Genomic DNA, 144,179 nt, shown 5'->3' with positions numbered 1-144,179 from the left:
GATCAGGTTAGAATATGGATCAGGTTAGAATATGGTTCAGGTTAGAATATGGATCAGGTTAGAATATGGTTCAGGTAAGTGTTCATCGCAGTGCTCCCCTATATACTCACAAGCACAATGTTGAGTCGCTTTTCAAAATCCAATTTGATCCGTCAGTGTTTCAGCAACTAATATCTACTCACAAAGTGGATAAAAGTGCAAGCGGTATAAATATCAAAGAAGAAGACGCTGACTGCTCCTGATTTCCAACAAGTTTCGTGAGGCTCCTTTAATCCACTTTGTGAGTAGATATTAGTTTTTACTATTTATACATCATTAAAAGCTTTAATGCACAATTGTATCTTCTATTGTTTTCTCACACTGACTCAGTGGGTGGCCATTGCTGAAACACTGACGGATCAAATTGCATTTTGAAAAGCGACTCTCAACATTGTGCTTGTGAGTATTTAGGGGAGCAGTGTGATGAACACTTACCTAGGGTTGCCACCTTTTCTGAAGAAGTTTACCGGCCGGTGTGGGGGGGTCCATCATGCGAAAGGGGGCGGAGCAACACCACGCAATGGCCAAGAGACTGGAAAAAAAACGTAAGTTATGAGTGAATTGTGGGCAGGCCAAGGGCTTACTTGCCGGCCCCGGCCTTGGCAAGTGTTTTACTGGCTAGGCCGGTAAAATACCAGCCGGGTGGCAACCCTACGGTTACCTGATCCATATTCTTACCTAATGTCCAACCTGCTGTCAGTTATTGGGACATTGGAAGTCTTCATAGAATTCAGTGACTGATGTGAGAAGATACTTAATATCTGCCAGCTTTGTGCCCCTGTTGGCTTCGATCATACAGTCAGTAGCCAGGGGCTGGGGTGATTTGGGGAGAATGCCAGTGACTACCTACCTTAGTACCTGTGGGGCTGTTACAGTTCCATACTAGCCCCAACTCTCTATAAAGTTTCCTCACCTACTTACTAGTACATCGGATTCCTTATCAAAAAGTAAAACCTGCAGCATTAATCAGGAATAAGATACATAAATACACTTAGAAATATATATACAGTCATAATCGGTATTTAGAGGGATAAGGCATTCTATGAGGGGGTGAGGGAAAGGCTTAGATACTACAGGTACAGTATCTGTTATCCAGAAAGCTCTGAATTACATAATGCCTATCTCCCATAGACTCAATTTTATCCAAATAATCCAGATTTTAAAAAAAATAATATATATATATATGTATGTGTGTGTGTGTATGTGTGTGTATATATATATATATATATATATATATATATATATATATATATATATATATATATATATATATATATATATATATATATATATATATATATATATATATACGTAATAGAGGATCCGCACTCTCATTTTCATTTTCAAAGTGATAGTTTTTATTTTCACATCACAATCCGACGTTTCGGTCCCTCCTGGGGACCTTTCTCAAAGGTCCCCAGGAGGGACCGAAACGTCGGATTGTGATGTGAAAATAAAAACTATCACTTTGAAAATGAAAATGAGAGTGCGGATCCTCTATTACGTATACTTCAAGCATTGATCGAGCACCTCGCAATCGCCACTGTCAGAGGTGCGGGCACTCCAGAAAAGTTTATATATATATATATATATATATATATATATATATATATATATATATATATATATATATATATATATATATATATATATATATATATATATATATATATATATATATATATATATATATATATTTTTTCTCTAATAATAAAACAGTATGTACTTGATCCCAACTAAGATATAATTAATCCTTATTGGAAGCAAAACCAGCCTATTGGGTTTATTTAATGTTTACATGATTTTCTAATAGACTTGATGAGTAGATATGAAGATCCAAATTACAGAAAGATCCATTATCCGGAAAACCCCAGGTCCCAAGCATTCTGGATAACAGGTCCCAGGAGCAGATCTGTTGGTCCAGACATGGAGGCCGTTAACCAGCAGGGGGCAGTACTTTATTAGTCTCATCACTGTGTGTAACTGGCACTGCAGATAGTGTGAGAGGTAAGGGACCCGTATTTGCAGGAGCCAAAGCTTATTTCATGCAGTCAGTCTGGTCTGTGTGTCTGCAGTGAAACGAGGATCTCTATTCCAGTAGTTTACAAGATTTTCACTGCTGCACTTTTACCCGGCTCTCTTATCTGGCTCCTGACGAAGGCTTCTGTGCGGAGCCGAAACGTTGAATCACCAATAAATCTCCACTTTCATTTGAATTATTGACTTGATGTATTTGTTTGTTCTACAAATTGTGCTGGAAAGCAGATCTAATTTGGTTCTGTGGCTGTTGGGGTGCAGTGGGGAGCCTCTACGCCGGGCCCTCGTTATCGCAGGTAGTGTCCTCAGTAGGGAAGCACCGAATCCTTCGTGAAACATTTGGCCGAATGTGAACCCTTATTTGCATATGCAAATTAGGGGTACATTTTTTTTACTTCCTTGTTTTCTGACAAATAGTCACGCGATTTAATTTGAATATGCAAATTTGGTTCGGCCAAATATCAAATCCTGGATCCGGTGCATCCCTAGTCCTTAGTGGTACAGTGAGTCTCATCTTCCCCCTGTACCAGTGTATTTATTACTGATTAACCCATTCACCTCCTCACAGGCTCCCACAGTACCAGTGTATTTCTTAGTGATTAACCCATTCACCTCCTCACAGGCTCCCACAGTACCAGTGTATTTCTTACTGATTAACCCATTCACCTCCTCACAGGCTCCCACAGTACCAGTGTATTTTTTAGTGATTAACCCCTTCACCTCCTCACAAGGTCTCTAATCTGTCTAACCTTTCCGCCTCCTCATGCAGCGCGGTGTGAAACCCAAGAAGGTGCTCTTTTACTTTATCTCCTCCCAATCACCTCCACAAGCGCATGAAAGCTGCCCATTCATTGTTGTGCCATTCATATGCCATGGCATGCCCACTCCCTGCATGGTACTTTCACTGGCAGCTCCACTGGGGTAAGGGCATCTTGAGAAGTCTCTATATCCGTGCCTAGTCTATAATAAAATGATTTCACCTCTCTTCCTTTAACTGTAATAAAGCCACCCCCTATTTGTTGCTCCTCCCCTATTCATATCCCGTCTCACTGCATGCTGGGAAATGTACAGTCTGTGCCCACACCGCTTCCTTCCATTGGCCACTGAATGCCACTCATTGTCTGTATCTGTGTCCCAGGAATGCTGTTATCTGATCACATGGATGTGTTGGCCAATCGGATATTAGATTTCTAGCCAGGGACTGCGCTTGTTTTCCTGTGCCCTCACCAGTTGGGTATCTTGTGGGATGCCCATTATACCTGCCTGTTCTTTATATCCCCCTGTGCTTGTCAGATCTTGGTTACATAAGGGGGTGACTTCATATGTACAGAGTGTGTGCAGTGCATAGTGACATCACAGCGGCCTATTGAGTGTGGAACACATGCAGGGATAACGGTCACTGTGATGGCTTTATTAACCCCGTCTGGTGTGACAGGTTTATCTGTACTAGAAAGCCTTTGCATCAGATCTACGGATTATACCATTCACAAATGCACATACCCCCTGCCCTGTGAAAGGACTTGTTCACCTTCCAAACACTCTTTTTCCAGTTCAGTTGTTTTCAGATTATTCTCCAGAAATAAAGACTTTTTTTCAATTACCTTCTGTTTTTTATAGTTTTTCCAAAATTGAAGTTTAATGTTCATGTCTCTACAGTTTCAGTCTGGCAGCAGTGATCCAGGAGCAGATTTTGCTACGTTTAGTCGCTACAATTAGTTGCTACATTTCTCAGCAGCATCTCTGGAGTATTAGCAACTATTGTATCAATTCTAACAGCTGCCTGTAATGAGACTGAGTCCCTCAGCAGGGACAAAGATAAGACATGTATCAATTTAGAACAGTTTACAGGGTCGGTGACCCCCCCCCCCATCTCATAGCTGCTTTAGAGAAGGTAAAAAATGTAACTTTCCACTTCAATATTAGAAAAACAGTGACCGATAGAAAATAGAAAGTGATTGGAAACATCTTTATTTCTGGTGATCTGTCTGAAAACAACTGAACTGAAAAAGTGTTTGAAAGTGAACTTCCCCTTTAATGTCAGCCCCTCTAGTATGATGTGCTTGTCTGGCCATCTCTAGATAGTCCCCATTGACTACAGAGCAGATTCTGGGTGCCCTAATGAAAGCTCTTTGTAAAGTCTGACTACAACTCCCAGCAACCCTTCAACTGTAGGGAATTCTTAACGTTCTAGTTCAGCAGCTTTGCAAGGACTAAGCTGATTGTCATTGTTCTGTATTTCCTAGTGTAATATTGTCCCTTTATATGACTCCCCAGTATATACACACAATATACGTGCCCCCCATACACATTATACACTGGTCCCTCAGTGAGTCTCATAGACTAATCTCTCCTTGTCATACTGGTGCCAGGACTGTGGGGGTTTAATGGCTATAAATCCTCCTGTGCAGACTTGTACAGATCTTATTTGTCTTGTACAATACTGATCATTGTTTACTAAATGCCACCAGCCTCTAGTATCTGTAATCATGCTGAGTCTGCACATCTACACAACTACTTCTATTCTAAATTATTCCTACTCACACACGTGTCCAGCATGTCTGATACACATGAATACCTCTGCTTAATTCTATTGTATCTCTCTGTGCAGGCTGTTCCTGCTGAATTGTGCTTAGTACAGGGAATACCTATGCTGCCATAGTTTTATGGGATCTCTCTGTACAGACTATGAGCAAACTTAGGGGCTGTTCCTGCTGAATTGTGCTTAGTACAGGGAATACCTATGCTGCCATAGTTTTATGGGATCTCTCTGTACAGGCTATGAGCAAACTTAGGGGGCTGTTCCTGCTGAATTGTGCTTAGTACAGGGAATACCTATGCTGCCATAGTTTTATGGGATCTCTCTGTACAGACTATGAGCAAACTTAGGGGGCTGTTCCTGCTGAATTGTGCTTAATACAGGGGAATACCTATGCTGCCATAGTTTTATGGGATCTCTCTGTACAGACTATGAGCATAGGGGGCTGTTCCTGCTGAATTATGCTTAGTACAGGGAATACCTATGCTGCCATAGTTTTATGGGATCTCTCTGTACAGACTATGAGCAAACTTAGGGGACTGTTCCTGCTGAATTGTGCTTAGTACAGGGCAGGGCCGCCATTAGAAATCACGGGGCCCCGTACAACAAAATTTTTGGGGCCCCCTGGGCCCCGCCCACACTAACGACCAAGCTCCACCCCATATGCCGCCCACTCCACATCGCAGTTAAAAGACCACACAGACATCATCGCTAAAAAAGTAACCCCCCCACACAAGTTATAAAAAGCTATTGATGGTCAGGGCCCCCTTATAAGTTAAAAACAAATTGGGGCCCCAAAAAAAAAATTTTTAAAAAAATTTTTTTGAAAAAAAAAAAAGTGGCAGGGGCCCCCTTACAAGTTGAAAAAAATTGGGGCCCCAAAAAATTTAAAAAAAAAAAAATTTAAAAAATTTTTTTTTTAAAAAAAAAACATTGGTGGCAGGGGTCCCCTTATAAGTTAAAAACAAATTGGGGCCCCAAAAAATTAAAAAAAAAAAAAAAAAAAGGTTTTTTTAAAAAAAACATTGGTGTCAGGGGCCCCCTTACAAGTTAAAAAAAATTGGGGCCCCAAAAAAATTTTTTTTACAAAAAGATTGGTGGCAGGGGCCTATAGAATATTAAAATAATACATTGGTGGCCAGGGGATTAAAAAAAAAAAAATACACAAACTGGTGTTCAGTAGAATTGAACTCATGGCTTCACTACTTCAACTTCGCCTCCTTTCGTGACTTCGGGTCTTTGCGCCGCTTCAGGACTTCGGCTTCGGCTGTTTTCGTGACTTCGGGTCTTTTCGGCGCTTCGTGACTTCGGGTCTTTTCAGCGCTTCGTGACTTCGGGTCTTTCCGTGACTTCGGGTCTTTTCGGCGGATCGGCTTCGGCTTTTCGGCACTTCCGCATTCGGCAACTTAGAGGCAAGACGTACGGCTCGGGCGCTCGTAAGGGGGGCCCGGATCTTCAAAAAATGCAGCGCTGCCGGGCCCCCCTTCATGCCCGGGCCCGGTACGCTTGTCCCCCCTGTCCCCCCCTGATGGCGGCCCTGGTACAGGGAATACCTATGCTGCAATAGTTTTATGGGATCTCTCTGTACAGACTATGAGCAGGAACAGTCCCCTAAATTTGCTCATAGTCTGTACAGAGAGATCCCATAAAACTATGGCAGCATAGGTATTCCCCTGTACTAAGCACAATTCAGCAGGAACAGTCCCCTAAGTTTGCTCATAGTCTGTACAGAGAGATCCCATAAAACTATGGCAGCATAGGTATTCCCCTGTACTAAGCACAATTCAGCAGGAACAGTCCCCTAAGTTTGCTCATAGTCTGTACAGAGAGATCCCATAAAACTATGGCAGCATAGGTATTCCCTGTACTAAGCACAATTCAGCAGGAACAGTCCCCAAGTTTGCTCATAGTCTGTACAGAGAGATCCCATAAAACTATGGCAGCATAGGTATCCCCTGTACTAAGCACAATTCAGCAGGAACAGTCCCCTAAGTTTGCTCATAGTCTGTACAGAGAGATCCCATAAAATTATGGCAGCATAGGTATTCCCTGTACTAAGCACAATTCAGCAGGAACAGTCCCCTAAGTTTGCTCATAGTCTGTACAGAGAGATCCCATAAAATTATGGCAGCATAGGTATTCCCTGTACTAAGCACAATTCAGCAGGAACAGTCCCCTAAGTTTGCTCATAGTCTGTACAGAGAGATCCCATAAAATTATGGCAGCATAGGTATTCCCTGTACTAAGCACAATTCAGCAGGAACAGTCCCCTAAGTTAGCTTATAGCCCATTAATGAAATGCAGTTGTAGTTCTAGAACGCCTGCTTCCCTGCCTGCTCCATATGGAAAGTACATTTTAAATTGAACTACTCCTTTAAATTCAAAACAGTGACCCTGCCATGTTAGGCTGTTGAACTCCTGTCTGTCTGCTGCTAACCTACAACTCCCAGCATTCCTTGCCAGCCTGCAGTAGATGTACAAGTTGAGCAACTCTGTTCTTAGGTGGAGATTTACAGAGGGCTGTGGATAATCTGGTTTATAGGTTAAGACTTAATTTAAGGCTCCACAATGCACTAGTGTTTAATACACCGTGTGTATATCTATATAATACACAAAAGCCATGAATTACCTGTATATTATATCCTTATAAATGGTGAGTTCTGATGTAATTTCTGTCACATGACTCAATGAAACTTGTGTATTCTAATAAAGTACCCCCAGTTGCAAAATATAAGGATATTAGAAGTACCCTCTGAGTTTTTTGACCTGTATAAAAACACTCTGCCTTCGGCCTCGTATATGGTCATGAAACTCCTCGGTAACTTATAATATCCTTATATTTTACAAGAGGGGCTACTTTATTCACTATCTATTTATATCTGTTGGCGCCCCCCCCCCCAACATACAGGAATCCCCTGTACCCTGTGTATAATAATGTTACTCACAGTTGTATTTGCTCCGCATTGTCCTGTGTGTTCAGCCGGATCCCTGAAGTGTGTGGCAGACAAGGGGTTACAGGGGTGAGTTGCAGTGTGTGGGCTTGTCCTGCAGGTGGTGCTAGAACTTGCCCTGGTGCTGCCTGCGACAGGGAACTCCCCTCATTAATCCCAATAAAAGGGAGACAAGAAGTGGCCCTTCTGTTTCCATATTGATTTCTTTGTCCCTGTAACAGATGCAGCAGATTGCACTTGATGACATCATTAGTGTGGCCCCAGGGGCCAGTTTCCTTCTCATCAGTCTGTTATCTGCACAGGTGCATCATGGGATATGTCCAGGCAAAGTGGCAGCAGCCAATGAGATTCCCCAAAACCATATTTATTACTGTTTTATATAAGGGGAGCAGCCGTTCCCAACCGTGTCAGTTATATGGTGCCTGTTGTGCTGGAGGGTTCATGCGTGTGACTTGCGTGTGACTTGCATGTGCAGGGATCATACAGGTGCAGAATCAGCTGTAAGAGAATAGTGCATTAGTGCAAGGGCAATAGTGTCAGGAGCTCTCCCCTAACTCACTCCTTACACCAATGTGTAACTCATGTATTAAAGCAGTTGTTCACCTTTGAATTAACTGTTAGTATGATGTAGAGAGGGATATTCTGAGGCAATTTGTAATTGGTTTTCATTTTTTATTATTTGTGGTTTTTTACTTGTTTAGCTTTTTATGCAGCAGCTCTCCAGTTTGTAATTTCAGCCATCTGGTTGTTAGGGTCCAAATTCCCCTAGCAACCATGCATTGATTTGAATAAGAGATTGGAATATGAATAGGAGAGGCCTGAGTAGAAAGATGAGGACTAAAAAGTAGCAATATAAATGCATGTGTTGCCTTACAGAGCATTTGTTTTTAGATGGGGGTCAGTGACCCCCACTTGAAAGCTGGAAAAAGTCAGTACAAAAAGGCAAATAATTACAAAACGATATAAAAAATAAATAATGACCAACTGAAAAGCTGCTAAGCATCGTCTATATTATAACAAACTAAAATGTACCTTAAAGGTGAACCACCCCTTTAAGATGAAATCAGAAAAACAGATTTATCCATAATGAAAGTAAATGTGGTTCTAGCAACTGTCCCACAAACATTCATTACGAATTGGAAAGGGGTCGTCAGAATTGCTCTGGAAATCGGTGACTGTCCCGTTGTTTCTGGCTCTTGAAACAGTGTAGCAGGAGTCGGTTCTTCTCGAGGCCTGTGAATCAGCTTGTGCTACATTGTTTCATCAGTCAGAACCAGCAGTGCTAAGAATATCAACAGGTTTTCAGTAGCCTGTATATGGGGAGCTTTATTGTTTACACACTCAAGCGGCTGCTTGTTGTTAGGGTGAGTGACCTTAGCAACCACATTTCCAGACTTGAGACCCTCAAAGTAAAACAAGTCCAAATAAAAAGAGCAGCTGCAAAGTCTCAATTGTACCCAACATCCAGGAGAACATCTATTTATTCCACCCAATGTCAGACATTGCTTCAGGAGGGAAGTCCCACAGATTCAGAACCTCCGTATGGTTTAACTGCCCCTTTAATCTGTTTCCCTGTAAGACGAAGCAGTCTGTATGTCCGGTTATATATATGATGGTGTATATATAATAGTGTGTATAGATGATGGTGTATATATAATAGTGTGTATAGATGATGGTGTATATATAATAGTGTGTATATATATATATATATATATATAATAGTGTGTATAGATGATGGTGTATATATAATGGTGTGTATATAATAGTGTATATATAATAGGGTGTATAGATGATGGTGTGTATATATAATAGTGTGTATATATGATGGTGTATAGATGATGGTGTATATATAATAGGGTGTATATATGATGGTGTGTATATAATGGTGTGTATATATGATGTGTGTGTATATATAATAGTGTGTATACATGATGGTGTGTATATATAATAGGGTTTATAGATGATGGTGTATATATATATATATATATATATATGATAGTGTATAGATGATGGTGTATCCCCCGAGTATACTAAGCCGAGTCCTTACCCCACTTGCTGTGCTTGTGAGTCCCAGGCTGGATCCAGTTGCTGTTGGTTCTGTAGTCGGACCCTCGGGCTGGAGAATCAGTGTGACGACTGCCCCTTTAAGCTGAGTGTGAGTTTGTGACAAGTAAAGTGGAGATGATCCGCTGGGATATTCCTATAACATCTGCTGGTTTGTCTCGGCTAATCCCCCGGCACCCGGCTCAGTTTAACCCTTAGCTGTCAGACCAGTATGTAAGTGACAGAAATGACTAGTATCTACTGATACCCCAAATCCACTAATTTAGATTTAGCTCAATCCTTCATGAAACATTCAGCCGAATACCAAATCCTAATTTGTATATGCAGATTAGCAATGGGGAAAAATAATATTTTTTACTTCCACGTTTTGTTACAAAAAGTTGTGATTTCCCTTCCTGCCCCTAATTTACAAGTTCGGCTTCTGTTGGACCAGGAACGAGGATTCAGCCCCGGATTCCATTCATCCCAAATGAAAGTTAACTCTAGGTTTACCGAGTCACACGCCTGGTTTTGGTAGCCAAAAACTGCAACTATCTCAGAAAAGACTAACATTGATCCGGACTAAGTTTATATCAATTCCACTTTAAGAATCAGCCTTAGGCCAATGGCATTTTTGTGAGTTTTTGTTCCCCCTCTGTTCCACGGTGAGACTTTCCTTCCTGCACATGGACTGGATCTTCCCTCCTGGACACTTTGTTTCCTTGTCGGTGGGAATGAAGGTTTTGTCCCTAATCTGTAATGTGCTGAGGGGGAGCTGGGCCCCTTCTGATATTGGTAATAATAAACTACAGCTCCCAGCATTCCCTGAGCACCAGAGATCATTCTATAATGGGGGGAAGACTAAAGGTGTAGCAGCTGTTGCATTGGTCCCTATGAGATTAGCAAGGGTATGATATATATATATACTGGATATAGTCTGCAGCCTGGCATCCCAATCAGAGCCTCTGGCCATGGCATTGTGGTCTGTCCGGCAGTGAAGGGGTGCAGTGATTAGCCATGGCAGTCCCTGGGAAGGATGAGGCTGCTGCGTTGCTAGGTAACAAGCTGCTCCTCCTCCTTTGTATCCCTGCCTCCCTCTCTCTGAAGGAAAAGCGTCGGAGCCAGTTAGATGAGTTGGGTCTGTCAGAGAGCTGGTGCCGGGGAGAAGGGGAGACACAGGGGCCTCTATGATTGATGATGTAATCCGGGCACGGGGCGGTGGCACAGAGGCAGCCTGAGCTTGGGGGGTCCTATTGGTGCATCTTCTGGCCCCTCTGCTGGAGTCAGAGCTGTATATGGAGGAGCAGTAAATGGAGCTGTATATGGAGGAGCAGTAAGAGCTGTATATGGAGGAGCAGTAAGAGCTTTATATGGAGGAGCAGAGTGGGGCAGGAGGCAGAGCCGGGCACCCCGTATGATTAAGCAGAGCGACTGCTCCGTCGGAGAACAAGCACTGCGGCCATTTGCAAGTGATTGTGGGAGACTCCAGCTGCAGTCTTGTCATTTCATGTCTTAACCTTCTCTTCTCTCTTCCTTCTCTCACCTTGTGGGATCAAAATGAGGCAGGCGCCCACCACCCGCAAGGTACCCGCATTTGTACCCGCATTTGTACCCGCTGCTGCCACATGTGTGTCACAGATCTGTGGTATTGTGTCCTGTGTGTGGGGGGGATATATGTGTCGTTGCAAGTCTGCGCCATACAACTTGCACCCACCGAGCTGCAGAAAGGTCACGAATGCACTGGGTGCCCTGCCCATTACTGGCCAACTGGGCTCTGTCTCTCTCACTACACAAATGGGGGGCACATCACTTTCCTGTGGGTCTGTAGCAGTGCAGTCTGGGGGCTCCTTTTATCTGTGCCACATGACTGGGCCCCAACTTCCCAATAGTTACCTTCCTGATGCAGAACATACGGAACCCAACTTCTCAATAGTGAGCTTTCTGATCCGGAACATACGGACCCCAACTTCCCAATAGTGACCTTCCTGATCTGGAACATATGGCTGGGCCCCAGGGGCTGCGACAACTGAGTAGAGTCTTCCTTGTTCATTTTAACTTATTGGTTAAGGTTCTTCAAGTTATCCAGCGAGGGTCTTCCTCATCTCTAACACCTTCTTGTTGGCCATGGGGTCTTCAGCTGCCCAGTGAGGGTCTTCCTTATCTGTAACATGGGGCTGCAAATACTAAGTAGGGATAAGGCTCTTCCTTGTCTGTAACACGCTACTAACATTGGGGTCGCCGACTAAACAGCCTGGAGGGGATCTTCTTCAGAGTCTTCAGCTACCCATGCAGCAGGCTTAACCCACTATAGTCTTCTACTACTACTAGCACTACTACTATTACTACTACTACTAGCACTACAGTGCATTAAATGCTAAAATCTAGTTGGGAAACCTGTCCTTACAAGGTGGCAGCTAAGTGATGGGTATAACATCTTAAGTGCCACCTGAAGTGCCCCCTTGTGCTGCTCACAGACTGCTGCAGATATACATATAATACTCATAATATACACTATACATAATATATCCTGTAAATGATATGCTTATGAATGCTGCTTCATGATGTCATCCGTTATAATCGGAGCTTAGTGATGTCATGTCACATAACTTACTGAAAGTGTTTATGGAACTCCTCTGTGACTTATAATATCCTTATATTTTACAAGAGGGGGTACTTTATTCACTATATACTAACAGACTGTGCCCTTTCTGCAGCTCTGGGGTGGGGTTTAATGGAGTGTTTGGCAGTCAGTGTCTCATTGTTGTATATAATATATATATATATATATATATATATATATATATATATATATATATATAATGAATAGTCTATAAAAAATGTAATGAAGGACTAGAGTGCAAGCTTCTCTGGCACATGGGCAAATAAAGTTTACCTGACAGATTAATTGATTTGGTTTTTGGATGATCCATTCTCCTGTTTCTCAGGTATTTACTACCCCGTGGCAGAAAGCAAAATCAATCAGAAATTAGAGATTATAATGTCAAAAAGACCAACTGCAAGTTACTTGGATTTCTTACCCCTGTAAAGGCTTCATCTGTTCCTGCCCATCGCCTGTAAAAAGCAGAGAACCCGTAGGGTCCATGTGACCGTGGGCAAAGGCTGGTATAAGTTTTGTTGTGCCCAGTCTTGTCCTGCCCCATGAGAGAGACTCTGTATAACCTGCCCTCTGGTGGTGCCCTCTGGTATTACCATTTCTTTATTAAAGCCCTTGGCACTGTGGGGTACTGGTCCCTGGGCAACCATTCATCTTTATTAATCCGCAGACATTTCTACATGAGCCAGCTTTGGCAGAAGATGCCCGTGCTGATACCACTCTGATATAGAGGGAGACAATATACAGTGTTTTCCATCTCTGAACTGTAGTGTCCCTTATTGGACTGCAGGACCAGAGTTACAGTAGTGAGGGCCCCTGATGATACAGACAGTAAAGGGCCCCAGCCCTGGGGGGGAACCATTTGTAAATTAGGAGTGTCCAAATGATGAACCTTGTGCTGTTGTTGAACTACAGCCTGGATGTCTTACTATCTGCCTGCACCCCTCCACTGCTTTAGGCTGTTGGGAGAGGGGGATGTTGAGAGGTATAGTTTAGCAACAGCTGGTTTTATATAATAATTAGGGAACAACTAACAAGAACTAACAAGATGATGGGTGCCAAGATAATTGATATGGATATGATAATACAAAGTAACTGGATCATCCAAAAATCCAAGTCCCTTACAGTAAATGCAATGACTGATCTGCCTGATTGCACAGGGAATAAGTCGCATTCAGAGATGTGCATTGTCTCTGCTGGTCGCATTTCACATTCAGACCTTATTATGTTCCTTTGCTAGTACAATAGCTTGTCAGTGAGAGGGGGGACTGGCAGCTGATTAATATGGCAGTTTGGTAGCTGCTCTGTATGGGGGAGCTGTGTGCCAGCTGGTACTGTGCCCAGACTCTGTGCCCCTCACTGTGCATCTATACGGGGGGGGGTCCATTACTGTGTCTGTCAGGGCTAAATACCTGGCCCTTTGCTTATTAACTGTATGTAGTATGGGCATATGGAGACTCTAGTCCACAAAGCTTGCAATCTGTGTTTGCCCTTATTCTGGTGCCCAGCACCCCCCTCCCCGACCTGTTGGCACTGTGCATGGGTAGGAATGTGGCAACACTGTTGCCTTACTCACTGCTTGGAATTCCCTTCAAGGTTATTTGCTTGTACACTAACTGTCCTGCTGTCTTCTCTTCCTCTGCTGCCGTCTCTCTGTCTGTCTGTCTCTTCCCGTGACTGTCTCTGGCTGCTTCTTCCACAGATCACCACCCGGCGCACCAAGGTGAGACCCCTACTCTGTGCCTACTCCATGTCTACTCTGTGCCTACTCTATGTCTACTCAGTGCCTACTCTATGTCTACTCAGTGCCTACTCTATGTCTACTCTGTGCCATCTAATGTCACCGTATTGTCTCAGTGGTGCCTGTGAGATTGGTGTGTCATGTTCAGGCCTCCATAAAATGACACTACAAATCCCAGCATTCCCAGTAGAGGCTTTTAGTGTGTATGGATTACTCTCCTCTGCCATGTTAATAATAGATGATGTACAAGACACTATAAGGCACTCAGCTTGCAGTCTGAATACGGGAAGCAGCTGATCGATCCCATTCTGTCTGTTATTAGGATTCCTATGGGAAACATTAATGCTGTGCACTTGACTCCGTATCCTTGTGTATCAGGAGTTGTTTCATTAGACTCTTCTCTTGTATAAAATCCCTCATTCTCATTCCCTGTCCTCTCGATGGCCAGCGACATGGCAGTGTTTTTGGGGTGTCAGTGGGGAGAGTATGTGTCCTTTCATTCCCAATGCAATAACCTTGCTTCTATGGAAACAACGTTACAAGCGTTTGTTCCTTTTAGTTGGTGAAGAGAACAATTCAGTGTAGATATAAAAACTGGTAAATAGGCTGTACAGTTAGTTAGACAAAAATGTGATGTATAAAGGCTGGAGTGAGTGGATGTGTAACATAATAGCCAGAACACTACTTCCTGCTTTTCAGCTCTCTAACTCTGAGTTAGTCAGTGACTATAAGGTGAGTCACATGGGACATAACTGTTCAGTGAGTTTGCAATTGATATTCAGCTCGGATTCAAAAGCAACAGTTATGACCCATGTGGCCAGGGGGTGTGTCGGTGACATCAGGGGGTGGGGCTATGACGCGGCGATTGCCCGATCGCCGTGTCAATCAAGGGAATCCTGGCCGGTTTTCCTTATTTGGAAAACCAGGCAGGAAGTTTTGACCCAGGCAGCCCTTCAAAATACAGGGCTGTCCGGGTCAAAACCGGACAGGGGGCAACCATAGGCCCCCCTCAAGTCTCTGGTTACTGCCTGGTAACCAATCGGTGGGAAGCAAGAGAGCTGAAAAGCAGGAAGTAGTGTTCTGGCTATTATGTTACACATCCAGTCACTCCAGCCTGTATACATTACATTTTTGGCTAACTAACTATATTAGATACATTTTTTATTTTGCACAGAGTATCTATTTACCCAGTTTTTATATTCACACTGAACTGTTCCTTTAACGTGGCCCCTTAGGACGGCCAATGTCTTCTTTACTTCTGTGTTGATTTTCCGTTGAATAAATCCCATGATATCGAGCGCTTGCTGTTGATCTTGTAGCTTGGAAACAGATGAGCGACAGATCCTCGGGTCCAGCAGAAATCACATTGGTTTCCAGTTTGCGGCAGCCACAAGTTGGTACATGGCCTCTGCCGAATTATTTAGCGTTGGCTGATGACATGACTCGTGATTTATATTCAGGACCCATACAGCCGTGGGAGACATGCAGGGAAAGTTTATTGCTAATCAATATGATGTTTGTTTGCCAGCCCACCCGGCCCTCCAGTTCAGCCGCATCAAGTGGAACAGCGTCGGCATCATGTGGGGAGATCAGCAGCAGCGAGCCCAGTACCCCTGCCCAAACTCCACTGGCTGCCCCCATTATCCCTTCACCCTCCTCCGCTATCACTTCACCAGTAGCCCCTCTGCCTGGCCCAGGCCCCTCCAAGGTAAGCCCATGGCTATTCCTATTCTTACGCCATTGCCCTTATGGGATCTGATAGTCCTTTGTTACCCACTTGTTCATTTATTTCCTTAATGTGAACTTCTATAAACTACAGCTTGGGGAAAACCCTGGGTTCCATATTATAAACTATTATTGGCTACTATCTGTTAATATGGGGCAGATTTATTAAGGGTTGAATTGAAATTTCAAATTTTTGATTTTTTTATTTATGATCAAAACTGTCAAATTTGACTAGGGAATTATGCAAAATCTATTTGAGTTTTTAAAAAAATTTGATTTCTGAGATTTATCATACTACTGTACCTTTAAGAATTAGAATTTGCCTATTCGCCACCTAAAACCTGCCGAATTGCTAAATAAGTCTATGGGAGACGTCCAGTGAGCAATTTGGAGATGTTTGCAGCCTTTCTGAGTTGACCTTCTAAAGCAACGGTCCCCAACCTTTTTTGGACCGGGGGAGGGGGTCGGGAGGAGTCAGCGTCCAATTCTGGAGCGCCGGGGGCCCAGTTCAAGGCTGTCCGCAGTCCCGCGGTTGGGGACCCCTGTTCTAAAGCGGTTGTCCCACTGACCTACATAGAGGTGTAGCCCCTCAATGATGGTGGACACATAGTTGTTTAGCCTTCTTATTGGCACTAGTTATTTCTCCCATTATGACTGATGTTACAATGTTTTTGCAGGAGGAGGAGAATCTCCGGGCTCAGGTTAAAGACCTGGAAGAGAAGCTGGAGACGTTGAAGATGAAGAGAGCAGAAGACAAGGCTAAACTGAAGGAGATGGAGAAGTCGAAGCTTCAGCTGGAGCAGGTGCAGGAGTGGAAGAGTAAAATGCAGGAGCAGCAGGCGGACATCCAACGGCAGCTCAAAGAGGCCAAGAAGGTTGGTTTTGTGGTTGTGTATAGATAAGTAATGTGTATTGTATGTAAGGCTGCATCATTCCCTGCAGAGAGGGAACACAATAACATGTAATTTGGGGCTGTATAGCAGCTGCCTTACACTATTTTATATTGGCCTGGGACTTCCATTTTGTTGCAGCATTAAAGCTGTTCACTCTTTCCATTATAAGCTATAATAAAGCAGCTCATACCTTGTCTTTACCACATATGCAGTTATTGCTGCTTTCCACCCCCTGCCCAGTCCTGAAATGATTTCCCAGAATCCCAGGCCTTTTTAGCTGCCATGAAGTGGTTGTACATGGAGGACTCTAAAGCAGTAGCTAAAGGAATGGAGAGGTTTTGCTGTATGTTCGTTCTACTGTACTTGAGCCCCAGTAAAAGGGAAGTGTTTGATTAAACACAGGAAGCCAAAGAAGCTCTAGAAGCCAAAGAGCGCTACATGGAGGAGATGGCAGACACTGCTGATGCCATAGAGATGGCCACCCTGGATAAGGAGATGGCTGAAGAGAGGGCAGAGTCTCTGCAGCAGGAGGTGGACACCTTAAAAGATAAGGTGGAAGAACACAAAATAGATCTGGAAATCCTCAAGCATGAGATTGAGGAAAAAGGTGAGGAATGGAAGAGATGGGAAGCTTTACCGAGTAGGATTCAGGATTCGGGGGGGGGGGAAACAGGAGTAATGATAGTGAGGGAATGGGCTGGAAAGTCTCTAAAGTAGAGGTCCGCTAATTTGGTGACCTTGCCTTGAGGTGGGTGATATCAGGCTGATCCAATTGTGGGCCCTAGGGCCCAACAATCAAATCACAACGTTGACCATACGGGTGGTTGGATCGAGGAACAAATCAACAAACCGATGCAGTCCTCGATCTGACTGGATTTTTAACCTGGCCCGAACAACATCTGGCCGACTTTTGTCCAGATATCAATCAGGGAAGTCCGGCGGAGGGCCCCATACACTGGGCAATAAACTGCCAACTTAATCTGTCAGCAGCTTATATCTGCCTGTGTATGGGGCCTTAAAACAGGGATTCATAACACAGCTCCCAGTATTGTTATAGCCGTGAGTCTCCTTGTTCTAATTCTACAGTACAGTGATTAGAAAGAGGGTCCGCTTGAATTAACAAATATTTTACCTTATTTCCAGGATTCATATTAAGAAACACTAGTCTAAGTGGAAGGGAATGTATGAATGCAAAGGGTGGTTGACTGCCACAGGCATATTGGGTGACCAACATCTTGTTTCCCTGATGTAGGGTCAGATGGAGCCGCTTCCAGTTATCAGGTGAAACAGCTGGAGGAACAGAATGCAAGACTGAAGGAAGCCCTGGTCCGGTAAATGCTCTTATTTATGCGCTTGCTGTAATTCCCCTTTGTACAGCAGAGGCTACAGTAGTACCTGTATGTACTGTATATATGGACAAGAGCATCTGAGCTCAGTGTAATTTATATCATCACATGGGCAATGTGGGCACAAAGGTGCAATTTATTCCTAGAATCCAGCGAGGATGCCAAGCTCTTCCTCTGCTCCACAAGGTTTCTTAGCCCTTTCCTGCTGCATGGTAGCCATAGTCTGTTCCCTGTACATGTATCTGTGGCTGTCCCTTTGGTGGCTCCGTGGCAGTTACCTGTAGCTCTCAATATTATCCTCTCCAGGATGCGGGATCTGTCAGCCTCCGAGAAACAGGAGCACATCAAGGTGCAGAAGCAGATGGAAAAGAAGAATACAGAACTGGACACCCTGCGACAGCAGAAGGAGAAGCTGCAGGAGGAGGCCTCACACATGGAGAAGACCATTGATGAGCTTAAGGAACAGGTGAGGCTCATACATGTAGGGTCCCAGTCTGTCCAGCATGGCATTCTGCTTATTTGGGCTCTGATTTTATTTATTTAGTATTAGCTGTCTGTAGATCTGTCAACCCCAGGTTGACAAGTAAGTTCTTTTAGTCTGTTTGACATAAGATGAGGCCTCAGAATTAGCCCAGTTCTTTACCTTTCACAGGTTGATGCAGCTCTGGGAGCTGAAGAAATGGTGGAGACCCTGGCAGAACGAAACTTGGATCTTGAGGAGAAAGTCCGGGAACTAAGAGAAACCGTCAGCGATCTGGTATAAATCCTTCCTTTAACTCTGATAAATATAGACATCCGTAAGGGATGAAAACATAATTGTGTCTCTTTATAGGTCCCTGGTGAGGCCTCATCTGGAGTATGGGGGCAGTTTTGGACTCCAGTCCTTAAGAGGGATATAAATGAGCTGGAGAGAGTGCAGAGACTAAGTGCAACTAAACTGGTTAGAGGGAGGGAAGAGTTAAATTATGAGGGGGGACTGACAAGGTTGGGGTTGTTTTCTCTGGAAAAAAGGCGCTTGTGAGGGGACATGATTAGACTTTACAAGTACATTAGAGGACATTATAGACAAATAGCAGGGGACCTTTTTACCCATAAAGAGAATCACGTACCAGAGGCCTCCCCTTCAGACTAGAGGAAAAGAAGTTTCATTTAAAGGAACAGAGTAGGGGGTTCATCACAGTGAGGACAGTGAGGTTGGGGAATGCACTGCCGGGTGATGATTCAGTTAATGACTATAAGAGGGACTTGGATGATTTCTTGGACAGACATAATACAAAGGCTTTTGTGATACTAAACTCTATAGTTGGTATAGATATGGGTATATAGAATTTATGTGAGAGTAGGGAGGGGTGTGTGTATGGGGCTGGGTTTTCATTTGGAGGGGTTGAACTTGATGGACTTTGTCTTTTTTTAACCCGATTTAACTATGTAAGTTACACTGAATGGACCAACAACTACTGGCTTGTAGGTACATGGCCAATGCTGCCTCCCACACAGACATTAAGTCATTGTGCTGATGGGGCCAGCAGCTTATCATTCACTGCCATCCTTTGCCTTAATTACTGCTGTGGCCACAGATCTGTGCATTGTGGGTCATCTTCCTCTGCTGGATTTTCAGGATCTACAATTTGACCTCCGTAATCAACATGATTAACTTTGCAGCTCGTCTGATCTGGGGGCACTATCTTTCTGTAACTTTCCCTCTGTATTGTACCCACCCCTAGGAAGCCATCAATGAGATGAATGATGAGCTGCAGGAGAATGCCCGCGAGACAGAACTGGAGCTCCGAGAGCAGCTGGACATGGCCGGCGCCCGGGTGCGAGAAGCAGAAAAACGCGTGGAGGCTGCACAGGAGACGGTTGCCGACTATCAGCAGACTATCAAGAAGTACCGGGATCTGACTGCCCACTTGCAGGTAATATGTGGAGTCGGTTAAGAGCGTTGTTCTACATTAGACTAATGGTAAATACTGGGCTGTGATCAGGTGATGCATAAATATGAAAAAACACAATGCAGTCTTCTAACTGGCCTCTCTTTATTCCTGTTGGGTTAAAGGAAGTGAACAGTGAGCTCAGGAACCAGCAAGAGGCTTCAGTGGAGAAGGAGCAGCAGCCGTCTCCAGAAATGTTTGACTTCAAGATCAAGTTTGCAGAGACCAAGGCCCACGCAAAGGTGACATCTTGCTTTCATCCACACGCAGTCTTATGCATCTAATCTGAGAGTTTGTGGCCCTTTCAGGCTGCTCTACAGCTTTGCCCAAATGTCTCATGGTAAGTGACTGCCTTTATTGTATTTCCTGAAGGCCATTGAGATGGAGCTGAGAAAGATGGAGGTTACTCAGGCCAATCGGCACGTGTCCCTGCTAACATCCTTCATGCCGGACAGTTTCCTGCGACACGGAGGAGACCACGACTGCATTCTGGTGCTTCTGCTGATCCCTAGACTCATCTGCAAGGTGAGGTGCAACTGAAAGGTATCTTGTTCATCTTGTAAGAGTGACTGTATGTCCCACCTGATATTGCCACTTTGTTCAATAGATAGACAATAGTTTTGTTTTTTTAGAGATTTCTCCTATATTTGGAGATTATTTCAGCAATAACTTTGCTTCATTTAGATTCAGTCCCCCTGGGTTATGAACGGCCTGTGCCAGTACTCGTGGAATCTGGGTCATGATATTTCTTTGCTCTGCTGTACAGAAGCTCAGAGTCAGGGGGTGGATAGATGGAGCCGGCAGGATCTTTCAAAAGGATCACTTTGCATTAAACTCTGTACCCCTGAGAACATTTGTTGTGTGATTACATGAGCCCCGTATGTTGCATTGAGCCCTGTGTCATTCCTGCAGGCGGAGCTGATCAGTAAACAGGCGCAGGAGAAGTTTGAGTTGTCGGAGGTCGGTGAGCAGAAGAGCGGCATGAGAGGAGCAGTAGGAGAGCAGATGAGCTTTGCAGCTGGATTGGTCTATTCCCTGACCCTCCTGCAGGCCACGCTACACAAATATGAGCAGTAAGTGCGGCTCACACATTCTGGGGTTCTCTTGTTATTCTATGAATATTCATAAGTCAGCAGGCGGCCAAAGCTTCTGGCTATAAATGTATCTTTATCCATTGCTCTGCTCCTGTGAGTAATCTGCCTAACTATCATGGTATGGATGGAGGATTATCAGCCGTCTGCTGCATGAAAAGATCTCATCGGGATTAGGGGTTGATAAATGGTTAGGGGGTGATTACATATTATATTAGCCGGATCACTAGCCATGTGCAGCTGTACAGCAAGTAGGATAAGGATCCATTTCTACCATAGACTGCAGCTGTTGGCAACTTGATGAGGGGGGGGGGGTCCATGTTAGAGAGTGCACTTGTTTGGTGCTTGTGATTATAAACGTGTTCATGGCTTTAGATGAAGTAAATGGGCCTTAGTGTTATTTAATGTACAAGTGCCCATGTGAGGTAAGTGTATTGTGTGTAAGTGTATTGTGTGTAAGTGTATTGTGTGTGTGTGTGTATTGTGTACCCCGCCGTTTGTGGGAGAGATTATGTCCTGTACAGGTGCCGGCAATGGGATTTGCTGTTTTTGTCCTTAAAAAAAAAAAGCTTTGATATGATCCAGGCAGCCAGAACTGAACCCGACTGCTGAATAAGCAGCTGCATGTAACTGGCACCACCCGACTCCTGATGATGCCACAGAATTTCTGCTGCGCGACTTCACATTCGGGCCCTGGGTGGGGTCAGTGTAACTGGAGAGAGACATAAGGAGCCACAGTTCTGTACTTGGTTACACGTCCTGCATTCTGGGTCACTTTACTAAATGTTCTGATGGAAGAGCAGCATCTCTCATAAATAAAGCTCAGCTATTTGCTACATCAGACGGGGCACAGATATCAGTCCAGTGCACGGGTATAATACCATGCTAGCCGGGTTTTCTTAGTCTTGCAGAGCAATATGAAGATCCTTCACATCAGTAATACATGTAAAGATCTACTTGATTGGCTGCTTAATTAATGAATTGAACTTTATCTATATGGGCCAAATTGCCTGTCCTAACGGCTTGATCCAACACCCAATGATCAGATTATATTATTATGATTATAATAGAGGAACATGTGCAGGGAATTGAATTAACTGCCTGGTGTAGCCCTTGCCCAGGGGAGATATAAACCTGCCCCAATAGAATGGCCAATCCCTGTTCACATGCCCAAAACGTGGGTCAGTAAACTGCATGGTGTAGCTACGTCTGGTCCGTTTGATACAGAGGGAGGTTGATCTTTCCCATTAGGAATCTAAATGAGTACAGGGAGGATTCTGAATAAAACTGATCATACATTCTGCTGTTTGCTTTATTTGGACCCCCACCTCCTGGGCATGTAAGTCAGTGCGCAGTCTGATTGGTGGGAATTGCAGAACAGGGCCAAACTGGGAGTGGAGCTAAAGCTGTAGCACAAACAGCCGCCCTCAGGCTTAATTCTATCATTTGCTGGACACGGCCTGTGTATCTGTGTCACATACGTACAGGGAATGACTGTGATCTCTGCTCTCAGGGCTCTGGATAAGTGCAGTGTAGAAGTGTATAAGAAGGTCGGGATGCTGTACCCCGAGATGAGTGTCCATGAACGCTCGTTGGACTTCCTCATTGAGCTGCTGCACAAAGACCAACTGGATGAGACTGTCAATGTGGAACCTCTCACCAAGGCCATTAAGTACTATCAGGTATGTCCCATAGCCTAGAGCAGTAATCCCCAACCAGTAGCTCGCGAGCAACATGTTGCTCTCCAACCCCTTGAATGTTGCTCTCTGTGTCCTCAGAGCAGATGCTTATTTTTGAATTCCAGGCTTGGAAGCAAGTTTTAATTGCATAAAAATTAAGTATAGTACCAAGTAGAGCCTCTTGTAGGCTTCCAGTCCACATAGGGGCAAACAAATGGCCAATCACAGCCCTTATTTGGCACCCCAAGGGACTATTTTATGCTTGTGTTGCGAATGTGGCTCACGGGTAAAAAAAGGTTGGGGACCCCTGGCCTAGAGGGATGAGGGGTAGCCTAAATGGCCTCTACTAGTAGAACTTACTGGTCCCCCTGGGTCATGCTTAAAGGAGACTTATAGGATAAATGAAAAAACTAGGCAATTATAAGTAATATATGGTGTTGCTTTTACATGGTGATAAAAATGTATATTATTTTTAAAAATTGCACCTTTATTAGAGCTCACCATAGATGTTCACTGGTCCCTGTTTCAAATGAGGGTTGGGCGTGTCCTAACAGTCCCTGCCAGAAGCACAGCATGAAAGGGACAGCCAATCACAGCCCTGCAGTCACAGTCAGGCTTCAGTTCCCTGTCAGGTCAGGTCAGCTTCTGATTGGTTCCTGTCCTACGGTACAGTGAGCTGAGAGCCGCCTGGGAAAGGAGGGAGCAAGAAGTGGAAGAGAAGGGAGGGATTATTAGGGTTTTTGCAGAAATATTCAATAAATCAGCCTGAAACACTACTTTTTTAGCACAATTCTTCTATATCTAAAATTAGTATAACACACTGGTACGTTCTTATTTTTTACATAAATGATCTCCTTTAACCCTAGTTTGAGAGACTCCGTGGCTACCTTGCATGGCTTTGGCAACCACATCTTTTATGAAGTTAATAATGAGCTGTGCCTATATCAGGGGAGAGAGTATGGAGTATAATGTGTCCTGGTGCCCACACCTGTTAAATGGTTTCTTTTTCCCGCAGCACCTGTACAGTATCCACCTCGCTGACCAAGCAGAGGAATGCACAATGCAACTGTCAGACCACATCAAGGTAACGTCAGCATTGCAGTCCCCTCTCACTGTTACTCCTGCATTCAGTGGTTGAATCACATGATTCTGATGAAGGGTTAAATGTTCTTATAAGCGTTGTCCTTGGCTGAAACTGTCACTTTCTCTGCAGTTCACCCAGAGTGCCCTGGACTGTATGGGAGTAGAAGTGAGCCGGCTGCGAGCCTTCCTGCATGTAAGTGACCTTCTGACTGTGTATTGTGAGTTTTATTAGAGAAATTACAAAATGTAGTGCAGTGCTGCCTGGTGATGATCCTCGAATGTTACTCACTTAAAGGAAAGCTACCAAGGCAGTTTATTGCCTATAGATGAGCCACAACAGTGCAAGCTAGAATGCCATTTTTATTCTGCAGAATGCTTTACCATAACTGAGTTAACAGCTCTAGAAGCTCTCTCTGTTTGTTTAGAATAGCAGCTGCCATATTAGCTTGTTGTGACATCACTTCCTGCCTGAGTCTCTCCTGCTCACTCATAGCTCTGGGCTCAGATTACAGCAGGGAGGGGAGGGAGGAGCAAACTGAGCATGCCCAAGCCCTGGAGGTTTAAGCTGAAAACAGGAAGTCTGATACAGAAGCCCATGAGTACACAATAGAAGGAAAGAAATGTGATGTTTGTTTTGACAGAGGACTCAGAGCATCATTACTTTGAGGGTTTACTGGTGTATTTATATAAAACTTTCTTAAGCTTGCTTAATAAAACTAAGTAACATTTATTTAAGTAGTTACCTTTACTTCTCCTTTAATGGTCCCAGAGCTGAATTGACTGTGTTGTTAATGCACTCGCAGTTCAGTGCAGCTGTTGGTGTTGCAAATAGAAGTGCAAGACCCATGTGCTCATTAGCCTCTCATTTCCAGGCTGGGCAGGAGAGCTCGGACTTTGCCATCCTTCTGAAGGATCTGGAGACCTCGTGCAGCGATATCCGCCAGTTCTGCAAGAAGATCAGACGGCGAATGCCTGGCACCGAGGCAGCTGGAATCCCTGCAGCTCTCGGCTTTGGACAGCAGGTGAGCAGAGCTGGTGGGAGGGGATCCACAGCTGTAACAACATGGCTGCTGCCAAGATTGCATGTCATTCACAGTATCTCAGCCATCTTTGGCTCGTCTGTCTGCACTGTACCCCTGTGTGTCTGATGATCAGCTGCTGGAATCAGGCTTTATTTATCCTGAATAGAATGCTATACAATGATAACCATAGAAAGCATGGACATATTTAAATATAAGGACAAGCTTAACGCTTTCCATAGTGGGTCCGGGTGCTCATGCTCCAAACCCTCAGCAAAGGGGAGCTACATGCAAACACCTCGAATAACGAGCAGGCACCATTCCTGAACACTGGACTCCTGGATTCTAATAACTAATCAACTTTTTTTGGTGTTCCGGAATGGTGCCTGCTCGTTATTCAAGGTGTTTTATTCATCCTGATGCCAATTTTAAGTTGCGACGAGATTAGAACTTTCTATCAGGAGATTAAGAGGCTTGTAGATAAACTGAAGGAATGTAGATGGACCTCTGCAGTGTAAACACAAGTCCTGCTGTTGTATAACATAGGCAGCATTGGTTCAGTTTCATTGGTCCATAACTTCCCTGCCTGCCTCTGAAAGTAAATCTCTTTCACTCGTTGTTTTGTAGGTCTGTGAGACATTGCTGGATTGTCGCAAGTATCTCAAGTGTGTGGTGGCCGTGTTCCAGGAAGTGGCGGCTGCAGGAGCTCAGATGATCGCTCCTATGGGAGAAAATGAGGGCTTGCAAGCTTTGAAACTGGAAGATGTGGCCTTTAAAGCTACTGAACAGGTTTGGCTTAGTGCCCTGCTGGCTCATTGTGAAATGAATATTAGCCTTGAGCCTAGTGCCCACTCTCACCCCTCTCTGTCCCCTGCAGATCTATGGCACAAAGGGGAGCAATCCATACGAGTGCCTCCGACAGTCTTGCAGTGTTGTTATTGCCACCATGAATAAGATGGCAACTGCCATGCAGGAAGGGGAATATGATGCAGAGAAGCCTCAAAGCAAGGTGTGTATTTACACAGTAGGTGGAGATTGGGACTTTTAGACCTGCTGTAAGATTCAGTATTCATTTGTCTTCATGTTTCAGTCACCCCCTCCAGTGGAACAGAGAGCAGCGGCGCTTCGGGCGGAGATAACAGATGCAGAAGGTCTTGGCCTAAAGTTGGAGGATAGAGAAACTGTCATTAAGGAACTGAAAAAATCTTTAAAAATAAAAGTGAGTAAATGGATGAGGTGCCTGGGGGAGGTGGGGCTTATTGTAGCCAGGACCCAACTCAGACCCCCATTTAGACATCACTAGCTGAATTCCAAATTGTTGTTGTTTTTCTGCTCAGGGAGAGGAGCTAAGCGAGGCCAACGTGCGGCTCAGCCTACTGGAGAAGAAGTTGGACAGTGCCTCCAAAGAGGCTGATGATCGGGTGGAGAAGATCCAGACTAAATTGGAGGAGACTCAGACTGTGCTGAAGAAGAAAGAGAAGTAAGAATCCCTGAGATAGTCATTATGGTTCAAGGGACAATGTTATTTTTATTTGGGAAGAAAGAACCAGTAAGGCATCAGTAGTCAGATAGAGATATATCTATCTATCTATCTATTTATCTAAAGTCACTACTTTTGCTTTGATGTGTAATCCTGCGCTTGAACTTTTTGCACAGAGAGTTTGAAGAGACAATGGACGCTCTTCAGGCCGACATCGACCAGCTGGAATCTGAGAAAGCTGAGCTCCGCCAAAGGCTCAACAACCAATCCAAACGCACTATCGAGGGCCTGCGCGGGGTCCCGGCTTCTGGTGTGGCTTCTATTGTATCTGGACTTGCAGGAGGTGAGACAAACTTGTGCCGTCATCCCATCATGCTTAGCCAGCAGCTGAATGTAAGGGCCTGGGTTTTATCCAGGCACTGAGCTGCCTATTAATGAACCAAAAGTCAGTGTCGCCTGCCGGTATAATTGCTATAATTTGCCAGAATTGTATATTATATCACTGATTCAGCTCAGAAAATGAATGCGGTATGTGCTGCTACAGGTCCTGCTAAGAGTGTTCTGATCCCTGTGTAAGTCCAGGGAATCCTGAATATCATATCACAGCTTATGCCCCCCGATATCTGGGACTGAATAGAAAGATAAAAGGCGATTCAATGCCCAGATTTTGTCCCAAATCTCTACGTGTGTAAACATTCAACACTAGGTGGCAGCACATGAATGCACAAAGATTTGGATCCAGTTATATTGCAATGGAGCATACCAAGTGGTGCAGCTCGGTGGCACACATGATATTTTGGCTGTTCCCCATTTTATATCCACTGGAAAAGCCACCAATTGTCCTTGGCATGTATACCAAGGTGATACACTCTGATTCTGTTCTGCCTCTCTCATCTCTGTTTGCTTCTCTCACTCGGCTCTTCTGTGTGTCTCTTTTTTAACTCTGTCTCTTCTCCTTACTCACATTTTAACTCTGTTTCTCCTCCCTAATCACATACCAGAGGAAGAGCAGCGAGGTACAGTAGCACAGCCCCACTTGCTCACGGCTGTGGGTGGGATAGACAAATACAACAAGCACTTGTTGGCCCATCTCTCATACCATCAGTGCATGCGCATATTAAATATGTCCCTTCAGGAATAGATAAAAAAAAGTATCATTTCAATAGTCTAATGGAGATGAATCTTGGTGTCCCTGCTATTGAATCCAGTGCACCCCCAGTATTTATAGAGAGCTCGGATTCCCTCTGCTTGCTGCTCCTGGGGTACACTTTCCCAGTCGGCTTCTAAGCTGGGACCAAGCCTCACAAAAAGCCTTAAAACCTGGCAAAGAGAACCGCCAAGGAGAAGAAAGTGCAGGAAAACGGGGTTCTGGGGCAATTGCATTCACTGAGATGGGCTCCGGTTTTCTCCAAAATAGGCTCATAATTTGAAGTTTATGTTTGTACTTGTATATTATTCTGCATCAGGTCACTTATTAACTTGCTGTATGTTTACCTTGTGCTCATACTATCCATATTCTTATATATACTGCCCTTGTTATGAGCAGGTTGCATGGACCCCTCCATGTGTGCTCTTGTACAAATTACTCCATCTAGATCAATACATTTCATAATCCCTCATATTGCTGCTCATGTCCAGTATATGTTCCACTGCAACCTATGCGTTTCATGCCAGGAGACCCAAGCACTGTGTGGCTTCTACAGATACCCGTTATTGCTCCATGTGTATGCATGCCTGCATGAGTGAGGATTCTTCTTGCTTCTGTATTGTTGCTCTCTTTAACTGTATATGTACCTTATCTTCCACACACAGGGGTATCATCTGGCCAATCACTGATAAATGGTTCTGGCCCAGTCCAAGTGAAGGATTCTCCTCTGCTGCTGCAGCAAATTGATGCCTTGAGACTTTCAATGAAGCACCTGAAGCACGAGAACAACAAGTTAAAGGTACGATTAAAATGGCAGCCCCTGCTAAAAGCTCCTCCAAGCAAATCCCTCCACCCTTGTGGTGTTCTTGCTCCCAGTTGTGTAATGTCACCTCTCGTCTGATCCTCAGGCTCATCAGATAAAGACGGATCTGTCCTCCTTGCCAGCGTTGCATGTCCCCAAACTCACTCTCCCCAAGGACCGGCAGAAAGAAGAGGCAATGTCAGGAACCCTGTATCGCAAGACCAGCCAACTGCTCGATGCTCTGCAGCAAATGAGCGCCAACGCTAAGGTGGTGGATATCACACACAAGAAAGCAGGTATGCACACAAGTTTTTATGGGTTATTGCCCCAATATCTTATATATATATATATATCAAAACGGGGGTTGTGGGAGCACTCTAAAGGCTTTAAAGTATATATAAGTATAATAAATGCTATTGCATATGTACCCAAAACAGGGGTTATTTTGTTACAAAGTTATGATCATAAAATTGATAAGCCACCATACCACGTCAAGGTAAACCCCGAATGGCGGTCCCTAACTTGTTTTATATTTTATGTGCATTTTAGCATTGCTATATATATATATATATATATATATATATCTCTCTCTCTCTATCTGGGGTTCTGATTTGTTCTTCCCCTGGTAGGAAATCCTGCAGCGCAGCTCCTGGAGCAAACAGCTCGACTGAAGTCTCTGAGTGACACCATTGACAAGCTGAAGGTAAGTCGTCAAGCACCTACAGTCATGGAATCCATCTTCAGATACTTTGCACTGGATAGGTAGACTGATGCATGATGGGACTTTGCAGTGACACCCAGAAGCCAGTTTGAGAGGTGCATGTAGAGCTGATGAACAGTTCCATCCAGACATAAAGGTTCCTTTCTGTTTTCCCTAAATAGAATGAAGTTATGAAGGAGACGGTGTCACAGTGTCCCGGGGCAAACGTTCCCACAGATTTTGCCACCTTCCCCTCCACCGACTTTATAAAGGTAAGTGTCTGGCTTATCAGAGCAAAGCAAAAAGGTGCACTGGGCATAACAGATTCAAGTCTTTATGCTTTATTTAGTGCAGAGGTGAACAAAAGATAGATGGGGATCTACCAGTAGACCTTCAGTTAATCAGTTGATTTCAAGACAAAACAATCAGTTGATTGTCAGCAAACGGCTTGTCTAAATTACCCTCCTGTTTTATTCTTTTCATTCACATATTTATTCTGTTAAAGGGCATGTAAAGGCAAAAAAATAAAATCCCATTTTTACTTTCTTTGATGAAAAAGAAACCTAACTCCAATATACTTTAATTAAAAAATGTGTACAGTTTTTATAAGAAACCTGACTGTGTGCAGTGAAATTCTCCCTTCATTTACTGCTGTGGATAGGAATTGTCAGACGGTCCCTAACTGCTCTGCAGGGAAACAATCATACTTATGAACAGCAGGGGGAGCCCTCGCCTTACTTCCCAGCCATACAGAACTCAAGCAGCTTTGTTTGTTTCCCTGTAGAGCAGTCAGCGACTGTGTAGAGATTTGTATTGGATTTTATTTTTGCCTTTACATCCCCTTTACTGTTTCCAACTCCAGCTGCAGGGACAAAGATCATGGAGCCAGATTTAAACAGATAAACTGGGATTCTATTTGGAGGATTATTTTGCTGCAGCCACTGGTTCTGCAGAGTTGGAGAAAGTTTCTATTAAACAATACAAAAACTATAAAATCCACATTAGATTACATGACAACACAGGACCCAGTGCAGTCTGTTTATTCTGATTATTAATCATTGCTTTAACGGCTTCTGTCAGATATTTGACTTGTGCTGTTTTGATAATTTATGACGATCCCTAAGCAGCCCAGATCACACTGAGCATGTGCACAGTCTTGGTCTTGCAAAGATATTTAACAAAGTTACAAGATGTGACCCCCTGTGGCCATCTTTGAAAGCATAAATCATTTGTTTGATTAGGCTTGTGGTGCAGTAAGTTCATGTTTATGTTTAGTATACAAAATACAGCATTTCTAGCCTTATTCTATTTTACACTTTACTTCCCCTTTAAGGTTAAATAAGAAATAGTTTTTTTTTTTTAAACAAAGTAAATTCTCATATAAATCAATATAATATTTTAAGTAACAATTCCCATGGAGCAGAATGCTTACAGTGATATTATAGATGTCGATCATAATGGGACAATATGACTATAAGTAGAGCCCACATTAGTAAAGTATTGGCCACTCCTGCTTTAGTGGAATGTGATGTTGTCTGATGTCAACTGTGTCTCCTGCTTTCTGATTGGTTCTGCCCCTACAGGCAAAGGAAGAGAAGAAAGAAGACACCGTTTACATTGGTAAAGTGACCCTTTCTTGCCAGCCGGGACAGGGGCAGATCCACAAGCTTGTGCTGACCCCCGAACAACTGCACGAGCTGCATGAACGACTGATCTGCTAGGACCCCCTGATCAGCGTGTGAGGCCGGCTTGGCTCTGCGGCTATTCCCACTAAGCATGATGAGCAGTATGGAGCTTGGCTGACCTCCCATGAGCCCGAGGGGCTGAACGAACTCTGGGCAAAAACATCACGTTTTCAAGTGTCACGTGGGATAACAATGGCCACACAACGTACATCTCTCTGACTTCCTGGCGCCCCTCTCTATTCATATTTACTGTCTGTCACTGACATGAAACACTTGTGCAGAATAGTCTGCTGATGCTGAACAAATCCCAGGCAGGGGCAGATCATCTCCAGAGCCTCCTTCTCCCTCATGTGTCTCCACTGCCGCCTTTTGATTGACACGAAGATGTGATGCAGCAGTGGACAGACTTTGATTGGATTATGATGATGTTAGTGTATTGGCAGCATGATGATTAAGGTTCATCAGTGCAGATCCAACATAAGAAACCGCTTTATATTCGCTTCTTCCCTGATTATTCTCCTTCTATTTCATGTTGGCATCGTGGGTGGTAGTCCGTGCGGAATGCCGTATGCAGTCCATATAGATAATTGCACTAATACATGCGCTTACTTATTCAGTACAATCACTTATACCATTAAGTTAATCACCCGGTTCTCTCGGTTCTGATTCTGTCCTAAACGAGTCGTCATGGCGTATTTATATATATATATATGTAATTGCTGGTGTTCAAGTGCCTGTGAGGAAGGGATTAAAGGTCTTCAGTGTTAGTAGGTGAGCTCTGCGAGAATCTCATGAAGACGGAGAGATGTACTGCCCCACACAATTACTAATAATGTCATATTATATAAATAACTACTTGTATCAATGCTCATTCCTTACAGAGAAGCCTTGATTCCTACCTGTGACTATTCTAAAATGCCTTGTGTAGGAGGGAAAGTAAAATATCTATAGGCAAGTGATTTATTACAGGTAACTGAATAAACATAACTGTCTCACCCCTTGTACCTGTCCTCTCTGTCAATACATATTGGGAACTGAGCAGGGGAAGCTGGGTAATGTATTATATATATTGGGGATTTGACCGAATCCTTCTGCCAGGCCGGAAATAATTTGCAAATGCAAAGTAGGGGCAGGGAGGAAAATCGCATGACTTTTTGTTACAAAACAAGTAAAAAAATGTTTTCCCCCATCCCACCCCTAATTTACATGTGCAGATTAGAATTTGGTTGGGTATTCAGCTGAATCTTTTGCAAAGGATTCGGGGGTTCGGTCAAATCTAAAGTAGTGGATTCGGTGCATCCCTAATATTTATCACATAGTTTGCAAATTCAGTATAATTGCAAATTAGAATATAATTGCATTGGATTGCGATATCTCTCAGCCTCCGGATACATTTCTACCTGTAATTCTTCAAACCTGATTTCTCTGCAAAAGGATTCGGGGGTTCGGCCAAATCTAAAGTAGTGGATTCGGTGCATCCCTAATATTTATCACATAGTTTGCAAATTCACAGAACCGCTTTCCATGATATAGTAATGGAATCTTTTATTGGTGTGTGTGGGACAGGGGAGGGAATTGGGCCTGAAAGAGCATAATTAGAGTATAATTGCATTGGATTGCGATATCTCTCAGCCTCCGGATACATTTCTACCTGTAATTCTTCAAACCTGATTTCTCTGTACTTCCTGCTCCTGGGCTGTTCTCTTTCCCATGGTCAGACAAGAACCTCCCCCTGGGTAAGTGAATCCAATCTCCCCCAGTACTTACCCAGGTACAGAGCTCTGATTCTCTGTACTTCCTGCTCCTGGGCTGTTCTCTTTCCCATGGTCAGACAGGAACCTCCCCCTGGGTAAGTGAATCCAATCTCCCCCAGTACTTACCCAGGTACAGAGCTCTGATTCTCTGTATTTCCTGGGCTGCTCTCTTTCCCATGGTCAGACAGGAACCTCCTAAGTGAATCCAATCTTCCCCCCAGGACTAATCTAGTTGATGGATAAAGCAGTTTAACAGAACACGAGCTCTTGCTCTATGAGAGTGACTGATATGGAGGGAGATTGTCTTCTCCACACACTTCTCTATCCTCTCACACGTTCCTCTGTCTCCCTCTACATGAGATGCAAGGGATGTTACTGAGGCAAAGCAGATGGTGGGAAGATTCCAGTTTCCCTGAGTCCATTCAGAGCCAAGTCCACTTGAATAAATATTTATCTGGCAAAAATTACCTTTGTGAAGAAAATAAACTTCCACCCAAGAGTAGGAAGCATTTAGCTCAGCTGTATATTGTACGTGAGAGCCCAGTCGGAAATCACAATGTTCCCTGTTCATTAATGTTTTGCATTGTCATCTTGTTACTGTATCACAAAGTGAAATAATCGTGTTTTGGGGACAAAGGCTCTGCTACTGGGGTCTGTCGAGAAGACTTGTAGGAGGCTACAATATAATGTCAGTGATGGGCCAAAGAGAAGACATCCTCGGAGCAGGAGTTTCAAGACAAGATCATTTAAATAGTAGTAGATACTACACAACATGGAGCAATGGAAAGCAGACTCTCCACTCCTGGAGCAGGATAATTAGGAAGAGAAAGATTATCCGAAGTTCTTGCTGGTCATAGATTTAAGACAAGTCACTGTGTATGACAGTTGTAGAGCAATGATGTGTTGGTGGAAGAGAATGTGAAGATCCAGAGTGGGTTGCAAGGGATGAGAACTGAAACAAGTCCCAGTAGAGTGATGGGAGGTGGAGAAGAAGACATTGAGGAGGGGTATCAGTAGCCAATGAAGATATGATGGCAGCACTAATGCACAACAACATGGCTAGTGGAACCATGGATTATGGAGACAATAACATTTGAAGAGAAGATCACCGTGTGTAGAGCGAGGAGACGCAGAGGTTGGAAAGGAAGTTTTTGCTCATGGGGTATTAATAAAAGAATAAGGAACGTGGCTAGGGTATTGGCTTTATGAACAGAAAAGAAGACTGGGTTTTCTGTAAACAAAAAATGTATCTTATTCATTTGACTTGTTACACCAGCCTGTCTAGAACAGTGACCAGGCCTTCCAACAGTAGCCCCTCCCCCCCCATCTTGGCTATTGTTAGTTTTGCCAGTGACACTGCACATGCTCAGTGTGCTCTTTGGCTGCTGCTTTATTTATTTTTATTTTTGCTGTTTTTGAGCTGCCATGTAATAAACACGTATTTTAAGGGATAATGTACCCCCTACTGTAAATGATAAGGATATTAGAAGTCACTGAGGGGTTGTTCTGTGACCATATAAAGACACAAGGCTGCAGGCTGAGTTATACAGGGAACTCTGAGTATCACTCATGTATTATAAGGGATAATGTACCCCCTACTGTAAATGATAAGGATATTAGAAGTCACTGAGGGTTGTTCTGTGACCATATAAAGGCACAAGGCTGCAGGCTGAGTTATACAGGGAACTCTGAGTATCACTCATGTATTATAAGGGATAATGTACCCCCTACTGTAAATGATAAGGATATTAGAAGTCACTGAGGGGTTGTTCTGTGACCATATAAAGGCACAAGGCTGCAGGCTAAGTTATACAGGGAACTCTGAGTATCACTCATGTATTATAAGCAGGGCCGGATTTACATAGTGGGCGCCCCTAGGCCCACTGCCGTTTGTCACCCCTGTCCCCTCTCCTTTATTCATGCAAATTTTCATCATCAATGGGGATTGGCGCATTGGAAATTTAAAAAATGATTTTATCTCCAGCGCATTCCCAGTGTTTTTGTACCAATGTGGGTGTGGTTGGGCAGCATGCTGCCCCCCTGAAATACTGCTGCCCTAGGCCCGGGCCTAGTTGGCCTTTCCCCAAATCCGGGCCTGATTATAAGAGATAATGTACCCCCTACTGTAAATGATAAGGATATTAGAAGTCACTGAGGGGTTGTTCTGTGACCATATAAAGGCACAAGGCTGCAGGCTGAGTTATACAGGGAACTCTGAGTATCACTCATGTATTATAAGGGATAATGTACCCCCTACTGTAAATGATAAGGATATTAGAAGTCACTGAGGGGTTGTTCTGTGACCATATAAAGGCACAAGGCTGCAGGCTGAGTTATACAGAGAACTCTGAGTATCACTCATGTATTATAAGGGATAATGTACCCCCTACTGTAAATGATAAGGATATTAGAAGTCACTGAGGGGTTGTTCTGTGACCATACGAAGGCACAAGGCTGCAGGCTGAGTTATACAGGGAACTCTGAGTATCACTCATGTATTATAAGGGATAATGTACCCCCTACTGTAAATGATAAGGATATTAGAAGTCACTGAGGGGTTGTTCTGTGACCATATAAAGGCACAAGGCTGCAGGCTGAGTTATACAGGGAACTCTGAGTATCACTCATGTATTATAAGGGATAATGTACCCCCTACTGTAAATGATAAGGATATTAGAAGTCACTGAGGGGTTGTTCTGTGACCATATAAAGGCACAAGGCTGCAGGCTGAGTTATACAGGGAACTCTGAGTATCACTCATGTATTATAAGGAATAATGTACCCCCTACTGTAAATGATAAGGATATTAGAAGTCACTGAGGGGTTGTTCTGAGACCATATGAACCAATGAGAAGGAAGACTCTGATATGACTTTAGACATGTGTCTGATCAGTGAAATACAGAAATCAAGTGAATGAGCCTTAAATGAACAACTGACAAACTGTCTAAACTCTCTAGAGCACAAGTTCAGTTAAAGCCACAGCCCCATCTGTACAGTCAGACTATGACTATAATTTAGCCTCTGACTGTGTTTCTTCTAAATGTTGTGTCTGCTTCTCTCCAATCACCAACCTCTATTCTATACAGTAAATGTTGTGCCATTCTCTACCGCTGGCCAATAAGCTTTTGTCTCTGTAATAAATAAATGTTTATGTATTCTGTCCCCCCAAATGACTCCTCTCTGACCTTCATGTTGTTTCTCTCACCCCAATCCACATCCAGGTCTCAGTTGCTTTTCTCCTTCAGTCTGGAGCCCCCACCTCAGTTACCAGACCCCCCTGGCCAATCAGCAAGTGAAATAGGAGGGTTATTGGTGGAAGGTTTGATGGAGAAGGAGAGATGAGGAGGAGTGTGGAGCTGAGGCTATTGAGTATAATGAGTATATTGAGTATAATGAGTATATTGAGTATATTGAGTATATTGAGTATATTGAGGCTATTGAGTATATTGAGTACAAGCTGAGAGGCTAAAGTTGGCCATAGACGCAATGATCTGATCGTATGAATCGAGGATTTGTACAATATTCGGACCGTGTGTGGAGAGTCCCAACATTTTTCGTCCGGCGATTTCTGTCGGCTGCTGATAATATCTCTGCATGTATTGGGGATCGTATGATTTTCAGTGGGAGACTGTCACTGGCTTTGGTCAGACATAACTGTCGTACGATTGCTGTCAGGGGCAGAACATCAGCTGATCTGTTCTTTTCTACTTTATTTGAGCAGAATGGTTAGTGGCAGGTCGGGAGATGGGAAAGTCCAATCGTACATTAATTCGTACAATCAGATCTTTGCGTCTGTGGCCAGTGTCAGTGCTGATACTAGTGAATTATGGGATAATGATAGGATTGTGTCACTGTGATGATGTGGGGGCTACACAGAGACATGTGAGACTGACACAGTGAGACCCCCTCCCAGGTACAGATGTGGGTGAATAAAAGGTGCAGGTCACATCACATACACTGTGTCTCCTTTATATTACACTTCTACTCACTGGCCTCACTCACAAATCACTGGCCACATATTGGCAGGGCTACACTCAGGGGGGGGGGCAGCAATATTAGGGAACTGCCTGTCTGACCCCCCCCCCAAGAGTGTGGGATCCACTAAATAAATGTGACCATCACTGGTCCTTGTGTGTTGGGTGAGTTTATTGGGCAGAACTGAGCACCTCCAGCTGCCGGACCAGATCCACTGACTGTTGTGTCATCAGTTAACTCTTTATCAACACAAGTTACAGGTCAATAAAGGTCAATAACGAGAATCAGCGAGAGGCTCCAGGACTAGAGAGAAGCCCATAGGCACCGAGGCCCCGCCCAGGAGGAGGAGCTGGAGGAAGAGGGAGGAGCGGGGCAGTGCGGAGCTCACACAGTCACATATACAGGAGGGGAGGAAGGGGTCGGGGCTGAGAGAGGACAGAGCCGGGGATGGGGACGGAGGGTCGGATGAGCACATGGCTGGGACTCGGGGCTGTGATTGTGGGGCTGCTCCTGCCTCCTGTGCTGACACTGGGTGAGTAGTGCAACTTCCACACTCTGTACTGGGGGTGACACCGTCTATATTGGGGGGTTTCTCTTGCTCCCGTCACTGTGTCCCGGCTGCCTCTTGTTTAACAATTCAGCACCCATACACTTGGCTTACTACTTACTCTTACTACTACTTGCTCTTACTACTACTTGCTCTTACTACTACTTGCTCTTACTACTACTTGCTCTTACCACTACTTGCTCTTACTACTACTTACTCTTACTACTACTTGCTCTTACCACTACTTGCTCTTACCACTACTTACTCTTACTACTACTTGCTCTTACTACTACTTGCTCTTACTACTACTTGCTCTTACTTCTACTTGCTCTTACTACTACTTGCTCTTACTACTACTTGCTCTTACTACTACTTGCTCTTACTACTTGCATTAATCCCTGATAGCCTGGCTCTATCACATAAGTACAGTTACACTGTATAGCCGGCTTTACTGCTTTTGTTACTGAGAATGTATAGGGTTAAATACTATCCCTTACAGGAGTAACTGAGAATGTATAGGGTTAATACTATTCCTTTCAGGAGTAACTGAGAATGTATAGGGTTAAATACTATTCTTTACAGGAGTAACTGAGAATGTATAGGTTTAAATACTATTCTTTACAGGAGTAACTGACAATGTATAGGGTTAATACTATCCCTTACAGGAGTAACTGAGAATGTATAGGGTTAATACTATCCCTTACATGAGTAACTGAGAATGTATAGGGTTAAATACTATTCCTTACAGGAGTAACTGAGAATGTATAGGGTTAAATACTATTTCTTACAGGAGTAACTGAGAATGTATAGGGTTAATGTTATCCCTTACAGGAGTAACTGAGAATGTATAGGGTTAAATACTATTCCTTACAGGAGTAACTGAGAATGTATAGGGTTAAATACTATTCCTTACAGGAGTAACTGAGAATGTATAGGGTTAATGTTATCCCTTACAGGAGTAACTGAGAATGTATAGGGTTAATGTTATCCCTTACAGGAGTAACTGAGAATGTATAGGGTTAATGTTATCCCTTACAGGAGTAACTGAGAATGTATAGGGTTAATGTTATGCCTTACAGGAGTAAGTGGGGGCAGTACATACCAGTACAGGAGAGGAATGTACATGGGGGGCAATGTGGTTTGTCAGTATAGAGGACTGGGGGTACAGTGATTGTACAGAATATAAAGATGAGAAGATACATAAAGTGCAACTGCCACATACACTGTAACGGTTACATTTCCTGACTGTCAGTTGTACCAATTATACTCAGTAAGTACAGCTGCTTCCCCCGTCCACTCACTTGTATTGTCCTGGGGCCCGGGGTAAACTCACTGACACACACCAACTGTTGCTAAACTCAAACTTGTCTATGTGTGTGTTAGTACATGGGTCCTGCGTGTGAGTGTGTTAGTACATGGGTCCTGCGTGTGAGTGTGTTAGTACATGGGTCCTGCGTGTGAGTGTGTTAGTACATGGGTCCTGCGTGTGAGTGTGTTAGTACATGGGTCCTGCGTGTGAGTGTGTTAGTACATGGGTCCTGCGTGTGAGTGTGTTAGTACATGGGTCCTGCGTGTCAGTGTGTTAGTACATGGGTCCTGCGTGTGAGTGTGTTAGTACATGGGTCCTGCGTGTGAGTGTGTTAGTACATGGGTCTTGCGTGTGAGTGTGTTAGTGCATGTGTCCATGTGTCCATGTGTGTTAGTGCATGGGTCCTGCGTGTGAGTGTGCATGGATGCGTGTGTGTGTGTGTGTGTAGATCATATGAAACCATTTACATTGCATGGCTCCTTCTTTCAGTGGAGAGCAGTTCTACACTATTTCTGGGTTTGCCCAGGTTGGGGCGCATATACTGAAATATTGGGGAGCTGGAGGGGGGCAGTGACTTGTCCATACGTTGGTACATCAGAGAGTTGACTGAATCCATAATAGACTGAGAGGAAAGTTGTGTGTGAGATACAAAAGCACTGGCAGTGTCTGTATGTAGAGCTGGTTGTACAACTGTTATTTACAGATTTGTTTCATTGGTGACTCCCCAATACACAATATTCATTAGATCTGCACATGACAAGGAATCTCTTGCACAAACGGAAAGAGCCTTTTGCATAAAAACCAGGTGTAATTGTGCAAAGTAGTGTGAACAAAGGGATATTGTGTATTTGTGATGGACGTCTGGTGATGAGTGTGTTTCCTGTCTGTCCTTCTTATCTGCCTCCTCTCTGCTTTATATTCCACAGAAACATTCACAATCTAAACCCCCATCCCACATGGTAAGATCAGTCACCTCCATTTACATTCCCAGCAGCCTGTCCCATATCATTAGCTCAGGAGGGGGATAAGAAAGCTCGGCTGGGGGAGAGTAAACAAAACCTGGTAACACTCCTCCAGTGGGACAGACACAAATGCAGCACATGTGCATGGGGACTAATGCGATTATTAAACAATGGCCTCATTGCAGCCCTTTAAGGGTAAGCGCACACCTGGCGAATCGGGGAGATTTAGTCGACTGGCGACTAATCACCTCGTCTTTGCAGCAACTAATCTGTCCCGAACGGCGACTAATCTTCCCCTCACGAGGAAACTTTGGGCGACTTCGGAATAAGAAGCACCGCGTGTGCCATGCCGCAGGCGACTTTTCATTATAGCCGGCACAAGATAGAGGGAAGGTGTTCTGGGAGATTAATCGCAGCAAAGACGAAGCGATTAGTCGCCAGGCGTGCCCTTACCCTTAGGGCAGAAACACACGTGAAGATCCAGGGAGATGTAGTTGGCTGGTGACAAATAGTCTATTCTTCCGGTGACTAATCTCCCCGAAAAGCCTTGCAGACGGCTAGAATCTAAATCGCCAGCAGGATATCGATTTTTTTTCCGAAGATGCCTGTAGTTTCCTCATCCGACAACTCCAGGCGAATTCGGAAAACAAATTGCTCCGAGTGCCATATCGCCGGCGATTTAGATTTTAGCCAGCGGGAAGGCTTTTCAGGGCGATTAGTTGCCCGAAGAAGAGGCAATTAGTTGCCGGCCAACGACATCTCCCTGAATCTTCCCGTGTGTCTCTGCCCTTAAAATGTATTAACCCTATATAGTCATACATAGTGTATGTATGAAAGCATTTGTTTTAAAAACGACATTGATGGCTATTGGACCAAAATATCTGCACCTCTCTCGGCAGTAATTCTGAGTAAGAATGCTGCACAACTGGTTAGTTGCCCTTTGACCTGATCCACATTGGGGGTTTTTTCTCTGCAGTTTAGATCGAGCGGATCAGACAGAGCGGCCAGTGCATAGTAGTAGCAAGTTCATCTCATGGGGTGTGGATACAAATCAGTCTATTTTGGATAATGTTTTCTTTAGCTGATGATACTGATGTGCCAGTTGTTGATAGATCCTACATTCCTGGGTATAGGGGTAACGTATGGGGGTAACGTATGGGGGTAACGTATAAGGGTAAGGTGTAAGGGTAAGGTATCAGTTAATTTCAGGGTACTTGAGGAAGGGGAATGATCTGAATGATTGAAAGAACAGAAAGCCGTCCGTCTGTCAGGCCAGTGAGTTGGAAATCACATAAACGACCTCCCTAACGAAGTGCAATTAAAACAACAAGAACTCGTGTATTTCGGGCCAGTCATTTTGCAGCGAGTTCTTTAGTGCCGGGGACAAGCGCACAGACCCATCTTTGTTCTGCCCAATGTTATGGTACATCAGCTGCTGAATTTACTCACAGGAGGGGGTGCTAATCCCCTAACCCACTGCAGCCAACAAGAATCCCCCAAACATTCAGCTGTTTTCCTAAGTACATTCCTTACCATGAAACAGCTTCTCAGCCCAGAATAACTCTCAGATAGAGGGTCTGTATCAGTCTAATGGATCCTGCTATGTACAGTATCACAGCAGCACTCCCAGGCCTCAGGGACTCTTGATTCAAAAGCAAACATTCTATTATTTTTATTTTTTATTTCATTAATAGGATCTGTGCAGCCAGAATGCTCTGTTATACAGATAGCTAGAATCTCAGCTGCCATAAAGCAGGACAGGACTGCTGCTTACAATGGGGATCAGATAGGATCTGTGCAGCCACTGGGACAGAATGTTCTGTTATACAGATAGCTAGAATCTCAGCTGCCATAAAGCAGGACAGGACTGCTGCTTACAGTGGGGATCAGATAGGATCTGTGCAGCCACTGGGACAGAATGTTCTGTTATACAGATAGCTAGAATCTCAGCTGCCATAAAGCAGGACAGGACTGCTGCTTACAGTGGGGATCAGATAGGATCTGTGCAGCCACTGGGACAGAATGTTCTGTTATACAGATAGCTAGAATCTCAGCTGCCATAAAGCAGGACAGGACTGCTGCTTACAATGGGGATCAGATAGGATCTGTGCAGCCACTGGGACAGAATGTTCTGTTATACAGATAGCTAGAATCTCAGCTGCCATAAAGCAGGACAGGACTGCTGCTTACAATGGGGATCAGATAGAATCTGTGCAGCCACTGGGACAGAATGTTCTGTTATACAGATAGCTAGAATCTCAGCTGCCATAAAGCAGGGCAGGACTGCTGCTTACAATGAGGATCAGATAGGATCTGTGCAGCCACTGGGACAGAATGTTCTGTTATACAGATAGCTAGAATCTCAGCTGCCATAAAGCAGGACAGGACTGCTGCTTACAATGGGGATCAGATAGGATCTGTGCAGCCACTGGGACAGAATGTTCTGTTATACAGATATCTTTGTGATAAACTTATATTATGTTGTGTTTTGCTGACAGGGCTCCTTTAATGAAAGATGCTGTATGTATAATTTGGATAATCTGGATACAGATCTTGGGTATATGAAATTAGATTTGTAATCATATCAGGTTTATGACTGGAGTCTGTTGGCTGGACATGCGGAGGGGATGAGTTATATGTGAGTATCATTATGTTGGCACAGAGAGGACAGTGTGTGTGTGAGGCTGGTTATGTACTGGTTATGTACTGGTTATGTACTGGGTATGTACTGGGTATATACTGGGTATTACGGGGGGATCATGAGTCTTTTGGAACAGGGTTGTTATTGTACTATTTGCAGAGGGTTGGGGGGTGTGGATGGGGGGCTGAACCCCAGGTTTCCTTAGTAAATAAATGTAACACCAATGCTGATATTGTTTCTGCTCAGACAAGAGCACATGTCGATGATTATCCATCAGAACCTGTACAGTTAATTATTAGCCCTGGGGCACGAGTGATAGAGAGGGTTAAAGCCCAGGGGAAGTTGATTAGGCCAATTCAGCCTGACAGTGGGGGGTTATTACAGTTTGAATCAAACAAAGGCTACAGTCAGGGATGGAGACTATACCTCGCACATCAGATAACACAATCACCCTGTTTATCCTCCCATTGAAGATTTAATGTCTCTTTGTTATGTCACATTCAGGTGGGCTTTTTGGGGGCCCGAGGCGGTACCTGAGGGCCCCACCTGATGGCTAATTCCATTTGATGTGAATATGTAATTGTTGTGCTGGAGATGCCTTGAGGCCCAGTCTGAGGCACAATTAGATGAGATTTGGGTTAAACACTTATTTCTACAATAACCTGCCCGGTGTTGCTGCTTTCTATATACGGTATATATATTCCCTTCTTAGGGTCAGGCCACACTGGGCATTTTGGGGAGATTTGGTCGCCTGGAGACTAATCGCCTGGTTTTTGCTGCGACCAATCTCCCCAAACGCCTTCCCTGACTCTGAGCTGGCTAAAATGAAAAAAAGGCCGTCGCTAATCACACGCGGCGATTCATTTTCCACCACGTGTGATTAGCGCTGGAGTTTTTTCATTTTAAGCCGGTGCAGAGTCAGGGAAGGCGTTTGGGGAGATTGGTTGCCGAAAAAATGAGGGGATTAGTCACCAGGCGACCAAATCTCCCCAGAACGCCCAGTGTGGACTTACCCTTAGGGTCAGGGCGCACAGGCAGATTCGGGGGGATTTAATCGCCTGGCGACTAATCGCTTCTTCTTCGGGGCAACAATCTCCACGAACTGCCTTCCCCCCCTGCTAAAATGAAAATTTTCGGGCGACTTCGGAAATTGAAGCGCCGCAAGTGCATTGCCGCAGGCGAATTTTCATTTTAGCAGGCGGAAGGCAGTTGGGGGATATTGTCACCCCAAATCTGCCTGTGTGCTAAAGCCCTTAGGGCAGAGATACACGTGGAGATTCGGTGAGATGTAGTCGCCCAGCGACAAATCTCCTCTTCTTCGGGCGACTAATCTTCCAGAGCTGTCTTCCTACCGGCTAGAATGTAAATCGCCGGCGGGATTAGAGTGCTTCGTTTTTCTGAAGTTGCCCAAAGTTTCCTCGTGAAGCAACTTTGGGCGACTTCAGAAAACAAATCACTCCAAGTGTCGTCCCGCTGGCGATTTACATTCTGGCCGGTAGGAAGATTAGTCGCCCGAAGAAGAGGAGATTTGTCGCCGGGCGACTACATCTCACAGAATCTCCACGTGTGTCTCTGCCCTTAGGGGTAAAGGGGGATGATGTTGGGGAACAGATCTGCGCCCCCCATGAATGCATTGCTGCTTGTGTTTGGCAGGTCTGTATTTATGGGGGTAGTGCAACCCTCCTCTGCTTTATACATTTCAGAAGTAAATTATGTATTTAGAACTACATATTGCTTTTTGGCAATACAGGTAGGGGATCCGTTATCAGGAAACCCATTATCCAGAAAGCTCGGAATTACGGAAAGGCTCCCATAGACTCAATTTTATCCCATTAATCCAAATGTTTAAAAATGATTTAGTTTTTTGTGTGTTATTATAAAACCGTAGCTTGTACTTGATCCCAACTAAGATATAATTCATGGAGGCAGAACCAGCCTATTGGGTTTATTTAATATTTAAATGATCTTCTAGTAGACTGAAAGGGGTTGTTCACCTTTAAATTAATTTTTTATAGAGTGATATTCTGAGACAATTTGCAATTGGTTTTTATTTTTTTTTATTATTTGTGGTTTTTTGAGTTATTTAGCTTTTTATTCAGCAGCTCTCCAGTTTGCAATTTTGGCAATCTGGTTGCTAGGGTCCAACTTCCCATAGAAACCATGCACTGATTTGAATAAGAGACTGGAATATGAAAAGGAGAGGCCTGAATAGAAAGATGAGCAATAAAAATAAATGTGTAGCTTTACAGAGCATTTGCTTTTTAGATGGGGTCGGTGACCACCATTTCAAAGCTGGAAAAAGTCAGGAGAAGAAGGCAAATAATTCAAAAACTATAAAAAAATAAAGGCCAATTGAAAAGTTGCATATAATTAGCCATTCTATAATATACTAAAAGTTACCTTAAAGGTGAACCACCCCATTAAGTTATGAAGATCCAAATTATGGAAAGATTACCCGGAAAACCCCAGGTCCTGAGCATTCTGGATAACAGGTCCCATAGCTGTACACTAATACTAAATAAACTACACTGGTTTCTGTGTAAATTTCTGTTTGGATGAAAAAAAAATAAAGCTTTTTCCTTTTGACAGCGGTGCTGTCAACGTTTTTTCTTCACTCCAGGGGATTCTGGGATTTGTAGTTCAGTGGCAGCAGCAATGTGTCTGATTTAACCCTTTACACATGCCCACGACGGCCCTTACCTCTCTCATATAGAACATATGGTGGAGACTGAGATGCTGCTATATATGGAAGTTTTCGAATACAAACAGAATTCTAGGCTTCTCATCCATCTGCCGCTTGGATTCTTTGCAGAGTCACAAAGGGTTAAGTTCTATATTTTGTGCACATGAAATATTCCTGTCTATAGGAGTCATGGGAAATTCTCTCCGTGCCTGTAATGTTCTGTGTCTGCCAGTGTTTTCTGCGGCCAGATATCAAAGTTAAATCCAGTGTTTATACAGACACAGCCGAAACATATCAGCGCTGGCCAACGGGAGGTCTGTGCCTGTTCTGCTGACACTCCATTGTGTTCCACAGGGCAAATCATTTCAGTTGGGTCAGAGCAGGGAACGAGTATTATTATTTGTGGTTTTTGAATTATTTAGCTTTTTATTCAGCAGCTCTTCAGTTTGCAATATCAGCAGTGTGGTTGCTATGGACCAGATTACCATAGCAACCATAAATTGATTTGAATAAGAGACTGAAATATGAACAGGAGAGGCCTGAATAGAAAGATCAGTAATAAAAAGTAGCAATAACAATAAATCTGTAGCCTTACTGAACGTTTGTGTTAAGAGGGTGTCGGTGACCCCCATTTGAAAGCTGGAACGAGTCAGAAGAAAAAAATCAAATAATTAAAATACTATAACAAATATATAATGAAGACCAATTGAAACGTTGCTTAGAATTGGCAATTCTGTAAAATACTAAATGTTAAATGAAAGGTAAACCACCCCTTTAAAGGAAAACTAAACTTCTTTATTATGGGAAAGGGCTGGGAGCCCTCACATTGCTGCCCTAGACACTATAATAGGAGGGTAGGGTATAGTATATACTGTGCCTTAGACACTATAATAGGAGGGTAGGGTATAGTATATACTGTACCTTAGACACTGTAATAGGAGGGTAGGGTATAGTATATACTGTGCCTTAGACACTATAATAGGAGGGTAGGGTATAGTATATACTGTACCTTAGACACTATAATAGGAGGGTAGGGTATAGTAGATACTGTGCGTTAGACACTATAATAGGAGGGTAGGGTATAGTATATTCTGTACCTTAGACACTATAATAGGAGGGTAGGGTATAGTATATTCTGTACCTTAGACACTATAATAGGAGGGTAGGGTATAGTATATTCTGTACCTTAGACACTATAATAGGAGAGTGGCCTTATTGTTTCTCTAAGGCTTGTGACACAGGGGCAGATACGGGGAGATTTAGTCGCCTGGCGACTAATCACCTCTTCTTCTGGGCGACAATCTCCCCGAACTGCCTTCACGTGTCTTCCCGTCCGCTATAATGAAAAGTCGTCTGTGCTAAAGCCCATGCGGCGCTTCGTTTTCCGAAGTCGCCCGAAGTTGCCTCACAAAGGTGGCTGGCCAATTAGCTTTTACCAGCCCGTGTATGGGGGCCTTTAGACACTACAGTATAATGAGAGTATAGTTTTCTGTTACTGGAAGATGATCTTGGTGACCCACCCTAAATGTATTCGGTAAATGTATTCTGTAAATGTATTCAGTTCTCCGATCTCTAGGCTGAAAATCCAGAGTTCTCCTTATCTTCCCTTTGTTCCTATCCTATAACAGCTGGACACTGTCAGCCAGCACTTCTCACCCTTGTCCAGGCAAAGCCAGACTGTGTCCCACCATGAAGCCTGAGCACAACTGGACACATAATGATATTATCTCCAGGCTGGGCTTCCATGGAAACTATGGGGGGGGGATTTATCATTGGTCAATTAGTAAATTCAAATTTTTGAGTGTCAGAATTCACACATTTGAATTAGGGATGCACAGAATCCAGGATTCGGTTCGGGATTCGGCCAGGATTCTGCCTTTTTCAGCAGGATTTGGATTCGGCCTCCTTCTGCCCTGGCCGAACCAAATACGGATCCTAATTTGCATATGCAAATTAGGGGCAGGGAGGGAAATTCCGGGACTTTTTGTCGGAAAACAAGGAAGTAAAAAAAATCTTCCTCGTCCCCCTAATTTTCCCGTTCCCACCCCTAATTTGCATATGCAAATTAGGATACGTATTTGGTTCGACTTTGCATATTCAAGTTAGGGTTTGGATTTGGTTCAGTATTCGGCCGAATCTTTCACAATGGATTCGGGGGTTCGGTCGAATCCAAAAAGTGGAGATCATGTTCAAGTCAATGTCAGACTTGTGGAGATGTTAATAAGCCTTCCTGACATTCAAGTTTTTTTTTTTCGGGAGAAAAATTCGATTTGTACAAATACAATTCAAATTTTCGGGTCGGAACCATTCGATCGACTACTAGACATTCAATTTTTTTCTTAAATAATCTCCCAGTCAAATTGCGAGTATATTTGAATTAAAAAAAAAAATCACATGAATTCGAAATCCGACCTTTGATAAATGGGCTTCTATGTGTGTGACACATGGGGCTGTGGAACTGTGCTATGAACAAATAGATATTAATCAAAATGTCACGTAGAATCTTATTTAGAATCATGTGGGAGGTGTGGAACTTAAAGGGATACTGTCATGGGAAAACATTTTTTTCCAAATGAATCAGTTAATGGTGCTGCTCCAGCAGAATTCTGCACTGAAATCCATTTCTCAAAAGAGCAAACAGATTTTTTTATATTCAATTTTGAAATCTGACATGGGGCTAGACATATTGTCAATTTCCCAGCTGCCCCTGGTCATGTGACTTGTGCCTGCACTTTAGGAGAGAAATGCTTTCTGGCAGGCTGCTGTTTTTCCTTCTCAATGTAACTGAATGTGTCTCAGTGGGACCTGGATTTTACTATTGAGTGTTATTCTTAGATCTACCAGGCAGCTGTTATCTTGTGTTAGGGAGCTGCTTTCTGGTTACCTTCCCATTGTTCTTTTGTTTGGCTGCTGGGGGAGGAAGGGAGGGGGTGATATCACTCCAACTTGCAGTACAGCAGTAAAGAGAGATTGAAGTTTATCAGAGCACAAGTCACATGACTTGGGGCAGCTGGGAAATTGACAGTATGTCTAGCCCCATGTCAAATTTCAAAATTGAATATAAAAAAATCTGTTTGCTCTTTTGAGAAATGGATTTCAGTGCAGAATTCTGCTGGAGCAACACTATTAACTGATTCATTTTGAAAAAAAAAAAATTTTCCCATGACAGTATCCCTTTAACTAGGTCCAGCTTTAGAGCCCCAACGTTTGGTAGCTCATTGGGCAGGCAGTTCAGTTATTTGGCCCATAGGATATTTATCCATTTGCAACTCACATAGCTGCCACAATCAGGATCCATTATACGGATCACATCTGAGCAGAGTCCTCTGTCCAAACTCACCCTCATTACGGGGAACCTGTTGGCCCTGCACAAGGGCTGATCCCTGCCAATTTAGTCAAGGGAAGCCACGCTGGCAGCCACTATCTGTACATGAATGGCTACCTTAAATCTTGCCACTGCCTTCAAGCTGGATTTCTTGGCTTCCAGGATGAACGTGCTCGACTCTGAGGGTTCTGGTAAAGAATTTAAAATTAGCAGCCGTTTATTTAACTCCTTCAGAAGTGAGATTTAACACAGGAAAGGCGACATACATGGAGGAACATGATCTTATTCTGCTTTCTCGTCACTTCTGGCTGTTACACAGGATGCCAATGGTCTGTGTAAATGAGTTAATCGTCCATTTACTCAAGAAAGACAAATGGATTTTCTATTTGGGGAATCAGAGGTGCTAATGAATCATTAATGCCTCCGCATCTATATTAAATCTGTTCCGAATTCCAAATTCTTTCTTTGCACAAAGGGGAAACCACATGTCTATAAATATTATTCTAGGTTACTTGTGAATCCACACTGGCTGAGTTGTTATACATGTGATAGTGCTGGTGAACCAGATGGCCCATGTTGCCCCTTTAGGGCAGAGACACGCTCAGATTCGGGGAGATTAGTCGGCCAGCGGCGAATCTCCTCATCTTCGGGGTGATTGATCTCCCCAAACTGCCTCCCATCTTCTAGAATGTAAATCGCCGGCAGGATGGCAATTGGTGCACTTAGTTTTCTGAATTCGCCCAAACGCTACGAGTGCCATCCCGCCGGTGATTTAGATTTTAGCCAGCGGGAGGCAGTTCACCGAGATCAGTCGCCTTGAAGAAGAGGCGATTTATCGTCGGGCGACTAAATCTCCCTGAATCTGAGCGTGTCTCTGCCCTAAAGAAGAAGGAAAGGCTAATATTAAGTGAGCTTTATCAGAAAGGTCTATAAAAATATGCTGCTGTGAAAAAATAAATAAATAAATATATATATATAAAAGTAATGCTGCTCTGAGTCCTCTGTCAAAAGAAACAGCACATTTCTTTCCTTCTATTGTGTACTCATGGGCTTCTGTATCAGACTTCCTGTTTTCAGCTTAAACCTCCAGGGCTTGGGCTTGAGCATGCTCAGTTTACTCCTCCCCTCCCTGCTGTAATCTGAGCCCAGAGCTATGAGTGAGCAGGGAGAGAGACTCAGGCAGGAAGTGATGTCACACCATGCTAATATGGCAGCTGCTATCCTAAACAAACAGAGTTTCTAGAGCTTTTTACTCACGTATGGTAAAGCATTCTGCAGAATAAATATAGTCTTTTAGCTTGCACTGTTGTGGCTAATCTTTTGGCAATAGACTGTTTCAGTAACCTATCCTGGTTTTCCTAGTCAGGCCTCTGGGTGATTGACAACTTAATCCCTTAAACCCCCCTTGGTGGGTGAAAGATTAAAAAAACAATTTGTAAAATGAAACTTTATTAATATGCATTTAACTGGATTACTTTACCATGCGGATGATGTGGCTGGGCTCATAACACCCAGGGTTGGTCAGTGCAAGGTGATACATCCCAGTGGGGAGACGGATTGTGGGAGATTTTACATGTTTCTACAGAGATTTGGAGGCAGCTTACATTACCCTACCCTGCTGTGAACTGGAAGGCAATTTTCCATGGCTCATGAGGTTAAAATAATAAACACAATCGTTCCAAAGTCCTCTGGGGTCTATCAGCCTGACACAGGTACAATCCCTGGCACTCAGTGGACCCAGACAAGTGTATTTATAGCATTAAAGTGCTGCAGTCTCAGTGCAGAACTCGCCAGTTAGACGACTAGTGCCTTGTTTAGGAAGTCCCAATCATGCCCTGCCACCCCGAATGTCTGTACACCAAAGCCAATATATCTATATGTGTGTCTGTGACAGTTGCAGGCAGAATGGAAAGGCTATTCATTAAAAATAAATAAATAATGAATCAAATAAGGATTTGCTTAGAACACATCCACCTATTAAAGATTAATATTAAAGTTGTTGAATTAACTTTCTTAGTATGACGTAGAGAGTGATATTCTGATATAATTTGTAATTGGTTTTAATTTTTTTTATTATTTGTGGTTTTTTGACTTATTTAGCTTTTTATTCAGCAGCTCTTTAGTTTGCAGTTACAGCCATCTGTTTGTTAGGGTCCAAATTCCCCTAGCAACCATGTATTGATTTGAATAAGAGACTGGAATATGAGAGAGACTGAATAGAAAGAGGCAATAACAATACATGTGAAGCCTTACAGAGCATTTGTTTTTAGATGGGGTCGGTTAAGAAGAACGCAAATATTTTAAAAACTCTAAAAAAAAAAATAATGACAACCAGTTGAGAAGATGCTTAGAATTAACCTTTCTATAACATACTAAAAGTTAACTAGAAATGTTGTACATGATGTTTTGTGCTTCTGTACCAGCCCAAGGCAACCACAGCCCTTTAGCAGTAAAGATCTGTGTCTCCAAAGATGCCCCAGTAGCTCCCCATCTTCTTTTCTGCTGATTCACTGCACATGCTCTGTGCTGCTGTCACTTACTGAGCTTAGGGACCCACTCACAATATACAGTACACATAGAATAGAAATGTCACAATATAAGGCTGATTAGTAATTAATACACATAATTACTACATGGCAGCACAGAAACCAGTGCAATTAGCATCAGAATTTAATAATCAGCAATCCTGTAGCATCAGTTTATATTACAGCCAGGGAAGCTCATTTTCTGCTGGATAATTAGTGACGAGCCCTAAGCTTAGCTTCTCAACAGCCAATCAGAGCCCACTGAGCATGTGAGTGTCACAGACACTTTCCAAGATGGTGACCCCCTGAGACAAGTTTGAAGTCCTGGATCATTGCTGCTATTGACAAGCTCAAACTATATAAAACATGGCATTTTTAGCCATATTCATTTTTAGGGTTTAGTTCTCCTTTAAAGCTGAACCTCCACTTTAATCAAAGCATCACCATCAATGTTATTCAGCTATAAGATTGATGGGACTTGTACTATATTCTCGGAGAAGCACCCCAAGTGTGCCATGCAGTTGGTGGAGGATGCGGCCTGTGTTGAGTAAGGCCAGTGGCACTCAGGGTGACTGGAACTGTGGGGCCACTAGGCCAGAACCAGCTGTCAGAGCAATTGCTCAGAGTTAGAGCGGAAATCCCAGCCTAAGGCACTAAACAGATGAGGACTCTTGGCTATTTCTGTAACAATCTGCAGAGATTCCTGTTTTTTGAAGATCGGCAGGGCTATGACTTCCACTTGTTTTTCCACAGACTCTCGGCTTCCAGCTCTGTTGAGAGCAAACAATGACCCATGTTGTGGATTTGTTTTGGCCTTTAGGTGCAAAACCTTAATACAAGGCTAATGAGCGTTGTGCACATTGTAAGTCGTACTTCATTCACACCAATGTGACATGTATGTGTTTATTCAAAGGCTTTTGTGCTCTTTAGTTAATTGTGGCTGGTGCTTTTATTCATATGTGATTAGCACATGCCTATTTACAGGGAAATAAATACCTATGTTCATTGTGTTTAGACCCATTAAAAAAGTCTTCTGTTCTGTATATACTATATATATTTATATATATATATATTTGTTTTTAGTGTCAACCTCATGCAGAAATGGAAAAGAAACAGGGGAAATAAAACCCCTTTGTTTAAACTGGACTTACTCTTTGTTTTCATTGAGAAATGTTTCCTGTTATTCCTTGCACCAAGCAGAGCAAACATTGAAATCGAAGGTACTTCTAATTTCCAACTTCCTGGCTCTGCAGAGCAATTGTAATGGAAGTTGAAGGCAGTTAATAAAAAACTAGACTAATGAAATAGGGACTCCATGTTGCATCATTTGAACCACAAACAACAAATGGACATATAACTGCACTACTGAACGTCCTTATTTGGCTCATGTTGAACATATATATATATATATATATATATATATATATATATATATATATATATATATATATATATATAGGTATATAGGTGCATATTATACTCTAGACAAGTAGGTGTAGTGTTGCCTGGTGGTACTGGTGTGGATGAGAGACAGAGCACATTGATGATTTATACATTAGGGCCACTGACTCATTATTCTACGCAGAAACGGAAAGATCTCCAGTAATGAGATATATATATATGATAGCCAGCTGTGTGCTGTATGACCTCTATCCCCTGCAAACATTGCTCCTCATCTATAAAACTTGTACTGGAATCTGCTGATCTTCTCCTTTTAACTTCCCATCTCAGCATGTCACCATTAGTCATAGAGCATTACAGTCCAGTGTGTTTTTTGTTATACACTCACAGACCAGGTGCACTTATTGGAGAGATGCTTCATGCTAAAATATATGTATATCCCAGCTTTGCAAACAAGATCCACACTTAGTGTTTAGTGCCCACATTCAGTGGTTCAGTGACTTCTAATATCCTTATCATTTACAGTAGGGGGTACATTATCCCTTATAATACATAAGCGATACTCAGAGTTCCCTGTATAACTCAGCCTGCAGCCTTGTGTCTTTATATGGTCACAGAACAACCCCTCAGTGACTTCTAATATCCTTATCATTTACAGTAGGGGGTACATTATCCCTTATAATACATGAGTGATACTCAGAGTTCTCTGTATAACTCAGCCTGCAGCCTTGTGCCTTTATATGGTCACAGAACAACCCCTCAGTGACTTCTAATATCCTTATCATTTACAGTAGGGGGTACATTATCCCTTATAATACATGAGTGATACTCAGAGTTCCCTGTATAACTCAGCCTGCAGCCTTGTGTCTTTATATGGTCACAGAACAACCCCTCAGTGACTTCTAATATCCTTATCATTTACAGTAGGGGGTACATTATCCCTTATAATACATGAGTGATACTCGGAGTTCCCTGTATAACTCAGCCTGCAGCCTTGTGCCTTTATATGGTCACAGAACAACCCCTCAGTGACTTCTAATATCCTTATCATTTACAGTAGGGGGTACATTATCCCTTATAATACATGAGTGATACTCAGAGTTCCCTGTATAACTCAGCCTGCAGCCTTGTGCCTTTATATGGTCACAGAACAACCCCTCAGTGACTTCTAATATCCTTATCATTTACAGTAGGGGGTACATTATCCCTTATAATACATGAGTGATACTCAGAGTTCCCTGTATAACTCAGCCTGCAGCCTTGTGTCTTTATATGGTCACAGAACAACCCCTCAGTGACTTCTAATATCCTTATCATTTACAGTAGGGGGTACATTATCCCTTATAATACATGAGTGATACTCGGAGTTCCCTGTATAACTCAGCCTGCAGCCTTGTGCCTTTATATGGTCACAGAACAACCCCTCAGTGACTTCTAATATCCTTATCATTTACAGTAGGGGGTACATTATCCCTTATAATACATGAGTGATACTCAGAGTTCCCTGTATAACTCAGCCTGCAGCCTTGTGCCTTTATATGGTCACAGAACAACCCCTCAGTGACTTCTAATATCCTTATCATTTACAGTAGGGGGTTCATTATCCCTTATAATACATTAGTGATACTCAGAGTTCCCTGTATAACTCAGCCTGCAGCCTTGTGCCTTTATATGGTCACAGAACAACCCCTCAGTGACTTCTAATATCCTTATCATTTACAGTAGGGGGTACATTATCCCTTATAATACATGAGTGATACTCAGAGTTCCCTGTATAACTCAGCCTGCAGCCTTGTGCCTTTATATGGTCACAGAACCCCTCAGTGACTTCTAATATCCTTATCATTTACAGTAGGGGGTACATTATCCCTTATAATACATGAGTGATACTCAGAGTTCCCTGTATAACTCAGCCTGCAGCCTTGTGTCTTTATATGGTCACAGAACAACCCCTCAGTGACTTCTAATATCCTTATCATTTACAGTAGGGGGTACATTATCCCTTATAATACATGAGTGATACTCAGAGTTCCCTGTATAACTCAGCCTGCAGCCTTGTGCCTTTATATGGTCACGGAACCCCTCAGTGACTTCTGTGGCAGACACATAATGCACAAACCAGCCTTGACATGTTACACAACTACTTGGAATTTATAAATGTGTGTTTTGTTATTTCTTACGTTTATTGATATATTTTCTGTGTTACTGTGTTTGGAGAAAAACTGTGTAAAGCTGTAGTTTGACAAAACCACAAGTAAATTTGCTGGTTCTTGTGTCACTGACATTTGGCTGAAGAAGTTGAATGTATTTAGTTGTCGGTTCCCTTTGTGGTGTTGTAGTGATTTGGCTTTAGGTCAAACAAGAATTGGAAACATTCCAGAATATGTATGTTCTTGTCATGCACGCCCCACTCCCTGTTGTTGTGTGCTGCAGAATACACAAGCTGTGTTGTTAAACTAGAGGGGAATTTGTTAGCCTGAAGGCTTGCTTACAGACACCCAGGAGAGGATTTGGGAATTTAGTTAAGCTAGGACTCTTGGGCATCCATTAAATATTTTATATATGCTTGTAAATAAATATGTGGATACATATATACAGGTGGGGGTACATAAGTGGGGTGCCAATAGTTACCTGCTTATTAACTCATTGGGGAGTTCGGCGAGCCATAGTAGAGCAGGGACTACTTGGGCACTGATGTATTTATGAGTAAATGGAATGCGTTATCCAGAAACTGGTTATCCAGAAAGCTCCGAATTATGAAATGGTTGTCTCCCATAGACTCCATTTTATCCAAATAATTCACATTTTTAAAAATGATTTCCTTTTTCTGTGTAATAATAAAACAGTAACTTGTACTTGATCCCAACTAAGATATAGTTAATACTTATTGGAGGCAAAACCAGCCTATTGGGTTTATTTCATGTTTACATGATTTTCTAGTAGACTTAAGGTGGCCATATACGTAGAGATCCGCTCGTTTGGCGATGTCGCCAAATGAGCGGCTCTCTCCCCGATATGCCCACATTGAAGTGGGCGATATCGGGCTGATCTGATTGTGGGCCCTAGGGCCCAACGATCGGATCATAATGGATCCAATATGGGCAGTCGGATCGCGGGACCTCATAGATGCACAGATGCGGCCGCGATACAACGGGGTTTTTTAACCCGACAGATCGAGATCTAGCCAATTTATGGCCATATATCGATTGGGGAAGCCCGTCAGATGGCCCCACACACCAGCCAATAATCTGCCGACTCGGTCTGTCGGCAGCTTTTATCAGTCCGTGTATAAAGATGTGAAGATCCAAATTACAGAAAGATTCATTATCTGGAAAACCCCAGGTCCTGAGCATTCTGGATAACAGGTCTCATACCGGTGTATGTGTATATATATATATATATATAGATATATATATATGTATGTGTGGGGGAAATTACATCAGGTGGAAGGATGATTGATATTGAGGGGGTTCATAGAGTGGGGTTATTCAGGTAATTGCTTATAACAGGGTGTGGGTGGATAAACAGAGCTGTGCAATGGCTACTCACAGATATTTTGGCAGGTCTGTGTTCCATAAGAGCACAAGAGGAAATTTACTTTGCCAAGTAGCCCATTAATAGGGGGATATGACTCCCAGGTGCAGAGCTGCAGTAACAAACTCTTAACTCAGCACGGACATGGCCCTTACTATACAAACAGGCAGATGGAGCTTCTGCAGATAAATTCAGCAACAAATTTCAGCAAAGGTCTCCAGTGTACCTGTTGCCAAATGGTTATTGCACAGTAGTGGTTCCCAAACTGTGGGACCTGCAACCTTGAGGGCACTTGGAGCCGCTGCAAGGGTGGCACTGATGAAAGGTCAGTTAGGGTTGAAATTGGGGAGAAAGCATGCTTAGGTATATCTAAAAAAAAACACTTTGAAAGTCATAGAGGCTGAAATTAATTTACAGTACAGTGTACTAAATATTCTTGGAACTATGGCTGATACATCAAGAGGGTCCTTGACCAAAGCCTGGACCTCCAAGGAGGCCTTTAACTAACATACACTGCCATTGAGAATAAGAGACTGAAGGGTTTCAAACCCCCCGAAATCTCAGGGACTTGTATGCAACATATGTGCTGTTGGTGCAGCAATTGCACGTTGAAAACCGCTGTTTGGGCTCACAAGCATCGTTGACTTAAATTGCTGCCTGTATCCTCCGGAACAAGCTTTCATTTGATACTTTACTGAACATTTATGGCAATATAGTAAACCCAACTTAAAAACGAGTTCTAAGGAAATATAGGGGTTATGAAGGTCTTACCTCAGCTGTTTTTCTGCACTATAGGGTTTGTGGTTGGAGAGGTGGGGGTGCAGGAAACAGGAAACCAATCATTTAAGCCTTCGGAGCTTTCTTGGAAGGCACCTGCAATTGCACATATATCAAGATTATCTTTAAGAGTGTTAAAGCAGATCTAACAGGCTGAATAAACTGTGGGTTGTATCTAAATACTTCAAGCCTAATGGGAGGCTGAGCAGCCATGTTGTTTGATCTGCTGAGTGAGGCTTTTTGCAGACACTTGGTGCCACTTATTCCAATAAATACTGGGCCAGTCATTGCGATTCTAACCACCTTTATTTATAAAGTGACAATATCACGATTCCCGTGTTTAAAATCTAGTTGAGAAGTTATTTGACACCATGAAAGCAAATAACCCAACACTTTGTTTCCCCTCCTATGACACAAACGCAGATACGTTGATGACGTTTCTTCAATCACACTTCATGATGTCTGTTTGTTCACATGACAGGGGCCCACCAAGGAGAGCTGGTCACTGCCTTCTGGCTGCAGAATGGAAGAGCTAAGAGATCAGTAGATCTGCTGGATAAGGTCAGTGACTCAATCGGGAAATGTAAAATGACTAAAAAATGTTTTATATTTATGAAAGTTACAAACAGTCTGTTTGTGGAAGAGAAACATGTGTTGCTCTGTCGCTGTGTATTATCATTTCAGTTAGTAGTTGCAGTGCAGTTTACGTGTAGCTCATATATCATTATGCATGTTCTGTATTACAAAGTGTTATGAGTGGCCAGACAAAACTATGCAGGAGGAGTCAATGCAGCAATGTAGGAAAAGGCTGCTGGGTCCCAGTGTGTGTTGTACTGGAGTTACTTCTAGACCCACTTAAAAGCAAACAGATATCACTGTAGCTCACAGATTACGTTTTTTATTTTTCATCCCACGGTGGTATCCTGTGCCGATATCCCAAAGGCGATTCATCTGACACGTTTCGTGCCTATTGGGGCACTTACACATAGGCTATGAGTAAGTGTCCCAATAGGCACGAAATGCGTCAGGCCTTCATCTGTATGTCCCAATAAATGGTTTGAACTTCTAACTAGGGATGCACCGGCCAAACCCTGGAATCCTTCACGAAAGATACAGCTGAATACCGAAACGAATCCCAATTTGCATATGCAAATTAGGGGTGGGAAGGGGGAAAACTTTTTTTACTTCCTTGTTTTCTGAAAAAAATTCACGCATTTTCCCTCCCCACCCCTAATTTGCATATGCAAATTAGGATTCAGATTCGGTTCAGCCGGGCAGAAGGATTCAGCCGAATCCAAATTGTGCTGAAAAAGGCCGAATCCCAAACAGAATCCTGGATTTGGAGCATTGATCAGGCTGGCCGGAAAATGTTGATCGGGCACCTTTGAAGGCACCCAAACATCGGCCATTTTTAGTGCTTAATCGTCAGATACAGGTAGAATTCTATTGTTTATACCTGTATATCCGACGATTCAGTTCTACACGTGTGTATATTGAAACAAACAATCTTTCCTGGAAAGATCGTAATTGGAATGTCTATGACCACCTTTAACCTTCGTACAATTGCTGCCTATCAATTAATGGCCAGAGCATTTTCTGATTTGTTTTTTTACTACTTTATTTAATCTGAATGGTTAAAGGGATACTGTCATGGGAAAAAAACATTTTTTTCAAAATGAATCAGTTAATAGTGCTGCTCCAGCAGAATTCTGCACTGAAATCCATTTCTCAAAAGAGCAAACAGATTTTTTTACATTCAATTTTGAAATCTGACATGGGACAGACATTTTGTCAATTTCCCAGCTGCCCCTGGTCATGTGATTTGTGCCTGCACTTTAGGAGAGAAATGCTTTCTGGCAGGCTGCTGTTTTTCCTTCTCAATGTAACTGAATGTGTCTCAGTGGGACCTGGATTTTACTATTGAGTGTTGTTCTTAGAGCTACCAGGCAGCTGTTATCTTGTGTTAGGGAGCTGCTATCTGGTTACCTTCCCATTGTTCTTTTGTTTGGCTGCTGGGGGGGGAAAGGGAGGGGTGATATCACTCCAACTTGCAGTACAGCAGTAAAGAGTGATTGAAGTTTATCAAAGCACAAGTCACATGACTTGGGGCAGCTGGGAAATTGACAATATGTCTAGCCCCATGTCAGATTTCAAAATTGAAGATAAAAAAATCTGTTTGCTCTTTTGAGAATTGGATTTCAGTGCAGAATTCTGCTGGAGCAGCACTATTAACTGATTCATTTTGAAAAAAAATGTTTTTCCCATGACAGTATCCCTTTAACTGCAGGTCGGAAGATTGGCACTGACAGTTGTTGGTCCAACCTAGGCTAATAATGTGCACGCCTATGGCCAGCTTTAGTCTCACTGTTGGCCTATTTACTACAGTGGCGTGTTTGTGCGCTCTCTGTCAGCATAAACAGTAGAAGGAGTTGAGCCGAGGGGAAGCTGATGAGGACGGAAGAGCTGGTCATTACGGGAAAATGACATTGCTGACAGTAGAATCTTAACGATGGATCATTTCCTGATATCTGTCTCTGCTTGTCTGACTAACAGCCCTTCCTGCTGCCCTCCAGCCGCCCGTGCTGCACCCTGCTCATAAGCGGAACTCACGCTGCACAGCCAGGATGATACCAGAGAAAACAGGATTATCACATGAAATATCAGATTAGCAGATTGTTGCTATGTGTCATGGGCTGATTTTACCGCGTTTGTATTCGTTTGTTCAGTAGCAGCTGATAAAAGATTTTTTTCCAGGAGACGACGTGTGCTAACATTCTTTTCTAGGGAATAGATTGTGGGATATCCCAGAATCCACAGGGTACAGACCCGTAGCAAGAAATGACTTTCCCAGGGCCCATACCCTCCCTTGTTTTATGGTTTCTTACACTGCTCCGTTCTTTATCCCCATGGAAAAACAAGACACGCCTGTGTGATAATCAGAGACAGATGGATACGATATCCTCTACAATAATAACCCCCTCCATCATTCTTCTCCATCTGTCCTAAAGGAGAGTAAGACTCGTGGTCATCCAGACAGTTAGGGTTTCCTTGTCATGGGAATTTTCTTTTAATACATTTGTAATTATCCTCCAGGGCCACTAGGTTACTAGTACCTAGTCTCATCTCTTACCTCTAGGGCTAATGTAATACATCCTTCCGTTTGGGCTTGGGAACACCACAACCACTGAAAACATACAAACATATCTGAGGTCAGTATAGAGCAATGAGAAGTACATTTCATATACAATAGGGACAGTTGGTAAGTGGTTTCATTGTTGGTTAGGGTGTTCCTCATTGATGTTTATAGGTGCCGGTTAACTTCAGTGCTGTACAGTAAGTCATGTGCAGTAACCAGTGCACCTCTTTTAATTACTATGGGCCAATAAATATTATAGGTACAAGAAAGTTCCAAGCTGTTTGGTCAGATCATCAGCTCGTTGTAGCAGCAAACTGGGCTTGGAGCTATCTGCTAAATGGGGATACCAAACTGAATATGGGGCATGAGAAGAGCATGCATCTTGCACCAAATGCAAAATAATTTCTCTTCGTGTCTGGCACAGGTGCCATCTTGCTTGCTCTCCATCACTCCTCAACCTGGCAGATGTCCTTGACTTGCTTCTCCAAGGAGATGGGTCAGAACTTAAACACACTCAGGAGACTCATTGCCAAAAAGTAATTCCAAAGTTCCAGTATTGCTGCAGCTCAAAGAGTTATTTAACCCAATTAAATGGACAAATCTCATGGCTACAGAATCATTGTGACCTAATTGTACTCATTTTGGGATGATTGCTCTCTATTTGGGTCATAGCAAATCCCTCCCCCCGGTAGAAGTTTATATTCCTATGCATGCATAACGATAGATGTAAGTGGAGCGATTGTGAATTGAGTGCTGAGAGCACATATGGAAATGATTCCAAGTTTCTCTCTTGGTTCCCTTGTTCCCCACCTCTCCCAGCTCATGTCTGTCCAAACACGGCCCTGTTGTGTATGCTGGAGCAGGCAGAGGGATGTTATTGTAATTCTAAGGTTGGGGAGATTTTATTGCAAACAGATCTCCTACCCTGGGACTTTCTCACCAGTCCTCAATTTCCTTCTGCTTCAGTCTGACGCAAGAAATCATTAACTCTTGGGTTCCGCTTAACCTCAACTCTTACAAAACATGAGTTTTTTTTTTTTGTTCCTTCTTTAATTTGATTGGGGTGATTGTAGATTTCTTCCAGGAATTCGGATGATTAGAAGGAAAGAGTCAACAAAATATGGGTTCAGTGGCACCTCCAAGATCCCAGTTTTTGCTTTTTGGAGGGTGTCGCAGCAGTAACTCTTCCGTTTAAGCAGGTCAAATGGACCACTAGACTAATAAATATTTGCAAATGTGCTTTCAGATATTTACAATAAAGGACCTTGCTGTTGGCTGTGCCTGTATGATGTGCAATTTAGGGTGTGGCAGGGGGATGCCTACTTGCCTCTCTGTCTGACGTTATTTCACTAATACATTGATGACTAACCGTCAGCCCTGTATTCATTGGGGGAGCTGCTCTGAAACAGAACAAAGAGACCTGTGGAAATTTGCACTAAGCCTTAGGCAATGTTCAAAGATATAACGAACTGTGCCTGGTTTTGCTCCTTGCCTGCTTCCTTAATCTTTCCAAATGACCCCTACCGCACAAAAATGTCCTTTTTATAATGCCCACATTGCGTTCAGCTTAACAAATAGCCCCTATGATGTTTCCTAGTAGGTAGAGCCTCAGTTTTATTGGGAATTGACAGACATGTTGCTATACTATGTTTGACATTGAGAGCTGGCGGAAATTAAGGAGGAAGTTTACTTTTGAGTTCAGTATGCTGTAACCGATGACACTGAAAAATATATCTTTTTTACTGTGTACTGGGTTCTTGGGTCATTGACTCTACCAACCAGGCATTTGTTTGGATATGAGAATGAAGGATGGCAGGAGAGGGCTTAACCAGGGACATGAGCAATGGGAAAAACATGATCAGGGTCAGTTGGGTGCAAAGTGGCCTTTAATGGGATCCCACGCCCTTACAAATCTGCAGTCCATATTCCCTCTGCTCCAGTATGGATGAACCCTCTAGTGAGGGTGTGACCAACATGTGGCCGACTTCCTAAAGGTTCCCAAGAAGTTCCCATTTCTCTGCCTCCCTCCCCCAAGGTCTAGCACTTGTGTCGGGCAGTGGGATTAGTGCAAGGCCCTCTCTGTGAAAGGCGCATCTGCTAGTAATTAGGTGCTTTTTTTTTCCCTTCATGTCAAGCAGAGGGGAAGTCAAAGAAACCGCTCCATGCTATGTTTGAAATGAGAATCCTTCTCTTAACTCTCATTGCTTCCTCTATAACCAAGTGCAAAGCCGCCCCAGCTGTTTTGGACAAAGACATTTAAGTAATTTGCAACGTGGTGAAATGTTTAAGCGCAAGCTATTTATCAATTTATAGAGCCAGATAATCGGCCGGCCAAGTTGTTTAAGTACAAAATGCCTGAGACGCCAGCTCATTTTTTTTTTTTTTTCCCAAGCCCGTGGGGAACTGGAAATATCTGCAGTTAAGGCTTTATGTTTTTCATGTTTGAGACTTTCAGTTTAGGGAAAGAAGTAAATGCAAACTGGAGCTAAATCCTTTCAGTTTATATTGTGTGCCAAGAGGAGAGTTTTTGGACACTTGGACGGATTCTGCCGCCATGGGGTGTTCTCACTTTTCAGACTATACAGACATCCGAGTGCTGACTTGGTTTCCTGAGTTATTCCCACCAGGCAGCACTAACCAGAAGAATGATATCCATGGAGATACTCCAGCCTCTCTTGGTTCTGTGGAACCTCTGAATATAGTGTATTAATAAAAGCACAGTCAGTAGGTCAGGCTTTGGCAACCTTTTATAGCTTCATATTGCCCAGAACAAAGAGTAGCACAAAGAGTTTTAACCTCTGCCAGGGCAATGGCTATGAGAGGATACCAGAAAATGTATATGCAGACTGGATAGCCCTCTAATCCACAGGGAGGGAGTTCTATTTACATTGACATTCACAAATAGTTACATGGTAAATTGGGATTGCAACAAGGCAGAGACACATCAACTACAGCCCTTCCATGTGATCCACCAAAATCACTGACCAAATTAATAAGGCAAAGACGAACTTAATGGGTGCACTCCTGTGTGGTTTCACATCAGTTCTTGTGTGTTCAGTTGCTGGAGAGGATGATGTCCTGGAAAAGCAGCTTAGATACTTAGAGATGGGAACTGAGGGGCAGAGCAGCAGTGAAATAATCATTACAAGTACACCGAATCCACAGCACTGCAGGCCAAGCTTGGCCACTACCCTACAATGATCAAACTGACGCTGTGCAGAGAAACAGCTCGAGCTCTTACTGCCAGAAGAGAGAACTGTACAGACAAACCTGCCTTCCAACCAGCCAGGAAAATGTCAGAACTATATGACTTGTATCCGGAGAGAAGAAATCCAGGCCCTAAAGAAGCTGCCCACCTGCGCTTCCCTGGAATGGGAACAAGAGGCTGGCACTTCACCTGGCACGTACAGCATGGGCAATTAGTCTGAGCCAGTACACTGCCCTGAGCTTGGAAACAGAAATATCCAGAACACTCTGCTGGTGTAGTGATCATAATGAGACAGAAGATGAGACATCGGGGCAAATTCACTAAGCGCCTAACGCTAGCGTCAATTCGCTAGTGTTACTTCGCACCCTTACGCCTGGCGAATTTTCGCTACGGACGTAACTACGCAAATTCACTAACGCGCGCAGTGTACTGAACGCTACCTTTTACGCTAGACTTCCTTCGCTACCTCAGACCAGGCGAAGCGCAATAGAGTAGATAGGGATTGCTTCAAAAAAAGTTCACATTTTTTCTAAGTCCCAAAAAACGCTGGCGTTTTTTCTATATTATGGGTAATAGGCTGAAAAAGATTGAATTTTTTTTTGGGGGCTCCCCTCCTTCCCCCCTACATTTCCTAACGCATGGCAACTTAACTATACAGTGGGCACATGTGTAGGGCAAAAAAATAAATTTATTTGATGTTTTGAAGGTTTCCCAGGCTTGTGTAGTTCTGCTACGTATTCCTCCATTGAAATTTGAATTTGGCGCCGTATGCTAGCGTAACTTCGCTTCGCGAATCAACGCTAGCGCAACTTCGCAACCTTACGCTACCCCTGAGCGCAACTACGAATCTTAGTGAATTTGCCCCATGGTCTATGGAAAATCTCTACGCAGGTTATGAGTAAACTGAAGGGGCTGTTCCTGCAGAATTATGCTTGGTACAGTGCAATACTGATGAATATTCATGTTGGCATAGATTTATGGGATCTCTGTATACAAATGACGAGCAAATAATTACATTTTTGGCTCTTTTTGGCTGGCAATGCAATGATTGTTGGTAAGGGGTAATCACTACAGGAGGGGTAGATTGTGGCAAGGCTAAAAATAATAGAGGCAGGCAAATAAAGTCTGCTGACTTGGCACACATGTTTGGGGCCAAAATAATAACTCCCCAACTGATATCTAGTGAGATATGTCTGGTGAGGCCTGCATTTGGCTGTGGTTCTGTGCAGGCTATGAATGTGATCTTGTTAGAGGCCCTCAGTTTGGTTCAGCACCTACGTGGCCAAAACAGGACAAAGATCTGCCGCCATTTGCTGACCTTGTGGGCAGGTCTCTAATAAATCAGAATAAGTCCTTCCTGGCACAGACAAATAAACAAATGAGGACTGAAGGCCCCCAAGTATTCACTGAAACACAATGCTTGCCCCCAATAATTATAAATATTTACAGAAGATTTCAGCTTTACATGTACATATTAAATGTGGCCTTTTACGTGAGCAATGACAGGCTATGGCCAAAATCAGAGATGAAAGCTTGGCGGAGGCTGGTATAACCCTCACATCTGTTTCCATAGATGGTTTGGTTGTTACATGGAATCTGCCCCATGTGATACTGTACTTGTCATGTTTTCTGATTAATTATTCAAATCCCCTGTGCCATATCCGGTCTCTTACTGTGGCTCATTCCCACCCATCCTGCTTTTTGCTGAAAAACACCCCGCGTTCACTGACAGTGAGCAATCCTGGTGTCAGCGGGACAGTAATTATCATGAAAATCAAATGTCATATTTTTATCGGAATCGTCAAAAATGCATGAAAACCATGCTGTGTACCCAGTGTCTTTGCTTCCCCCCGATGATTGTCTTTCCAAGAATCCAGAATTCCTGCTCCTCTGTTTACCGCTGAGTGTGCAGTCTTTATGCACCTGGGGCACCTTAATACACTCCAGCTAAAAAAACATGAAGCACCCTATAAATTGGTGAACTGCACCTCATATTGTTCTAGTGCATGTAGAGGGCCTGTTGTTTTTCGTTTCTATACAGAGTATATTTTTAAAGGGATACTGTCATGGGGAAAAAAAATTTTTTTCAAAATGAATCAGTTAATAGTGCTGCTCCAGCAGAATTCTGCACTGAAATCCGTTTCTCAAAAGAGCAAACAGATTTTTTTATATTCAATTTTGAAATCTGACATGGGGCTAGACATATTGTCAATTTCCCAGCTGCTCCAAGTCATGTGACTTGTGCTCTGATAAACTTCAATCACTCTTTACTGCTGTACTGCAAGTTGGAGTGATATCACCCCCTCCCTTCCCCCCCCCCCCCCCCCCCAGCAGCCTAACAACAGAACAATGGGAAGGTAACCAGATAACAGCTCCCTAACACAAGATAACAGCTGCCTGGTAGATCAGCCTGCCAGAAAGCAGTTCTCTCCTAAAGTGCAGGCACAAGTCACATGACCAGGGGCAGCTGGGAAATTGACAAAATGTCTAGCCCCATGTCAGATTTCAAAACTAAATATAAAAAAATCTGTTTTCACTTTTGAGAAATGGATTTCAGTGCAGAATTCTGTTGGAGTAGCACTATTAACTGATGTGTTTTGAAAAAAACATGTTTTCCCATGACAGTATCCCTTTAAGTACAGTAAAAAGAGGCATTTCCTTTCTTACTGCCTTGGTGGCACCTGATGGATTTTCACTGTGAGGTTTTGGAAAGCTCAGTAACAAATCTCATTATGATCTTCATAGTTTAATTAGGTTAACAACACAGCTCGTGTGCCTTATTACATAATATTTTCCTTATTTGAGGTGTTGTTCCATGATACCGCCTTCTTGTATGTAAAACAAGGAGACAAAACAACAGAGTCAAGAACATTGTCACCAATTCTATCCGCGTTGACTTCGCAGCAACAGTTTCCCATGTAGTGCGACGATTATCAGTCATTCCTCGTGAGGGTCGTTTTATATTAACGTGATGGAGCCCTGGTGCCAACATCTTGCTGCTAGCTGAACACTTCTATTTCCATTTCGGTGGTCTTCACCCCTGGTCTTTGGCTTTGTTGGGCCAGTAATTTGGACAGGAAACCATAGCAGCAACTGCTATAAATTAGCTATCGCAATTTGGAAGTTAATCACTGTATTTAATCTCACTTCTCTTTTCTTAGTTAAAGTTTTTGAGAACTGTACACCCCCTCCTTTCGGTATAGTTACAGTAGATTAATCTGAAGTTTCGTCTTGCTGAAAAATCCAACTTTTGTTGTCAAATGGATGGTACTACTTCTTTGCAGGATAATCCTGCATGAGATGAGGAACCTGCTAGTGTAAAGGCAGGGAAGTTGGGGATTCCATATAAAGGAGATGTCACCCATAATCATGGATACCTAGTGTGCAGCCCTCCAGCTGTTTCTGAAATGCAACTCCCTGTGTAAAATGATTTAAAATGACCATGGTAATTGAGGTCCATCTGAGGTTGCACTCCTAGAGCTGCCCCACGTTGTCCCCCCACTCGGGGGCAGATTTATCAAAATGTGAGTTTAGAATTCACCACAATGAAACTCCCATAGGAATGGGAATTGAAAGTGAGTGAGTTTTTCTGTGGTGAGTTCTAATCTCACATTTTGATAAATCTGCCCCTTGATGTTTCCACACTGGGAGGCCCATTCATGTGAATTTGTTTTTACTAAATAAATTCAAATATATATAATATGATTTGACATTTAAAACTTGAACGAATATTACCAACCCGAAAACTCTAATCGAATTCGAATAAACTCAAATCAAGTTTTTTCTCCGAAGGAAGGCTATTAACATCTTCAAATGGGTCACTGGGCCTCTGCCATTGACTTCTACATGAATTTGGCAGATTTTAGGTGGCGAATAGTCAAATTTGAATTGTTCCCAGCGTCCAGGTATGATAAATCTTAAAATCAAAATCGAGTTAAAATTATTCCCAACTTGAATTTGTGAGTTTTGACCAATAATCCAACTTGAAAATTCGAATTTCCAATTTGAACCTTGATAAATCTGCCCCTTGAAGTCCCAACACATAGGGATTATTAATTAAAATCTGAATGTTAAAATCTCAATAAATTCGAGTTTCTTTCACTAGAAAACTCAAATTTTTAGAGGAAAAAAAAATCTTAATTTTACAAGATCTAGGGGCAAATTTATCAAGGGTCGAATTTCGAAGTTGGAAAAACTTGGAAATTCAACCATCGAATTGAAGTTGAAGGGTTTTTTTCATCGAATTTGGCCATTTGTGGTCGTAAGATCGAACGATTAAATCCTTTGAATCGAATGATTTGAAGGATTTCCAAAAACTTAGAAAACTGCTCTAGAAGGTCCCCATAGGCTATTCGATTATCAAATGGTCAAATATTCAAACTATTTTTCTTCGAATTGAAGTCGTAGTATCCTATTCGATGGTCGAAGTATCCAAAAAATTACTTCGAATTTCGAATTTTTTTACTTTGAAAATTCCTGAGAATTCACTTGTACCCTTGATAAATCTGCCCCTTATTATAGCCTGATGCTGCAAAAAGCCCAAATACGAAAAAACCCACCATCTCAGACCTGTTGTATAAGTCAATGGGGGAGGCACTTGTCTCAATTTGAAGTTTTCGTGGTCTGCACAACAATTTGACTTTATCTGGGTTTTCAGGCAAAAACTCCAAAAAATTTGAGCAATGTGTGAAAAAATCCCCCCAAAAAATAATAGCGATTTGGGATTTTATCGAGTTTTTCTGTGATCTGATTATTTTTAATAAATAAGCTAAAATCATGCATGGGAGTTTGGTCGTTGTTTAGTTGTGGTTTTTCTTTTAATAAATATGAGATAAATTCAGATTTAAGTAAATAACCCCTTTGATGTCCCCACGGTTGCCCTTTAAAAGATTCTTTCTGTAAAGCTTCAAAACAATCCTTAGATGTAGAGAAAAATCCCCCCTTACCAATAATAACTGTCTTTCATTCCCAGGAACTTTCTCCTCTTTCTCGGGTCTGTTTATCTTCATTGCCTTTATTTTTATCGTGGAAGTCATTGTATGTAAATGTGCTTCATTTATTGCCTGATCCTGTATAAATACAGACATATACTGTGGCATCCAGGGCCTGCGCAGTGATTTCACTGTATTGGCATCTCCCGGCAGTTACACGGGGCCGCCTGTGTGACAATGTGAAAGTGGAATAATCTAGATATGTCTGGTGCCCATATTTGGTGAAATAAATTGGCCGGTCCATTACAGAGCCACAAATCCAAGCTCTGAGCATTTCAATGAAATGAGTAAAAGTGTTGGAAATAACCCAATGTTGTTACTCAGTATTAACTCTTGCACAAGGGCACGGTGATGAAATCAGTTTAGGAATTAAGAATGTTAAAAAAAACATGATATATTATATGTTTAGGTCCATTTGTACTAAAAGTGGCCATACACAGGGTCTCTTCCCGATATGTCCACCTTGAGGTGGGCGATGTCGAGCTGATCCGCTCGTGGGCCCTAGAGCCCAACAATCGGATCATAATGATGGGTAGAGGGGTGGTCGGATCGCAGGATCGCATAAACGAACAGATGTGGTCCGCGATCCGATGAGAATTTTAGTCCCGTCCAATCGACATCTGGCCGACTTTCGGCCAGATATCGATCGAGGAAGCCCGTCGGAGGGCCCCATACATGGGCCAATAAGTTGCCGACTCGGTCTGTCTGCAGCTTTTATCGGCCCGTGTATGGCCACCATTACTGGCAGACAGCATGGTAATGAAGTCTATTTGCTATTTTAATTTTCCAGTTGGCTTCAGGCTGGTTACGCCTTGTGAAGGTTCTAATGTTCTTATTGGCCTAGTAATCGGAAACATTCTAATACTCTGAAAGAATACAGGTTAATCCTAACCCTGATTGGCTGGTCTGAAAGAGTTCTAATGCTCTGGTTGGTCTAGCCCAGTGAAAGGTTAATAGTTTCCCATGTTTGAGCGGCAGATCTATGGAGCTCTTGAGCAAAAATCCCTTGAAGGGCCACATCATATCAAGCAGCCTCCAGTTGGACAGCCCTGGTCTAACACTTGACCACTTAAAGAGTCGGATTTCGAATTCATGTGAGATTTTTTCAACTCCTCTTAACTCCAATAAAAATCAAAATTCGAACAATCGAAAATGTATTAATAAAATAGATTTTTCTTTAAAGTCGCACGAAAACTCGAATCGAATTCAAACTCGATTCGTGTTTTTTCTCCAAAAAAAACTTGAATGTCAAGAAGGCTGCAAACATCTCCAAATTGATCCCTGGACCTCTCATGTTGACTTAAAAAGCAATTCCCAGGTGAGGTCCCACTGAGACCCATTCAGTTACATTGAGTAGGAGAAACAACAGCCTGCCAGAAAGCAGTTCCATCCTAAAGTGCTGGCTCTTTCTGAAAGCACATGACCAGGCAAAATGACCTGAGATGCAGCTACACACCAATATTACAACTAAATACACTTGTTGGTTCACGAATGACATTTTATATTGTACAGTGAATTATTTGCAGTGTAATTTAGAAATAAAAACTCTTGACCGAATCTCTTTAAACATGCTCACGGCATGGAGAATCTCGGGCAGTGCTGCCCTAAACATACACAGACAGGAGTTTATAGGAAACAACACTATATTTGTCAATAACTTGTCCCCTAACTGCCCCAGAAAAAGATCGCTAATATTAAGCGGAACTAGACAAAATGACAGCTGCCACAGATAAACCACCGTTTTCCTTCCTGTTGCAGGAAAAAACACTGATAAAACAGGAAGCACACACACCACTGACACAACATGTTGATTTACTGAATTTGAGCAAAATACTATCACCTTGGGTTCCCTCTTACAATGCAGATCTGTGGCTTCTGTGGCTCTCTCCAGCTCTATCATTTAGTATTTAGCATCTTGTGGTCCTGACATGTACTTAAAAGAACAGTAACATCAAAAAATAGAAGTGTTTAAAGTAATACAAATATAATGCAGTGTTGCCTTGCACTGGTAAAACTGGTGTGTTTGCTTCAGAAACACTACTATAGTTTATATAAACAAGCTGCTGTGTAGCCATGGGGGCAGCCATTCAAGCACAGGATACACAGTAGATAGCAGCTTGTTTATATAAACTATAGTAGTACTTATCTGTTATCTACTGTGTATCCTGTGCTTGAATGGCTGCCCCCATGGCTACACAGCAGCTTGATTATATAAACTATAGTAGTACTTATCTGTTATCTACTGTGTATCCTGTGCTTGAATGGCTGCCCCCATGGCTACACAGCAGCTTGTTTATATAAACTATAGTAGTACTTATCTGTTATCTACTGTGTATCCTGTGCTTGAATGGCTGCCCCCATGGCTACACAGCAGCTTGTTTATATAAACTATAGTAGTACTTATCTGTTATCTACTGTGTATCCTGTGCTTGAATGGCTGCCCCCATGGCTACACAGCAGCTTGTTTATATAAACTATAGTAGTACTTATCTGTTATCTACTGTGTATCCTGTGCTTGAATGGCTGCCCCCATGAACTTCTGAATTGCTGCTTTAGCCTATGGGGGACCGCCTAGAACCTATTTGGAGTCAATTGGTGGACTTTTTTTGGGGGGGGGGGGAAACTTCGACGATTTTTTTAATTTAATAGTATTAATTTCGGTTGGTCTTTTTGAATTGGAATTTCAAAGTTTTTCAAATTCGAAATTCGACCCTTGATAAATCTGCCTTGATTAATCTATTTGTGATGTGGCTGCACCATAATAGGCACAGCAAAGAGGAATAGCATTATATGATATAGATGTTGTGCATTCCGCCAGCTTTTAAAGGGCAACACAGGCTACCAATCATTGATTGTACACGTGAATGAAGAATTATTGAGGTTCAGTGGAGAGTGCTCCTCAGCTGGCCCTTGTACCTCAGACACAAGCCTGAATTCCCGTGCCACAAGGATGTATCAGTGGGATGATAACTTTGCCTAGAGATGGCTAGTGCTGTGGCCACTGGTATGGACGGCAGCCAGAACCCCAGGAGCTAAAACAGCAGGACTTTGATGTTTTGGCCAGTTTTATCCAAGATACCATTGAATTGCTGCCGCAGCGAAAGGAAATAAAACTGCTCATTAACGTGCCCCCAAAACACATAATTAGAGATACTATTATCCCAGACGAGATTCAAATAACATTGTGTCCTGTTCCAGTCTCACTATATCACTGGCCAACAAAGGCCTCCGGGAGGGATAATTCCCACTTTGCATTGCTCTGCTGAGCAGACACTTCTACTTTATCTCTTACATTCCGACACCTTTTCCCTGCAGCCATACTTTACCTCCCAATGGGACAGGATTGCCCTGTGTCAACACACTGATAAGAGAAGATGCTGTGTTTGGCAAAGCGTTTACTGGAAGAATGGGGCATAGCTGGGAGGGGGGGATGAGACATAACTGAGTCATGTTTATAAAACATCTGTTGGAATGTTAGGATATACTGTACTTAAAGGTGAACTATTGCAAAAATGAACATTTTATATAAGCTTCAGCATATTGAAATAAGAAACTTTCTAAATACAATCAATTAAATATTCTGTGCTGTTTCTGAAATAATCAAGTTTAATCTTCACTATTCCTCTCTCAGCATCTGTTTCTCTTCATTCTCTCTTCATTCAGATGTATTAGAGCTCACTCTATTAAACTCACCAGACATCATGTCTCTCTACATGCAGAATTTGTGCAAAAGGCAGTTATTTTGTTAGATTTTGTTTGTACCGGAATCCGTTATTTGAGTGAGCTCTTATACATCTGCTAGGAAAGGAGCCCCCCTAAAGGTGGCCATAGACAACCAAACAAAACACAAATAAGAAAATCTAAAATTTTTAAAATCTTTAAATTTTCTTATTTGTGTTTTGATTTGTTATCCTCTGCTCATATCCTGCGGCTGACATCAGAGCCCATGATTAAGCGTGTAAGGGGGTTAAAGGGTTAAACACCGTCACCATGGAAACCCAGCTTGATCCAAGGATTAAAGTCCACACTCTTGATTATAACAAAAACTGGAACTGTTTATTTGGCACACTTTTTCATCAGTTGACTCTTCCACACATCAGGGCATACAGTTATACAATCCACGGGCAATATTAAACTTCTCCTTTACTGGCTAAGCCGACACTCCAAACACACAAAGGGTTTTCCCCGAAACCTTCCGAAGGACATCCCTTTCCAGGGTTACTCACCACCTCCCTGCTTCAGCCGGGCTAACACCACGCCAGTGCACCACTGACCTTTCAGGGTAGGAATTTCCTTGTGACACCTTCCGGTCCTACCAGTCCGGCATACGACCTATGCCCCTCTGGCCTACTCCGGATAGGACTTTTCTTTTCCCCCTCCTTCAGGATGTCCTTTTTCCTATAACTTCCACTTGCACCCTCACTGGCTTAGCCTTGGCACATATGCCACTACCTCCTCGTTGGGGTCTTAACTACCCATGCTAAATAGTCCTGACTATCTGAAATACCTAGTATTTCACACTTGTGCCCTCTCTCTATCTAAATCCAAATGCATGTGAACAACCCTTTGGGTGTGTCTCCCCTTTAAATACCTTCTTCAATTAGACACTACCCTAACACTCACTGTGCATGTGCTATTCTCACTACTGTACATGTGCTTTCCCTCTGTTACCCAGCATGGAACCTTTATCATCCATTTACATGACAACACTGCCATCTTGTGGTACATTTTACACATTACAGTCTTCCAACACATTTAACACTTTCAAACACTTAAACATTACTTTAACATTTTTACAGCACTCACATTCACTTTAAACATACAATACACATTTTCATGCACACAAACCAATCACCTTCTTACACTCGACACTTTTTAAATCAAGCACGTCCTCGTGCACACAACCAATCACACATGAAAATGAAAACAGACACAAAAGTTTGCATTTGCTTAAATAACTTGATTTTTTTTAGTAACAAAACCTTATTACCTTCATAAGGTTAGTAAAATTTTCAATATAAAACTGTAAAACAAGGCACACTTGTAAAACTGAACAATAAGTCCACAGTTAACCCCGGCTGGGTAACATCTTGACCAACTGGTGATACACCTTTCCATGGCATCGTTGAAACCAAACAGTTAACTGATTACCCCGACTGGGTAATCCTTTTCAATGTTAATAACCGAATAACAGTCTTTGTAAACTTTGCACTCACCAACAGTTCTGTGCATTCAAATAACAGTCCCTGTTTTCAGATCATCCGGGCGAACCAGTTCTTGGTGTTGACAAATGAGATGTAATACCTTGGGTGAGGTTTTTCCACGGTACCCCCACCCTCCAAGGGTACATCGACACTGAGGTGCCGCTCTGGGGTGTGCTTGGTCACACTCCGGACATAGTGCCGCATCACGGTGCGCCCTTGCCACCACATGGGAACAGTCTCCTCCAAGAGATCTTTCGCTCTCTTCCGAGTATCGCTGTCGGGGTGCACCAAACTGTATTCATCCAGTTTCAAAAAGGAGAGGATATCCTGCCGCACCCATTGCTCTAAGTTCTTTTCAACTTCGTCAAAAACATACTCCGGGGCATACGGCATGTAGAAGCCCCATTTCTTGCTAATCTCCAGGTTAATCTTCTTTTGGACCCGGGACACGGCCCTAAACTCTTTTTCCTGAGCTTTCCCCGGTAACACCCAGAATGTGCTTTCATCGTTCACCATTTGGGTATGTGGTGACCGATACACGCTGCTTCGGGATCCAGCACCCAACGACAATACACTCACCGGGGTTGATACCCTCTGCTTAACCTCGGGAACCACCGCCCTAACCGACTCAGTTACCGCGGGTACCGCCGTCACAGATACGGCGACTTCTGGGCTTCCCGTATGGGGTCCTGCCTCCCAATCCTCTTCCCATGGGGCCCCTTCTGATGTCCCGGCACTGTGCAGGTCTAGCCAAGAATCCACCCGAGCGATGGAGTCCTGCACCACTGGGGGTATGGGAACACTGGGCAGTGTACTGCTACTGCCCGTACGCCACGGCTTGTCGTTGGTGCGCAACGCCTTATGCATCATACCTGCTGCCGAGGTTGGTCGCGGGTCAGGCACTTCCACACCGCCATCCTTCACAGTATAGGGCGGCAGAGCCTCGTGGCTTGAATCGGAGCTCAGCGGTCTGGTTACCGCCACCTTGCCTGCTATCCGCGCAGCTTCTCCCTCCGGTACAGTAAGACGCCAGGCCTCCCATGCAGTCAGGCGCCGGTCGATGTCCTTCATCGATGCAGATAGCTGGGTCTTTAGGTAGACCGGGCCAGTGAAGTAATCCCGGATGCAAACCAGGCAATGTCCAGCCGCCCGCACTTCCGACCACTGGGCCTCGTCGCCGCAGTTCCCACACATGGGAACCATCACGATTGCTCCGTTGCGGCCAACTTTTTGGGCAAGACTCCAGTCCACATAAACCGACGGCCGGTGTCGGCCAGCTGTTTATCCGACATCTTGGTTGCGGAGGTACTCTGCATAGTAACAGGTGCGTCTACTCCTTCCAATCTCTCGGCACCACAGCACTGCGCCACTCCGCACGGTCTGTAGACTTTTAAGATGGCCACACTACTGTTTCCTGTTCCTGTGGCGCGAAAAGGGATCCCAGGCTGCTTGCCCACTTCCTGCCTGGTAAGTACTGTTACTTGGTATATGCTCTTCCGGTCACATCAATTGTAGCCAGCCAAATCAGGGAACAGTGCAATACACAGTCTCAAAACATACATCCAGGTATTCACAGGGGTTTCCCAAAGCACATACTCTTCCTTATCCTGTTCGCAGCGCCAAATTATGTAAGGGGGTTAAAGGGTTAAACACCGTCACCATGGAAACCCAGCTTGATCCAAGGATTTAAGTCCACACTCTTGATTATAACAAAAACTGGAACTGTTTATTTGGCACACTTTTTCATCAGTTGACTCTTCCACACATCAGGGCATACAGTTATACAATCCACGGGCAATATTAAACTTCTCCTTTACTGGCTAAGCCGACACTCCAAACACACAAAGGGTTTTCCCCGAAACCTTCCGAAGGACATCCCTTTCCAGGGTTACTCACCACCTCCCTGCTTCAGCCGGGCTAACACCACGCCAGTGCACCACTGACCTTTCAGGGTAGGAATTTCCTTGTGACACCTTCCGGTCCTACCAGTCCGGCATACGACCTATGCCCCTCTGGCCTACTCCGGATAGGACTTTTCTTTTCCCCCTCCTTCAGGATGTCCTTTTTCCTATAACTTCCACTTGCACCCTCACTGGCTTAGCCTTGGCACATATGCCACTACCTCCTCGTTGGGGTCTTAACTACCCATGCTAAATAGTCCTGACTATCTGAAATACCTAGTATTTCACACTTGTGCCCTCTCTCTATCTAAATCCAAATGCATGTGAACAACCCTTTGGGTGTGTCTCCCCTTTAAATACCTTCTTCAATTAGACACTACCCTAACACTCACTGTGCATGTGCTATTCTCACTACTGTACATGTGCTTTCCCTCTGTTACCCAGCATGGAACCTTTATCATCCATTTACATGACAACACTGCCATCTTGTGGTACATTTTACACATTACAGTCTTCCAACACATTTAACACTTTCAAACACTTAAACATTACTTTAACATTTTTACAGCACTCACATTCACTTTAAACATACAATACACATTTTCATGCACACAAACCAATCACCTTCTTACAAGCGCCCTAGGTGGGTGCGAAACGCGTAGGGCGGATGGAGATGCAAATATACATTTTTAACTTTGTATAAATAAAAGATATTTTTTAACTAATTTTCACTGGTCCTGTGGATCCGTTTCAGTGCCAGCCCTCTCAGCCCTGCTTCTTCTTCATATCGATATATACTGCCCCTTTAAGATTTAAGGTGAACTAAATAAAAATTTAATATAAGCTTCCTCACACTGAAATAAGAAACGTTCTAAAAACAGTCTCTTATTCATATCAGTGCATGGTTGCTAAGGTAATTTAGACCCTAGCGACCAGATGGCTGAAATTGCAAACTGGAGAGCTGCTGAATAAAAAGCTAAATAACTCATAAACCACAAATAATAAAAAATGAAAACCAATTGCAAATTGTCCCAGAATATCCCTCTCTACATCATACTAAAAATGAACGCAAAGGTGAACAACCCCTTTAAGGATGATTTACATCAGTATAGTGAGTCAGGCTTGGCAGTGATACTGGGGTGTGCATTCTGAGTGTGTGAGCGTGTCTGCTTGAATAGGGTTTGATCATCTCAATAAAGTGTATCACAACCACGGCAAGTAATGATCAGTCATGGTACTTGAGAACATGCAAAACAAGGAATTGCTGGCCCTAGTGAGTTACTGGAAGTTGCAGTTCAGCAATAGCATGACTGATACAGCTTGGGCTTTCCCATACGTGTGGCATACCTGTGTTGCTGCATGTGCTTTATCTACCGTATCAAAAACTAGCCCCCCCCATTTAGGTTTCTTGTGTATGGCACCGACTCTCTCTAAATTGGAGGTAAAACAAGGGAAATTAAAAAATATAGCCAAAGAGTGTGCATAGATACAGTAAATGGGGTAACCTGCCAGAGTGTGTCCTCTATTAAGTGCCCTTCCGGGATGTTATTGCATACCTATCAGCCTATCACCTATGTTAATAATGACAATGGGGTCGGAGAAAGGGGCATAATAGGGCATGGCCAAATAATCACCCAAATTCTGTTCCCAAAAGGTGGTTGTTACTATTGTTTCCCCAAAGCAGAAGTAATGAGAGAGATTAAAGGCCTACTAGTAATGTAGTTCTTGTGTGATAGGGCACTGGTCCACAACCTTTTTTGCCCAGGGACCGGTGTAGAGCCAAATTATTTTTGCAAGGATAGGTGGGAGGGGGTCGGCGTCCAATTTGGCGCAGGGTTAGGGTCCCATGTAACCGGTATATGCCTATGTGTAGGGCTGCAGTCTACACATTTCTTCTGGTTGCCCTCACAATTAAAGATGCTGTGGTCAGAGCATTGAGTCCCCTTCCAATAGTCCCTATTCTGAAGATACCATTCAAAGACCTAAAAAGGGAATGTGTACCTGGGTGTATCCAAGGTGGATTGGGGGTGCCTAAAATTGCCTTTATCTTGCAGTTACGCTACATCCACAGTTTTGTTTCTCTAGGAGTATTAGATCCAGACATTAAAGGAGAAGGAAAGGTGTTTTAACTTGGGAGTGCCAAAAGTTAGGCACCCCCAAGTGATCGCATGTACTTACCTGAAACCCTGGGTGGTGCAACTTATTAGGAGAAAACTGCACATGCCCGGGATTCTTCCAGCGAGCACCATGGAGCGATTGTATTAGTGCTTCTAGCTTCAAATATCGCGGGGCAGACACATGCGCAGTAGAATGAAAAGTACGGCTTTTTTTGTTAAAGTTCGGTTTTTCCCAATACTGCGCATGTGCAGCTGCAAGAAAAAAGAAGAAACCAGAAGACAAACGCTCCGTGATGCTAATTGGAAGAATCCTGGGGTGATGCAGTTTTCTCCTAATAGGTGCTCCGGCCCGGGGTTTCAGGTAAGTACATGAGATCACTTGGGGCTGCCTAGTTTTTGGCACCCCCAAGTAAAAAGACCTTTCTTTCACCTTTAAGGTAAATGAAAAGCCAAAAGCTACATCCAAGAGGAACTGAAATTAAGTTAACAACTAGTTGCAGAGCCACTACTACAGGTTCCCCAAGTATTGGTGATAGATGTAGAGCTGATGCTAAGTTATTTAGGAGAACCCCCAAAACTCAAAGCATTGCCATTGGTATGCAGTTATGCTGATTGTGTTGCTATTGAATGTTAATCTGGGGTTCCTTAATGAGAGAAAATCTAATGATAAGCAACTTTCCAATATCTGTAAGTTAAACATTTTTGATGGTTTTACAGCTGTTTGTAAATGTAATTGTAGTTGAAAGCAGTATTTGTTTATGAAGTTTTCTGATTTCAGGTTCTGACTGTGAAACAGGAACATTGTTTCAGGGGTCAGAACCTGCAGTGCAGAGCATAGAGATAGCCAGCCAAATACTGCTTTCAATTGGAGCGACAGGCAGGGGCAGATTTACACAGCAGGTACCCCTAGGCCCACTGTCGTTCATTGCTCCGTCACCTCTTATTCAATCAAATTTTCATCATCGAGTCTGAAGCACTGGGGATTGGTGCACAGGAAATTTTAAAAACTATTGTATCTTCTGCGCCTCTCCAGTGTTTGTGAACCAATGTGGGTGTGGTTGGGCAGCATGCCACCCCCTAAAATCCTGCCGCCCTAGGCCCGGGCCTTGGTGGCCTCTCCACAAATCCAGGCCTGGTGACAGGTCACAGGCAATTTGCAGATTCCTCTAAGTTTACCTGTGCCTCATATGTGAAGTCTGCTCAGCAGACAAGAGCTCCGGCCAGTGCCTCTGTATTGACAGTATTAAATGTGCAGGGATCTGGCATGTGCGTATAGCAGGGCTAACAACTGGTTAAAGGTGTATAAAGTAACCATGCTGCTAAGCATAATGTAGTGGTGCAGACAGATATTCCAACCATCCTTGTTATGTACACAAACCCCTACTGATATCCTGGGATTAGCGACTGCTTAGATTCCCCTTTCGCAGCCAAAAGGTTCAGATATGAAATCCTGGCCCCTTTTGTGCACCAGATATCCACTGTGGTGGGGGTTCCCAAAGGATTAAGGCCAATAACATTAAACCAAACACAGAGTTCACTGTTAATGTGTAATAATTGCTGATATCGATGGGCTGCCCACCACAGATATGGGGAAAAGGTTCTTTATTTAAGGTGCCTTCACAAGATTAGGTACTGAGTGTATAGCAGTCATTCTTGACCATATTGGAAGGCCAGTGAACTGTGAATGGGATGAATAAGATTGTGTATCAGTCGGGTGAGAAGCCTAAACGTGGCCATGTTCTACAAAACAAATTTTGGTATGATACTCGGTGAGTGTATGGTGGGAGACGAGCCGGCCAACATCAGCAGAAGACTTGGATATCGGTCGGCTCGTTGATCAGGCTGGCCAGAAAATTGTGATCAGGCTCTTTTGATGGCACCCGAACATCGGTCATTGTTAGTGCTGAAATGTCAGACACAGGTAGAATTCTATTGTTTCTACCCATATATATGACGATTCAGCTCTACAGATGTGTATTGAAACAAATGATCTTTCTTGCGACTAGGGTTGCCATCTTTTTAAAAAAAATTTACCAGCCAAAGGGCCGTGACGCAACAAGGGGCAGAGCCGGGGTTGTGCCGCAAAAGGGGCAGGACCACATCACACAAGGGCAAGATGAGGAAAAGAGTAAGTTTCCACCGGAGGGCAAGGGCTTTTGTTAAAGGGATACTATCATGGGAAAACATGGTTTGTTTCAAAAAGCATCATTTAATGGTGCTACTCCAGCAGAATTCTGCACTGAAATCCATTTTTCAAAAGAGCAAACAGATTTTTTTTTATATTCAATTTTGAAATCTGACATGGGGCTAGACATATTGTCAATTTCCCAGCTTCCCCAAGACATGCGACTTGTGCTCTGATAAACTTCAGTCACTCTTTACTGCTGTAGTCCCACTGAGACTGATTTAGTTACATTAAAGCAACAGTAACACCAAAAAATTTAAGTGTTTTAAAGTAATGAAAATATCATGTACTGTTGCCCTGCACTGGTAAAACTGATTTGTTTGCTTCAGAAACACTACTATTGTTCATATAAACAAGCTGCTGGGGAGCAATGGCAGGAATTGAAAAACAGTTATATGGCACAGGTTAACTAATGGATATAAGATAACACCATTAGACAGACAGAGATTATTTGCTATCTGCTGTGTAACCTGAGCCTTTTCTCCTTTGAATGGCTGCCCCCATTGCTACACAGCAGCTTATTTATATAAACAATAGTAGTGATTCTTAAGCATAGCAGTTTTACCAGTGCAGGGCAACACTGCATTATGTTTTCATTACTTTAAAACACTTTTATTTTTTGATGTTACTGTTCCTTTAAAGTGGACCCGTCACCCAGACATGAAAATCTGTATAATAAAAGTCCTTTTTAAATTAAACATGAAATCCAATTTCTTTTTTTTATTAAAGCATTCATAGCTGTTGTAAACTCATTTAAAAATATCAGCTGTCAATCAAATATTGCCTACCCCGCCTCTATGCCTAGGCATAGAGGCGGGACAAGCAATTACTTTCACTTTCCATTCAGCACTTCCTAGATGTCTCTGCTCTCCCTACATTCCCCCAGCTCTCTTAACCATTTAATTGTGTAACCAGGACATGGGGATAGACATTGGGTCCCTGTTTCCTGGTGCACAAACAAGATTCTGAGATGATACAAGACTTGTCTTAATAACAATGTCCACAAAATGGCTCCTGCCTGCTTGTTATAATTATGAATTCCCAGACTGATAGAAACAAGATTCAAATAATTTATACAGTGTAATTAAAGTTCATTTTGCTTGACTAACATGATAAAATAGGATTTGGAATAATTTTGTTTGGGTGACGGGTCCACTTTAAGTAGGAGAAATAACAGCCTGTTCCATCCTAAAGTGCTGGCACAAGTCACATGACTGGGGCAGCTGGGAAACTGACAATATGTCTAGCCCCATGTCAGATTTCAAAATGGAAAAAAACATGTTTCCCCATGACAGTATCCCTTTAAGGGTATTACAAATTACCAGCAGCTACATTGCCGGTAAATTTGTAATACCGGCCCTGGCAGGTGTTTTACCGGCCGGGTGGCAACCCTACCTGGTCACAAGAACGATAATAATTATTACATGTGTGGCCCCCTGTATGTGATGAAAAATAAAATGCCCATGTATGTTGTCAGTTTTGCAAGTCCTATTTTATGGGGGGGGGGGTAAGCTCAGGATAAAATTCATCAAGAAATATTGCACATCAGATCAGATGGTTTGATTTTGGTCTGAAATTCAGACAATAAAGTACTTAGAAATTAGGACTGTAACACATAGCAACCAATCAGATGTTTTCTTTTATTTTGGTAACTGTATGTGATTAGTAAAAGCTAAAGCCACTGCTTGGTTGTTGTGGTTTGCAGGTCGGGCTGATACAAATGATGGCTTTCTGTTAGTATAAACATATGTGTTTCTATAGTAAACCGGTTACCTCTTCACTTGTTGGATAACCCTATTAAACCTATATGACATTCTACTTTTCAGAGAAAAACTGGTTAAAATGCATTTTAAGCACATGACATTCACTAAACAATTACCTCTTTATTTTTGTTTCATGCAGGGGACTCCAGACGGGGGAGAGATTCTGGTGTCATCAGAAGGAAGGAAGTTCATCCTGAAAGTGGAGAGAAATCGGTAGGTTTTCTTGTGTTTTTCAATAATCAAGCTAATCATCGAAAATAAAAGTGTCATTGAGCAACGGATCAGATAGGTTTGAACCAGACCTGAAATGCATGACTGTGTTTTTTGCATATTATTGATCCCTAGGATGCAGTTCTTTCAGAAGTCTGAAGGAGCAAGAGCTCCCACTAGTGGCCAAAGCTCTATTACTCTTAGCACTGCTCTTCTACATCTTAAAGGGGTTGTTCACCTTTGAGTTAACTTTTAGCATGATGTAGAGAGGGATATTCTGAGGCAATTTGCAATCGGTTTTCATTTTTTATCATTTGTGGTTTTTGAGTTATTTAGCTTTTAATTCAGCAGCTCTTCCGTTTGCAATTTCAGCCATCTGGTTGCTAGGGCCCAAATTACCTTAGCGATGTTTCATTAATTTGAATAAGAGACTGGGAGAGGGACCCAAATAGAAAGATAAGTAATAAAAAGTAGCTTCACAGAGTATTTGTTTTTTAGATGGGGTCAGTGACTTCGCAGTTGAAACCTGGAAAGAAGAAGGAGAATAATTCCAAAATTATGAAAAATAAATAATTAAGATCAGTTGAAAAGTTGCTTAAAATTGGCAATTCGATAGCATACTAAAGGTTAACTTAAAGGTGAACCACACCTTTAATCAGGGGCAATTCTGCTATGAGTAAAAACTTTGCCTGACATAGCACTCTACCCAAACCTCTTCTTTTTTTTCAACCAGGATTTCTGCTCGTCGTGTATATGTTGAGAATTCAGTGTACTTGGGTGGGTGTTCAATATTTACAATTATATCAAAGATAGGTGTGCAAGACTTGGTTTTGGCTTAGAATTTCCCAGAGAGTTATAAATCACTATTCCAAGCAGTCCCACCCCAGCTCTTGTAAATACCCAGTGTATTTGCCCTTCCCATACATGTACATAACAAAGCAATGAATTCCAATTACGATCCATAATGGCTCCTAATTGTTAACTTGGAACAATGACATACAAGTTGTGTCTCCAGAATCCTGCAGACTTTCAGGTCTGGGCAGTGGGATATGAGCTCCACAGGGTGCAAGGTTGTTGGTTTTTATGCCCTAATGCCTTTGTAAATAAAGGAAGCTACAATGAGAGCTTTTTCCTTTAATGTCTGTAATAAACAGTACACGATTATCTAGAAATATCAGCTCTCTCATTAGCTTTTGCATTCTGTGCCAAGCACAATGGTCAGGTTGTTCTACTACAGTACAGGATATCTCAACACTCCTCTGTATCTGATATACTGCTTTTCACTGTGTTACTTCTCAACTCAGGCTTTAAATGATTCATTTATAATATATTAGTAATCAGGCCTCAGGTAGCACAAATATATCTGCTGTCATTATAGAAAAAATATAGAAAATATAGAAAATAGTTAAAAGAACAAATGGAATGCAATACTTTAGGTTCTGTGCAGAGGCTCCATATCACCACCAATGTGCCCAATCCCTCCATAGCACTGAAGGTGAATTGCTTGCTTGATTGCTTCCTAGTAGAGGCTCCTTATCACCACCAATGTGCCCAATCCCTATAGTTCTGAAAGGTGGACCTTCACTTAGAAATGCTCGCTTGATTGCTTCCCACTAGAGGCTCCTTATCACCACCAATGTGGCCAATGCTGCCATAGCAGTGAGAGATGGACCTTCCCTTAGAAATGCTTGCTTGATTGCTTCTTAGTAGAGGCTCCTTATCACCACCAATGTGCCCAATCCCCCCATAGTGCTGAAAGGTGGACCTTCACTTAGAAATGCTCGCTTGATTGCTTCCCACTAGAGGCTCCTTATCACCACCAATGTGCCCAATCCTGCCATAGCAGTGAGAGGTGGACCTTCCCTTACAAATGCTTGCTTGCTTCTTAGTAGAGGCTCCTTATCACCACCAATGTGCCCAATCCCTCCATAGTGCTGAAAGGTGGACCTTCACTTAGAAATGTTGGCTTGATTGCTTCCTAGTAGAGGCTCTTTATCACCACCAATGTGCCCAACCCCCCCATATCGCTGAAAGGTGGACTTTTACTTAGAAATGCTCCCTAGATTGCTTCCTAGAAGAGGCTCCCTATCACCACTAATGTGCCCAATCCCTCCATATTGCTGAAAGGTGGACTTTCACTTAGAATGCTGGCTTGATTGCTTCCTAGTAGAGGCTTGCCTGTCACCACCACATGTTTTCATTAGATTACAAAGAGAAGTGTTGACTGGCATATAGGACTGTTTGACCTCCACTGATTATAGCGGCACCCAAAGCACCTCTTTGCTTACATTTCCATTTGCTTTCCATTTGTCCATGCATCTATGTAATACACACCCCACCTGCTGTAGCTTTGTCTCTGTGCTTGTAGGGTTAAGCCGTGCATGTCCTAAGCCGACTCATGTAACTGATACCTCTTGTGCATTCTTGGACAGTGGCCTAGACAGAATGTGTTGGGAGTTGGGAAGCAGTCTGGCTGCTGGAAACAAACCCACATATAGAGGGTCTGTTTAGATATCTCATGAAAGCAAATGCTCATTAAAATAAATATATTTAACCTGAAGCAGAGTTCTGCATTGTGTATCTGGACAAGACGCCTAAGAGTTTCAATAAAAAGAAATAACTTCTGGTTTTCTCAGGACAGGCTTAATAATGGATATTGGAGCCCCAGGAGTGTAGATGATCCCAATGGGATCCTGACGGATGCAGAGTTCTTTTATGTTTTATCTACCACAGAGTTTGGAGAAGGGTCTCAGTAATGTTTGTTACCTGTGTAAAGTAGTGCAGCACTCACCCTTGCTATTAACAATTGGCAAACAGTGACTTATCTTAAGACAGAAGGAGCTAAATCTGGGCATACACAGGAAGATCTTGTCAGTGAGAACTTTGTTGGACACCCTTGCGATGGACCAAATTGGACTGGTCCAGTTAGTCATGCATGTGTTACCCTGTCCTTGGCTGGTGGGATTTTTTTGCTTTATTTTCTAGCTTTAGAGCATTTAACAGTTTCTGCAAAAAAATAAAACCTGCCCAGCTGGGATCTAATCCTACTTTTGGTTTTGAAATTTTTAAACACAAACAGCTGCTCGACCTACAGACCCAGTCAGCATATTTCGGCAATAAGAAGGTTTTTGTTACTGGCTTGTGTCTGCCGAGAGCAAAAATCCGTGCGGAACCAGTAACAGGAGGTTCATTTTCTGGGTATTACGGGTGACATAAATTTAAAGAAACATGGCTTGTTTTTTTTCACCATGGCTTTATTTTAATGGTTACTAACTAAAGGTCTGCCTTTAGAGTGCAGTGACAAATGGGCACAGTATCCACCTGTCACACCTGGAAGATTTGGAGGCTGAATATGCACCCGAGTGTTTTCAGGGTGAAATATGCCACTTGTGCAAAGTAACAGGCAGACCCCATTCACATGAGGAGGCATCAGCGTTTATTTTTGTCTGCATTTTTCTACCGGTAAAGATAAAACATTGTGTGACATGAACCCATAGTTTTATCAGTGGGTAATTCGTACTTACTGATGGATTGGAAACATAACCTGGACTAATGCAACTCTAATGAGTCCTTCCATCTCGATCTGCAAGCAATAAGAGCTGAAATTGATTGGGAAAGCGATTGCTTAATGTGAGGTCTGCAGACTCCCCCAAGCAGGGAACATAATGCTTGCGTTACTTTTGCTCCTGTGGGCAAATGGAAAATGAAGTTTGTGTATTTAGATAGCATTCCAGCAAGACTAGGCTTTATTATTACACGGCAGTAAGATAAAATGTTCCCTGCCTTGTACATTTGTACTGTTTACATGTTCATGCATGTCTGTGGCTCAGTGCCAAGGGTGATGATTAGGGGATACAATACTTTCTCCACATGCAGATCCTGAATCTAGCCTATGAGTAAGTGCCCCAATAGGCACGAAACGCGTTAGGTCTTCATGTCCTAATACATTTTTCTACTTTTTACATTTGTTTCTTTATTTTTGGAGATCCTCACATCCTTTTGGATACAGTGTTTCAGATCCTAAATCTACCCTTGTTCTCTTGCAGCCTCCTGTTTGCCCCCGGCTACACTGAGACACATTATACTGATGGGCAGATGGTGACTTTGTCCCCCAATCACACGGTGAGTCAGACTGTGGGTTCTGGGGTTCCAGGGTTTCTATGGGTGCAAATAAGGTGCTGTCAATGTAGGTGCAAGGCTGCTCTTTGCACTGAAAAAGCCTCTTGTAGTGTCAACTGAATGTTCTTAAAGGGATCATGTGATCGGATTTTTTTTTTTCACAAAACACATCAGTTAATAGTGCTGCTCCAGCAGAATTCTGCACTGAAATACATTTCTCAAAATTTTTTATATTGAATTTTGAAATCTGACATGGGGCTAAACATTTTGTCAATTTCCCAGCTGCCTCTGGTCATGTGACTTGTGCCTGCACTTTAGGAGAGAAATGCTTTCTGGCAGGCTGCTGTTTTTCCTTCTCAATGTAACTGAATGTGTCTCAGTGGGACCTGGATTTTTACTATTGAGTGTTCTTAGATCTACCAGGCAGTTGTTATCTTGTGTTAGAGAGCTGTTATCTGGTTACCTTCCCATTGTTCTGTTGTTAGGCTGCTGGGGGGAAAAAGGGAGGGGGTGATATCACTCCAACTTGCAGTACAGCAGTAAAGAGTGATTGAAGTTTATCAGAGCACAAGTCACATGACTTGGGGCAGCTGGGAAATTGACAATATGTCTAGCCCCATGTCAGATTTCAAAATTTAATATAAAAAAAACGTGTTTGCTCTTTTGAGAAATGGATTTCAGTGCAGAATTCTGATGGAGCAGCACTATTAACTGATTCATTTTGAAAACATTTTTTTTTCACCATGACAGTATCCCATTAACAAAATATTGCTATAGCAGTGATCCTTTTAAAGTATCGTATATGTCCAAAACAGCAAAAAGTACTTGCTGCGTGGTAAGACTTGCTTGCTGCCCATCAGGGGGGGCTGTCCTCCCGTTTGGGAGTTCTACTTAGTGGGTGCTAAACACATGTCTCCTTTCCTGCTGCCAGGGTGAGGAGGCAAAATCAAAGCAATACAGACAGAACAATGCCATGATTCATCTGTGAAGTCTTTTATCCCTAGTTATCCGACCTATCAGCACATATGTCTATCCATTAGATAAGTCCACTCACTTAGGGGCCTATTTATTAAACCTTCAATTGTTCTGGTGGATTTTTTTAAAGGGGAAAACTCAAATTTTTCAAGATTTAATATACCCCAAAGCTGCTAAATATACAAATCCAAAAGTACAATCTCAAACCTGTTGAGGTCATGTAGAAGTCAATGTAAGATGTCCCTGAAGATGCTTCTTCGGACATTGTGATCCTTGCTGGTTAAATTAGGGTAGGACTACATGGATGTTTTTGGCGCGATCCGACATGCTGCGACAAGTCGCATGCGTCAAAAATAAGGTAAGTGAATGCATTGTCACATGGTGTTGCAGCGTTCATCCGACGTGATACAACTGTTGGATGCAGACGCAGCGTGATTCGGAAAAGTTGTGCGATTTAAATTGACGCTCAATTTTGTCACAACATTTTTTCGCTCTGATTTTTTCCAGAAGAATTATTGATAAATGATTTAAATTCGTGGATGGGAATTAGGTCTATTCATTCATAAATACCCCTCTTACTGTGCAGCCAAACTTCTGTAACCTGCTTTCTCCTTATACTCACAGGAACATTGCTATTACCATGGGCAAGTGGAAAACTATGATGAGTCCTCTGTCGCCCTCACCACCTGCTCAGGAATCAGGTAACACTTTATTGTATTGCCAGAATTCAGGGGTTGTGAAATCTTACCATCCACATTGATGCAGGGCAGGACTTTATATCTAAAGGCCAAGGAGCTATTTGTCCCACATACAGTCCGTAAAGGCAGAGACACACATGGAGATTTGGGGAGATTTAGTCGCCCGGCGACAAATCGTATCTTCTTCGGGTCGAATAATCTCCCTAAACTGCCTTCCCGGCGGCTTGTATCCAAATCGCCAGCGGGATGGCACTCGGATCGCTTCGTTTTCCGTAGTTTCCTAGTGAGGCAACCTTGGGCGACTTCGGGAAAACGAAATGCTCCGAGTGCCATCACACCAGTGATTTCGATTCTAACTGGCGGGAAGGCAGTTTGAGGAGATATGCGCCTGAAGAAGGCGTGATTTGTTGCCGGGCGACTATATCTCATCAAATCTCCACGTGTGTCTCTGCCATTAAGTGTTCTGGGTTTAATCTGTGATATACTTTATGGAGAAAAAAATGCATAATAATCCAGTTTGAGTCCCAACAAAGCAACACTGAGAGGGAGAAGACTTGTGTGTTTGTGAATGCGTGCAAAAAGTAAGGAATTGCTTGATACGTGTGTGTGAAGACAAGTTTAATTTATCCATGCCCTTTTTATAGCGGCCTGATTGTGCTGAGCACTAATAACAGCTACTACCTGAAGCCACTGGAGGTGCCAGGTAAAGAAACTCATACACTGGTCCGCACGGAGCACCTGCTGATTAAAGAGGGGAGCTGTGGACATGATGGACACTCGGGAAGCACCGCCTCTTACTTACAGGAGTTTACAGCACCTTCCTCCCATCATCACAGGGTAAGCTTCATATTTATAATTTGGGCAGCCACTTAGGTATTGGATAGGTGAAGTAGTAGGGGTTGGCATAGATGATTTTTAGATTAGATTTTATATGATAGAATAAGTCCTCTTCTACTAGCAATAGTGACATATCCAGTAATAGTATTCATTTACTATAGAGTCATGGTCTGCCAGTAAGTATACAAATGGATTTATTAGACAAATGTGTTGGTTCATGTGTAGCAAGTTGGACCCACGGATAAAAACAGAACGCGCAAATATTAAAGTTATGACTAAGGGGCAGAATTATAAAGCTTCGAGTTGTGCTTTCCATGAAAAATTCTAGTTCTCTAGATTATTTAGGAAAAACCGCAACCCTGGAAACAGCTTGAATTCAAAAATACACCAGCTAAAATCTGTCGAGGTCATGTAGGAGTTAATGGCAGAAGTCCGTTGAACCATTTGAATATGTTATAGTGAATAAAGTACTCCCTCTTGTAAAATATAAGGATATTATAAGTTACCGAGGAGTTTCATGACCATATAAAAGTACGAGGCCGAAGGCCGAGTGTTTTTATACAGGTCATGGAACTCCGAGGTAACTTCTAATATCCTCATATTTTCCAACACGGGGGACTTTATTTATTATAATACACAAGTTTCAGTGAGTCATGTGACAGAAATGACATCACTACTCACCGTTTATAACTGATGACATCAGAACTCACCGTTTATAAGGATATAATTTACAGGATATTCATGGATTTTGTGTATTATAATAGCCTTCATAATGTTCAAGTTTTTTCGGAGGGTTTTCGCTCAAAAACTTGATCAATTAGAACGATTTGAGGTTTTTTTTTAACTGAAAACTTGACTAATTTCGAGTTTTAAGGTCGTTAACTCCAAACTCTGGTTTTTTCTTAAATTAGAAACTATTGGAGTTGTGAGTTCTTTTGAAGTCTAAAAAAATCTCACATAACTCTAAAATATGACCTTTGATAAATAATCCCATAACTGTCCTCCCATCCAGGTAAGGAGGAACGTCTGGAGGTCTCAGAAATACATGGAGCTGTTTATTGTTGCAGATTACAGCATGGTGAGTAGAAAATAATGGTGTCATAGGCATGTATGAGCCAGTCTAGTATGATAAGGCCTTGCTGGGGAAGTTGATAAAATCCTTAAAGGGATACTGTCATGGGAATTTTTTTTTCCCCAAAACACATCAGTTAATAGTGCTGCTCCAGCAGAATTCTGCACTGAAATTAATTTCTCAAAAGAGCAAACAGATTTTTTTAATGTTGAATATGATGACATAGAAAGGTTTCCTGTTTGATGGCAGCGGAAGAAAAAGCAGAATATGTGGCCCAGCGCTAATTATGAAATGTTTGCTTGTGTCACCCAACACTGCATCATGTGGTTAAAGGGATACGGTAATGGGAAAAAATGTTTTTTTTTTTCAAAATGTATCAGTTAATAGTGCTGTTCCATTTCTCAAAAGAGCAAACAGATTTTTATATTTAATTTTGAAATCTGACATGGGGCTAGACATATTGTCAGTTTCCCAGCTGCCCCCAGTCATGTGACTTGTGCTCTGATAAATTTCAGTCACTCTTTACTGCTGTTCTGTAATTTGTATCACCACCCTTTCCCCCCCAGCAGCCAAACAAAAGAACAATGGGAAGGTAACCAGATAGCAGCTCCCTAACACAAGATAACAGTTCCTGGAAGATCTAAGAACAACACTCAATAGTAAAATCCAGGTCCCACTGAGACACATTCAGTTACATTGAGTAGGAGAAACAACAGCCTGCCAGAAAGCAGTTCCATCCTAAAGTGCTGGCTCTTTCTGAAAGCACATGACCAGGCAAAATGACCTGAGATGCACCTACACACCAATATTACAACTAAATACACTTGCTGGTTCAGGAATGACATTTTATATTGTAGGGTGAATTATTTGCAGTGTGATTTAGAAATAAAAACTCCATCATAAAAATCATGACAGAATCCCTTTTAAGATAGGGATGCACCGAATCCAAGATTCGGTTCTGGATTCTGACTTTTTCAGCAAGATTTGGCCCAATCCTTTGCATATGCATATTTGCATATGAAAATTAGGGGCAGGGAGGGAAATCTCTTAATTTTTTTGTCACAAAACAAAGAATTCAATATATGTGGGGATCAGACAGCATATGTGCACAATTGCCACTGCAAACAATATTAACAAAACAAGGAAGTAGAAAATGTTTTCCCTTTCCCATCTCTAATTTGCATATGCAAATTAGGATCTGGTTCAGTATTCGGCTGAATCTTTCACTACTTTAAGATGTCATCATTCCTACTCTACTTGAACCCCAGAGCGCCAATGTCGGCCTAGCTCTGTATTCCCATCTTTTCAGTATATCTACCCTTGCTTTTACCTTTCTTTTATTCTATAGACATTGCCTCTTTCTCAATCTAAATTTAGAGATAAATGTTTGATATATTTATGGTGGGACAGCTGATCCCAAACAATATCCATGTATGTGTAAAAGTCAGCTTGGGGGTCAGGTTTGTTTAAAGAAAGTATCTGCTAATGCACAATATTTGCTGATGGTGCGTTGGAAGTTCAAGTAGCCACATCTGTCTGTCTGAATGATTGCAAAAGTAAAAATGTGGCCACATATGATATGTCTTGGATAGCACACTGGGCCACCAGGCGTATTGCTGCTTTATACCACACTGAGATAGGGTTTTAAGTTGTCAAAGCTGTATGTCTTACATGTCTCTCTTCTCTCTAAAGTTTATGAAGCAGAATCGGAATCTAGGGAGCACTAAGCAGCGTGTACTTGAGATTGCAAACTATGTAGACAAGGCAAGTACCAGTTATATTTTACATGCAATTTATTGTGGCAGGGGGTTAAAAGAGTGATTAATTCACATTCTCCTTCACAGTTCAGTATCTGTTATTTGGAAAGCTGCTATTCAGAATGCTCCCAATATTATATTTATTATATTATTATATTTATTCCTCATAAATAAAAAAAAAACAATTTCAAACTTGTACTTTGTACTTAATGGCAACTAATATAAATCCAAGATTATTCATACTTAAATGATTTAGTTACTACACGTATGGGATCCCTTATCCAAAAACACGTTATCCAGAAAGCGCATCATTACAGGAAGGTCGTCTCCCTTATAGACTCAATTTAAATGAAATAATGGCAATTAAAAAAAAAACGGTTTATTTAACGATTACTGATTATCAGCAGGCTTAGTATGGTGATCCAAATTGTGCAAAAAAAACCCAGCTCCCATACCTGTATATGACTTGATGCTACAAAATACAGAAAGGCTCCTTATCCAGAGGATTCCAAGTTCCAAGCATTTTGTATATGAGATCCCATACATCTATAAAACAAATGCTTAAAAAATAAAATATCTTTTGATTGGCTTTATATTAGTCAGCTGAAAATTAGGGATGCACCGAATCCAGGATTCTGACTTTTTCAGCAGGATCTGGATTCGGGTGAATCCTTCTGCCTGGCCAAACCAAATCCAAATTTGCATATGCAAATTAGGGGCAGGGAGGGAAATTGCGTGACTTTTTGCCACAAAACAAGGAAGTAAAAATGTTTTCCACTTTCCACCCTTAATTTGCATATGCAAATTCAGTTCGGTATTCGCCAAATCTTTTGTGAGGGATTCGGGGGTTAGGCCGAATCCAAAATAGTGGATTTGGTGCATCCCTACTGAAAATTAAATCAGAGGTATAGATGAGCATAGTGGCCATACTCTATAAGCATATTTAAATATTTATAAAAAGGCTGGGAATAAAGTGGGAAAATGGAAACTGGGGTGAATGAAGAGAAGGAAATTAAAATGATCTTGGTGAGTGTAAGGGAAAGTGTCAGAGGAGGGAAATAGGAAGGAACAAATGAGAGACAGGAATCACATCTGAGTTTGGAAGCTGTTATTATGGGGTAAAGGCCATATAATTTAGGGGTGTATCTTTCAGTGGGAACTGTGCACAGATATCTTATGTTACTGATAAATTACAAGCATGCATGCTGATGAAGCACCCAATAGCACAAAACGCGTCAGGAGGGAGTGGCTCTAACACAAGGTAGGCAGGCTGGGGGGTGACACTGCATTGTGGTGTGTTGTGTTAAAATGCCTTGTAAGGCTCTACTAATGTTAATTGTATAATGGTTGCATTGCACTAATAAAGGTTTTAAGTGAGATACTGTGCATGCTTGTAATTTATAAGTTATCATGGGAAACAATGAAGAAGAAATAGAGAAAGGAAAAAGCTTTATAAGAGGGTAAAGGTTAGCTGGAAGGTGGGATGGTTTACCTGTGAGATGAAGGTTAGCGAATATAGATGGAGACAATTGGAAGACTGAACAGAATATATGTTATATCAGAGAGGAGGTGACTATATTATAAAGATTGGGCAAGAGACTGATTTATGAGAATGGTAACTGTTTTCTATGCAGTTCTACATGTCCATGAACATCAAGGTGGCTCTGATAGGTCTGGAAGTCTGGACAGAGAGGGATCAATGTGAAGTAAACGATGATGCCAATGACAGCCTGAAGTCCTTCTTACAGTGGAAGCAAAAGTTGAGGTCTCGGAAGAAGCATGATAACGCGCAGCTAATTACGTGAGTATTGGCCATTCCTCTCTCTGTATAATGGGAGTGCTGGCAATGTTTCCAATTACAATCTCTGTGTTATAGAGGGGTGACATTTAAAGGAACAACCATCGGGATGGCACCACTGGAGGGCATGTGCACTGCTGAGAACTCGGGTGGAGTCAGTATGGTAAGTAATACCTATACTATACCTATTGCCATATGTAGTTGCAGCAGCAACTTTACAATCCCACTGTTCAACCAGGAAAGTTTCAGATAAGCAGGGCATGAGCCAAATAATAAGGTGCAGTTGTTACCCAGTTCACATTATGGACCTCTTCTAGGATCACTCCGAAAATGCAATTGGAGCTGCTGCAACGATGGCTCATGAAATTGGACACAATTTTGGAATGAGTCACGACGATGGTTGCTGTGTGGAAGCCACTCCAGAACAAGGAGGCTGTATCATGGCTGCTGCTACTGGGTGAGTAAATGTGTTATACAGAATACATGTGACCTGTATTGTAACAGGACTGTGGTTATAGCAGATAAATGACTCCCTCTTTCTTAGGCACCCTTTCCCTCGCAAGTTCAGCTCGTGCAGTCAGAAGCAGCTGATGAGTTATTTTCAGAAGGGGGGCGGAATGTGCCTATTCAACATGCCAAACACCAAGGATCTGGTAATGGGGAAGAAGTGTGGAAATGGGTTTCTGGAGGAAGGAGAGCAGTGTGACTGTGGGGAACCAGAGGTGAGTTTGTGCCATTGTTTTTGGATCAGGTGCATCACTATGTCCCGTATACATCTTGCTCTGTATGTGACTGGTTGTTCCTGTTTCTTATTGACAGGAATGCACAAATTCCTGCTGCAATGCAAATAACTGCACTTTAAAAGCTGGCGCCCAGTGTGCTCACGGCGAGTGTTGCCAAGATTGTAAGGTAAGTGACCACTCATGTTTGTAAAGACATTTAGCAAGTGGAGCCTTTGCCTGCACCACATCAGCCTAATTCTAGTATTGGAAGGCTAACATGAGATTTATGCTGCTTAATTGTGTTTTCCAGCTTAAAAGTGCTGGGACCCAGTGCCGGGAAATGGCTGGATCCTGTGACCTTCCGGAATTCTGCACGGGGGATGCCCCTTCCTGTCCCTCCAATGTGTATAAGCTGGATGGGTCCTTATGTGCTGACGGGAATGCATACTGTTACAATGGCATGTGCCTCACTCACCAGCAGCAGTGTATCCATCTCTGGGGTTCAGGTAACGTTCCCGTCACATTCTGGATAACAGCAGACATAAGATGACATTGTGCTTGGTCTGTACATATCTGTGGTGTACCACTAGGGTTCTGTGCTGAATGTTCTAACAACACATTTGTAATACTGGTAAAGTAGCGCTACTAATGGGTAAAGTGAATTTATTTATAAGTCTGGGGCTATACCATGGATTAAATGCCAAGTATTGCCATTGTCCCCTATTTCCTGGAAATTGTACAGCAAATGCACTGTATCTTATCATAATACTCTATTAACTGCTTGTATGTATGGACATGAGGTTATGACTGTGTTTATTGTGTTATGTCTCAGCCTTACACCAACTCACTAGTTTGTGTATTGCTCCCTGAACAGGAGCAGTGGTTGCCCCTAATTTCTGCTTCCAAGATGTGAACAAAGCCGGAGATCAGTATGGAAACTGCGGCAAGAATGGAAGAGGACAATTTGTGAAGTGTACATCCCGGTAAGTAAGGAAGAAATAAAAGTCTATCAGTCTATCCTGTTTAACTTATCTAAACACTGCATACCTGATCCAGAGGAAGGCCAACAAACCTGGCCCATATGATAGCCAAAGATCTAATGGGGTTATGATCAGTTCCTGCTGAAAAAGGCCGAATCCCGAACCGAATCCTGGATTTGTTGCAACCCTAATGATTTGTACGAGTGATATGCTGACCAGCCCGATACCCTCGGGTCAGGAGGGTTCGGGCCAACCTCAGCACACCACTTGCCAGTCGCGGGCCTTACTCTGCCGGCTTCCGCCTTTATAAAGATGTGTCTGTCCCGCCCCTTTTGTGATGTCATCAGTGGGTGGGGCGGCACTGGTTTATAAAAAGAGGGATGAAGGTTGGATGCAGGTCAAGTTTTTCTCAACCCACACATCACTAATTTGTACAGCTATAGAAGAAAAGGTGAGAATACACTTATGACTCGTGTAGAAGAGAAAGTGAGGAAGAGTCTTGAAATAGTGATTATTGTTTGGCAGAGACGCTAAGTGTGGAAAAATCCAGTGCCAGACCAGCTCAGAAAAGCCAAGGGACCCCAGTATGGTCAAAGTGGACAACACCATCATTATTAATGGGTACAAGATGAAGTGTCAGGGGGTACATGCCTACTCCATGCAAGAAGAGGAAGGTGACCCGGGGCTTGTGATGACTGGGACCAAGTGTGGAGACGGCATGGTGAGTCAGCCTGGCAGCTTTCCAGGTGTTATTGTGAATTATGGTTTTTGTAATACTAGGGATAGATATCCTTGTGAGATCCACTTTTTATAATTGCAAATTTGTAAAAGTTATTTTTTTATTTTCCTAATAATAAAAGGATAGTTTCACCATCTAAAACACTTAACACTAAAACATAATTTCTGAAAACACAGGACATATAGATTATTTATACTACGTGGTTAGTTCATAGAATCATCTTAAAAACTGTTTCCAAAGAGTAAGCTGGACATACAAGCTTTACAATTTGGGCATATACTGTTACCCTTATTCAAACAAAAGGTCTGAAAAGAGGCATAGAGTAACAGAGGTAAGGCAAGGGTAAGGGCAGAACATACTTTATGTGACCACACCAGGGATAGTTGTTTTGATATCCTTCCAGCCAAACATGTGCCATATCTGTTGTATAATCTGATAACTCACTTATACAGCTACATAGCAGTGATTCGCTCATTTGAGTGGAAGTAAATGGGACTGCAGTCCTTTTGAAGCATATCCAAGGAAAAGTATTTTTAAATCACATTCTCTCTTTGGACTGACTACAGTCTAATTGTAATGGTTGGCACCCTAAAGTCAGACCAGAGGCCAAGCACCCTGGTCTTGGCTCGTGCTTCCGCCTGTAGCAGCCGCCTTTGGCCTCGGGAGGAGCTCTCAGCTACTCAGATGCCGCCAGGTCTTATAACAAGAGGTGCAAGACGAAAGGTTCTGACCAGGCAGAAGGGGCACAACGGTATAGCAAAGTCTTTGGGCAGAAGGTCAAGGTACAAGGCAATAGGCAGAATCCTAATCAGGACAGGCCGAGTCGAGGCAGGCAGAATACAACGAAGTCAGGCAGGCAAGGGCCAAACCAGGAAATCAAGCCGAAGGGTTAAACAGGAACAGAGTCGGATATCAGGCAAGGGTAAGATTTCAGAATGTAGAATCGTCAGGAACAGGCAGGGGTCACAACAGGTAATCAAAAGCAGGTTTCAGGAACAGAATAGCAAAAGCTAAGCACCAGGAACAAACTCCTATAACGGGCAAAGTGAAAATCCAAACTGTGCCTTTAAATACTTTAAAATTTCACGCCACTGCACACTGACGTCACACGCCAGCGCGCATACACCTTTAAAAAATGAACACGCGCCCTAAGGGGAGCCGGCACAGGAACAGACTGGACGCATGCCAGGGGCACACCACTAGACCACCAGGGTAAGCTGATTTTATTACACTAATGAAATCACAGGATGGTTGGTTGAAAGTGGTTTCCTGTACCCATCGATGCACTATTGATAAGGCAGTAAGTTCATTAAGATCAGGATGAAAACTAAGAAATAAATAAACCCAAATCTGTACAGTTTTGAACAGAAACAGAACAAGTAATACTACGAAACAGCAGGGGAAGTCAATGGCTGCCACTCAGAGGCATATATTAATTGTCAGATTCAGTGAAGCAAGGGCTGATGTTACTAAGAAAAGTGCCACATATTATATTGCCGCTATTTAACTAAATCATCACTAAACATGAATTTAATGTTTTCAATTATTTGGCCATAGAAGATTTTGCCCAGGATTGGGCAAGCAGAAAGACCATTAAAAAATTGCTTGTGGGCATAATGAAATATGTGGTGGGAAAGTTTATTTCGGCAATAGTTATACCACTGTTTCCCTGCACTGAGAACAATTTGTGCCCCTCAGGATCCCTGTGATGGGATTTCATGAATTGGTTGTGGTTCTTAGTTGTCTTTGTGTGTTAGATATGGAGAGTTCATTTGAATTGTGGGTAGCCAATGGCTAACTCTAGAACCTTCTGTGCTTGCAGGTATGTAAAGATCGTCGCTGTCAGAATGCCTCCTTCTTTGAGCTGGACCAGTGTGTTTCTAAATGTAATGGACATGGGGTAAGTGAAATGTTATAGCAAAGAACAGAAATGCAATCATTTAGTAGTGCCAACACAGTGTAAAGTACACCTGTAGTGCTGGAGAAATACACAATGTGCAAAAGCTGAGCAACTGTAGCTGTAAAAATGCATTTATTTTATGGGGGGGGGGTTCACTTGTAAATGAGGCCAATACAATCAAACTCGCCAAACAACACTTCCATATATTTAACTTGAAGTCAGAATTTTTCATTCATCTTTACATTTGGAAAGGGTAAGCAGATTCTGCTGGCGGTGAGTTCAGAAGCCTATAGAGAAGGAAAGCCATTGTAGAGCTCCCACTTACTTGTATGAAAATGCTAAATAAGTGCAACAAGCTATACCTTCATACTCTACCTCATTTACCTTGCTTATTTCTGATCTTGCCCACTCCCACACCTTATGTCTAATTCCCTTCCTCTTTAGATTGTAAGCTCTTTTGCACAGGGCCTTCCTCCCCTTTGGTACTGTCGTTATGTACGAAACTCTGTATGTTCTATCTATGTAATTCATGTGATCTCTTTGTATAAACATATTTATTATACAACACTGCGCAATATGTTGGTGCTCTAAAAATACATGGCAATAATAATTCTAACAACTATGTTAATATTACATTTTTGTGAGGCTGGGAGTGTGATAGGTAGTGGAAAGGATAAGGAAGCCTTCCATCCAATTCCATTGAGAGCCACTAGAGGTCATCAGGTTACCATGAATTGTGTAAAAAACGTTTCATAGGATTTTTGCTGTGTAAAATAACATTTCTAACACCCCATGCTTGGCACAAGAAGTGAAGTAGAGCTTATTTGTTTAAGCACAACTCCTTTGCCTAAGCCCAAGAATCTGGGTTATTGTATTATGGATTCATTTATTACTTGGGCATCGCAAATACGACAGAATGGCAAACTAAATAATTCAATTTATTATTTCATTTGGAGTAGTTAATTACAAATAAGTTAATTACAAAGCATTGCCTCTTGTTAATGCAGATTAAGACATATGGATGGCATTTTCTAGCTGTTTGGTTTTAAAGAAATGAGCTATGAACTTAGTAACTGTGAAACTGTAGCTAATGTCTAGTACTTTTTTGTGTCCCTGCTCATAATCCATAGTCACCGATCTGCTTATTTCCAACAGGTCTGTAACAGCAACAGAAACTGCCATTGTGATTCAGGCTGGGCCCCTCCCTACTGTGACAAACCTGGCCCCGGTGGTAGTCAAGACAGTGGTCCAGCACCCAGTGACCGTAAGTTGGGTTCTACTGACTCTAGGAACTGTTTGGGTCACCCTTTATATATTACATACATTCTTATGAACCCACAAGTGCATCACTTTCTCTCGCTATTGACAATGTACTTACACAACCATTTGTGGGGTTATTGTGTTGTCTCATGTGGTTGCACGAGATTTGTTGTATTGACCTTTGTGTGCTTACTTCTCAGTCCCTGTAGGTGTCACTATTTTCTTGGTTATCCTGTTCCTTGTTCTGCTGCTGGCCCTGGCATTTGCGATGGTCTACTGGTACCGAAAACCAGGTTCTCTTCTGAACAGGTGGCTGATGAAGAGCAAAGCAAAATGCAGGTAAAAAAGGGTGTGTTTATGTTGAATGCAGGAAAGCAAGGCAGTCTACTCTGCAAACCCTATGTTGATATGAGTATTTAAGGGAGATGATAGTGGGGGGAAAGGCAAGTAACTGCAAATTTTATTAACTGCATCCACTGCAGATTTTCTCTAGGGTATAACAAATGCATGAGTAATCTATTACTGTGTTTTTTTAAATCCAAAATGTATATATAGTAAAAGTGTAAAAACAATATTGTAATAACATATTGTATTTATACAGCTTATGCAAAGCCACCCAACCAAAGGCAAACAGAGCATATTCAAGTAGGATTTTCACCCTCCGTAATATCTCCTATCCGGTTAAATCCACCAGCAAAGAAACTGTAAGTAGTTTGACTAACAAATTCAGACAGTAGCGTGCTGTTTGGGGGTATTTCCAGCTATTGATTGTTGCTAATTAATACTGGATATAAAATAATATATGTCATTATTTATCATTTATTACCAATTTTTTCCTTCAGCGCTCACGGGACATTTTCCAAGGAAAGACCACTGCTGCTCAAAACAGTTCTCAGCCTGTTAACGTTGTGCGCCCTCTTCGTCCGGCTCCCAGCCCAGTGATCCAACATGGAGTACAGGTGAAGCCTCTTAGGCCTCCTCCTCCTCCAATGAAACCATCCCCAATTCTGCCAGCAAAAGAACAAACTGTTCATGTCAAGCTGCTACCTCCCAAGAAGCCTCTACCTTCTTGCCCCATTAGGACGCAGCAGGTAACTGATGTTTGAACTTGTTCCTTGGTCAATGATGTCTCCGTAACTGTGCAGCTTGTATGGAATATGATTATAACTGTGACTACATTGAGGTTACTGTATAACTGAATGTCAGGCTACTGTTAAGTAAGAAAAGGTTTCTTGTAGACCAGGGGTGCCCAAGATGTTGATCGCGGTCTACCAGTCTATCATGTTAACGTTTCTGGTAGACCTCGGAATCAATAGTCACTTGTAAAAATAAATAGTTGCGCGTAAAGAAAGTCACGTGCCCATAGCATTCAATGCATAAAAAAAAAAAGTCACCATCCTGCTATGAGTTCTTAAAGGAAAACTATACCCCCCAAACAATGTAGGTCTCTATTAAAAGATACTGAGTAAACAGCTCATGTGTAAAACCCTGCTTCATGTAAATGAACCAGTTCTGCCTTTTGCTTCCTCACTTCTTCCTGTTACAGTTAGTGTTGTAGTATTTCTGGTCAGGTGATCTCTGAGGCAGCACAGATAGAGTCACAAAATGGTGGTTCAAGGCAAGAGATGTAAAAGGGCAATATTTATGTAAATATATATTCCAGTTTGGTAAGATTCTTTAATATGTCATTCAATTTGATATAAACCATCCATTGCTTAAGTACTCATTTTGGGGGTATAGTTTTCCTTTAAGGAAGATTTCCTGATGGTGTCAGGTGATAAGAGTAGATTGCAAGGTGACAAAGGGCATCCCCATTGTAGACTATACTGTACACGCATGCTGTATATAGTATGCAACAAACCTATTTTCTTATTACCCATTTCATGGCAGTCATGCAGGTATTTTAAAGAGAATTCCTGAGTTTTTAACCTCTTTCTTTTTGTGCTCAGTTGAACCCACCTTCTAAACCACTGCCGGTGACTCCTGCTCACAAAGAGCCACTCTTGGTATTGACACCTGCCACACATAAGCCTCCCATCACCAACTCTGCTACCCAGCTTAAAGGGCCACACAGGTGAGTTCTACAAGGGCCAAAGTCAGTCATCCATATTTAGGAGTCTGTGTTGCAGTAACTGCATTAGTCTGCATTGCGAGCCATTGAAACTGCTCTCAGCCAACAGTCAAGTTGATGATGAATCAAATGATAATTCTCTGCCATTTGTCAGTAGAGATTTATATTATACAGTTACTCAGAACTGACCCTCCATTGACTTGAATGATAATCCCCTGGGCCCAAACAGAGAACCTGTGGGTCAGCCAATAATGGCTAGAGTAATGTGAGCATGACCATCAAGTGCGTCAGCAGAGTCCTGGCAATTACCATTCAAACCAATGGAAGGGCATATCAAGTAGAAGTAACCGGACTTGCTGAGCATTTTTCACAACTCATCCGAGCAGCTTTTTCAGTTCAACTGACTGGTACAGGAAGTCCTTGACATGCAAAGTCTTCCAACAATGCAATCAATTGACATTCACAGTGGTTGTGAATGCTTGTGAGTTTACCGTAATAGAATTACCACGGTGTCATGCAATGCAAAGAGGCAGGTGCTACCCGTGAGAGTTGCATGAATGGAGTGTGTGAACTTTTGTGAAGCCACTGGGGTAAAAATGTTAGAACAGCACTGTATGTAGCATACAGGTGGTGTTGAAGGTCCCCTCCTCTGTAAAGGGATGGTTTCTCTGCCTTAACATTAATAGCCTTTTTTTACACCTCGTTCAAGTCAGCTGTCTTCTCTGTCCAAAATGTGAACATTGCTATCTTCAAAGGAGTATCCCTTGTCTTTTAGATGTAGAAAGACAGCGAAGTCTTTCCCTGAAGAGTTTACCCTCCTATGCTGAGCCATTTGCTTGGGGAGCAGTTGTTTAGTCTCCCCAATGTATAGATCTGTGCATTCCCTACACTGGACTGCATATACCACATTGCTTTGTTTTTCTTTTGGTGTTGGATCCTTGGGGTGTACCAGTTTTTGTCCCAGTTTGTTGCTTCCTGTACCCGTCAGTTGAACTAAGTAAAACTGCTTGGATGAGTAGGGAAACTAGGGTTCCAGGATTCGGTTTGGTATTCGCCAGTATTTGGCCTTTTTCAGCAGGATTTGGATTTGGCTGAATCCTCGTGCCTGGCCAAACCAAATTCAAATCCTCAAAATCTTGTGAATTTTTGTCACAAAACAAAGAATAGATTTTCACTCCCTCAACCTGATTTGCACATACAAATTAGGGTTTGGTTTCTGTACGGTATTCAGCTGTATCTTTCACAAAGGATTGTGGGGTTTGTCAAATCCAAAATAGTGGATTCGATGCATCCCTAAGTGAAACGTCTTCAATGATTACTCAGCAAGACCAGTTGCTTTAGATTGACTTCCACTAGATATACCGTGACCTGAATGAAAACCTTCATAGACAATGGAAGGGCAACTCCGAGGGTTTGTCCAAATGTTTTTTTAAGGAGTATAGTGTGTAATCTGTCATTGCTACATTTTTTTTAGGAATTCTGTCTATTGTATAAATTGTTATAAATTATTTATAACAAAAGTAGGTAACCAGTAGCAAATAGACAACATGATAAATTCTTTTTTATTAAGGCTTTTAGGTTATTTATACATACAGAAGTAAACCGCCATATTGCTTACCTTGGCTGACTTCGCTAGTAATCACCATATAATGGTCAAAATAAACTGCAGTGTTTTGCCAAACTATTGTAGCAGCATCATACTTATTTTTGCTTGGTTTTTGTGTTTCAGGCCAATTCAAGGGGGCAAGGTTCAAGCTGCTGCTGCTGCCTTCCTTCAGAGAAAATAACAGAGTATAAAAACTAGGGATTCGTATCTGAATATTTGCACTAGAAGGCAAATGCTGTCAGGCTTGGAGCACACATCCAGGGGAAGAGATTGGTCATCTATGGCCCTGGCCGACTGTCTTCGACTGAGAAAAAGAACTTCTGTTCTTGAGTCATCTCACATGTATGGTACTCACTGAATCCCAATGGCTGTATACTGGAGTATACTGGAGTCCCAATATTGTTACGCCTCTTAGCTGCTGAAGGCATTATTTCCTTAACCTTCTTCTGGAACATTTTGTTGAGTTATATACATTTATCCAACTATAAAAGCTTCATTTTGGGCAGTAATTCTGATGAATTCTTACTGTATTCTGTTATTCTCTGACCTATATTAGTAATTACGAGAACTTGAACATTGACTTTAGTTCACGATTTCTTCAAACGTTCCTTAAAATCATCAAGTGCCACACACCGCCACGTTTTCTTACAGGCCACTTTGGATCCATGTTACATTGGAAAGCTCAGCGAGTGTTCAACAGCTTTTCATTAGAAAAAAGATAGGTGCCAAATAATATTGTATTTTGTAAAGTGCCCTTTGTTGTCTGTCTCAAAGGCAAAATGCAAGCATTGCCAGTGGTCATGAGGCCCAGAGAAGATCCCGTAGCGCATAGCTTATTTGTGCAATACCCTGGAGGTAGATGTAAGTACTGGAACCAATTGGGCCTTAAGGTTTCATGTTGGTTAAAAAAACCAAACCTGTGGAAATTCAGCCTGTTATGTAATATGTATCTTCGTGGCATTAGAATAACCTGTACCATTAACAAAGAGGCACTTTAAAGCAATTCCAGTTGAATACTTCCGGATATGCCATAATCAGTCCAAATGCCACAATATCGAACAAATACATCCTGCTTATCGATGGACTCTATGCTTCTGACTCGGACCCAGCTTGGCCTGCCCTTCCTTTTTTGAAACAGGTGGTGAAACCATAACGGAGAAAAGTTGCTACCATAGCTTGTCAGGGTGGAACACTCTGCAAGATGCCACCATAATTACTGGAGCCTTTTGGCTGCATGACTTCAGGCATTGTTTGACGAATGTTTATCCAGTGCAATATGTCCTGTAAATCCATCAGGGTGCCTTATTTGCAAGCATGCACTGACTGTTTGATACCTTGTACCTTCGTGCACACTGTTGGACAATCTTATTATACTGCATTAATTGTACTGCTTTTTTCTATGATCATGGTAGCCTTGCCTTAGTCATGCCCAGCACTCAGTTTAAGATGTAAATGACATAAAGGACTAGACAGTTCAGAAAATGCATTTGTGGCAACATTTCCAGATTTAGAGAAAACATTCCCAGCAATTCACTTGTGCTAGAAGAAACAGAGCAGGTAGCAGGATAACCTGTAATCTTAAACTGACCATACACACACCATAAAATTGTATGAAAGTACTATGGATCTATCGGTTGCTTTGACAGCCATATCTGCCAGTGTATGGTGCATTATTGGGTACTGCAGCTCCTCTTCACCTCCTGCTGTTCTGAGGTTGCAGGCTCATCATGTTTGGCCCCTTATACAGTATCCGACTGTCCAGTCATTCTGGTTTTCTGCTGCCACCTACTGTCCCGAATAGATACTTTTCTATTAAAGTTAAACTGCATGAAATATTTTCCTTTACCCCTAATTTATATATTCAGAATGACTTTGTGTCTCCATATTTTAGCATTAATTTTATGTTACCCCCAAATATGGGGTTTGGAAAGAATAGTATAATGGTTTGTTGTTTGTGCAGAACTTTCCTTTTTTCTGTTATATTTACATGTAAGTAGGAGCTGCCAGATAACATTCATCACTGTGGCATATTGTTTAGTCTTCAGTAGAACAGCACCTCACACTGCTGATAAACACTTTGCTTTGATGTCTATAGATGATGTCACACCAAAGGGAGACAATATGATATCATATCATAATCACTTATATGTTACATTAAATATGTAGAAAGGAAATGTTCTGCACCTACAGGAAGCTATAGATAAATACCCTGTAGCTATTGATTTGGTGCTGAGAGTTATAGTTCTACAACAACTTGGGGGGTGCAGTTTACCCATGTCTGCTTTGCACTCTATTTAAAAGAACATACATGAACATAAAACCTTTTTATTTAAGAGTATTTTTACCAATTAACAATAGTATAGCCTTTTAACATGGATAGAAGGAGACAAGCCATATTTTCCTCATAGCCGCTGAGTGCTGGGTTCAGGAAGCCATCTGTATGCAGTGGTGAGCGGAGATGCTGGGAGTTATAAAAATATGCCCAGTGCCTTAAGGTGGCCATAGATGTAGAGATCGACAAACAAGCAGATCTCTCCCTGATATGCCCACATTGAAGTGGGCGATAGGCTGATCCGATCGTGGGCCCTAGCGCCTAACAATCGGATCAGAACGGAGGCCAAACGGGTGGTCGGATCACGGGACAGGATCAACGTAAAGATGCGCCCGAGATCTGACGGTATTTTCTTACCTGCCAATTGGCATGTGGCCGACTTTTGGCCAGTTATCGATCGGGAAAGCCCGTCAGGGGGGCTCTACACACGGGCAGATAAGCTGCCGACTTGGTCTGACGGCAGCTTTTATCGGCCCGTTTATGGGGGCCTTTAGACTCCCTCCTTTTTGAGAGTCACTGGGTTAGTGAGGGGGCCAAGTCAATGCACAGGGTTTGGACGAAACTGTCAGCTTTACCCCTCTCTTTTGGCTCCTTCATGCTCCCTTCCCTACTGCACACTGAGCCGATAGCAGCCTTACATTCAAAACAGGTACCCTCATTTTTGAAATATGTTTACAGGGCTCTCACAGACCCCAAAAGTTGTACTCTCTGTTAGCACTCTATTATACGAATGTTATCACTGATGTGATGTACATGATACATTGTATTTTTTTTTAATTTAAATTTGTGGTACTGGCAATGGTATTTAATAAAGAAAGTGCTTTTTTACAGTACAAATGTGTATGGTGTCTTATATATGTATCATATCATTTATTTATTGCTAAAATGATCAAAGAAAGGTGAATTTTGCCTTAATTTCTCCCAATAGGACATGAAAGCTACAAGGGAGATGTTACTAAACAGAGAATGGTTTCACAAGAACAGATATCAAGGAGAGAGTAGTGAAAAAGCCAATGTATAACATTTATATAATAAAAGGAGGGGTTCATAAATATCAGAGTAAGGGTCGCAGTATTTCACTAAGACTTTTTGCCACTCAGGCCAATAAAGATTAGAGGGAGTAAAGAAAAAGTGAAAAAAAGAAACGTTACTAGCTAAACCTTTTTTTGATTTTAAACACAACGTGCCACATTTCCAAAAAAAATTTAACGTCCAGTGGTTGAGGCGGGAACAAAAGGGGTGGGTCGTGATGTAAAGAGGCGGACCATGATGCAAAAGGGGTGGAGCCACGTCACGTCGTGGCCAGAAGGGGAAGAAAAGGTTCGTTTAGAGCGGAGGGCCAGGGGTTTTGTAAAGGGTATTACAAATTTACCGACAGCTACGTGAAATCATTAATACCAGACCCGGCAGGTGTTTTACCGGCTAGGCTGGTAAAATACTGGCCGGGTGGCAACCCTAGTCCCAACTCTGATGGCAGAAGTGAAGTGAATGCAGGAAGTGACGAGAAGAGATCATTGCTAAAGTGTGAAGCATATTGGATATGTCGATTAGGTATTCTATTTCCAAAAGTTTAAATGAGAATTTTAGTCTCATATGTTTTTGGTATATATAGCCTTTTACAACACTCATTTATTGTCTATTTTCCTTCACATATAATACTTGCTGGTGGGGATGTCATATTAAGTTAAGGCAGCGTAACAGCCCCGCTGAGAAACAAGGAGAAAAAATTCGCCTTCCTGTTCTGCCTCTTTTAATATTTCAAACGGGGGTCCCTAACCCAGCAGCCAAAAATCTATTGCTAGGGTAAAATGCATTATAGCAACCAGACAGCTGCCAAAATTCAAAACAGGAAAACTAAATAACTTAAAACACACAAATAAAGGTTAATTGCAAACAGTCTCACAATATCATTGTCCACATACTAAGGGCACATTTACTTAGTTCGAGTGAAGGAACAGAATAAAAAAAACGTTGAATTTCGAATGGTTTTTTTTGGCTACTTCGACCATCGAATTGGCTACTTCGACCTTCGAATCGAACGATTCGAACTAAAAATCGTTTGAATATTCGACCATTCGATAGTCAAAGTACTTTCTCTTTAAAAAAAACTTCGACCCCCTACTTTGCCATCTAAAACCTACCGAACCTAAATGTAAGCCTATGGGGAAGGTCCCCATAGGCTTTGTAAGCTTTTTTTGGTCGAAGAAAAAACGTTCGATCGATGGATTAAAATCCTTCGAATTGAACGAATTAATCGTTCGATCTAGCGATTTTTCGTTCGATCGAACTGTTTGCGGTAAATCCTTCGACTTCGATGTCGAAGGATTTACCTTCTTCAGTCGAATATCGAGGGTTTATTAACCCTTGATATTCGACCCTATGTAAATCCGCCCCTAAAAGTGAATTTAAACGTGAACACTCTACACAGCTCAGAGACCCCATTCTCTGTTTTCCACATTGTTAAATGCTTGTGCCATATGTCAATTTACTAAATAATAAAAAAAACTAGCCTCTTAGTTTTCATTATGGATAAATAACTGGATTTGTGAAAAAATACAACATCTAAATCTCAATTTATCCATAAAATATACTGGAACTGGAACATATTTTCTTATCTGGTGCTCTTTATCTGTTGGAGGTCCTAAGATATAATTTCCTTTATATTTCATGTCAATGTTCCCAATGAGTTGTAGTCAATCAACACACAGTCCTGTGCTGTATTCTGGACATGCTGGAGTTGAAATGGCTAAAATTGTCTCTGTTTTGCATTCATCGATGAATAGGATTAGTATATGAATTTCTTTCCAGTTTGAAGTTGAGCTGCTTTGTTTTAAAAACGCTGGGGCTATGGTTATAATGATAAATGGTGCACTCAGCCTGATGAAGATGAATGAGGCCAGATTTAATTATGGGGGTTAAAAGACTTGTAGTGCTACACATCCTCTGTATTTTATTCTTACTGGGGTTACGAGGCTCTGGGGCTGCCTCTCCTTGTGGTGAGTCATAATCTTGATGTTGATCTTCTCCTGAGAATGTGTGGCTTTCACCACGTGAAACATGTAGATCTACCGGCTTTATTATATGCTGTTGACTACTGATTGTTTGGAAGCAGCCTGGATGCTCTACTGTATTTTTTATCACTTTTTAATAAATGTATTGCATTATTTGTGCTTTTATTCTCTATATAGTGCATGTGGCACCTCACTGCTGAAGATGGATTTAGTCCCAGTTTTGTGAAATTGGTTGAGGAGCTTGAATATAAATTTAAGTCTGTTGAGTAGGCGAGACTCACCATTTGCTTGTTGGAGAAGCATCTGTATTGGGTCACTCTTGTACTTATACACCAACACACTACAGGTATGGGACCTGTGGTTTTCCGAATAACGGGTCTTTCTGTAATTTGAATCTTCATACCTTAAGTCTACTAGAAAATCATGTAAACATTAAATAAACCCAATAGGCTGGTTTTGCCTCCAATAAGGATTAATTATATCTTAGTTGGGATCAAGTACAAGCGACTGTTTTATTATTACACAGAAAAAGGAAATCATTTTTTAACATTTGGATTATTTGATTATAATGGAGTCTATGGGAGACGGGGATTCTGTAATTCGGAACTTTCTGGATAACGGGTTTCCGGATAACGGATCCCATACCTGTACCACTTCATTTTCTAAATACTTCACAGCTGTAAAATTAACCTTCCCTTTAAAGGGGAGATTCACCTTTAAGGAACAGTTCAATGTGAAAAATAAAAAATGTATCTAATATAGTTAGGCAAAAATGTAATGTATAAAGGCTGGAGTGAGTGGATGTCTGATATAATATCTACCGGCAGGACAAAAAGTTTTGATCGGGAGCCTTTGAAGGGACCCAAACATCGGCCATTGTTAGTGCTGAATCGTCAGATACAGGTATTGAAACAAACAATCTTTTTTAGAAACATCTTTTCAAAGAAAGATCGTAATTGTTATGTCTATGGCCACCATTAGTCAGCGACTATAAGGGGACATAACTGTTCAGTGAGTTTGCAATTGATCCTCAGCATTCATCCAAATTCAAATGCAACAGTTATGTCTCATGTGGCCCTCCCTCAAGTCTCTGGTTACTGCCTGGTAACCAATCAGTTGAAAGCAAGAGAGCTGAAAAGCAGGAAGTAGTGTTCTGGCTATTATGTTACACATCCACTCACTCCAGCCTTTATACATTACATTTTTGCCTAACTAAGTGTATTAGATACATTTTTTATTTTGCACAGCCTATTTATTTACCTAGTTTTTATTTTTTAAAATTCCTTTAAAGTAAACTTTTTGCACGCTATAGAATGGCTAAGCAACTTTTCAATTGGTCTTCATTATTTTATTTTTTTTATAGTTTTTAATTATTTGCCTCCTTCTTCTGACACTTTACAGCTTTCAAATGGGGGTCACCGACCCCATCTAAAAACCAGAGATGCGCCGAATCGACTATTTTGGATTCGGCCGAACCCTCGAATCCATCGCGAAAGAAAGGGGTGGGAGGAAAACATTTTTACTTCCTTGTTTCCTGACAAAAAGTCATGCTATTTCCCTCCCCGCCCCAGTTTGTATATGCAAATTAAGATTCAGATTTGGTTCGGCCTGGCAGAAGGATTCGTCAGAATTTGAATCCTGCTGAAAAAGGCAGAATCCTGGATTCAGTGTATCTCCAGTAGAAACAAATACTCTGTAAGGCTACAAATGTATTGTTATTGCTACTTTTTATTACTACTATTTCTATTCAGGCCTCTCCTATTCATATTCCTGTCTCTTGTTCAAATCAATGCATGGTTGCTAGGGGAATTTGGACCCTAGCAACCAGAATGCTGAAATTGAAAGCTAAATACCTTAAAAATCATAAATAATTAAAGGAATAGGCTGGTAAAGTGAAAATATTTTGGCATTCATGTACACTGAAGGCATTTCTAATGAAACAATAAAAACTGTCATTCTGTTCAGACTGTAAATACTGTAAATATTATGGACTTCAGAGTTGATGTGACTAAATCCTGAATCTTGTGAGATAAAATCAGTGTAAAGTCCATTCAGGGAGCGGCTTATTACAAAGTGTCCAGTCGCTATCGTTGACTAAGCGACCCATTATAATAACAGAACTTGCCTCATAAAATCATTGAAATCCCACAAACTCCGCAGCGTCCAGAATGTGACAGGATGAAAAAGGCGGGAAGGAATCTCCGAGGAAAAAGAGGCGGGGCTATGTGGAGCAGAGCTGGGCTAAGCGCTCTATTGGTAGAAACGAAGGAAAGGGGCGTTAGGGGCGGGCTGCGTGGACAAAAGACTGAATGTTTATAGGCGGGGACGTAGCTCAGAGGCACGTGGGTTTGGGAGGTGTGGCTTGCGGCTGATTGACGGCAAAGAAGGCGGAGCAACGCTTTTATTTTGAGCTAGTCTAGGGGATAAAATGAGTTAGAGGCGGGGACAGGAGCCAAAGTGTCTGAGTCCTGACAGAGACTGTGAGCGGGAGGTCAGAGTTACCTATAAAAGTTACAGGCGGGGTTCCCGCTTCATGTTGGGACTGTACCTTGAGACAGAGACACACTGCCGGCTCAGCGTCACACACAGGCGGGGGTGGCGCCCAAACTGGACAACGTTCTGCGACTAGCGGTAAGTACATAGTAACTGTGGGGCACTGCCTTTGCCCAGGAACCCATAGTAACCAATAAGCTGTTTGCTTTTAAACAGGTGACCAGCAATTGCCAGTTGCTGATTGGTTGCTATGGGTTACTGCACCTGGGCAAACTTAGTGCCTTTAATAGAACTCCAATTGTGTTTTACAGAACTTTGGCCTGACAGAGCAGTGTTTGTGTTTTGTTTATTATTCTGACAATGGTTCACACTGGCTATACTGCATTCTTCTGGCTGCTGAGCAGAACACTGGGTGCCCTGTGAGGGCTGGATATACTGGGTGCTGTACAGAGCATTGGGCTGCCAGTGGTAACATGCTGAGCATTGGGCGCTTGAGCAGAGCATTGGGCTGCCAGTGGTCACATGCTGAGCATTGGGTGCTTGAGCCGAGCATTGGGCTGACAGTAATGTTTCCTCTAGAGCTAATTGGTAGAGTTGCCACCTGGCCAGTAAAAATGATACTTGATGCCAATGTTAATAGAAAAAAAACGGCAAGAATATAGGAAGGCCGGTATTTTTTCCCAGGATAGTTGGTAACCCTACTCCTTGGTCACTAGGCTAAAGGTACAAGGGGCATTTTTTCTGCTGGAATTTTAAAAACCACCATTGACTGTTATGAGCATCCATGGTTTTTTTTCCTTACATCGGTGTGTGCTTTCTCTACTACTCGGTAGCATCTCACAGATTTATGCACTTGTTCGCAGAACACTATGGAATCCCAAAAAGAAGAGGGGGATGGTGGTTAGCACAGCTTTTCCGAATGGTATGCGTCCAATTCCGTAATAGTTGCTCTGTGCTGCAAATGATCCAAGTATAAGAGAAGGAAGAGGAGCTCCAGCAGTATTACTGCAAACAACTTTTTATTCCAGGCAGTGGTAAACACAACATGTTTCGGGTTCAATACCATTTATGCTTAGAATTTGTTCTGGATTTAAATCCAGAACCAATTCTAAGCATAAAGGGTATTGAACCCGAAACATGTTGTGTTCAGTGTCGGACTGGGACACCAGGGGCCCACCCAAAAAACCTAAGACCAGGGGCCCACCCAAAAAACCTAAGACCAGGGGCCCACCCAAAAAACCTAAGACCAGGGGCCCACCCAAAAACCTAAGACCAGGGGCCCACCCAAAAACCTAAGACCAGGGGCCCACCCAAAAACCTAAGACCAGGGGCCCACCCAAAAACCTAAGACCAGGGGCCCACCCAAAAACCTAAGACCAGGGGCCCACCCAAAAAACCTAAGACCAGGGGCCCACCCAAAAAACCTAAGACCAGGGGCCCACCCAAAAAACCTAAGACCAGGGGCCCACCCAAAAAACCTAAGACCAGGGGCCCACCCAAAAAACCTAAGACCAGGGGCCCACCCAAAAAACCTAAGACCAGGGGCCCACCCAAAAAACCTAAGACCAGGGGCCCACCCAAAAAACCTAAGACCAGGGGCCCACCCAAAAAACCTAAGACCAGGGGCCCACCCAAAAACCTAAGACCAGGGGCCCACCCAAAAAACCTAAGACCAGGGGCCCACCCAAAAACCTAAGACCAGGGGCCCACCCAAAAAACCTAAGACCAGGGGCCCACCCAAAAACCTAAGACCCAGGGGCCCACCCAAAAAACCTAAGACCAGGGGCCCACCCAAAAAACCTAAGACCAGGGCCCACCCAAAAACCTAAGACCAGGGGCCCACCCAAAAAACCTAAGACCAGGGGCCCACCCAAAAAACCTAAGACCAGGGGCCCACCCAAAAAACCTAAGACCAGGGGCCCACCCAAAAAACCTAAGACCAGGGGCCCACCCAAAAACCTAAGACCAGGGGCCCACCCAAAAAACCTAAGACCAGGGGCCCACCCAAAAAACCTAAGACCAGGGGCCCACCCAAAAAACCTAAGACCAGGGGCCCACCCAAAAAACCTAAGACCAGGGGCCCACCCAAAAACCTAAGACCAGGGGCCCACCCAAAAAACCTAAGACCAGGGGCCCACCCAAAAAACCTAAGACCAGGGGCCCACCCAAAAAACCTAAGACCAGGGGCCCACCCAAAAACCTAAGACCAGGGGCCCACCCAAAAAACCTAAGACCAGGGGCCCACCCAAAAAACCTAAGACCAGGGGCCCACCCAAAAACCTAAGACCAGGGGCCCACCCAAAAAACCTAAGACCAGGGGCCCACCCAAAATACCTAAGACCAGGGGCCCACCCAAAAAACCTAAGACCAGGGCCCACCCAAAAAACCTAAGACCAGGGGCCCACCCAAAAAACCTAAGACCAGGGGCCCACCCAAAAAACCTAAGACCAGGGCCCACCCAAAAAACCTAAGACCAGGGGCCCACCCAAAAACCTAAGACCAGGGGCCCACCCAAAAAACCTAAGACCAGGGGCCCACCCAAAAAACCTAAGACCAGGGGCCCACCCAAAAACCTAAGACCAGGGGCCCACCCAAAAAACCTAAGACCAGGGCCCACCCAAAGAACCTAAGACCAGGGGCCCACCCAAAAGAACCTAAGACCAGGGGCCCACCCAAAGAACCTAAGACCAGGGGCCCACCCAAAGAACCTAAGACCAGGGGCCCACCCAAAGAACCTAAGACCAGGGGCCCACCCAAAGAACCTAAGACCAGGGGCCCACCCAAAGAACCTAAGACCAGGGGCCCACCCAAAGAACCTAAGACCAGGGGCCCACCCAAAGAACCTAAGACCAGGGGCCCACCCAAAGAACCTAAGACCAGGGGCCCACCCAAAGAACCTAAGACCAGGGGCCCACCCAAAGAACCTTAGACCAGGGGCCCACCCTCAGTACTATTTTCTTCCTCTCCTCAATCAACCTCTATTCTCCAATTCTCTTTTCTTTACATACTATAATCTATTATTCCACCTATTTAGCCTCTTTGTGAGAAATAGGGAATGGCCATGAAATGGGCCAACAGTTTAGCAGCATGAGGGGCCGCTGACACCTGGGCCCACCGGGACTTTTCCTGGTATCCCAGTGGGCCAGTCCGACACTGATTGTGTTTACCACTGCCTGGAATAAAAAGTTGTTTGCAGTAATACTACTGGAGCTCCTCTTCCTTCTCTTATACTTGGAACACTATGGAATCCAGTATATGTCTGTGAATAGAGGGTGTTGCAGACTAAGGGTGCTGCTTCATTGCTGTGTAGATGATCTAGCTGGTATACAGGCTAACATAGCTGTATCATTCTGATGTTTGCAGTTGGTTTGGTCACACAGTGGGGTGACCTTTGAAAGAGAAAAATCTCTGCACATTTTATACTGGTCTCATCATATTTGCCAGTGGAATTCCCTTCCAGCATTTATTGCGATCATCCCAATGGGTGGCCTCCATGCAGGATAAACAGTGGGTCAACAACTTGATTTAAATCTCAGATGGGATTTCTGGCTTCCAACCTTGATTACAATGGGCCAGCGTTGGTACATCAAATCACTCTTTGTTCATATTCTGCACATTTTCAAGGTTACGGATTTGTTTGTTGTTCCTCAGCCAGAGCTGTTACCTGTCTCTCTCTCACAGCTACAAACACCCTCCCAATCAGCAGTGGAATAAAAGTATTCCACTTTATAATGCCTTGGATCACTTGAGGAACTTCGTACAGGTAAGGGATCTGTTATCCAGAAACCCGTTGTCCAGAAAGCTCCAAATGATGCAAATCCATCTCCCATAGACTTCATTTTATCTAAATTATACGTATATTTAAAAATGATCTCCATTTTCTCTATAATAACGACATTACCTTAAATTTGATCCAACTAAGACATAATAATCCTTATTGGAAGCAAACCACCCTTTTCGGTTTGTTTACAAGAATTTCTAGTAGACTTAAGGTACAAAGATCCAAATTACAGAAAGATCCGTTATCCGGAAAACCCCAGGTCCCGAGCATTCTGGACAGCAGGTGCCATACCTGTATGAGGTTTTATATCTAGAGTCACATGGGTACCAGGAACTGCTCTCTCTCTCACCCTGTGTAAGAACACGTTACAATACGTAGAATCCACTGCTCTATTAAAATACTTGCCAACATTGCTATGGATAGATAGGGTTAATATGCTCAGTCTCCGATATACATCCTATATCTAAATGTGGTATGTCTGCTAGCTCAGGGGTTTTATATAGGCGAGCTGGAATGTTTGAGTGACAAAAGCAGGTGAAAGTAATAATAGTATGTAAATGTGAGTGTTGTATATAAAAATAAATTTGGAAAATTAAGTTCTAAATCCCATACGTTGTATCATAATATGATTTCATCTAGGGATGCACCAAATCCAGGATTCGATTCGGATTCGGCCGAATCCTTCTGCCTGGCCGAACCAAATCCTAATTTGCATATGTAAATTAGGGGTGGGGAGGGAAATCACGTGACTTTGTCACAAAACAAGGAAGTAAAAAATGTTTTCCCCTTCCAATTAGGGTTCAGGTTCGGTATTCGGCTGAATCTTTCGCAGGGGGTTCGGCCGAATCCAAACAGAATTGCAGAGGGTCTCCTATACTGTAAGAGTCTCTATAACAGTTGTGGGCCCCCATTTGAATGACCTATTGGGGAAGGATGTATATCTGTATGTAAGGAGATCACTGTAGCCTGTGCAATTGGGGCATGAAGATGTATTGAGGCATCCTGACTCATAGGATAAGAGTCCCTGATTGATATTTAAGGAGCATGCATTTTTTCAGCCATTCTGCTGAGCTAGTGTTGCAGCTATTTACATACCTTTCTGCTAAAACTGAGATGTCGGGGATGAAACGAAAGTAAAAGCTCAATCTTGTTGTCTGAGAATAGCCAGAACGATTATTGCCAGCCGATAAATGCAGAGAGAAACTATTCTTTATCATTTGTTTGGTCTTGAAGCAACTCATGGGCTGTACAAAGTAACCGAGATTAAGGCAACCACCTGGCTACCTATTACTGTTCTGCAGGGGAGCTCCTTATATACACGGGGTAAGGGAATAGTCGTTATTATTATTAATTATATTTTTTTTTTCATTGCACAAAATTTTATTTTTGGGTTTATGGCACCATGAAGTCAGACTTGACCAGTGGCCAGTCATTTGTTATTGTTTCTTGCTGTAATAATAATAGGAATTTATCAATGATGGCTCATGGTAATACTTTCATACAAATATAAGACTTTGATAGAAATATAACACAAAGAACTGTTACTTCATTTATTATTATTTTATTTATACTTTCACAAAGAACTGTTTTACCATTGAATCCAATACGGCATGTTGAACCCGATACAGTAGACAAGACGGCTTTAATCTTGTATAATGAAGCTTTGTGGAAGGAGAAATTCATCAACTCGGTGACCTAATACTTGCTCTTTATTTTTAACATGTATATGACTTTTGGAAATTCTCTGGATAGTCTCGTATGTTTTATCTAATATGCTTATGATTTCTGAAGCCTTCCTTTATTGTAGCTATGGGCACAATATGCCATTAGGCTACTGTTGGCTAAGATAAGATCCTTGCTTCGGATTTTCTTGTTGGGAGTCTGGCCAGATCCTGATGAGCGCATGAGAAGCAAGATCTGTTATTAACCAAGTGCTTTAATGTATGAGCTCATTGTTTTCGAATCTATATAAACTGGGGGTCAGTTGAGATTGCTCCTGTGGGGTTTACGCCTGCAGCCACAGGACTGTTTGAGGGACTTCAATCTGCGGACTGTATCGGGATCTCCCAGTCTTGGTTGCAGAGAGGAGTGCTTTGCTCATTTTACTCATTCGATAATGTTTCTTTTTCATCTTATGTGTGTAATAAACCTCTAGTAAAACACCTGCTGTCTGGATTATTCTTTTAAAAAAAAAACAAAAACCAAAAAAACTTTTTAAAATTTATTTTAATCCATAAAAAGCCACAGAAATACCATCACCTTGTTCTGACAAGTGTTTGTCCACTTTGTATTTCTTGCCCTGTTATAAAGGCCATATAGACTGCACATGGCCGTTGATGGAAATGAATAATGTTTTTTAAATAATAACATAGTTAAAATAAAGAGATGCTAGAATCAGTGCCACTGTGTGTATACCTCTGTCTGTACATATGGCTGGGACTAGGGTTGCCACCTTTTCCTAAATGTTTTGCCCGTGGGGTGCGGGAACAAAAAGGGGTGGGGCGTGCCATCAAAGGGGCGTGGCCATGGCGCCAAGGTTTCCAGACGGGGGACAAAGTCAGAAAAGATAAGTTTACAGGGGATTGGAGCAGGCTGAGGGGTCTTTTTAAGGGTATTACAAATTTACCGGCAGCTACATTGTCGGTAAATTTGTAATTCCGGCCTTTGCATGAGTTTTTGGCTAGGCCGGTAAAATACCGACCGGGTGGCAACCCTAGCTGGGACTGAAGTTGTGACTTTTTTTATAGGCTGAGCACTGACTGTAGCTACAATAGTATTGTGAGAGTGGGAATTCCTCTATAGAAGGAAAAAAATATTACACTGAAGATCTCAAAAATAATTACTTTAAATAGCTAAAAAGTAATGGGCTTAATTAAAGGGACAGCCACTCCATTTATCTAGATTGGGGATTCCAAACCTTATCAGTCAGAACACAAAATTGGGTGTATATGAACTGTGGCGCTTCAAATAGGGAGATTGGTGTGATGTGCTTCTCGTTACTTGGGATGCCTTACCCATTAAAGCACTGTAGAATTTGTAGTGAAGTGGAAGTTTCATGGTGCCGTAGCTGGATTTGAGCCAGGGTGGATACACTAGAGTAGCCTTTGGTGGAGATATAGAAGTCAGGATTGTTGTTGGCTGGTTTTATTGTTTGCATGAGTTTTGGCAACAATGCCATTTTCCGGGGTTGTGGTTGTTTGTAGTGTGATTTAAAAAAAATAAAAACATTTTTACATACATTAGATACTGTAATCCCTTCTCCCCCTAAACTGTAGTCCTACCCTGCTTTATGGCAGTTGAGATTCTAGCTATCTGTATGTTGGGGAAACGAACCGACTGCCACTGGAACCTTGGATTCTAGCTGCCCAACAATGCCTCGTATGCCGGATCCGGGGAACTTGCACAAAGAAACACCAACGAGTGGATCAGAATAACAAGTTCCGTTTATTGAAGCCCAAACATATGCTTATATAGGTTATAAGTAAAGACCTCCCAATATAGTGACGTATTAGCATAGTACATGTCTGTAACAGGTACAGCATTCAGGATGGAAAAGAGAGAAAAAAAAAAGAGACGTGCATGCGTATTAGCTAAGACATTTTGGCTGAGGCAAGCTGATAACTTTGTTTATGGTACATGATGATACTTGTGCAAGGTTGTCTAAGAAGAGCAAGTACAGGGTCGTACAGAAAAACAAGTACAGAGGCCTACACAAGGGTCGGCCCGTAGGCATGTTAACCCTTCACTGTATAACAGAACATTCTGTCCCAGTGGCTGCACAGATCCTATCTGATCCCCATTGTAAGCAGCAGTCCAGCCCTGCTTTATGGCAGCTGAGATTCTAGCTATCTGTATAACAGAACATTCTGTCCCAGTGGCTGCACAGATCCTATCTGATCCCCATTGTAAGCAGCAGTCCTGTCCTGCTTTATGGCAGCTGAGATTCTAGCTATCTGTATAACAGAACATTCTGTCCCAGTGGCTGCACAGATCCTATCTGATCCCCATTGTAAGCAGCAGTCCTGTCCTGCTTTATGGCAGCTGAGATTCTAGCTATCTGTATAACAGAGCATTCTGTCCCAGTGGCTGCACAGATCCTATCTGATCCCCATTGTAAGCAGCAGTCCAGCCCTGCTTTATGGCAGCTGAGATTCTAGCTATCTGTATAACAGAACATTCTGTCCCAGTGGCTGCACAGATCCTATCTGATCCCCATTGTAAGCAGCAGTCCTGTCCTGCTTTATGGCAGCTGAGATTCTAGCTATCTGTATAACAGAACATTCTGTCCCAGTGGCACAGAATGTATCAATCATCTGCAGGACTTTAAGGCTTATCAATTAATGGCACATGTTGGATTAATGGGATAAAAACACCCAAAATGACCCAACATGCACCTCCCATTTATATGAGTGGGTGTACCACAATATTTGTGGCTGTCTGGAACCAACACTCCTCATAAATAAGCGGTAGAGCATTTTGTGGTGTTTGCACAGGAAATATTGGAGACAGCTGGCAGTGAGTGTGACCTTTTGTTGGTCCTCCACCACTGCTGGATGACATAGGTTTTGTCATTACTGCTGCACTGCAAGTTGGAGTGATATCAACCCCCCCCAGCAGCCTAACAACAGAACATGGGAAGGTAACCAGATAGCAGCTCCTTAACACAAAATAACAGCTGCCGGGTAGATCTAAGAACAACACTCAATAGTAAAATCCAGGTCCCACTGAGACCCATTCAGTTACATTGAGTAGGAGAAACAACAGCCTGCCAGAAAGCAGTTCCATCCTAAAGTGCTGGCTCTTTCTGAAAGCACATGACCAGGCAAAATGACCCGAGATGCACCTACACACCAATATTACAACTAAATACACTTGCTGGTTCAGGAATGACCTTTTATATTGTAGAGTGAATTATTTGCAGTGTAATTTAGAAATAAAACTACACCGTAAAAACAATGACAGAACCGCTTTAAATATAAAAGATGACCTGATTGGGAACTAAAGTCTGTCCTTGCTTGTGTGACTGCAGTGCTGTGATTGGCTGTGATTCTCTGACCGGAATCCGTTATTGCCTACATGATTTGGGGGGGGGATTTCATTTATGCCTCCTTTAAACATTAAATACCAAACCGGATTATTTTCCTCCATTCAGGCTTAAATATATCCTATATGTGGTCAAGTACAAGGAATTATTTGATTTAAATATCCTCTATGGGAGATGGCACTACCTGTAATTCGGAAGCTTTCTAGATATTGTTTTTTCCAAATAACAGATCCCATAACTGCATATTGAAATGGTGGCCAATACTTCCAGCCAGTGATGAATACTGTATTACGAGTGGCCATACTCCTGCTCATACTCTCCATTCCCCAGCCAACTCCCAATATGAAGGCTGTCTGAGAGGAGATACATCAGTGTTACCTCCCTAGAACTGGCTTTTTTTTTTTTTTCTTCTTGAAGAGGCCAAGCAAAGAATATTTGTGTTTTTGGCTGCTATGGAGGTGCCTAACAAATTGCCCTAGATTCCACCATTTCTGCTTGTGGTGCCGGGCCATATAGGCAGTGCTGTAGAGACAACATTGAATGGAAATTGTCTCTCTCTTCTCAGACAGCCTTGAGATTGGGATATGAAGGAGGGGAGGCCAAACAATACAGCAGCTGTTGCCATGTTCTCCCACATTTCCCCTTATCTGGCCTTGACTTCAATACAAGCAAAGAGGAGGGTTACACCAGTGTTTAAATTTGTACTGTCTAAAAAAAAAAAAAATTGTAATTGATATCATTGCAAGTTTTTAAAGGGGGTTATTCACCTTTAAAAAGAGTGAATAAGAGACATTTTTATTTATTATTCATAGTTTTTGAGTTACCGTACTTGGCTTTTTTTTTTATTCAGCATCTTTCCAGTTTGCAATTTTAGACATCTGGTTGCTAGGGCCAAAATTACCCTAGTAACCATGCATTGATTTGAATAAGAAACTGGAATAGGAGAGGGTCTGAATAGAAAGAGAAGTAATAAAAAGTAGCAATAACATTTTTTTTTTTTTTTTTAATGTGAAAGCTGGAAGAGTCATTAAAAAAATTGAAGGCCAATTGTAACGTTGCGTCCATAAAATACTAAAAGTTAACATAAGGGTAAGCCACCCCATAGAGGATACTCCTTTGATGTTCAAACTTTTTGGGTCAATACCCTTTTATCAAGTGTAAAAAGGTATTGACCCGAAACATGTTGCGTAACCACTACCTGGAATAACTGTTTTGCAGTTAAATCTGCTGGAGCTCTTTACTTTGTGGTTCTGCTGATCAACCAGACATCTGTTGGGCAGGTTTAAAAATCCAAATGTTAATGATCTAATTGTTGGCCACAGGCAAAGATCTCCTGGAACACACGACAAGCTTTAAATTAAACATTTGTGTGTGTGCTTTAGGTGCACTTCTCCTTTAAATGTTGAGGCTGTAGCGGGGCACATTGGAATGGGAAATTAAAAATAAAAGACCTATAAAAACACTGCTTAGATTAAGGGGCAGATAGTGGTGAATTTTCAGGTGAATTTTCAAATAAAAAAAGAAATTCTAATTTTGAGTTATTTTTTGTGTATCTCGACTAGGGAATAGTCCAAATTTGGTTCAAATTTGAAAAAAAAATCTAATATTGAAATTCATCATGTTCCATCTCTTTAAAAATTCGACTTCGACCATTTGCCATCTAAAACCTGCCGAATTGTTGTTTTAGCCTATAGGGGACCTCCTAGAACCTATTTGGAGTCAATTGGTGGACTTTGAAAAATCAAAGTTTTTTTTTGGGGAAAAACTTCCATTAGAATTTTGGCCAAATACGGACCTATTTGATCGAAAACGGACCTGTTCGGCCAAAAAAAACTTTGACTTAATTTCGGTTGTTCTTTTTGAATTCTAATTTCAAAGTCTTTCAACCCTTGATAAATATGTCTCTACCAATCTAACAGTTCTGTCTAACAGTTCATGTTGAAATGAACTTCCCTTTTTGTCTCTCTTTCTCTGTCTCTCTCAAATGGGGAAACTTGACTTATATCCTTTATATGAGCCAAAATGAGCTAAAAAAAGACCTGCATTTAACTCTTTAAATTAAATTAAAGTCTGGCAGATTTCAACCTGGGACTGACATGCATGCAAGTCCTGCAATAGGCTATATATCCTTGTCCAAAGAGCTTGTAGTCAAGCTGGAATAGCAAATACTGCCGTATATAATGACCGTCTAATGGCTGAACAACACTGAACTCTAATGCAATATTCATGGGCCACCTGATATATTCTTGGTTGTACAGAGAAGCATAAGAAGTAGAAGTAGATTTACCAGTTACAGGATCAGAAGAAACTCAAGGCCAACCCCCCCCCCCCCCACTCAAGGTCTCCACTATAATATCCATTCTCTCTCTTTTCCAGGAGAGGATCTAAACTTAAAAAAATACACTAACTTTACACAAGGTATTTTGCAGAGCACTTTGCCATTTTCATTCATTTTCTATGTTTAGTGGTTTCTACGACATTAGCAGTTTTATGAACTGATGCAAACATACTTCCGGGTTTTTCTGTGAGCACTTTTTACATTTATTTCTATGTTTGGCAGTTTTCATACTTAAAATGCAAGTTTTTAGTCGGCAAGCCTAGGGTTAACGGATTCCAGAAGGGATAGACTTTGCATAGACAGGTCACTGGCAGAAAGCCTGCCTAGCAGAATGAACATGTGTTAAAGTGGTGGTTCACTACTATTGGGATGATCTAGAATGGCCAGTTCTTAGCAACTTTTCAATTGGTTTTAAAGGAGAACCAAACCCTTTATATTGAAATCTGCTTCCCCCCCCAGCCTAGGTGTTACCCTCGGTAAATGCCCCTAACTCTTTACTTATTACTTGTTGCAGATTCACGGACGCCATCTTCTTCTCTTCGGTAATCTTCGGGTCTACTTCCGGCGCTTCAGCAATTTCTGTGACTTTCGGCACATACACAGTTGTTTAAAAAAACAGCTCAAACTGAGCATACGCCAATACGGGGCTTACTTTGCGAAGAGAAGAAGATGGAACACGTCTCTCTCTATATCTCTCTCTCGCCCTTACAAATGGTCTGTGCACTTCCTAGATTCCGTTAACCCTAGTGTTGCACAATTGAACTGAAAAAAGTATTTGGAAGGAAAACAACCCCTTTAACAGCATTAGCATTTAGATGGGGTCAGTGAACCCCCCCCCCCCCCATTTTAAATCTGGAAAGGCAACTGAACTATATTCAAAAATGAAGACCAATTGAATTGGCCGTTCTATAACATACTAAACATTAATGTAACGGTTAACCCTTTAACATGGTTTTTGTTGTGGTTAATGTTGCCTGGAAAGGCAGTGCCAACAAATCTGCCTAATCTGCTGGGGCATTAGACACCTTGGATTACACTTTTCTAGCCATAATAGTTTTTAGGGTTTAGTTCTCCTTTAACCGTTTCAGTGAAGATTGTCCTGTATCCAAAACTCTGGGGCACAGGTATTGTCACAGCCTCATGTAGCCTGTTGTATGTTTGCCAATACTGACCCTGCTTTTTCTGTTCCAGCCTCGTATCGGAGTGGGAGACTCATGGGCTACTTTAGTATGGAACATGCACAGCAGCTGCTGCACAATAAGTATGTGGCTATCCTGGGGGACTCAAGTAAGTCGTGTTTTGTTTCATCTAACACTTACTAACAGTAATTGACTAAAGAATCTGATATTTTGCACTGAGCTCTGTATTGGCCCGTGCTCCTCAGTCGTAGGTTGTGCCCAGATCCTCCATGTTGTTGGGGCCAATTATTGTATCAGAAAAAGTTTAGTTACTGCTTCCTTTTGTCTAAGACTGCAGAACTTTCCCTGACTTCTTTTCTTGCCTCCTGTAGTTTCACATTCTTGCACAAGATTTATAACTTCCTACCCACATTGGGTCACAGGCTGGGAGCCCCTCCTCCACTATAGACCCTCACTTTAGCTTTCCCTTAAAGGAACAAGTTACAGGACAAGCCTTTTGAAATAAAAAAAATGACAAATCCGTATAAAGCGGATCCCTTCATCTTAACTGTGCACCCCAGCTGGATAAGCTACAATAGTGTGCCTTGGAGTGCGGAGACACACACACACACACACACGTAAGGTGTCATTTACGAGGGGATCTGCAAGAGTCAAGCAGATAAGGTACAATATATAGTGAATAAAGTACCCCCTCTTGTAAAATATAAGGATATTATAAGTTACCGAGGAGTTTCATGACCATATAAAAACACGAGGCCGAGTGTTTTTATACAGGTCATGGAACTCGGGGGTAACTTCTAATTAGGGTTGCCACCTGTCCGGTTTTGAACCGGACAGCCCGGTATTTTGAAGGGCTGCCCGGTTCAATGCTTCCTGCCCGGTTTTCCAAATAAGGAAAACCGGGCGGGATTAGCTTGATTGACGCCGCGATCGGCCAATCGGCGATCGCGACGTCATAGCTCCGCCCCGTGACGTCACGGGACCGCCCACTGACTTCACGGGAACGCCCACTGACGTCATGGGACCGCCCCGTGACGTCACGGGACCACCCCCTGTCCGGCTGGAGCCACAGGGAAAGGTGGCAACCCTACTTCTAATATCCTCATATTTTACAACTGGGGGTACTTTATTTATTATAATACACAAGTTTCAGTGAGTCATGTGACAGAAATGACATCACTACTCACCGTTTATAACTGATGACATCAGAACTCACCATTTATAAGGATATAATTTACAGGATATTCAAGGCTTTTGTGTATTATAATGCACTAAATGCATAACGGGGACTGTATATAGGAGACATGGGGCAAAGTCTGAGAGAGAAATACACACCACCAATTCACTGTTGCCAATAAAAAAAACTGGACACCAATAGGAAATCATTTCAATGTCCCTCATCACTCCATAAAGGATTTTGAGAATTTTGGTTCTTATGGGCAATTTTAAAACCTATATGAAAGAAAAGTGTGGGAGTACAAACTAATGGAAACTTTCAATTCTTTGGAGAAGGGACTAAAGCTGAGCCTTTGATTTATGGCTAATTATGTGGACTATAAAGGACTGCAGCAGGTCAGAAATACCAACCTATGTGGATCTGGACTAAGATCATATGGAATTCCTTTTATTCCACATTCTGTTAATTCGGCCCTAATTTATACTCGGCCTCTTTGAGCCACATTATCTTGTACCTTATCTGCTTGTCTCTTGCAGATCCCCTCGTAAATTTCTTTGACTCCTTACACACAGATTGATATTCCCTTTGTTGATCATTTGACCTATGAGCTGAATGTTGGAGATATATATATATATATATATATATATAATCCGAGAACACCACAGCTTCATTGTATGAAAAAGGAACGAAAATGTTCTGAAAGCTTGCTATGATTATCTAGTTAGCCAATAAATGCCCTTTATACCACTTTTTTTTATTTATTTCAAAAGGGTTGCCCTGTAACGTTTTTACCAGCGAACATGATACAGCAACTTTACCTTAAAGGAACAGTAACACCAAAAACTATGTTTTTTTTAAAGTAATGAAAATATAATGTGCTGCTCTGGTACAACTGATGTGTATGCGTCATATTTTTTTCATTTCCTGATGTTGCTTTAAATTTCAACCCCTGTCCAGCCCGCGGAGATCTGAGAAAGGTGAATATGGCCGTGCTGCCAGGCACCTACATATATCCAGTATGTGTGGAGGAATACATTGCACAGCCTGTAATGCTTTCAAGGCCATATTAGGAATTAAAGTTTATTTCTCACCTTTGTTGCAAGTTTGATAACATTAATTCCATTTACCGTTTCTCGTGTGTGTGTATGTGTGTGTGTATATATGTATGTGTGTATGTATATATATATATATATATATATATATATATATATATATATATATATATATATATATATATATATATATATATATATATATATATATATATATACATTTTTTTTATTTATTTTTCCAGTTCAGAGATCTGTTTATAAAGACCTTGTCAAGTTCCTTCAGGACGGAAGCTATCTGACGGAAATACAGTTAAAATGCAAGGTAATGTCGGCTGTTCGTGTGTAAAAGGGTTAGATCATGCTGAACTACAACTAGAAAAAAAAATCTCCTTAAAGTCTTTAGGGCTAATTTTCAAAACCCAAAGCTATATTCAAATTTGGTTTCTAATGGGGTTGTTTTTTTTTACCCACAATACAGTATTTTCCCCCCCACCGAATCCCAGTGCAGGTATGGAACCTCGATGCTCAGCACCTGAGTTTTCCAGGTAAAGGATGATAAGAGGCGACTTCGGAAAACGAGTCGCCACGTGTGCTTAGCGCTGATGATTTTTCATTTTAGCCAGGCGACTAAATCTCCCCGAAACACCCAGTGTGACCTTACCCTTAAAAGCATTTAAACATTAAATAAAGACAGTAGGATTGTTTGCCCTTTGTAAGGATTCATTATATCATTAGGTGGGATCAAGTACAAAGTACTGTTTTGTTATTACAGGGTAACATTTAATCTGTTTTAAGAATTTCAATTCTTTAATTATAATGGAGTCTATGGGAGACGACCTTCCCATAATTCAGGGCTTCCTAGATAACTGGTTTCATGGATCCGGTACAGTACCTGCATCATCGTGTGAGTTACGGCTCACAGTCGGGGTGGTGTTTCTTCCACCATGCTTGTGTGCACAGTAGTGTAAACTGAACTGGCATTCCATTTTCTTGCTGCAAGTCTGTTTCATCCGTGACCATAATCTTGTAATTTAACCCTTTTTTATATGCAGGTGTTTTTTTTTGTAACCTGTAGTTCAGCAACATCTGGACATGCCCCTGCCGGTGTAGTTACTTATGCTGTGGGTGGGATGCTAGTAACCATTTGCTTTAGCATGCAAGCTGCACTGTATATGTATGGATTTTGTAGAGGGACGAATATGATGACATAGAAAGGTTTCCTGTTTTAATGGCAGCGGAAGATGAAGCAGAATATGTGGCCCAGCAATAATTATGAAATGTTTGCTTGTTGCAGATTGTGACCCAACACTGCAAAGAATGCGGTTAAAGGGATACTGTCATGGGGGAAAATTTTTTTTTCCAAACACATCAGTTAATGCTGCTCCAGCAGGATTATACAGGTATAGGATCCCTTATCCGGAAACCCGATATCCAGAAAGCTCCGAATTACGGAATGGCCCATAGACTGCATTTTATCCAAATAATCCAGATTTTTAAAAATTATTTCCTTTTTCTCTGTAATAATAAAACAGTATCTTGTACATGATCCCAACTAAGATATAATTAATCCTTATTGGAAGCAAAACCAGCCTATTGGGTTTATTTAATGTTTACATGAATTTCTAGTAGACTTGCAGCATGAAGACCCAAATTATGGAAAGATCAGTCATCCAGAAAACCCCAGGTCCCGAGCATTCTGGATAACCGTTCCGATACCTGTACAATGAAATCCATTTCTCAAAAGTATATTGTCAGTTTCCCAGCTGCCACCAGTCATGTGATTGTGCCCTGATAAACTTCAGTCACGCTGTTCTGCAAGTTGGAGTGATATCACACACCCCTCAGCAGCCTAAAGGCCCCCATACACGAGCCGATAAAAGCTATCGACAGATCGAGTCGGCAGCTTATTGGGCCCGTGTGTGCGGCCATCCGACGGGCGTCCCCGATCAATATCTGCCCGAAGTCGGGCAGATGCCGATCGGACAGGGTAAAAAATCCTGTCAAATTGCGCCGCATCTTTTTGTTGATGCGGTTTTGCAATCTGACTGCCCATATCACCTTCATCTGATCCGATCTTGGGCCCTAGGGCCCACCATAGGATCAGCCGATATTGCCAAACGAGTGGATCTCCCTGTGTATGGCCACCTTAACAGGAGCTATCTGGTTACATTCCCATTGTTCTAACACAAGACAACAGCTCCCTGGTAGATCTAAGACCAACACTCAATAGTAAAATCCAGGTCCCACTGAGACACATTCAGTTACATTGAGTAGGAGAAACAACAGCCTGCCAGAAAGCAGTCCATCCTAAAGTGCTGGCTCTTTCTAAAAGCACATGACCAGGCAAAATGACCTGAGATGCACCTACGCACCATTACATATTATATTACAAATCTATATATTACAACTAAAAAAATACATTTGCTGGTTCAGGAATGACATTTTATATTGTAGGGTGAATTATTTGCAGTGTAAAATGTGTGATTTACAAATAAAAACTACATCATAAAAATCATGACAGAATCCCTTTAAGTAACAGCAATATTTCCCTTTTGCAGGGGGAGAAGACCTTTCTAAAGGATACGTTGGTGGAGGGCGGAGTTCTAGATGAGATGCACAATGGCGTAACTTACAGAGAAGTACGTCAGTACAGCACCGACCATCATCTTGTTCGCTTCTACTTCCTGACCCGTATTTACTCTGACTACATGGAGAGCATCTTGTCTGATTTTAAAGCTGATTACAAACCAGACGTGCTCATTATTAACTCCTGCATCTGGGATGTTAACAGGTGAGACACCTGCTCTGTCCAAAAACAAAAAACACTTGGGAGAAATCTGGGCATATTTGCCTTAGCCCATCTAGCAACCTCTCTCCTTTGGTAATTGAATCAAGTTTTCTCCAAGTACTTGCCAATGTGCGGAGCTCAGATTCTTTATACTAACTGCTCTTGGGCTGCTCTCCTTCCCATGTTCAGGCAGAGGGGTAGGGCTTGATCACAACCGAGAAGTTTGTTCTAGGGGTTTCCTACCACATTGATCTCTATGGACATAAAGCCATTTTTTTCTAGGAGAACTAAAAGCTTAACTAAAGAAGTAGCTAGAAATGTTGTAAATGATGTTTTGTGCTTCTGTACCAGCCCAAGGCAACCACAGCCCTTTAGCAGTAAAGATCTGTGTCTCCAAAGATGCCCCAGTAGCTCCCCATCTTCTTTTCTGCTGATTCACTGATTCACATGCTCTGTGCTGCTGTCACTTACTGAGCTTAGGGAGCCACTCACAATATACAGTACACATAGAATAGAAATGTCACAATATAAGGCTGATTAGTAATTAATACAGATAATTACTACATGGCAGCACAGAAACCAGTGCAATTAGCATCAGAATTGAATAATCAGCAAACCGGTAGCATCAGTTTATATTACAGCCAGGGAAGCTCATTTTCTGCTGGATAATTAGTGACGAGCCCTAAGCTTAGCTTCTCAACAGCCAATCAGAGCCCACTGAGCATGTGAGTGTCACAGACACTTTCCAAGATGGTGACCCCCTGTGACAAGTTTGAAGTCCTGGATCATTGCTGCTATTGACAAGCTCAAACTTTAGCCTTGTGCAATAAGTTCACTATATCAAATATGGCATTTTTAGTCACATTCATTTTTAGGGTTTATTTCTCCTTTAACGCATATGCCATTGTGCTGATGGGTTTCCCCTGTCCTGTAGAGAGCCGTGTAATGGAGGAACTCCAGTCAGCCTTGACTTTGGGTAAAAGAGCAGCCTTGGGGCAGTGTTGACTGTTGCTATTCCATAGATATTGATCAGAAAAAGGCTATTGGACAGACCTTTGCTTTTTCCCCTCCTCAGATACAATGATATACAACTTAGAGAGTACAGATCCAACCTGGAGACACTGTTTAGTCGCCTACGTGAGGTTCTCAATCCTGAATGTCTTATCATATGGAATATGACCATGCCTGTGGGCTTCCGGGACACTGAGATGCCAGAGGTACAAGGGCGTTTTTGAGGTTTGATCAGTTTTGGGACGGGGAGCTTGGTCCTGAAGGAAAAGCCATGGGAGAATTTTCATGTTTCACTGCTCTGGAGCAGATTCTCAGGACTATAGAGAATTAAAGTGCCAACAAGAATAGACCACCATACAGGAAAATATTGCTTGCATGCAGGTCACAGGGACTAGCAGACTAACCATTATCTTGAGTGGCTTTAGAATTCTAACAGACCATTATTGTCTCTCTCTTGCAGTATGTGAAGCACAACCTCCGATGGGATGTGATTGATGGCAACTTTTACAGTGCGACCTTTGCTAACCTGTACAACGTTGATGTTATAGACATGCACTACCATTTCCGACTAGAGCTGCCCAACCGCTGCAGGGATGCTGTGCATTGGAACCAACTAGCGCACCGCAAATGCACGCAGATCCTGCTCTCCCACATTGCAAAGGCTTGGGGAGTAGAAGTGCCACAAAAACCACAAGGTAAGATGACAGTGATTTTCATCTTACAGATCTTCAACCAACCAGGAGCTTTACACACAGGGGCATGCGAGAGCTTGCAGTGTGATCATGGGACAAGGGACCTTGTAATGCCACTTGTTATAGGCAGTCACCAACATTGCATCACATTCCATAAATGGGATTGTAGGGCTACCAGTTCACTAGTATGGCTTAAGGTGGCCATACACGGAGAGATCCGCTCATTTGGCGAGTGTCGCCAAACAAGCGGATCTCTCCCCGATATGCCCACCTTGAGGTGGGAAATATCGGGCTGATCTGATCGTGGGCCCAACAATTGGATCCTAACGATGGGTAACTGGTGTCGGATCGCGGGACCGCATCAACGAACAGATGCGGCCGCGATCCGAAGGGATTTTTTTAGTCCCGTCCGATCGACATCTGGCCGACTTTCGGTCATACAGTATATCGATCGGGGAAGCCCGTCGGAGGGCCCCATACACTGGCCAATAAGCTGCCAACTCAGTCTGTCAGCAGCTATCGGCCCGTGTATGGCCACATTAAGACTGTGTACTAACAATAGTATTTGGTTTTTTTTTGATGGGGTCAGTGACCCCCATTTGAAAGCTGGAAAGATTCAGAAGAAGGTGCATAATTCAAAAACTATAGAAGATAAATAATAAAGACCAAAAGAAAAGCTGCTTAGAAATGACCATTCTATAACGTACTAAAAGTTAAGTTGAAGGTAAACCACCCCTTTAATAGCTGCATTGCTCTCTTCTCTTAATTTCTTCTGGGCTGCTCTCTTTCCCATGATCTGGCAGGAGGTGTGGCTCTGCCCCTGGGTAATTACTGAGGGGAGTCTGGATTCATTTACACACAAACATTCTACTGAAGCAAATGTCCTCAGGTTTGGTTCCTGAGTGGACTCTACGCTAAGTCTAATATCACAAGTGCCATTTTGTCGCTGGCAGATACATTGCTATTCTGCTGCCATCTGCCCCCTGGATAAATTGTCATTTTCTCCGCTGGGCAAATGGCAGTGGACTGGCAAGTTGTATTCTTCTCTTTTTTTTTTTTTTAATTTTAAACATTTACAAAACCAACAAAGTAATTTAACTTTCGAGGAGCTTGTGGGTGGCATTTATAGAGCAGACCCCAGTCTGTATAATGTGACTTGGTAGCTATTTATATGATCTGTGGACAGAGAAGTATTGCAATAAGAGGCCTGTAGGATTCATTTGGTTATGAGATGAGACTGTGAAAACCACATTTGCGTCTATGTTTATTATGGAAGTAATCATGCAAATATCTGCTTCTGCACACTTTCCTTTGCAAGCAAATGTCTATGGTTTAATGCCTGCCTCAGTACTATTTCTCTCTCTCTCTCTCTCTCTCTCTCTCTCTCTCTCTCTCTCTCTCTCTCTCTCTCTCTCTCTCTCTCTCTCTCTCTCTCTCTCTCTCTCTCTCTCTCTCTCTCTCTCTCTCTCTCTCTCTCTCTCTCTCTCTCTCTCTCTCTCTGTGTGTGTCTGTACAGTATAAGCGGGAACTGCCATATTGCTTGCTTCATGGAGGGTTGTGTCCATTTAATAAACAATTAGAGGGACTGTTCTTTGTTTATGAAGAACGTTTTGGTATCCCAAAGCAATATGGAAGTTTAGCTGAAATGAAATATGTAAATAAGCCATTTTCAGTGCAGAGTATGTTCTATGCAGGCAATTGTTGGCTCTGCTGCCTTGCAACACTGGGGTCTTACGTATTGTAAATATGATTGTAGCCTGGGCACTTTCTGCAGGGAGTTTTGTTTTTGTTTTCCCTGTGCTTGAGTGGTTTCCTCCCACACTCCAAAACACAGGCAGGTTAATTGCCCCCTAATAAAACGGATCATTGTGTAAGTGAATGTCCAGTATACTGCAGCACTCTGCGAAATATATAATTTTCAAAAGTGAATTTTATTGGCTCAAAACATGCGATCAGACAATATGTGGCAACGTTTCGGGCCTCATAGGACCCTTTCTCATAGAAAACTTAAGGCCCCCATACAAGAGCAGATATAAACTGCCAACAGATTAAAGGGGAACAATCACAAACATTTAAATTTCTAAATACAATCAATTAAATATTCTGCATTGTTTCTGAAATAATCAAGTTTATCTTCACTCTCAGCATCTGTTTCTCTTCATTCTCTCTTCATGCAGCAGTTGGGTGTCAGATATTCATTGACAGTTAGATCCAATATATCTTATAGGGGGGCTACTTTCCTAGCAGATGTATTAGAGCTCACTCAAATGACTGATTCCAGTACAAACAACAGCTAACAAAATAACTGCCTTTTGCACAAATCCTGCATGTAGAGAGACATGATGTCTGGTAATTTTAATAGAGTGAGCTCTAATACATCTTCTAGGCAAAAGGAGCCCCCCTATAAGATATATTGGATCATTCATCAGACACCCAACTGCTGCATGAAGACAGAATGAGGAGAAACAGATGCTGAGAGAGGAATAGTGAACATAAACTTCCTCTGAAAAGGAACAGATACTGAGAAAGGGATAGTGAATATAAACTTGATTATCTCAGAAACAATGCAGAATGTTTAATTGATTGATTGTATTTAGAAATATTCTTAGTTTAGTATGATGAAGCTTTTATTACATTTTTGTGATAGTTCCCCTTTAAATCTGTCGGCAGCCCAGTTTCCCAGTGTATGGAGCCCTCCAACGGGCTTCCCCTGAGATGTTGATCAGTCGGGCTTAAAAATCCCACCTGATTGAGGACCGCATTGATTCATTGGTACCGTCCTCAATCTGATCGCCCGGCCCCAGAGCCCACCTCAATATCTGTATGGCCAGCTTTAGAGTAGTGTTTTCTGCCCTAATGCAGACCGTAAGCATGGGGCACAAAGCACTGCAACCCACCACCCAAAGCAGAACGGGTGCACTTCAGTTCTCTTGCACTTTTGTCCAGCGGCATAGAAATTCTTTGTAAAATATGCATTTGTGACAACTGTAGGTACAGCTATTGCTTTCATACCAGTTAAAAAAAAATGCATACTTTAATAATCACATAGTGAAATAAAAAGTTCCACTTGCTAAGCCATTAACATGGCTTTGTTTGTGTATTTATGTCTTGCCATCTGGCTACTGGATACCAGACTCCTCTGTAAGTATGGCACCCCCTGCAGTAGCTTTCACTTCCCATCTCTGTGTCTCATTCTATATTTTATCTGTCTCATCTGCCCGTGGCCTTTGCTTGCACATGCTAATAAAGGAACTGTGTGTGTGTGTGTGTGTGTGTGTGTGTGTGTATGTGTGTGGACTGGAATTGTGTGCATATTGCTAACTCCTTAACCCATCTGTTTGAGGCTCTTGGCCGTAACTATAATATACATGATCCCTGCCCTATTTTTGAGGATCCCTGCAATCTTGGATTAATGTACTAACCCACCGTCTCCTGTCAGGTGCTAGCATTAGTCGTGCTCCATCACGCGTGGTCACATGGCGAAGCGGCAATGCAGATCCATTTGAGAAAGGCCGAGCTCTAGGAAGAGGCAACTGCCAAAGGGGTAGGGTTCTGCTTGTATAGGAATCTGCTCATCATCGGGTTGTAGGTGGAGGTAGCACATTCCTTTCTATGTCTTGATCACTGTTTGTCTGTACCCACTCAAGTGAGTTCACTTCATCTGTGAAGTCCTTGGGTTATGTTGGCCACACACAGGCAGATCCAGTCCAATTAAAAACAAGAAAACCGAATGATCACCATTTGCCACATTGCATATGGACAACCAAATTGGCAAACTATCCAGCAATGGCAGTTGATAACAAGTTGGGCCACAATAGAGGCCACACACAGTCTTATTTAATCTCCTCATCAAGATCTAATTCCACTCACCATAATGTTTGTGTCTGGCCAGCTTTAGCAGTGTGTTGTTCCTGTTGGCATTCCCCATTAAATACTGACCAAGAGGCTATGTACTATGGCCTACAAGGCTCCTGGGAGTTGCTTCCCCAAGAAGTAAGTTTAGTTTGTTTGATGGTTACCCAAAAGGTTGATAGTGGATACTGCTATGATCTGGTCATCAGCTCATGATCCACTGGTAGGTAACTCATCTGCTAACTTCCCATTATTTAGATCTCTAGTTTGGGGAAAATTGGATCTTTTGTTCAGGGTAGTAAAATTATGTTCGTTTTCCATACACTTAAAAGAGAACTCAAGCCTAAAAAGAATATTGGTAGAGATATTTACATTATATAGTGAACTTGGCTGTACCAGACCAGCAGCCCTATGATGATCCAGGCCTTCATATGTTCCCAGACGCTCTCCATCTTGGATCCTTTTAGACCAGTGGCTCTGCACATGCTTAGAAGCCTAAACATAGCCGATGTCGGACATTACCAAAACACTAGTAAAGGGTAGGGGTACACAAAGCATGTGCTTGGCAGAAAAGAATATGAGAGAGCTACTGGGGCATCTTCAGGGGCCCGGATCTTTCCTGCTAAAGGGCTGGTACAGAAGCACAAAACATAGTGTTGCATTTATAGTAATTATCTGAAGGGTCTGGCTGCACCCTGTTCTAGTGCGTTATTGACTTTGATTAACACACAATGGTTTTTTACACAACCTGTTTCTTCTGAGTGGTATCTTCTGTTTTGATGTCCTGCCTGAACCGTTTTTTTTTTTTTTTTTTTATTCCCACAGAGAAGTTGCCGTTAATTGGATCGTACTGTCCTGGATACACCAGCTTTGATGAGCGGTCTCAAGACATTAGAGGAGGTCAGTTTCAATGTTATGTCCCTGTTATTTGCATCTTGTAATCAAAGTGGTTGCTTCTGTATGAACCTGCAAAGCCACCGATGCATGGAGACACCCATAGAGCTCAGGATAAAGCTGTATTCCCAATTCATAACTTCATGCAGTTAAAGGACAATTAAAGCTCAACAAAAAATAGGGCTAGACATTATAAACATGGTTGGGTTGGGTTCTATATCAATTGTAACAATGTCTCTGAGTCAGCTCAAATCCCCCAGTAAAAGTGAATGTCGGTGCACATCCCGTCAGTGGCTCCATCCTCCACCAATAATCAATCCAGAAGGAATTTCTTCGTACAGCACCAATTGAATAAAAATGGCTTTATTGAAAATGACATGGCAAAACAACCTGGTCCTCAATGTTTCAGGCCCTCTATGGCCTTTTTTCAAGCTCGGAGAGGGCCTGAAACGTTGCGGACCAGGTTGTTTTGCCATGTCATTTTCAATAAAGCCATTTTTATTCAATTGGTGCTGTACGAAGAATTTCCTTCTGAATGGGTTCTATATCAGCCAAAGGCTAGCCCACAACAGCCTATAAGCAGGGAAAATCTGTGCCTCTGAAGATGCTCCATGGCTACGGTCACTTATCTGAGCATAGGGATCCACTCACAATATTCTGTGTATATAATACAGTTATGGGACCTGTTATCCAGAATGCTCGGGACCTGGGGTTTTCCGGATAACAAATCTTTCCATAATTTGGATCTTCGTGCCTTGAAGGGCATGTAAAGGTAAAAAAAACAAAATCGCATTTTTACTTTCTTTAATGAAAAAGAAACCTATCTCCAATATACTTTAATTAAAAAATGTGTACTGTTTTTATAAGAAACCTGACTGTATGCAGTGAAATTCTCCCTTCATTTACTGCTGCGGATAGGAATTGTCAGATGGTCCCTAACTGCTCTGCTGGGAAACAATCATACTTATGAAAATGTAACTTTACTTCCCAGCCATGCAGAACTCAAGCAGCTTTGTTTGTTTCCCTGTAGAGCAGCAGGTGACTGTGTAGAGATTTGTATGGGATTTTATTTTTGCCTTTACATCCCCTTCACTGATACTAACTCGCATTTGTTGATTCCAACTCGAATTAGTAATGATTAATAATTAGCCCATTGGCTTCTATGACTGATGTAACCTCGCTGTCTGCCAATGCAATGATTGCTGACAATCCCTAAGCTCAGTTCCTCCACCATCCAGAGCACACTGAGCATGTGCAGTGCCACTGACACACAAAAGTTGGCCTAACAAGATCCAAGATGGTGAACTCCTGTAGGTAGCTTTGATCATTACTATTATAGGGCTGAGCAGCCACACATTCAGGGCTCAAAGTGACCCCCAAAGCTTCTGCATGTTGAATGAATGTGTGAAGTTTGTGGGGCGTCCTATGGTTGTACAGTTTGCCATGCATCATTACTCCCCATAACTCCCAGTGTTGTCTAAATGGAGACTTCCTTCCTACTATTTTTTTTTTCCACCCCCCCCCAGAATTTTCCTTTCTGCCTGGCCAGCCTTTGAAGGGTCATAATGGGATGCCGGGATTTGCTCCCTGCCATGGGAATTACCCAAAAGCACAAGGTAAAGAGAAAATAAGTAAAATAATTTTAGCCAACCTGCGGCCTGACTCTTTATACCCAACTCTGCTCCTTGGGCAATTTAACCACGCACATGTTGTGCCAAACTGGAATGGCCTACAACTGGATGCCAGTCACACTCTTCATATAGCCCACTCACGTGTGGTGTTCCCCTCCCAACAGAACTGTCGTTTGTAACGGATACTCCATTCATGTTGGACAACTTCACCCCTGGCTACATCAGCTTTGATGCCAATGGGAATAACATGGAAGCAGGTTGGTTATTTTTGTAAAGAGGTTGCATGGATTGAAATCTGTCATGTCCTTGCACCGGTGCATTTACCCACAGTAACCAATGTTTTCATTTTTTTGTCATTGGTCACAGTATCCACCTCCCTGTGGTCCCAACTCAGGTGGCATAGTCCCGTATCAGACACACAAAAGGGGCGGGTCTTCGCATGACATGGGCGGGGTTTGGGAAGGTGTCTGGTTGTAATTGGACTGGGACATTGCAGATCATCTGGGGTGGAGGATCGCTGAGTTCAATGTTGGTGTTATCAGTCGATTGTACCTAATATCACCTGATTTTGTCTGCTTTATCCCTTTCGTGTGTGTGATGTTTCGATTCCGTACAGGAATCTTCATCAGAGAAAAAGCCTTTTTCCCTGATGAATATTCCTGTACGTAATCGAAACGTTGGTCTACAATAAACCTTTCTTTATCTAACTGCTTTGACTATGTGGAATGATCCTTGGAGTGCCGTCATCGGTGGGGATATTTTGATTTTTCTATGAACTAATGGTGGTGCGCTCCTACTTGCTGTGACTATATGTATATGTTACTCTATCCTGAGAGTGTTCATATTCCACTCACGTGACATTATCCATATTTTCTACCCTTACAGCCCCTTCAAGAGGCCCCTATCCTTTCCAAGGCATGAATATGATGATGAACTTTGCTCCCCACCAACCCTTCCCACCTATGAACTTTGGTTACTTTCCCGACTATAAACAATTTAATGATCACCCCATCCTGCCAATGAGGAGGCCCATTAAGCAGCGGGATGGACGGATCCACCCTTATCGCATACCTGCACCCCTTCCTTCTAGGATCTACTAATGGGAAGCCTGTGCTCAACTACTGAACAACTTAACCACTTTTATGGCACTTTTTGGTAACGGAAGAATGTTATTTTTTTTGTATATATGTTTGTGGGGGGCGTTGGTATTTTCTCCCCACTGTGGCTCTTTGGGATCTACTTTTCCAGCAGAGCCACAAATGAAGCTGTGAAGTTGTTGCTAAATGTTCTAAAGGAATATATATCTATTCCTGAGGCCAGTGTTTGTGACCTCTCCCTTCTTAATACCAAAGCATTCACATTTATTAATGCCCCGTTGTACATTCACACTAGTTTTTTTTTTTTTTTTGGACACTTTTTTTTTTTTTTTTCACTGCATGTTAAAGGGCAAGTCACAAGCACAGAAAAGCCAGGGTTATGCACTTCCCCTCTGTTCAATGTGCATCTGCCTTATCCTTTCACCCATATGAAGGTTTTCACTGCTGCGGGAATCGGCGGTGACACTCCAGTTGTTTAGCATGGGGGTGCAGCTGGGTGCAAAAGGAGCAAATGTTTTTGGTTTATGGCATCAGGGATGTTGGTTTTCTTTTTAAGCATCCCATTTCTGCCACTGAAGAAGCAGCCTCTTTCTGCTCGTGGATTCTGACTCGTACGTTGGTCGTCCTGCTGCTAAATGTGCGGATGCTGCTATATTTTTCATTATTGTTGCTACATTATGTAAGAACAAGATTTCTCTAGTTCACCCAGCTGGATTGTTGTACATATGCTGTGTCTCCTGCAATTTATTATACCTATCTCAGCCTTCTCCCTTGAGTACAGAACATGACATTCCTTGTGATGGAGGATGGAGCTGTGCCAAACCAGAGGCCCGTGTGCTGATAACTAAGAGAAGCCATTTTTGTAAAGGTCAAGGTACCGGATTTCTGTATGTCCAATTATATAGTACGGTTACAATGTGAGCCTGGTTTTTTTCAGGTTGCGCAGACAACAGTTTAAACTGTGAAGTTGCACTTTAGTGTGAATATATGTACCAACACTTTTTTTTAATTTTATTTTCCCCTTGTCACTTGGTTAAATTTATCTTTGTCAGTTTTGTTCATATTTGTTACTTATGGATTCTACTTTTGTTTAAATAAAGTTTGTTAAAAATACACGTTGGTTATATCTTGCCCCCCTAAAATCTGTTTATACTTGCTCTGATTGGCTGAGAGCCTGTCTTGTTTCATTGGCCAGGGTCAATCAAAGCAGGGGAGGACAAGGTGCCAATAAAAACCAATTAAAGCCCCTGAATGGCATCCATAATGTACACGGAACTGACCTTTAATGACATCACTCTTGGACACTACAAACGGCAGCAGCATCTCGAAACATAAATTTATTTTCTAGGGAATTCATGTCCACAGAGGCCCCAAAATGTTCCTTTATTGGGTCCCTTGATGATGATATTCTGGCACAGATTAATGATTATGCTCTAATAAGGACCTCTGTGGGTCTAATTGGGTTGACTCTCTACCATCAGCCTGAATTTTTACCTGCTCAGCCCAATCCAAACTGCAACGACTTTATCTGAAGTCCTGCCCTCCCACTACCCCCCATATAACTGGAAGTGGGCTAGTGAAAAAGGAGCAAATGAGTATTTTGCCAACCAGGACCTGATGTTTGTCCATATTTCCTATCTGCAGGCTGCACACTGCAGGGATTTTCTCTATATATCTAGTTAAACCCTTAAATCAGCTTTCTAGTGGCATTTCTGGAATCTGCTTTGTTGATTGTATTAGCAGCGAGAACTGCATTAGTTGTAGTACCTGAAACATAGCACTATGTGGCAGCCAAACACATGACTCACACCTACAATATTAATCTGACTCTTGACAACTCTAGCCCTGCTGTAAAGCTGGCCATATACTGAAAGATCCACTCTTCAAACTAGCATATCTTTTACAAATAGAGGGCAATATCTGCTTGGTCCTGGAACAATACATATTGTTTTATTTGCAAAAGTTATGTTCTCTGCCTCCCAAAGACCAAACCTAGAGATGCTTCAGTTTCACCCTGTTCAGCTCTAGAAATAAAAATTGAAATGACTAATTATTGCACTAGTGTTAAACAAGGGGTATACTTCCCCTTTAAAACGTTTTCATATAGTGAAGAGCACACCGTTGCACTCGCTCTTAAAGGGGTGGTTCACCTTTAAAGTTAGTTATGTTGTAGAATGTCCAATTCTAAGTAACTTTCCAATTTGACTTGTTTTATTTTCTTTTTTTAGTTTTTTAATTATTTGTCTTCTTTCCAGCTTTGACTTACCCCCATCTAAAAAAAAAAAACGAATTCTCTGTAAGGCTACAAAGATAAGAATTTCTTATCTGTAAGGGTTGTCTTTTCTTCAGGTCCCCTCAGGCAGCACACCAAAGAGATAGGGCCCTCTTCCTAGGTACAGGTAACAAGAATAAATACCCCTCCCCTAGGTTATGGAGCCTTTTCTCTTCTTCGTTCTTTGGATCATCAAAGAAAGACGGTAGCACTATGTCTTGAGACATGTGAAATTTAGTGGCCACTTTAGAGATGAAATTATCTTGAGTTTTTAGGGTAACTTTATCATAAAGGAATTGGACTTTGTTTTCTCTGGAAGATAGAGCACATAGTTCCCCAACTCTTTTCGCCGATGATATGGCAAGTAGAAAAACTTTAGCGTGAGGATCTTGAGAGGGATGTCCTCTAAAGGTTCAAAGGGAGCTTTCGTTAATGCGTCCAATACTAGGGAGAGGTCCCAAAGAGGGACTGTATTTTTTTTTACCTGAGGATGAATTCTGTTCAGGGCCTTGAAGAATTTCTTGATCAGGGGAGAAGATGACCACTGTTTGTCAGTGTATGCGGAAATGACAGATATCTGATCTTTCAGAGTGGAGGTGCTGAGACTGGAGGAATTCTATGATGGCTACCTCTGAAATAGAAAAAGAGGATCCAAATTTCTCAGACCCCCAATTGGAAACTGCTACTAAAAACATACACTGGACAGAAGATCGTGCCACTCTGAGTTTTAAATGCTGAGGTAGAGTGCAACAATTTTAAATGCCTCCTGGACTTATATGTGGTGGAGACAGGTGGTCCTGCATTATGGGGCCGGGAGTGGTTACACAAAATACCCATTGACTGGAAATCCATTAAAATGCTACATTCAATGTCTGCTGATAACACCAAACCAGTGGAACAATTAAAGGGCATTTTAGCACAGGACTTGGGTACTTTAAAACACATCAAGATTAATATATGCCTTGAGGAAAATGCACAGCCCAAATTTCACAAAGCTCGTCTAGTGCCTTATAGTATTCGTCCAAAAGTGGAAGCGGAATTGAATCATCAAGAACAAGATGGAGTAATTTCAAAAGTCTCTTGGAGTGACTGGGCCACACCTATTGTGCCTATTATAAAAAGGGATGGTTCAGTTAGAATATGTGGAGATTTTAAAGTTTTCATGAATCCAGTTCTACAGTCTGATAAGTATCCCTTACCTGGATTGAGGATATCTTTGCCTCTCTTGCAGGTGGTCTAAAATTCAGCAAAATTTTGCACAAGCCTTCTTAGAAATGGAGGTAGTGGTAAAATGCCAAACACTACCTTACAATCATCACGCCAAAAGGACTATACCAATACAACAGATTAGTATTTGGCGTGGCCTTGTGTAATGGAATCTACTTCTGGTCTTCAAGATGGCGACCGCCTGCCTCACCACATGGCTCCTGCTGGGCACAGGTCTATGACCTCACCTTGTTCCCACTCCAGGATTGGTCGTCGGCGACGGAACGGACGCCGGCGTCAGAATCGGGCGCCGGCGTCGAGACGTCAACGTGAGGACGCTGGCGTCTGCGTCTGACGCAAGCGCGTCAAAATTTGGCGCCAACTCAGAGACTATTTAAACATACTTCCCCTGCCAATCCTTGCCCAACTATAGGTTCCTGCTACTGAGTTCCTGGGTGTTATTATCTATTTGATTCCTGTGTACCGATTCCTGCCTGTTCTTCGATTTTGCTTGTCTTCTGCCTGGTCTGACCTTTTGCCTGTATTTTGACGATTCTTTGGATAAACCCTTTTGTACCTCGAACCTGGTCTGGTCTCCTCTTTGGTCTACACTATTACTGTGCCTTCGGGCCCGTTTCAGTATAGTTGGGCCATGGACCCTTCGGAGGAGACTCCAGCTCCACCTGATGTCGGTGGCGCTATCCGCGGTTTGGCTTCCCGCATGCAGTCATACGAAGCCCAGCAGTCACACTTCGGTCAGGCTCTGGAAGCTATCCTAGACAAGTTGTCGGCATTGTCACCTGTGGCCCCGGTCCCTGTGGCCGTTCCTGCAAGCCCACTTCAGCCTTCGGAACCTCGCATTCCTGCGCCTCCCCTCTACAGCGGTGACCCTGATGCGTGCAGAGGTTTCATCAACCAGTGCGAGATCCAGTTTGCCCTGCTGCCAGGTCAGTTTGCATCCGAACAAGCTAAAGTGGGGTACATGATTACTCGCCTGCAGGGGAAGGCTTTGGAGTGGGCATCACCTCTGTGGGAGAAGAGGGACGCAAGAAAAGTGTAGGGATAATGATACCATGAAGCGCACAATTGCTGCTGATGTGTCTTTTATTCACCACACGACATGTTTCGAGCTTCAAAGGCTCTTTATCATTGATAAAGAGCCTTTGAAGCTCGAAACATGTCGTGTGGTGAATAAAAGACACATCAGCAGCAATTGTGCGCTTCATGGTATCATTATCCCTACACCTTTCTTGCTTTTCTGATTTATGCTCTGGATGGGAGCAAGGGCAGAGGATACCGAAGTTTGTGAAAGGGCTTTACTGCACCAATTTTTTGCTTTATTCCGGGAGAAGAGGGACCCTTTGATTGACAACGCCAGTGCCTTCATCCGTGAACTTCGGGTTGTCTTTGATGCCCCTGGCCGAGCTACGGCATCCTCTGCTCGCCTGTTCCAGATTCAGCAAGGCACTCGCTCTGTTCCAGAGTATGCTATTGAGTTCCGCACCCTAGTGGCGGAGACCACCTGGAACAATGATGGGTACCATGCAGCCTTCTACAACGGCCTAGCCATGCGGATCAAAAATGACTTGGTCTCCCGGGAAATTCCTTCTCGGTGGGAGGATCTGGTGGCGCTGGCTATAAAGGTTGACACCCGACAGAGGGAATTTCAACTCTAGCTCGACAGAGAGCGTTCGAAGAAGTTTCCCCGGTTCCAACCCACCCTGGCTCCTCGCTTCCAAAGACCCCTACTCTTCAATCCGGCTTCTGCTTTCCCCTCTCCTACTCCTGCGGCTTCTGCTCCCTCTGCTCCATCTACTGAGGAACCCATGCAGATTGGACGGGCTCGTCTTTCCGAACAGGAGAAGCTACGGAGAAGGGCTGCCGGCCTATGCCTGTATTGTGGGGGCAAATCGCACTTCGCCCATGAGTGTCCTGTGAAGCCGGGAAACGCCAGCACCTAGGTAGGTTTGGGGAGACCTATCTGGGTGGTGTTTGTCATTCTCCTCAACCCTCTACTCAACGTTTCCTTCTTCCGGCACAGATCCAATTTGGTTCCCAGAAGATCCCAGTGCAAGCTTTCCTGGACTCTGGTGCTGCCGGAAATTTCATGGACAGAGTTTTTGCTGCTCGTTATGCGGTTCCCCTACAACCCTTGGCCTCTCCTCTGCGAGTCTTAGCTATTGATGACCGCCCTCTGTCTTCGGCCATTATTTCTCAAACCACCGCTGAACTTTCCCTTAGAGTGGGCACCATGCATCTGGAGAGATTGGCCTTTCTACTCATTGACTGCCCTTCAACTCCACTCGTTTTGGGGCTCCCCTGGTTGTGCACCCATAATCCAGTCATTGACTGGTCCTCCACTCAAGTCTCCCGCTGGAGCCCCTACTGCCAACGGAACTGTTTGCCTGCTGTACCCCTTATCAAAGTTTCTTCTGTTTCTTCCAAGTTGTTCCTTCCTTCCACCTATCAAGATTTTGCCGATGTCTTCAACAAGGGCTCTGCAGAGACCCTTCCTCCTCATCGACCCTATGACTGTCCGGTCGAACTTCTTCCTGGTTCCATGCCTCCCCGGGGTCGCACCTATCCTCTTTCCCCCTCTGAGACGGCTGCCATGAAGACCTACATTCGGGAAAATCTCCAAAGAGGCTTCATCCGCCCTTCTTCCTCCCCTGCTGGTGCTGGATTTTTCTTTGTCGAAAAGAAGGACGGGGGTCTGCGACCATGCATCGACTATAGGGGGTTAAACAAAATCACCATTAAAAACCGTTACCCTCTCCCCCTAATCTCCGAACTCTTCGATCAGTTAAGAGGGGCCAAGATCTTCACCAAGCTGGATCTTCGGGGTGCCTTCGGGGCATTATGAATATCTAGTCATGCCATTTGGACTATGTAATGCCCCCGCGGTCTTCCAAGAATTCGTGAATGATATATTCAGAGACCTGTTGGGGCAGAGTGTTGTTGTCTATCTGGATGACATTCTTGTCTTTTCCAAAAATCTCCACGAGCATCGCTCCCAAGTGAAGGAAGTTCTTCTTCGTCTAAGAAAGAATAATCTCTTCGCTAAATTGGAAAAGTGTTCGTTTGAAGTGTCCTCCATCCCTTTTCTTGGGTACATCATCTCCCAGCAGGGTTTCGAGATGGATCCAGCCAAGGTTTCTGCAATTCTTGATTGGCCCCTCCCCACAAGTGTCAAGGCTATCCAGAGATTTATTGGCTTTGCCAATTATTACAGACAATTTATTAAAGGCTTCTCCTCCAAGATCTCTCCTATCCTGGCCCTTATCCGCAAAGGGGGTAAACCACAGCACTGGCCTCCTCTTGCCCTGGAAGCCTTTGAATCCCTGAAAACTGCCTTTTTCTTCTGCACCTATTCTCAGACACCCTGATCTTCTTCTTCCCTTCTTCTTCGAAGTCGACGCCTCAGATGTGGGAGCTGGAGCTGTCTTGTCACAGAGATCATCCTTGGACGGGAAGTTACATCCCTGTGCATTCTTCTCTAAAAAGAACTACGATGTGGGGAATCGTGAGTTATTGGCAGTGAAACTCGCCCTGGAGGAGTGGAGACATTTACTGGAAGGATCCTCCATTCCCGTGACCATCTTTACAGACCATAAGAACCTTGAATTTATCCAGTCCCTCAAACGTTTGAATCCTCGACAAGCCAGATGGTCACTGTTCTTCTCCCGTTTTAACTTCGTCATCACCTTTCGTCCTGGCTCTAGAAATAGAAAGGCTGATGCTTTGTCTAGAAGTTTTGTTCCTGAAGTTCCCTGCTCCGAAGATCCTGAACCCATTGTGCCTTCCTCCAAGATCATCGCTGCCCTATTTCCCTCCTTGGCCTCGCAAATCTTTTCCGCCCCTGACAATATTCCTCTAGGGGTTGCCTTTGTTCCACCTGATTGTCGCCAGTCTATTCTATCCCAGGCTCACAGTTCTAAACAGGCCGGCCATCCCGGAGTGGAGAAGACCACCGAACTCCTTTCTCGCCTGGTATGGTGGCCATCCATGAGAAAGGATGTCAAAGACTTTGTTTCTTCTTGTACCATCTGTGCCATTTCCAAGTCTGGACATTCTCCTCCCAAAGGACTCCTTCTTCCATTACCCATTCCATCTCGTCCTTGGACTCATCTTGCCATGGATTTTATTGTAGATCTGCCTGTCTCCTCCGGTCACACTGTTATCTGGGTTGTCGTTGACAGGTTCAGTAAAATGGCTCATTTCATTCCCCTTCGCAAGCTTCCCTCTGCTCCTGAACTTTCCAAGCTTTTCATCCAACATGTTTTTCGTCTCCATGGGTTTCCTGCCGAGATCGTCTCTGACCGTGGCTCACAATTCGTATCTAGATTCTGGAGATCCTTGTGCAAAGCTCTCAACATTTCTTTACAATTCTCTTCTGCCTATCACCCACAGTCCAATGGAGCCGCTGAGAGAGTGAACCAGGCTTTGGAACAGTTTCTTCGCTGTCATGTTTCCCTGTGCCAAGACGACTGGTCAGATCTCCTTCCCTGGGCCGAGTTCGCCCATAACAACGCCTTGCATTCTTCCTCGCATCGGTCCCCTTTCTTCTGTGTCTACGGTCAGAACCCATTGGCATTCCCTCAGGATCTTCTCCTCACCAATGTTCCTGCCGCCAACGATCAGGCTGCCCACATGATGGCTATCTGGGCCGCTGTTGCCTCTAATCTGCAGAAGAGCTCTCTGGTCCAGAAGAGGTTTGCCGACAAGAAAAGGATTTCCGCTCCACCCTATGCTCCTGGTGACAAAGTTTGGCTTTCCACCCGTAACATCCGCCTGAAGATTCTTACCCCAAAACTTGGCCCCAGATTCATCGGTCCCTTTCCTGTCATTGAAATCATCAATCCGGTGGCGGTTCGTCTTCAACTCCCTCCAGAGATGCGGATCCCGAATGCCTTCCATGTCTCTCTCCTTAAACCTGCTGTGTCTTTTTCTTCTTCTTCTCCCCCAGCTCCAGTCCTGGTTGACGATCACCAGGAATTCGAGGTGAAGAGGATTTTGGACTCTCGTCTTTCCAGGGGCACTCTTCAATATCTCAGTGGAAGGGGTTCGGTCCCGAGGAGTGCTCCTGGGTCAGGAGCTCAGATGTCCATGCGCCCATCTTGGTTCGCAGATTCCATAAGCTTTTC

At 42.7% G+C, this 144,179-nt stretch overlaps 3 protein-coding genes and 1 long non-coding RNA gene across 16 annotated transcripts in view; 3 read left to right on the top strand and 1 right to left on the bottom strand.

Annotated features, from left to right (window-relative positions):
* dctn1.L (dynactin subunit 1 L homeolog) overlaps positions 1 to 31,537 on the top strand; it is a 51,194-nt gene extending 19,657 nt beyond the window's left edge. For 3 of the 9 annotated variants that reach the window (XM_041560921.1, XM_041560970.1, XM_041591507.1), the window contains exons 5-32: positions 2,846 to 2,866; positions 11,173 to 11,190; positions 13,923 to 13,943; positions 15,490 to 15,669; positions 16,364 to 16,561; positions 16,982 to 17,186; positions 17,832 to 17,910; positions 18,232 to 18,391; positions 18,578 to 18,682; positions 19,650 to 19,841; positions 19,982 to 20,098; positions 20,229 to 20,381; positions 20,769 to 20,929; positions 22,461 to 22,629; positions 23,642 to 23,710; positions 23,840 to 23,902; positions 24,582 to 24,731; positions 25,356 to 25,517; positions 25,606 to 25,737; positions 25,819 to 25,947; positions 26,066 to 26,208; positions 26,385 to 26,551; positions 27,210 to 27,224; positions 28,021 to 28,154; positions 28,264 to 28,453; positions 28,787 to 28,860; positions 29,040 to 29,129; positions 30,441 to 31,537. In XM_041560921.1, the coding sequence (XP_041416855.1) occupies positions 2,846 to 2,866; positions 11,173 to 11,190; positions 13,923 to 13,943; positions 15,490 to 15,669; positions 16,364 to 16,561; positions 16,982 to 17,186; positions 17,832 to 17,910; positions 18,232 to 18,391; positions 18,578 to 18,682; positions 19,650 to 19,841; positions 19,982 to 20,098; positions 20,229 to 20,381; positions 20,769 to 20,929; positions 22,461 to 22,629; positions 23,642 to 23,710; positions 23,840 to 23,902; positions 24,582 to 24,731; positions 25,356 to 25,517; positions 25,606 to 25,737; positions 25,819 to 25,947; positions 26,066 to 26,208; positions 26,385 to 26,551; positions 27,210 to 27,224; positions 28,021 to 28,154; positions 28,264 to 28,453; positions 28,787 to 28,860; positions 29,040 to 29,129; positions 30,441 to 30,578 (3,435 nt within the window). In that variant the 3' untranslated portion in view covers positions 30,579 to 31,537. 9 annotated transcript variants of the gene reach the window in all.
* A 5,151-nt stretch (positions 31,538 to 36,688) lies between these two features.
* Positions 36,689 to 101,734, top strand: adam33.L (ADAM metallopeptidase domain 33 L homeolog; the record flags this gene model as incomplete). Its single annotated transcript, NM_001087445.1, is given in 23 exon segments — positions 36,689 to 36,804; positions 56,458 to 56,537; positions 80,621 to 80,694; positions 84,738 to 84,813; positions 86,410 to 86,486; positions 87,128 to 87,320; positions 88,333 to 88,398; positions 90,085 to 90,156; positions 91,784 to 91,950; positions 92,026 to 92,110; positions 92,265 to 92,404; positions 92,492 to 92,669; positions 92,767 to 92,856; positions 92,980 to 93,175; positions 93,544 to 93,652; positions 94,175 to 94,370; positions 96,211 to 96,288; positions 97,444 to 97,552; positions 97,749 to 97,887; positions 98,150 to 98,252; positions 98,391 to 98,639; positions 99,498 to 99,622; positions 101,349 to 101,734. Coding segments are annotated over 23 exon segments (2,745 nt in total). The 5' UTR covers positions 36,689 to 36,719.
* LOC121401558 lies at positions 55,996 to 80,826 on the bottom strand. The gene is made up of 3 exons (XR_005966353.1): positions 80,598 to 80,826; positions 59,107 to 59,160; positions 55,996 to 56,072 (listed from the first exon to the last, which is right to left on the bottom strand). It is a non-coding gene; the product is annotated as an uncharacterized LOC121401558 (long non-coding RNA).
* Positions 101,735 to 108,928: 7,194 nt separating the features above from the next.
* pced1a.L (PC-esterase domain containing 1A L homeolog) lies at positions 108,929 to 136,670 on the top strand. 5 transcript variants are annotated; one of them, NM_001091711.1, is given in 11 exon segments: positions 109,039 to 109,199; positions 121,416 to 121,511; positions 123,835 to 123,914; positions 126,151 to 126,383; positions 127,456 to 127,597; positions 127,852 to 128,086; positions 131,523 to 131,627; positions 132,761 to 132,835; positions 134,356 to 134,445; positions 134,625 to 134,717; positions 135,346 to 136,670. In NM_001091711.1, coding segments are annotated over 10 exon segments (1,341 nt in total). In that variant the 5' UTR covers positions 109,039 to 109,199; positions 121,416 to 121,438; the 3' UTR covers positions 135,561 to 136,670.
* Positions 136,671 to 144,179: the final 7,509 nt, after the last annotated feature.

This window comes from Xenopus laevis, chromosome 1L (assembly GCF_017654675.1).
Source record: "Xenopus laevis strain J_2021 chromosome 1L, Xenopus_laevis_v10.1, whole genome shotgun sequence".
NCBI classification, from domain to species: domain Eukaryota; kingdom Metazoa; phylum Chordata; class Amphibia; order Anura; family Pipidae; genus Xenopus; species Xenopus laevis.
This window is presented reverse-complemented; position numbering and strand designations above follow the sequence as displayed.

Bases quoted from the DNA above. Each gene is read 5' to 3' on its own strand.
- pced1a.L (XM_041579845.1), top strand. From the start codon at position 121,439: ATGGGCTACTTTAGTATGGAACATGCACAGCAGCTGCTGCACAATAAG. The intron at 131,628-132,760 runs GTAGGGTTCTGC...TTATTCCCACAG, and splicing joins AAGAGGCAACTGCCAAAGGG to AGAAGTTGCCGTTAATTGGA. The intron at 132,836-134,355 runs GTCAGTTTCAAT...ACCCCCCCCCAG, and splicing joins GTCTCAAGACATTAGAGGAG to AATTTTCCTTTCTGCCTGGC.